A 144,179-nucleotide genomic window follows, 5' to 3' on the forward strand; every position below is an offset into this window, starting at 1 on the left:
CCCTTTAAAAAGCTGACTGGGGATTAAGGGACCCAAATCGCCAAATCCTGGTGCTGGAGAATCATCCTCACCACATTTTTTTTTTTAGTTCGGGCGCCACTGCAGAATCATTAGGATTATTTTGAAGCAGGAGGCGTGAAAAATGTGCAATGCCTTCTCCGGGACTCGAGCCTCTCGAATTCGTGCCGAGTGTGCTGATCACTACACCACGTAGGCATGCTAAGAAGGTGGGAGAAATACCTTATATATTTAACTCAAAGAAGAGAGCTTTTTATGTTTTTATCTTTAAATTTTCTTCCATTGTTATACGCTGAACATTTTCCTCGATATTCTGAGTAGAATTTATTTCATCTGCTTTAAAACATGTGTAGTCGGAGCTCGAATCATTTTTTCCACAACAGTTTTCCACGAATGCGTTGCTCCTTAGGCGGATGGTCATTGACAGATTTGTCGCAATCTAAATAATCCAATCTAATTAAACCCATCTGCATTGGAACAATTTAATTGAAAAATTTCGAATTAAGTTATATAAGGTATTCCCCCCCCGCCTTCTTAGCATGCTTTCGTGGTGTAGTGGTCAGCACGCTCGACGCGTATTCGAGAGGTCCGTGGTTCGAGTACCGGCGAGGGCATTGCTCATTTTTCATGTTTCCAGATTCCAAATAACCTAATGTCCCTACACTTAAATATGAATTCGATAAGCCAATTTATTAAAATTTCGTTAGTATTTCTAGAAAAAGCTCAAGTACTTCCGAGATCTTCATTTCGTGTTGCTTGATTCGAGGCTTAAATTAAAATATCTGAAATTTCCTTTAATTCTATTTAACTTAAAGTTAACCGAAAAGTGAATTGAGTGGATAAAGTGGAATACCCCACCCTCCTTTCTTCTTCTTAAGCCGAGCTGTTTTCAATTTTTATGAAATTTGATATGAATATTGAAACTAGCCGGAAAATAGGTCTCAGAACTAATCAATCATATCATGCATCCAATCTGAGCAACTGATAAGGGACTTCTTATCACAAAATTCTCCCATTAACAAAAAACCACATGGGAGATTAACAATAGCAATAGTGAATTACACGACTTTAAGCTGCCCAACCGGGATAGTTGTTATGGCCCTGATTGCTGCACCGAAGATCCCGGTAGAAGGCGTGGATGTTTGTAAATGTATAGTGTCTGTGCAGCATGAGGGCACTCTAAATATGTGGCGAGACGAAAGTCCTCTCGAGAGGTTGAAGGTAGGAAAAGAGGGGTGGGAGACCCTCCGACCCGTCCCCCCCTTGGGGTTCTCTCCATCAAAATTGGGGGCGGAACTGAGCAAAATCGTACTGTCACCTGATTGGTGCTCAAGGTTGTTGCCAACGGCAGGTGTAATCTTGCAGTCCTTACCGCGAAGAATTTCGTGGGCTTGGGCTGACACGTCAGACAAGTGAGCGACAACAACAACAAAATAACCATCCGTTCTGAAAACTAGGTTGGAAAACCACCAGATGTTTATAATAGACATTTCCATCGATAATATTGATGGAAGTAGAGGTATTAGAAAACTATCTTTTTTTCTGTGATAAACACTTGCTCGCTATTTAAAACCTTTTCCATTTCGCTCACCTCCCCCTTAGTCATCTTCTTTTTTTAACATATTTATATATTAGTCATGTAGTTTTGCTTTAGTATAGAATGAAAAGCTATACGTTGGATATACACACAAAAGAAACATACAGAGTATAAAATAAAAAAATACACGTTGAAAATATAGACAAAGGAAAAAGAGAGAAACTGATATTTATTTTAATGAATATGCCTTGTTATCTGTTTTTGAGTTAGGAAACTTCTCATGTTTTTATTTTATTTATCACTTCAGAGCACGGAATAGGCATGTATGGGTATGAAATTATTTTACAACAAGTGGTTTAGGCTTTCCGTACTCTCGTTTCATTCTGTGAGCTTGAATCGCTTAAAATATCTTTTCACTCTTGTAAATTTCTTTTATTTCACACAGAAGTGTACGAAACAATGCTTTTAAAGAAAGAATTGGAATATTGGAACAAAGTGGGACCACAACCCATCAGGATATTAAAAAAATCTGGTTAATTTTGTTGTCTTTTTTGCAGACTAACTTGCAGCAAATTTTCAGTAACTCCGTTAACATTTGGCGTATACAAAGTAGTAGTATTTCAGTCGTATACAAACGTAGCGGTTTTGATAACTCCCCCCACCCCGATCGTTTGGTACAGAGATCATTCACATATTTTCTAAATGTTTTTGTTGAAAAATTTAAACAAGTAGTTAAAAAAAAAATCTGAAAGTTTTCAGATTTCATATTAAGACCAAACGGGCGTTTTCTTCATTTACACACATATATACGTTTCGACAGCATTTAGGCTAACGCCACTTTGGGCTGAAAATATTTAAAAACAGCATATCTTTAGAATTTCCGATAGACACTGTCGGGCGCTGGAGATAAAAATGTTTTATTCCCTACATTGTTGCCAATGCTCCCTTTGAAATCATTTGAGTTTTTTAATCAAAAATTTGTTAATTACAAAATATGAAATGAACAATAAAACAAATTCCAAATTCGGGCTTCCAGATGCTCATATTTAGGTGGAAGGCTACGTTATTCAAAATTTGGTGGCTTTAGGTACCTTTGTGTTTTCATAATGCGAGAAACATACATATTTCAGGCAAATTATTTATGATTTATTTTATTTAAATATAACCCAGTGCTATAATTTTTGGTGGCAACAATTTGAAAAGTGATTTAACGCAAAATCCCGTTTTGAAAATAATAGCCCTTCTTGGCTAACGCCATTTGGGCTAAAAATTCTAAAACATTACAAACAATTATCTCGCAGCACTTAAGTAAATTATGGTTCTAATCTGGTATAGTTCTGTTTTTAATGTTACAGTAGTAAATAAATTTGGGGTCATAAAGCTATATCTTTTCTCTTTCTAAACACGAATATTATTATTCTGTAAATAATTTGTTTTAACCTTTTGTAAACGAAAAACAAATGGACACGGCGCTTATGTGACTACTACGAATGATTTTACTCTAAAAAGAAACCGGGATTTTGTTGCTGAGCCTAATTTACAGAAAACCATAAGTAACTAATGAAGTAAAAAAAAAAAAAAAAAAAAAAAAAAAAAAAAAAAACACCTATCCGAAAGCTTTCAAATTTTATATTACGCCCCAAGGGGCGTATTTTTCATTTACACATACATACATATATGTTTCGAAAGCATTTGGGCTAAAAATATTTAAAAACAGCATATCTTTAGAATTTCCGATTGACAGTTTCGCACGCTGGAGATAAAAATATCTGGTTTTTATCTTCACCGCCAGTTTTCCGCCAAAAAACATTCTTAATAAAGTTAGAGGGAAGGGAGGAAAGCAATATCTTTAGTGCGGATAGTAATCACCACCCAAAGCTGTGATTTTCTGCCAACGTTTTGGTAGTTTTTCAAAGCCTTTATCCCAGAAACTTGATGGCCGCGAGTATCAAAACAGATCAACCTCATTTCGGACGTCCTAAATGGAAGATAGCACCGGTAAGATGTAGCTGCAGGTGTGAAAAAAGGTAGAAGTCCTGAAGGAGCGATGTCGGGGCAAAAGATCCCATTCGAAACCGTAACAGAGACCGCTGCAGACACAGGTGGTCTTGCTCTTCCATTACCTTCTTGCGCTGGAACTCATTTTGACGTTTTCGCTTGGTAGCAGAGTCAACACGAACTAGAATCTCGCTGCACAGCTTTCTATCGAGTGTTTTACCTTTTTCCAGATACTCTTCGTGGATAATACCGTGGGAATCCCACCACATACAAAGCATGATCTTTTTGTCTGTGAAATTGAGCTTTGTGACGCTGCCAATGGGATGACCGGGCGCAGACCAACTTCCCATTCGGCCTGTGTTGTTGTGGATTCACTTTTCACAAGTGACAATCCGCTCCAGAATTTCGACCTTGATATTCGAGGAGATCAGTGCATGACAGAACACTGAGCCTGCTGGAGTCCTTATCTGGTAGTGTCAATTCATGAGGCACCCAGTGATTGAACTTGTACGTTACTTTTATGGATGCATAGCGCGACTGACGGGCATGGCACTAATTCCTAACTCCTTAGCAAGCTCTCGAGTGGTTGCATACTGATCTTCCACAAATTCTCACAGGCGGCCCTCATCAACGTCAGTAGCCAGGCCAGAGCACTCTGCTTCTTGAATACCATTGTCCTTGTTTTTGAACTTCCAGTACCAAACCATCACAGTGTCATATGGTACAACATTAGCACCTAAAGCTATACACATGATTGGCGACATTCTGTAACTGACGTTTTGCAACAAAATTGGAAGTAAATGATGGTTCTAATCTGGTAGCGTGATACGTTCCATTTCAGACATCTTGTACTTAATTACAACGATATTTTTTTACAAATTTTACAACAGTGTTGTAAAGCAAGTCTCTTTCTTTCAAATGCCAAAAATTGTTTGACAAAATATGATTAAAGACACCAACGCGAACTGTTTGCGCAAACGACATTTACGGTGGCGGGGAGCTTTCGTTAAAACTCGATATTTCATTCCGCACAGTGTGTTCCCACTGCTCGCTTTGAAATCAATTTCTCAATCAGAAATTCGTTAAAGTTTAAAAGATATGAAATAGATAATAAAAAAAATTCGAAATTCAAGATTTGGGCCTCCAGTGCCCATATTCGAATGCAAGACTACGTTATTCAAAATTGGATGGCTCTAGGTATCGATGTTTTATCCCAGTGCGAGAAACATATATACATTCATGCAAATTTTTCATTATTTAATTTCTTTAATTATAATACACGGCGATAATATTGGGTGGCAACAATTTCGAAAGTAATACAACCGTTTACAGTAATTCAACTCAAAATGCCGTTTCGATCTTCTGAGATGTGTACATGGAGAAAGTCAAGGGAGTGCACAATGCCATTTTTGTGCAATTCTGGGATGTTTTTTTAAGTGAAACTAGGTCGATGTGCACATGGATACCGAGTATGTGCCATTCTTAAAAACGCGTCAAGCAGTGGGTGATTCTGAACTTCTTCGGTGTTTTCTTGAAGTCCTCTTTTAGATACTTTTGCATGTTTACAGAATTAATTCAAATTTGCAACCATCTAATATAGCGATGATCAACCGATTTGGCGACATGGCAATTTTTTGAAAACGTGCCAAACTGTACTGTAATATCCAGTTTTACCAGCTATATCATCTATTAAGGATGAAATCATATGAAATAAATATAAGGGAGAAAATACCCTAAAATTATTTAATATATTTTTAAATATACAAATTTTTATTCAATGAAATGCAATATAAAAAAGTGAAACGCAGGTACACAAGAAAACGTTAGTTCTTTTACCCATACAAAGGCCGTTGAAGCTTGTTAAGACAGGTTCTGGTCAAATGCCAACTACGCCATCAATATGTAAGTTTACTTTTCATATCTGATAAGAACTTTACAACTGCTTCTCTCTTCCCCCCTCCCTCCATCTTCCCCACAGGAGGACAAACTTCTGCACCGCCTTCTTAACATGTTTGTTGTAGAAACTATTGCTCAACAAAACTAAATACAGTACAACTCCAGTTATCCGAACTCCGACTATCCGAATAGTTTTCAGAGTTTAAGAAAAAAAATTAAGACGGAAACGTAGTGTTAGACAATCAACGATTTCAGACATTAAAAGGAGCAAACCTAAACTTTTAAACTTCGTGTCACTGCTTGAAAACGAAGATGGAAGTTCTTCAAGAAAATCAATAAAGGCAGAAAAAAAAAAAAAAAAAAAAAAAAAAAAAATAGATGATATCGTTTTCAAGCGGTTTTTGCAGCACTGTTCTATAGAACATCCAATTTCGGGTCCGATTCTTTGTGAAAAAGTTAAGATCTTAGCTCAGAAGCTTTTAAACGACTGGCCAAGAAATTTTAAGCCTAATTTAGTCGAGATCAAGCAATGACTTTCAGCACTATAACATATAAGTAAAAGTTTTGCCTTTTCATTTTAATTAAAAACCTCTTTTTTCTTAAAAATAGTTTTTTCCCTCCCATTTTCAACATACAGTAATTAATTAAAGTGTATGTAGACCAGTGATGCCTAACCTTTCGCGAGCACATTTCCAAAACATCAACATTTTTGTTAAACATATTTCCAATCTTATGCGATACATCTAAAATATTAATTCCAGCAATATTGGTTGAGATGAATAATAATATTGGTTGAACTTTATGGAAATCAGAGAAGCAGAGTTCAAAATTATTTTTCAGTGTATTTAGGTTTTCTGAGTATTTCTCTGTTGCAATTGCTCTGTTCAATTTCTCTGTTAAATTAGTAATATGGCTTGATAAATTCTGAAAGTGGGTGAAATTTTTTTTCCTTCATCTGATTTATTCACAAATTTAACTTTATCTGAAAAGCAGTTACAGTCCCAGTGAATTCAAAAAGGTTTTTTTCTTTTCCCTGGAGATTTTTGTTCAGATTAGTTGTTATATTCGTGAGAAAATACAGATCCGATAACCAATTATTATCGTCCAATTCTTTATAACTTTCGTTTCCCGATTCCAAAAACTGCTTTACTGGCGAAAGAAGTTCTACAAATCGTTGAAGTACTTTTCTCCTGCTGAGCCATCTAACATCGGAATGAAGCAATAAGGTTCCATGTTCGCTATCAATTATTTTATAACGTCTTGCAAGATAACTCTTATGACTATAAATGCTTACCATATTTTAACAATTAAGAAATATAAATGAATGGTTATTTTTAAAATATTTTTTGTTCATAGTACCTAATCGGGTTGGCAAGCACAAGGTTGGGCACCGCTGATGTAGACCCTTTCTTCGAAAAAAATCCAATTATCCGAATGGTGTCCGGTCCCAGTTGATTCGGATAATTGGAGTTCTACTGTAAAAAAACAGAAGCGATAAAAAAACAGCAATATTATCATATTCATTGTGTATTTGTAGTTACTGTACAAATTTGCACGGCGTTATCAAGATAGATCAATCTTAATACTTCTTAGGTTAGTTATCCGAACGTTAGATAACTTTTACGTTAGATAACCAGTTTTGTTAAGCTTTAACATTTAAGGTTAGGGGATTTCAGAGCTTAATGATGTCAAAAATATTTTGAATAATATTTAATGCTTGGTTTTATTTTGTCACAGGGAAATGCAACATTACCTTTATGTCTCATTTGCGAAAAAAACTTTTAACAACGACGTTACCTGTCTCAGAGGCTGTAGCAGTCCTTAATGTTACCTGTCTCAGCAAACGACTTTCTCAACAAACTTTTTGAAGAAAGGAATGAATCGGAAAAAATCAGCTTCTCGTCAATAGGAGTTATGGATGAGAGCTAACAGTGGATGAATCGAGTAATATTCCGTCCAAATGGATTACTGATGAGGCGACTGGGGGATAACAGAGGACGAATAAACGCTATTTTGATCATAGGATGGAACCGAAGACGAATTGGGAAATCCTCGTTGCAGAGGTATGTTTTTTTCGGAAGAGGAAACTAAAAATATCAATTATATACATTCAACCTAGGGTCTCCCAGTGCAGGCTGGACATGATACCAGTTACACCACAAGAGCAAGTACAGGGTAATTCAGCAATTCGTTATCTCACGGGGGGGGGAACAAACAAATAAATCTACATAAAAAAGAAATATGCCGTGTAAAATGCAGGATTAGGAGGAAATATGTGAAATATAGAACTAAGGAAAGGAAATTTTGAACTTGGAAATTTAGAGAACAAAAGAAAAGAACTTGGATTTATAATGTTGTATTTTGTAGCACTCAAACAGTACAGTAAGTTAACATACAAACAGCGATTACACTAATAATGTACATGGTGGTCCTAAAATACATTGATGGTTTTCAAAAATTTATAACATGAAAACGATTGAGGTTAGAAAAAAAATCTCGCAGTAAATTCATGTGACTGGGATGAAATGTTTCCTCCTAGAGTTCCTGGTTTTAGTTCTAAAATTTCCGACAGATGGCGCTGCAGACAGTAAACCTTTAAATCAAATTAAGAAAAATGATTGAAAATGACATGAAAATTCCTGCTCTTATATAGGGAAACATTTCAAAAAACAGCTTCATATGGGAAGTTTTTCTCTTAACCACAAAAGAATATGAAGTTTTATTCTGCTCATTTGTAATGCACTACATTTAAAATCTTTCAATTTCTCTCTCTCTTTTCTTATAAAACACAAGCACTTTCCAAATAGCGATGACACATCAGTGGTAAGATTGGTAATTTGAACCGAGTTCAAGTGCCGGCAAAGGGGCTGATAGCAAGAGAGTTTTCATGTTTTTTTCTCCATGAGCGTCATAAAACATGAATTGCTTCCATTTAAACATTTTCTACGAGAGACCATAAATTTGGATGATATAAAATTTCATGTAAAAATTAATCATAATCATTAGCAGCAACTTTGTAAATATTACACTTATGAATACATGGCTGCAATTAATATTGTTAATACTGTTTAACCCGTTCAGTACGGGCGTGTCATATGTGCATCAGCAGCGAACATTACCTCACGGCCGGGTGTGTCATATTTGATTCGCCATTTAATTCACTCTACCGGACGGGCGTGCCACATTTCACTTTTTAGATAGAACGTTAATATTTTTTATTGCCGCTAGATGTGGCTTTATGCCTGTTATGGGGAAACATATCGAAAGTTAAGTATGTTTACCTTCATTCCTATGCAATGATTTTTATTTTTGGTATTTTGTTTTGGAATGAGAGTGAGATTCGTGTGTGGGTGTTGAGCAATGTAATGTCTCTTTAACTGCGTCATTTGATATATGTTGCCGGTTCCAAAATTAAAGCCCAAGGGCACTTGACATAAATAAATCCGGACGTGGAGAAAATCTCAGATGAGAAAACGGAGATAAGGGGAAGAAGAGAAGTACCAAAAGGAGCAAGACAATCCAATCGGACAAGTTCGCAAAAGGTGACGAGCGATCATAGCTTTCAAGGAGGACCCAAGACAATGGAAATCAATGACAACAATACGAGAAGATACACTACAGCAATAGTTCCAATGACAAATTCAAATATAATTAAACAACATCAATCAGTAGTGCTAAATACAACACAATACAAAACAACTATACAACACAATTTAAATACAATTATTCAACGAAGCAACAGAAGAACTTCAATCAAAATCAGATGCATTGGAAGTGTAAATAGCTAACAATTGAGGATCTAAGTGAAAAAGTTGTCGTCTCCTCCCATGAAGGTGTGAGCTGCAAGTGGTCTGACGCTTCTATCTTCGAAGAGAATTTCATAATTAAAAACTTGGGAGTAATTAACAAAGTCACATTGCACAGCTTTGTTGAAGAATTTTTCATTAGATCTTCTGATGTAATCTGGAATCGTCTCAAGTTTTAAGTCTCTGTGTAAAAGTTTATTGCGGATAAGATAGTGAGAATCAGTAATAATGCGCAGAAATTTGTTTTGCACTACTTGTAATTGATGCAGTTGAGTTTGAGTGACTGTGTTCCAAGCAGGAGCAGCATAACAAAGTATCGGTCGAATGCAAGTGGTATATATATGTTTTTTGGTACGCAAGCTAAGATTTGAATATTTTCCAATGACCGGGAGAAATCTGCATATTATGCCCATGGCTTTGCCCTTGACACTATTAATGTGATTAGACCATGTGAGCCTTCGGTTCAAAATAATTCCTAAGTATTTGGCCTTTGTGACCAGAGGAACAGCTTCCTGAAAAAGGTCTTTAAAAGCAATTTTTTTCTGAGTTTTGCTAAGAATTAAAAGTTGTGACTTGCTAGCATTGATTTTTACTCGCCAATTTGTGCACCAGTCTTCTACAGCATAGAGGTAATTTTGCATTTTGTCTATTGCATGATTAGCTTGAATGGATTTAATTGCAATCGCCGTATCGTCGGCATAACATGCTAACAGAGAGTAATTGTCCAAACCAGGGTGAGGAAAATCTGATATGTAGAAAAGATATAGTACTGGACCGAGAATACTTCCTTGTGGGACGCTGGATCTTATAGGTCTTGAATTGGATTTTTCATTTCCTTGAGCGACGAAGAAAGTGCGGTTTTGCAAAAAGGAGAAGATCAGAAGAATGAGCTGTCTAGGAAGTCCCAAGTTGATAAGCTTGAAGACGAGCCCCTCATGCCAGGCGCGGTGAAAGGCTTTTGCCACGTCCAGCATAAGGAGCGCAACACTTTGCTTGTTATGGAATGCAGATCCCACAAATTCTACAATTCTTACTAGTTGTCGAGTAGTACTGAGGTTTTTTCTGAATCCGTACTGATCATTAGGTAGCAGGTGAAGAAAAGGTTCCAATCTAGTGAGAATAAGTCTTTCATAAATTTTACCAAGGCTGGATAACAAACTGATAGGACGATAGCCATCAGGCTTGGTCACATCTTTACCCGGTTTGGGAAGAAGAAAGATCTTGGCTTGCTTCCAAGGATCAGGGAAATAGTTGAGAGCAAGACAAGCGTTGAGAATACTAGCGAATTTACTGATAAGTTTTCTAGGTAAGTTACGAAGCATTTTATTTGTAATTTGATCACTTCCAGGAGCTTTTTTGATGTTGAGATATTTAATAATATTAGTAATTTCCATAGGAGAAGTAAGCCTTGGGATGTTATGAGCCGAAGAAGAATGAAGCCAGGAATACACATAGTTTTCGAGAACATCTTTAAAGGTCTGATTCATAGGCTCCATATTAGGAGTAAACTGCTTTTCCAGGTATTCAGCGAAAATATCGACTTTATCTTTAAGTGAGTAGGCAATTTTAGTATCCGTATGAATAGGTCTATTATTAATACTACTTCTTTTAAGATTTTGAAGATACTTCCACAGAGAACCATCATTAATATTAAGTTTAGATATAAAATCTTCTCTTGTTTCCTTTTTAAAATCAGTGATAAGTTTCTTGATTCTTCTATTAAAAATATTGATTTCTCTTTTAAGGGCAGGGTCCCAGTTACGGTGCCAAAGCTTCAGCAATCGGTTTCTTTCTTTGATAATGTCTCTGATACTGCGAGGAAGTCGAATATTATTGTTAGTTAATTGAATGGTAACTGTAGCATCTCTGAAAGCTTTCAGTATACTGTCAGAGAAGATATGAATGGCAAGATCGATATCCTGTTTGGTAGAAAGTGAAGTGAAAATAGGAGGATGTTTGATTAAGATATTGTGAAAAGTAATCCAGTCAGTATTATTTCTGGTAATAGGAGGGTCTTCTTTAGAAACACCAAGAGAAGCAATGACAGGTACATGATCAGATGTAAGTTCTGCCTTGACTCCCAAGGAAATAGGGATAGAAGTATTTGTAAGGATAATATCCAAGATGTCCGAGAGATTTGGAGAGGCAGGACGATAAGTGGCTTCAGAAGGTACATGTAATGCGACAGGATGATTGCAGATAAAATTATGCATAATACGTCCATTGGTGTTAGAACGACGACATCCCCATTCAAGGTGCTTAGCATTCATGTCTCCGGCAATAATAACTTTCTGATCTTCAGGAAGTAAGTTTTTTAACATATTTTCAGAAAGTCGGTTTCGTGGTGGATTATAAATAGCCGTAAAATGGATGGTACCAAATTGTGGGAGTATAACAGCAACAGTCACACTTTCGAATCCAGAAGCAGAGTTTGTCGAGACAAGACAGGATTGCAGAGAGTTTTTAACAAAAATTGCAGCTCCTCCTCTTCTTTGTGAAAGTCTATCACCTCTGTAGGTGCGATAATTAGCAATATACAGTCTATCGGCAGGAACAACATGCGTTTCAGAGATCATGCCAATATCTATGTTATATTCTATAAAAAAGTCCGAAAGTTCATCAATTTTGTTAACAATGCCAGCAGCATTCCAATAGCAAAGTTTAAGCGAATCTGACTTATTGAATATGCTGGTCAGAATTAGTTTCATCTGATACTGTATTAGTGGCATTTTGACGGATGTTTTGCGCAAGGAGTTGTATTCCTGAGTTTTTCAGGAAGGTGACTAGAGTATTAAGGTCATCAAATATCTTTTTTGCTTCTGCAATAAGATTTGGAGAAGGATTGTTATTAGCTTTGATGGCTTCAGCAAAAGACTTATTGATAATAAACCTATCAGCATATGATTTGATTTGTTCTTTTTTAGCTTGCTTCGGAAACTTTTCACAACCTTTAAATGAAGCTGTGTGGTCTAGACCACAATTTGCACATTTAGCAGGTGCATTCTTGTCTTTTTGACAGGTTCTTGAGTCATGGTTATCACCACATTTAACACATCTAAAGTCATTGTGGCAAGCAGCTTGTGAATGGTGAAATCCTTGACATCGGAAGCACTGGACTGGGCCAGAGCGTCCTTTATATGGTTCGACTTTGATATGTAATCCACAAATTTTGGTTTCTTTAGATTTTTCATTTTTCTTCAGAGTGATAAGAAAAAGTGGAAATTTTTTAACTTCTCCTTTAAATCTACGAGAGAGTTGACTGACACTTATAACTTCGTAATTTTTGCTTAAAAGTTCTTCTTTGATTTCATCAGGATCTGTGTCCATTGTAAGATGACGGAAGACCACTTTATGATTCTTCTCATCAGGCAAGAGAAAGGAGTGATATTTAATTTCCTTTTTGTTCAGAACACTTGTCATTTCTCTATGAATGTTGACATGAGAGACTTTAATTTTAAAGCCTTCTTTTTGAATGTAACCTGTGTAATCAGATTTGTCTGATAATTTATGTTCTGCAAATAACGCTTTTAGTTCTTTCCAATCAAATTTTTTATCATTTATATAGATGGCAGGTGGCGCTTTGCCTTTTTTGTTTCGATCGTTTTGTATTTCTTCATTTATCTGAGATTCATTTGGAACAACAGGACTAGTGTCCATTGATTCTTGACTATTAATGGAAGGAGTAACAACTGGTTTGAGCTGAGAAGGATTAATGGGACGAAAATGACCCTTTTTCCTTTTACCCACACTACGATCTCCTTTGGGTTTTTGTTCAGTTTCGTTACCTGAACTATCCGTTTCTTGTTCGAAAGGAATTTCAGTTGAATTGTCTTTATTTGGCTTATTAGGTGAGCCTTTCATACGTTTTCTTATAAGAAATATAGACAATTTTCCATTCACTTTCTGTAGGTGTAGAAGGAGTTTCTTCTTGATGTTCTAATGACTCTTCAATTTCTTTGTGAGCAGTAATTAAGGCATCATACACTTTTTGAAGTAGATCAAATTCCTTGTCTTCTTTGATAGAAGATTTCCATTTTGTTTCTTAACTCTCAGCTCCTCAACGGTAGCCGCAAAAACTTTCAAAAATGGTTCCATCATTCATAAGCAAATTAATGGAGTCCGGCGCTCCGGAACCAGACCCACACGAAGGTGTTCTGGATGAGCCGGCGGGACTTCACAAGGCCCTTGTCTTCAGCACTGATAGTCAAAGCTAAAGAGTAACAATCCAAAACAGTAAAAAATCGAAGGATCGAAATCCAACAATTCAGTGATGAACGATCAGTGGCACAAGATAAGCAACCACAAAGCGAAAACGCAGACGATCTCCAACACCGAGGCGGGAAAACACACACACACACACACAAAAAAAAAAAAAAAAAAAAAAAAAAAAAAAAAAAAAAAAAAAAACAGTATCTAAACGTAGAATGAATATACACAATCGCTAATTGGTTAGTGGTGAGTAATGTAATGGATCTTACTGTGTCATTTTATATAAAGAAATGAACATGTTCTCGATGCTCTGGAATACTTTTAGTTTATTAAATTTTTAATCCGTTATAGTGGAGTAGATTAGAGACTTTTTTATTACTCTTTTGAGTTTTCCGGCATTGAGACGAATATTTTGTATCGCTTAGCGAAAGTTTTTTTTTGATGGCAAAACGAAAGCACTATCTGACCGTAGAACATATACAAATGCTAAATGAGTAAAATAGCAGAGGATATTATATTCCTGTGACTAATGCAAAGTTGGACTTTGCATACACCCATGTTTGAAAGAATATCATACATTGTTTCATTTTGAAACATTGTTTACTTTTCCTTGTTTGCTCGAATTTTTATGAAAGACAGTTTTAATATTTTTTCATTTTAATTGTATGTTGTGTTAAATAAAATCTGCCATTGTTTGGATATTTTTCCATATATATTTATTTGTGGGATAAGGGGAAAATTATATTATTCTATAATGAGTATTTTATACAATTTTTAAGGAAAATATAATAATAAAGGCTTAAAATTAATTCTGACGATTACCTGAATGTTCTTCTCATAACGTACCCAAAACTGGAAAAATTGGACAACAAATTTCATTTATACGAATTTTTTTCCAAAGTTAGGCTTAGCAGCGTAAACTGCCCCTCCCCACAGGACGACGCATCCAGTTAATGCACTGTCCCAAAAGAACGCTTCGGTAACAGAGGTGCCCGTCGCGAACGGGTTAAGCTAAAAACAGATCTGACTCTTTTTTTTTCATTATACTGGAACACACACCAGCAGTTTTCTGTACAAAAAGATATATACTAACTTTATACATTGAGCGGAAAACATATTATCAACATTAAACTATTTCAGTTATGATAAAAGTTTTCTACACTTAACAGGTTGGTTATGGTAAATCAGCCCTCAATACCCATGCAGCGGCTAGGATTTTAGCCTGGACTGAATTACTGGTCCTAAGTAATCTTACCACTCGGCCACTAATGGGCCATCTGAACTTAAGAAATGTTAGTTATTTAAAAAAATAAATAAATAAAAAAATCTAACAGTTTTCAGATTTTTCATTAAGTCCAAAGGAGCTTTTTGGTATTATTTGGTTTCGAGGGCCGTAAAAAATCGCCAAACTATTGTTGATGCCAATGCTGCTAAAAATAATTGCGGCAAGAAAGGAAGTATAATAGTAAATAACTATTTAAGATTGATGTTTTAATTTAGATGAAAGGTTAATTTCATATAATACTTTTTTATTATTATAATTTATATAGAAAAGGCTAAACACGACCGAATGGAAGCATAAGCATAAATGTTTCAAATCATTATTATAATTTATATAAAAATTGCTAAACATAACTGAATGGATGCCTGCATCGCTATTTCGCTACCGACTTATCGCTAAAGCATAATTTCATCTCGTTGGTTGTTCAAACGTAATTTTCTATAATGAATGATGCCTTTTCTTTGAAAATATTCTCGGAAAAAAGCAGAATCGCTCACTTATTTGTTTGCCGCTTTTTACAAGGGTAAAAAACAATTGGATTTTTGTCAATTTTCTTTTACTTTTTAAGTGAAAATAGGTTGATGTGTACATAGATAAAGTCAAGGGTGTGCGCAGTGCCATTTTTGTGCAATTCTAGGATTTTTTTTAAAGTGAAAATAGGTTGATATGCACATGGATATAGAGTATGTGCAATTCTTAAAAACACGTCAAGCAGTGGGTGATTCTGCACTTTACCCAAAATTCTAGTCATGGGCAATTCCCAAATTGTTAAATCCATAGGATATCAAAAAAGGATTTAAAAATTAAACTAGTATTTCAATGGCATCTTAAGAAATATAGAACTATATAAACTTACGCAATCTGAAATCAGCGCATATGCTAGATGTGGCTCGCTGTTAAATGGGCACGTTTGCTAGATTTGGCGCTTTTGCGCATACATTTTCGCTGCAATTTTTTTACGGCCCTCGAAACCGAATAGTACCAGCTTTTTTTAATATTTTACTTGTTATCTTTATTTATTAAATATCATGTTCTTCGCACTTAAACCATAAAATTGAATTCAACAGCAATATTGCAAAATAATTTAAAAAGAACACATCTTTCAAATTTGGAATACGCAGTCTTGTGCACTGGATATTTCCGTACACTGTTGCCATGGCGCGCTTTGAAATCGTTGAATTTGTTAATAAAAAATTAGTTAAGTCTTACAAAATATGAAAGAGATAATAAAACAAATTCCAAATTAGGGCTTCCTGGTGCCAATATTTGGGTGGAGGATTGCGTTATTCAAAATTGGATGGCTCTCAGTATGATTGTTTTATCAAAATGAGAGAAACATATACATATTTATGCTGATTCTTCATTATTTAATTCTTTTAAATATTACACAGGGTTCTAACATTTGGTGGCAACAATTTGAAAAGTGAAACGCTGTTTATAGTGATTCGATGCAAAATGCTAAAACTAAAATAATAGCCCTTCTGGTCTAACGTCCTTTTTTTGGGGGGGGGGGAAGAGAAGAAAATTGAATGAGATGAGAGATTACAAATAGTACTTTTTACTGACAAAACTGTCTTTGAAAAAAGAAAAGGGTATTTGCGTATTATCCCTTAGAGCTACTAAGTAGCACAATTTAGGGCCAATTATGAATGACCATGCCTTTTAGAAATCTGCAGTAATGACTGGTGATCCTTGCTGATATTTCTGCCAATAGTCGACGGGATAATATATAAGTGCCAATAAAAGTGTTGTGATAAGAATGGTAGATTTAATATTATGGTGGTTAATAAGCAGTGCTAATACATATATTTGTGTAGGAAAAAATATTATGCTTGTGTTGCCATATACTAAAAAAAAAAATCCATTGATTATTTAACCACTGTTAAAAGTAGTCATGGTCTATCTGTCTGAAGAGAATACCTTTGTGGGGAATTTCCTAAATAAAAATGGACTGAATTCATGTTATCTGTAGGGAAAATCATAAAGACACCAAGCAGCTAACTTGTTTGGTTGCCAAGAACCAAACTTAAGACAAACTCCAAAATTGAGCAATCTTATTCATTTAAATGTAGTAGACTTAATAAAAGTTACTGTTTAATAATTTTTCCTTGTAAGGCATTTTTTTTTTTTTTTTTTTTTGGGTTAGGGATGCTGTATGAATAATTAATGCTATATTCAAACAAGACATTTATTTAGAATTTGATGCTTCAGAAAAGGAATGCCAAAAAATTATGCCCCGGGGAAAGGATCCCTTAAAAATGTAATTATTCATATTCATATAATGAAATAAAGTATTAGAAAAAAAAAGCAACTTAAACAACTCACATTGATGGAAATGTTTAATAAGGCAAACAAATAAATATTCACCTTTTTTTCCTTCAAATTTTGATTCCCTTAAGGTAAAAAATGCTTTATTGTTTCATAAACCATGACTTCAAATTTTTAATTTTATAATTTCTATTTATTGTTTTATAAACTTAATGCTGATGATCTAGTAAATGGCAAAATCTCAAATCTGGAATTACTGAAGTCCCTATGAGTACAGACCTTGGACTTGGTACAGTATTTTAAAAAGGTACCCCACAACAGTTTAAGTTATTTGCAATGATGTGATGTTTTCTAGTTTTCATAAAGAAAAGAGACCATATGAATGTTTAAATTATATATTTCTATTGTATAAAACAAAAACTCTGAAATAAAATAATAAATATTTACAATTCCTTTAAAATGTATTTTAATATAAATATAAAAATCTTCATGTTCGCACAGTTTGCTTAAAAAGCTTATATGTGGAAAAATTAAAATACTATATGTATCCAGATTATACACCATTCTGCAAAGTAGGAAAGCAAGCTTGATAAAAAACATGAAGCATCTGGTGTAACTGATAGTTGAACAACGCTTAAAATGAAATTTCTTGCAGTATCAGCTGTCAAAACTAACATCATCACTTCTCAAACTATGTCTTGAAACATCTCCACTGTAAGCAGGCGGAGAATTTCGGCAGATGGACAACGCTAAAATAAATATTCATAGACTATAGGAAAGCTTTGAAAAATACCTTTATTATAACAGTTATCAACAAAAGATTTACACCTTACCATCAATAAAATTTTCAGCATCTTCCTGAGATAAATGATGATGAAATTCTACAGGTTTTGTGCCAGCAATTGCTTGCAGTACATTGCTCTGGTGAGAGAAAATACAGCATATATATGTAAAATCATTCGACACTAACTTGTACATTATTTTAAAAATATAAATGTTTAAATCTATTTTAAACATTTAAACTTCTGGAAATTTTATGAAAATCTATCATGATGCAAACTTATGGTCCAGGAGAAAGGCCATCATTTAAAAAAACAATCTTTACACGTAAAAACATTTAAAAAATACTTTTTATATTTGAAACATTAATTAAATGACTTTGAAATCATTCTAATATGTATATTCTAATAAATTCTATAAATATTCTAATTATATAATATATATAATAAAATAATGCACAAATTGGTGTCAGACAAACAAAGAAAGCAGCAGAAGAGGACTGGAAATCCATACATCCTGGAAATTTGATGAAAAGCCCTTCTGTCATGGAAATCCTGAAGCAAAATTGTAGTCCAAAAAACATTATCAGATGGCAATTTTTTTTTTTTTTTTAAATACTCTTTTCCTTTTAAACATTAGTTACATGGCCTGGAAATCATTCTAATAATGTGTAAACACCTTCTGTAAATTAACTAATTAAACATACACCCCATATCTGGGTACTTTAATTTTAAAATTAATAAATATTTAATTATGGTTTAATAATTGAAATTAATTCTTACCCTAAGATTGATGAAAATGATTTTGATACCCTCGTTTCTCATATTATTTATAAGACTGCACATGCTCTGAAAAATAAATATATATATTTTCAAAAAATGAAAATAATTCATTAATACCACTGGAATTAATTGATATACACAGTAAAAGTCCGAACATCCAAAAAGGCTGGTTAATGCTGAATATAAACAAAATCCTGGATAACTCAACATATTAAATATGCTATTCAGAGTATAAAAGCTAAATGAATGGAAGGTGAAATTTCCAGTATAAAACTATAAATACTTATTTATTATCAATTTAAATATCTAATGCCTACATTTAAAACTATTTAAGATTTCAGGGAGGGGGGAGTTAAGACATAAAAACTGACATATTTTTATCAAAGGACTCATTTTTATGAAAGATTAAAATAACACACGAGTAAAAAAAAAGTTGTTAGCAGTAAAATGTTTAATTTGAGACTGTCATTTAAAGAACTGCCATGGTGGTCACCAGATTGTTGATTCCATTTTGCGAGGAAATTATTGGATAATTTTTGTTAAGCGTAACATTCGAAGTGAATTATGCAAGAGCATGAAATACAAAATGTTTATGTCAAAACTGTTTGTCACTCTGCCCATTCAATTTCCATTTGACTGAGTCAGGGAATGAAAGGTTTTTAAAGTTGTGGGCATCGATTAATGTGGTCCTCTCTTTCTGAAAAACAAATCCAAGATACGGATTTTCGTTTCCACATACATTTTGTACTGAGCCATACACTCAGAGTTGGTGACCAATTTATGAATAGAAAGCTTCATCCATGCTCTCAGAAGATTTATAATGAGAAAAAGGAGAATTCTGAAAAGAATATTTGGCAACTCTCATTCAGAAATAAAGGGCTCAATTTATTCAACTGGACCATGTAGTACTATTTAAACTAGACAACAGAAAGCCTTAATTGACCTATAGTCAGTTATAAAAATCTTCCCAAGTAGAGATGGTTGTGCAAGAGTAACAGAGGTAAAAACATTTAGAAATTTTGAACACCCATTTTGTAAACTTTACCCACTGGAACTATCCAGGAATGATGATCCTGTCATCCAAATGGCGAACTGCACTGAAGTGTATGCACATTTTGAAACAATTTTAGATTCTAATTATTCAATGTTTGAAATTTTCTGAGATATTAGTTTTTTCATTTTTTGTTATTGTATATTTTATTTTATTATTTTTTAAGTAATATAATAGTGCAAATTTAATTCTGCATTTAATTTTTGGTTTTGAAATTTTCTGAGATATTAGTTTCTTCATTTTTTGTTATTGTATATTTTATTTTATTATTTTTTAAGTAATATAATAGTGCAAATTTAATTCTGCATTTAATTTTTGGTTTCTGCTATAAATTAAAGGTGGAAGTATGTTAGGAATCCAGATGAAGTCTTCCTTTCCATCACAAGATGGCATTAGATGCTTCACGAGTAAAAGAAATTAACTTTTTTTTTTTGCTGGTTAGTTTAGCTAGTTACATTTCTTCTTTGTTCTGATAAAAGTATGTAGGTAATTTTGAATTAGGCTGTTTGACCCCCTTTTTAGACCAAAGGGCATTAGCCCAAAACGGTTATTAATTTCAAAATGGCATTTTGCATCGATTCGCTTTTCAAACTGTTGCCACCAAATATTATTGCCATGTATTATATTTAAATAAATTAAATAATGAAGAATCTGCATAAATGCTTCTTGCATTGTGAAAAAACAACAGGATCTAGAGCCATCGAATTTTGAATACTGTAGTCCTCCAAACAAACATGGGCACTTGGAAGCCCGAATTTTGAATTTGTTTTATTATCTATTTAAAATTTTGTAAAACTTTTTAACAAATTTTTTATTAAGAAACTCAATGATTTCAAAGCAAGCTATGGCAACACTGTACAGAAAAAAACATTTTTATTTACAGCACGCAAGACTGTGTATTGGAAATCCTAAAGATATGCCGTTTTCCTGTTTTTAAATATTTTGTGATATTGCTGTTGAATTGAATTTTATGTGTTTTAAGTGCAAAGAACATGATATTTAATCAATAAAGATAACACACAAAATGTTAAAAAACACCCTTTTGGGCTTAAATATATCTGAAAGCTAGATTTTTTTTCCCCATAATTTTTCTTTGCTTTGAATGAAAATATTTCACAAGTATTTAGAAATTATTACATGTTTATTGAAATATATTAACAGTTCTATATATGAAGTGAAAATGACAAGATGCTTACAAGTAGTTCAAGACACCGTCAGATTATCTTATTTTTTACAAATACAAATATGAAAAATACAATGTGCTTCAGTACTCATGAAATAGCAGCTAAATATTTGTTTCCCTTTCAAATTTCTTATGTGATGCGTACATCAAAATGTATAGTGCCGACAAAATAAACGCTGCTTTGTCTAAAACAAGATCTTGTTCTACGCTAACACACCAGCAAAGTTATTCAACACTCCTTATCAAAATTATAATCATAACAACATTCAGTAGCCCTTAACAAAAAGTACAACAAAACCTGACTCTGTTAGTGGATTCTGACACCATTTATCAACACTAGTTGATTGATTACATAATCAATAAATACAAGTTATGGATATAACATATAAAAAACTTAAAATGTTTGTTCTAATCTTTTAAATTGTTTATGCATTTTCAAATACAGTTGCATATGTGCTCATTAATACACGCTTTTGTTGATTCCGTAATTTGGAAAATACTCCACTAGATGCTATTCCATTGAAGGCAGGTCTCAAATTTAAATTGTTTTTTCAAAATGCGAGAGAAACCAGATAAACAGCAATTACATTGCTTTTTACAAAAATTAAACTGGTTAAATAACAATTAATCAGATTTACCAGGGGTGTTTGTGGGACCCCAAAAAATCCTCTGAAACTTTTACCGACTTACTACCGACATTTTGGAGTCTCGAGAAGGGGGGAGGGGGGAGAAATGAAAAATTACAATTATGAGGTATTGAATGTTTTCCAACTTCTGTTCATATTCAGTAAGAGATCTTTGTGAATTGGATCAGTCATTGGATTTTTTGAGCCATATTTTTCACATGAGGTTTCTTTAGAAGCCATTAAATCATATTTAATAGTCTGCACTGCATCTAGGGAATCAATCTTAAGAGAGGTTCTATACTCAGTGACAAGTGTATCCATTAAGTTGAATGCACTTTCCACTAATGGGCCATGGAAGCAGCTAAGGCAGGCTTTGAACAATTTAGCCAATGTAGGATACTTATAATCATTTGTGAAATCATCTTTTAAATTAAAAACTTTAGACAATATTTATCAATTGTACACTTGACTTGATTTCCACTTTCATCAGATGTGTAGAGCATTTCTTTGGTGATATCAATATCACTCTGGTATAACCTTATTTCAGCTTCTACTTTTGACTTTTCATTATCACTAAAAATATGGGACATAAAAGATGATAATTTTTCAAAAGCTAATATTGTACTGGTTTTACCTCTTAGCTCTGGATCTAATGCTGTAAAACTAATTAGATATGAATTTTTAAGGGGTAATTTCTGTTTCATATGCTGTGCTATATTAGTATAAGCTTTCATCAGAGAAATTTGGAATTCTTTTGCTATTGGATGATTTTTTGATAATTTTTTCAGGAGAGTGGAAGCTTCTGCACCAGTAAATATTACTTTGCTAGGTAGATGGAATTCTGGATTTGTGACATCAACCTTTAATAAATCATTATAAGATGTGCACTCTATATTTTCTGGCTTCATAAAAAAAGAGAAAAATTTTGCCATCAATTTATAAATACTGGAATGTATTAAATGAAGCATTGGTTTTTTTGTTTCAAATAATTTAATATATGTGTTGAACTCTGGTAATACTGCTGACTATAATGCCATATGCAATAAAGTTTTGTTTTGCATAACAAATAACCCATTTAGTATTCTTTTTTTCCGAGCTAAAGCATCCTTTGTGAGTTGTTGGGAATGCAAACAAGAATACACCCCTTCAACAATTTTTTTCTGAGCTGCAGAAATATTTCTTTTATTGTATACAGTTTCAACATAAGAAAAATAATCCCCTTTATCAGTTTTATCCAAGTAGTGAAAATAAAATGCAATAAGAGCATCCCACAGATCTTTGATTCTTTCTAAAACACATAAAATGTACACCCACCTATGGTCTGGTCTCTTCAAGGGCTTAAGTTTTTTAATGGCAAGGGATTCACAGATTTTGAAAAAAATTTCTCTTTTACTGCAGCTTTTCAGATCAAAATAGATGTCATCAAACAAAAGTATCTATCAAAACATGAAGCAAATTTTTTTGCACAGTTATTAGCTGTGTGACATGTGTCACCATCAATATCTATCTAATAAGTGGGGTGCTTTGTTTGATCGTAGTCTGGTTTCAACACCCTTTTTTTTTCCACACATGGTCCATTAATACACTAATTAAGTTTGCCCATGGAACATTATTATCTTCAATAGTATTAACAACTGCTTTAAAAACAGCTTCTGAATTGCAAGATTCCATCTTTAGAGTTGCAAAATGATGAACTAAAACTTCATTTTGATTGTTGTCATAAAACTGCACCAATATTGCCAGTATACTTTCTTGAGCATTGCTAGTACTTTCATCCAAATTTAGAGAAAATGGAGTCTCCTTTAAAGTTTTAATGATATTTTCCTTAATGGTTTTTGAGAGCCCATATTTCATTTTATAACATGCAGTAGTCCTGGACATTTCCATCGAGTTTAGTGCCATCTGATCGCGGCTCAACTGTTTGCAGAGTTCAATTAAATTGGGAGCTACATTGAAAGAAAGAGAATTCTCGGCGATAAACGAAGTTATTAATACCTCTTGGCGTGCTTTTCTTGTCACTATATCCAATGGCCGAGCATCAGTCTCCAGTAAGTCATCAGTATTTTTTGAATTAGCATAATTACTTGCCGATGGTATTCCCATTATCATCTCTCCGTTCAATCCAATTCCACCTAAATGCATTCTGGACACCTTCTTCTAATTGTATAAGATCACTCAATCATTGTATATATCGAGAAATTTCATAGTGAAATTCTCTTGCGTACATAAATAAAAAAATATTTCAATAAATGAAACGAAAATTTTACACAGCGGAGAAAAAAAAGTTGAGAAGCGATCAATGACAAATAGCTAATACGGCGAAAAATCCCCCTTCTCTACTTATTGGCGCCACGCCAGGAGAGATAAGACCTTTGAACCCAGAGTCACGTGATCGCACATCTGGTCGAACAAAGTCTCTCCCTTTTTTTTCTGCCGTGCCTACTTGCCGAAAAGAATCCAGAAGAGAATGTCCGAGAACTGGGAAAATGAGTCATAACTCGCAATAAGGAAAGAACAAAAAAGAAGTTTTTTCCCCCTTTTCACGCATTATCACTGCCTTTGGAGAAAGGAAGGAAAAGTTTTCACCACACACACTGACCTTGCGTTTTCTGCTTTCAAAGCAAACAAAATTACCCAGATCAAAATAAATAATTCATTATTATTCCTACTTCCTTTTGAACGACGATCTCCGGAATTTCCGGGTATCGAAGTTCAAAATCCCCAGAATTCCGGGGTTTCCCCGGAGCATAAACACCCCTGGATTTACATAAAGAAAATGCGAAGGTCTTATTTCTGTTGTGCTTATCCATTACTGTCACTAAATCGCACTGTTTGATAATAGTTTTTATTTGTTCCAGGTTACTGTCTCATTCATGCTTTATGATGGCTGTACAAGTCTCTCATTCATTTTAATTTTCTTTTTAACGCGTTCAGGACCAACACTGTATAGGCACGATGCAACGAAAATGGAATAATTAAAAAATTTTTTAAATCCCAGTAAATGGTGCTAAACGGCAATGGTTTTCACATCGCTTAAGTCACGTACCTTTTGACCTTCATGTATGAGCATAAGTTTCTGTTCTCTGCTTCTGGTTTTGATAGATTTTTTGGCATAAACACACTGGGAATCATAGCTCTTTAAGTTAAAGAGACACTGGTATGTTTGTTTATTTCATTCGGAAATTTTTTGTTTTGGCCTTTGTTTTTATTAGAATGTGGGAAGTGCATCCAGTTCAATGTTTTCATTTATGTTGATTTTTTTTTATTAGGAGAACTTGGGAAAACGCATAAAGCTACCTATAGCAGGTGTAACACCGCCGAACTTCCATGATGGAAAAACTCAGACCAGTTGTCCTTTTTTTGTATTTATTTTAAAACTTAAGATAGACTTTCTTGGTTAATTAAAAAGTAACTTTACAGCATTATTACAGAAAAGGAGAGACATCAGCTTTCCTGATGCGTAATGCATCTTACTTGCTTGGTGAAAAAAGCCATCACTGTCCTGTATGTGTTGATGCTTATTTTATATTATTCAACATACAGCATAATTATTAAATTAAAATTTAATTACCTACAGATAATTATTGCTTTTATATTTTGTATTTATGTGTATAGTATTTATTTTCATGCGTATCATTATAATTTTAGTATTTCACATCTTTAATTTATTTCTATTAATGTGATACTTTTTATATTAATACATATAACAAATTAGCATATTAAGTACGTAACTTAAAAAATTGAGGTCATTATATCAAAATGCTGATTTTATATGAGTTGTTTTGTAAGGCTTAACTTCTGAAACTGTGTGTGCTGGTGGTGATGTTCCAATTTGGGGGGGGGGGTTGGTCCCATGGCTGCGCTTTGTTCCTGCACGCTGGTCCTCAAGGGTTAAAAAAAAGTTCCTGAAAGTCTAAAATATTTTGGTTTCTTGAACTTTCTGCTTAGCTGAATGCCAGATAGTCGGACTTTAACTGTACTTCATTAAAAATAAACTGAAGATTAGAAGAGTCAAAATAGTTTATTTACCATAGCCATAGTATAGTCAGCAGCTGTAATATGCTCACAGTCAATTATTATGTAGTATGAACTCTGATCTGGTCGATCTGAAAGGTAAGCATATGATTTAGTGCATGTAGTGGAACATAACAGTATTTAATTTGCATGCAGAAAAAATATAATTGCAGAATTTTTTTAATCATCAAATATTTAATTGAAATACACAGAATTCACTTTATATATATTACTGAATGAGAAACATGAAATTTTAAAAACTTTATAATATATATATATATATATATAACCAAAACGGGAGAAGATTTTGAATAATATTCTATTAATTTCAATAGTGATCGCTCTTCTTCAGCATGAGAAGGGGGAAAGAAAAAGTCTACAGTTGTGAAGAACAATAAATGTATTGGAAAATCAGTTTTTAGGTGGAACAGAAAATGGATATAGCATCTTCTGGTGAAAGTAAACAGAATCAGAGAACTCCCCGTGTCAGTTTTTACATGACAATGCTGTCTAAATCGTTTAACTGTCAACAAAATTTGCTTATCCATAATACATTATTGCCTAACATTATCACATTTGCATTGATTGTATAAGGTATTGCACTAAATAAGCTCATTAAAACTACAACTTGTTACTTTAATTTGATTACATGCAATTTTTTGGTATGCACGAATCAATTAATAATTAATGTGATTTTCATTACCTTGTAAGTAAATAATAATGAGTTATTTATAATTTTCTACATGGAAATTTAAATGTTATATTGTACAACTAAAAATATAAATTTAACATCTAAGCCTAAACAGCCATAATATTTCTTCATCATCTCCATAACGATTAGATTCTTCCAATGTTCTGCAGATTTTAAAATCATGGATATTAAGATTATAAGAACATATAAAACAATAGAATCTATGCAGTATTTGCAATTCATGTAAAATTTGACTAATTTTAGTTGAACGATAACAAAACAAACAGACACAGATGGTTTATTAAACAATGAAGAAAACTACACTTCTTTATCTTACAAATTTCTTCACCCACATTGAAAAGCAAACCAGGAACTGCCATGAATTTTAAAGTTGAAAAACAAGCAAAGATCAAAAGCAGCATGATAAATAAATAGAGATTTGGGAGGGGGACAAGAAATGTACAAGTAACAATAAACTACAAAATTTTCGAACTGGAGAAAATGTGCAAGATTTTAATGTTAAATTCCATAATATATATCAGTTTTTATAGATCACATATAATGAGGAACAACTGTATATATATTTCTTAAAAACAAGGTATTATTTATTTCTTAACTCTTATATAAGAACTTCTTAAACTTTTTCTTTACCTGGAATGGATTTTATAATTCTTGTTTGTAAGCATTCTGCTGAAGGAAAAAGAACTGTTCTATCTGGTTTCACATACAAAAATGAATTTCCAAAGAACGTCTGAAAAAGGAATAAAAAGCAAGTACTTTCTACATAATAGAACATATTTAAAAAGTTCAATAATTTAATTCAAGAGTTCCAAAGTAATTTTTTAGCATAATTTTATAAGAAAATGAGGGCTATCTGTTTAACACGAGGGATTCTTTTTTAGAGGATCAGTTATCTCAGGAAAACAGACCCTCAGCAACTCAGGAAAATGCCTTTTAGCAGATTTGAATCTGGATTGGACTTAACAGTATTCAGTAATCTTATTCACTCAGTCAGTGGTGGACACAAAAAATAAGTCAGATATGTTTTGAAAGTATACATAAAATGAAGAAAGGGACTATAATATTTGTAACACTGATAAGACAAGTTAAAAAAATCCACTGCATAAAAATACAATCAGCTTTAGAAAAGATTTTTTTTTTTTTTTTTTTTTTTTTTTTTAAATTTTGATATCTGTCAACATGTAAATTCATAGAAAACATATTTAGACTCATCATCCCATTTGCTTACGGATATATTTGTTGGAATGAAAAATTTATTATAACTTGAACAGTAAATTTTTTCTTTGTTAATTATTATTCTCTGTTGAATCATAAAAGCAATCTCAAGTTATTTAGAAATTTTCCATTAAAAATAAATCACTTATTTATGCATCTATTGACCTGTGATTAAAAATTTAGATACAAGGAAAAAGTTGAGAAAGGATGAGAGCAGGGATGTTGAAGAAGAACTGTGAAATGGTTCACTGTTAAAAGAAGCCATAATCTACCATTACCTGACAAATGTTTCAGACAAAGGCCAGTCAGACACATGGGAGGAAATGTCTTTTTTGGCCTCAAAAAGCTAGTTAGATAGGTTTAAAAAGCAGAATAACTTTTCCTTAGGAAAAATTCTCACAGAATTAAGCAGTATTTCAAAGTTGAGAAGTGAAAAAAAAAGTGTAGGATGGTATCTCTGTTGAGTACCAATAAAAAGACATTTTCAACCCCAATAAAGTTGGATCTACAAGATGATGCCAAACTACACAATGAAATTTAAAGATCAAAGATATACGGATGGAAAACTGCCAAAAATGCAAATCACAGTTATGCAGCAATACGAACAGCACTAGGTGTTGTAAGCTTTTAGTGACTGGAAAATCTCAAAGATCAAAATACTTTATAAATGTCAAGACTTCCTATTTCCTATAAAGCTTATTATAATGCATGGGTAATATAAAAACTGTCTGAAGAAGAGTTAAGAAAGTGGAATGAAGAACTTTTGGCTAAAAAAGTGAAAGATTCTATTCTTGGTTGGCAAGTGTACTGACCGCACAGATGTTAGAAACTTAAAATGGATTAAGATTGCTTTCTCACTCTGAATGCAACTTTGATACTACAATCTATGGATCAAGGTGTGATCAGGAGTTTGAAGTGTCATTACAGAAAGCAGCCTGTTGTTATAAGAATTCTGAAGTAGACAATCACATCAATTACAATATTTCACCTCTTGATGGAAAGCTAGTACTAGAAAAGTCATGGCATATTGTTACAGAATCAACCATACAAAATTGCTTTCCGTATGCTGGTCTAGCAAAGATTATTGAAGAGGAAGATGAAACAAGGATTTGCTTATCGCTAAGAGGCTAGTACAAAAATTGTATTTCAATATTTTGAGAATGTGATATGGAATTTTTTCAGCCAAGCAATGATGATGGTATATGTGATGAAGATCTTAGAGAAGCTTCTTCTGATGCTGATGAAAATAATGAGGAAATTGCAGTACACAGAAAGTGAACTCCCTACCACAGTGGATGCAAAAGTTGTGATGCATATCATTAATCAGTTTTTATTCACACTAACTGTAAAACCAAAAGTAATGGAATCTTTTTAAATTTTGGACAAAAATACAGATAAAGATTTCCTGCAATCTACATTATGCCAGCAGCAATTTAAAGATTAATTTTGCTCTGAAGTTAAGTAAAAAGTTGTAATTCAAACCAAAGTAATTTGATGACATGCAACCTGTAATTAATAAATACAATGAATGATCGATTTCATTATTACCTGCAGTAAAGGCACACTACATGTATGCAGGAATACAGCTTATTATCCTTCAACATAATTGCTTTCCATGATTATGTACTTCTGAGAAAGCATATAGAGATCTTGCATACTTTGGGTTAAGACAGCCTCTGTGTTATGCAGTAGAGTTCAGCTTTCACATTGCGTTAGATGTAACAATGTCTGAAACCATTGTCCTTTTTAAGAGTTCATTCAAGCGAGGGCAAAGGGAATAATCGGTAAGGACCAGATCTGATGAATTTTTTACAGAGCACAATAACCCCCTTACGTGTCAGGGACTGTTGCACAGTTATGGTGGAATGGGAGCATACATTATCATGCAGCAGACACCAAATTCCATTTTTGGTATATTGGGGGCATTTACATTTGATCCTTTTCAGGAGGTGATCCGAGACGTTCATGTAAGGCAGCCACATTTAATGTCATACTTTCTGAATTTATGAATAATCCTCTCAATATCAAAGAAATAATAATCAGTAATGCATTGATGGGCAACTTTTTGCACTAAACATTTTTGGATTTTGATGAATCTGGTGCACTTTTTTGAGGTAACATAAGATTTTTATGTCAGTGATGTACATTCTTTTATGAGCATAATGATTCCATAGGAACTTATTTTGCTTTGAAGATCATATATCCATCAACACTTTTATTTAAAAGTCAACTGCAAAGTGGTTTGGAATAAACTTATTAACAGAAATTTTTGAGAATCTATTAATAAATACTAACAGTCTTCTCTACCAGATTAACGTATTTATTTATTATGCATAACCATATAATAAATAGATTTTGAGAAAGAAAAGTAGTGCCTAATGGTAATCGTAAATGTTCTCTACACACACAAAAAAAAAGTCTAAAATTTTAAAGAACATAATTTGGAAACTCCAGATCAAATATTAATAATTTTTAAAAGCCAAAACATTTACTTTTCTATCTTCTATCAAAAGTTTCAAGCTTGACTCTTGAAGTAAAAGCAAGCCTAAGGAAATTCCAATCCCAATTATAATTCCATACTGAAACAAATTAAAATTCTTATTAGTCTATATAAATTATACTGCAAATTACAAATTCAAAACAGAAAAAAACATACATAAATATAAAACACTTTCATTTGAAAAATGTCATATGCTATTATTTGGAGGTCATATATAACAGCCTGGCTTATAGCACATATATTTAGACACTGGTTAAAGAAATGTTAATGCAAATTATATGAAGTGAAGATATACATATTTAAAATTCTCTTATTAACTGAAAGAAGCAAATAAGCAAAGAAAGCTGTAGGTTAATTCTAATTGATAATCTGTAAATGAGAAAAGTTTGTGCTCAATTGGTTCTTTAGATTTTGATATTTTAGCAAAAAGAAAACAAGAAAACTTGCTCTGAAGACTGGCTGACTACTGTGAGATATGAAAACAACTTCATAAAATGTATCATAATAGGAGATGGAGACCTGGTCTCTATAGTATGACAAAGAAACATGAAGACAAATAGCACAGTGTAAAGGACCATCTTCTCCTATACAAACCAATGCATGGGCGTCAAAATCAAAGACTAGGGCGATGCTGATTGCATTTTTTGATTACAAAGGACTTATTCACCATGAATATATCCCTGAAAATGAAGTAGTTGAATTCCCAAATATTAAAAGTTCCCTCCCAGGATTGGCTGGTTTAGGCAGGGCAATTGCAGCATTGAACCAATGGAGTGTTTTATGAATAAAAATTAAATACATGGCTTAAAAATCTACTGCAGATTTTAATTCATAAGCCATTGAAACTATATGCTTCAATGTTATTATTGGTATGGATGTTATTAACCAAACAGAAATGAAAATAAAAAAAAGTGGGTATCAAGTTTAACAAATTACAGGATGAAGGCAATAATATCAAGACAATGTCAGTTTTTAAAGCGTGCCTTGAAAATGAATCCAAAGTTGACTTCAGTTTTAACATTACTAATACTTCTAATTACAAACCTAATAAAAGTGAAATGACAGGTATTTAGATGATTACTCATAATTTACCAATAAATGATAAACTTGTTAATTACCAGTTACTGATAATTAACCAATTTATCATCAATCTATGCATTTAGCTATTTTTGAAAAGCAGGTTGTTAAGTGAATTCATGAATGGTTAAAAGATAAAATTACTGAACCTTGCCCATTAGACTATTCCTCACAAATTTTAATTTTTAAAAAGTAATTTAATACTAATTGATCTGCATAGACTACTATGTCTCATGCACCCCTTTTGCTACTGCTAGATGATCATTCCCCCTTCCTTTCCAAACCTCGAAAAATACATAAATATTTATTTAGATTTAGATTATTTTAAAATGTCTTTAATAAATTAAACAAGTATAGAAAATATTGACAAATACCAAAACAAATGAATAAAAATTTTATATCCATAAACTAAAATGAAATATTTAACAACTAAAAGGCTGACCTCATTCCTCCCCCTATGAAATTCTCCCTGAGGGGGAATCAGCCCTTGGTTGAGAACCCCTGGTATAGATTATAGGAAACTGGATAAAATTACTGTTAAACACAGGTATTCTTTACCCTTAAAAGGTAGATAGATTGCAAGAAACATATGTTTTCAGTATAACAGATCTTTTATATATTCATAAAGATAGTAGAAAAATACTTAATTTTTAATGCACAATGAGTAGGCTCATATAAATGCAGCTTTCATTCTTGAAAGCTGCATTTATATTATGCAAAGTCCCTCACACATTTCAATGTTCCACAAATACTGTTTTCTGATTTCTGATAAATGAAGCTGTAGTTTTATCTTACATGGATGACATCATAATTTTAGCAGTAGAGGAAACTGGTAAAATCAAGAAATTGAAAAATCAATTTTTAAAAAGGCAAGAAGAATTTCTTGGACATGAGCATAGATAATGGTCATATCTCTCCCTCTACCTCAAAAACAAAAAGGAGTCATAAAAGGCTATGAATCATAGACAGATTCAAAGTTTCTTAGGGTTGGCGGCATATTTAAAAAATATATTTCTAGTTATTCTATTATTATCAAACTATTAAGCAATTTGTTAAAGACAGAAGCTGAATCAAAATTTTAGAGAGAATTTCATCAATATGCTTTTTGATGAACTCGAGATGTTCCAGTCTTAGAAGTTTGTTTCTGGTGTTTCTAATCCAAATTATGAAACAGAATTACATACAGATGCAAGTATTGATAGCTATACTAGTATTCTTTTGCACTTTGGATCTGTATAGAGTTTCTACTGGTATTATCCTTTAAAAAAATTCAATAAACAAGGTTGAAGAGTTCTAACCACTCATTAATTTACTTATCAACAATTCACTTTTAAAAAATAGGTAAATGCTTAAATCTATAATAAATTGGATAATAATAAATTGCTGCCCAGTTGGTATTGTGGTGAGGGACGCTGACTGCGATGCTGAAAGATCTGGGTTCGAATCCTGGAGAAGGCATGGTTGTAACTGTCCGTCCCTTCATAGGAAAAGCAATGGTGGCCCACCTATTAGGTGCTTCCATAATAAAGAGACCACCACATCCGGCCTTGTATAGATTAATGGACTGGGTTACATTTGTAATTACAATCTGCCATTGGGGAAAAATAATAAATTGGATAATTAACAGTAACTGATATAAGCATCTTGATAACTGTTGGTCTACTTTTATTGGATTAATATAGAAATCATATTTTCAATAATTTGTTACTCAGCATTATTAACATTAGGATCAACATCTTCATGTTCATTTGCCATGATATATATTTCAACATTGTCTCCACACTGTAGTTTACTAAACCTGATACCACTTTTATTTATTAATTCTAACACTAATAACATTCACACCAATAATAATATTAAGCTAAATAGCTTCATTAGTTATTATATTAATATTTGCAATTGATTTCATCTATTTAAATGTTATCCGTCAAACAATTTACTGGCTCAATTCTGTAGTTGCACATGCATGAAAACTTTGAAATTCAGCTTACCATTGATTAATGCATTTTTGAATAACTTCACTGTCAGTGTCAAAGCATTTAAAGACTATTAATTTTAACAGTTTTCATCACTAAATTTACAGAATTACTTTCAACAGTTATGTTTGCTACAGGTGTTTTTATCCAATCAGCACAATCATTAGATTTGTAACCAATTCCATTATAAGATTTATAACCTTATTTCTGCAGTAACGTACCTAATTTCAGTATTTTGAATAGTCAACTTTTTTCACATATTTATTTGTCTTGGTTCAATTTATTACTGTCATTTTAAATTTTAGTATATATTTTAACTTATTCCAATTCTGTAGGATTTTTGCGGCTAAAAAGAACATATTTATTAGTTGGTGAATCCGCAATTCCATGTGTTAAATGATGAATCAACATACCTTCCTCAATTTTACCTCTACTTGAAATTTGCTTCATGTACAAAACGTAACCTACATTTTAATTTCCACACATTTTCTATTAACATAACATGCAATTCAGTGGAATTACCTAATCAAAGGTGTTGTTTATTCCATAAGAGAATACAAAATTCAATTTCTAAGAGAAGCTTAGTTTTCAGGGTAAGAAGCCATTTACAAAAAAATAAACTTCAGTAGATCAGTAAGTTTGAATAACAGTGAAACATCTTCAGAGTCTTCAAGCTCTTTTTGAATTGAATTAAAAGGACTACCATCATATGAATATACCAGAGCTTCAGTATTACTATAATTTATAGAATATTTTAAAAATAAATTTACAGTCTACTAATCTTATACAGTCAAAAGTCGTTAATCCAGACTCGTCGGGACTTCGGCGATTCCGGATTATAGATCATCAGTTTAAATCTGGTAAAATGGAATGCAGAAATTATAAAATTAAAAATATGAAACCGTAATTTACGAAATAAAGAACAATTGTGATCTAAAGGGTATCAAAATTTACAAAAAAAAAAAAAAAAAAAAAAAAAAAAAAAAGAGCTTAATATTTATTTGTTTACTTTATTACGCATTTCTTTCAATGTAAGTTGTTTAAGTTGCTTCGTTTTTTATGTAATAATACATTCTCTTTAATTCTATAAACAGACATAATTTCTTGTTCAGTTACAAAGTTATGCTGTTCAAGTCCTATAATTGCTGTGTCAAGAATACCAACTAATTTGTCAATCGAAATTTTTTCGTTTTCAATAACCTCTGTGTTACTTTCTTCGCTATCGGAAGCGAATTATAATGACGAGGAATTTGATTTAAATCATATCAAAGACGGAGTACATCGAGATGAAATACTACATTTAGTAAGGAATTATAAGCCAAATAAAAACATCTGCCCAGAAGATAAGGGATAAGGATAGTGCTGACAGATCAACTTCCAATTCATTGCAGGCCGCCGCCGCGTTAAAGATAAACAAACGTTAAAGTTTAAATAAGCAAAGGATATGCCTTTATCCATTTTCTGCAGCAATTCCACTTTTTGTTTAATGGACTCCGAAAGATACTTTCGCTTTGTATATCCTTTACATATTAGTAAATATATATCAGAAATTCTATTTGACATAATCGAAAGTTCAAGCTTACTTTTATAAAATTGCTCTAACAGTCTGCAAAAAATAATAATCCGGATCCAATTTGAAGATTAAGGAACAACGCAATCTGCAACATTAACTGAAATAGATAATTAGATAATTTTAGCTTAGCTTATCCTGTCCGTTATACATTAAACGCGCATTCGTAAACGTATTTTGCGCACGCGCACACGCAAATTCACAGCGGTAAAGGTCTTACGCGCAAGCGTCAACGCAACGCATGCGCAGAAAGTTTGTAGCTTTGAGGTCCGGATTATAGATCATTCCAAATTAACGACTTTTGACTGTATTACTCCTGAATTCCAATGCTTAGAGTTAGCATAATACATTACTGTAAACCCAGACACTTCTCTTGAAGTAATATAAAATGAATATACTGCTTTATATCTTTAGAATACTAGTTCTCCAGTTCTGTACAATAAAATAATAAAATATTGGAATCAAATTAAAATTACATCTGAAAAATCCAAATTTCTCTTCAATCCCCAATATAAATATTCACACATATTTTTTATTTAATAAAAATTCATTTCTTTGAACAAGAAATTATGAACTTGTATAATAAAATACTTATGTCTTGATTTAGAAAATGAACAGACATTTCGAAATTTCTAAAATATCACTAATTAACATCTAACAACAATTAAACACAATAAACAGCCCACCCAGAGGGGGGGGATGAAGGAAACAAAATAAAAGAAATTGCTGAAAGTTAGAAAGTAAAAATCAGAAAAACTTACTTCTAATCCCAAGATAAAAGAAAATATAAAAGTAGCAGAAAATGGTAGCAAATCTAATTCTGTTAAGGGAGAGAAAAAAAAAAAAAAAAAAAAAAAAAAAAAAAAAAAAGTGAGAAACAATGAAAATTACATGCAAAAGCAAAATACTAATAGTAGTAAAAATAATAATGTGGAAAAACTAAAAATATATTTTCACATAAAGAAAAATAATGATACACGCAATTACCGCAAATTAAAATTATACAATTTAAAATTCAGTTCTTCAATGGAAAAAATTAAAAATTTCCAAGAAACAGAAAAAGTACAATTTATAAATCACAGCATTTAAAAACAAAACAAAACAAAAAATTTAGCCTTGAACAATGCTGGTTTTAATTCCGTAACTTTATTTACATGTCAATGTTTTTTAGTAAAAGATGATGGAAATTCTTTTTTGAGATTTATGATAATTTTAAATTGTACAGCACAGAAATGCAGAGGAAAAATAAATAGATGAAAATATCATTGTTATAGCAATAGTCTTGATGCCACTTTGGATGTTCTTGTGTTTGTATTACAGTCTAATCACTCTGGTATGAAGTAATGGCAACCATGGAGCTGATTTAATGAAGAGAAGGAAGGTGGGAGCACATAGAAATAGTTGATTATGATGATAACAAATAGTATTATTTAAGTATTGTTCTAAATATTATGCTTTTACTGCAAAAAACATCTTTTTATTCAAATTTTTCAGGTTATAACTATGGAATGCTTGTATATGATTAATGAATAAAGAATGGACAATGGTGATGACAGAAATGGATTTCAAGAAAAGGTACTGGAAAAAAAATTTAATTTTATATTCATTGCTTTGTTTCATTTAGTTCATATATATATATATAATGGCAAAAAATATTAATACCTTTAAAATCCATTTTATATACAGTTTGGAACAAACCATATGCAAAAATAAAAACCCACAAGTACAGTTATCACCACTTGTTGCTACTATCAGTGCCCAATTAGATTAGGTTTTGAATCACTTTTTAATTTGCATACACTTTGGTTCTGTTGCCACATGCTGTAAAACTTGTGACACACTGCCATTTGTGTTTGTTTGTTGAGGTCAGTCAGAACTTTTGGTACCAACTCAAGCTGCGACTTTAACAATTTTTGCATGCTTAATTCATTTGCCACAATTTTACTAATTTGTATTTTTGGCAAGTTTAACTTACTTGCAAGTAACTGTACACCCATCTTTCTGTCACTGTTTAAACCATTTATCATCCTGATTGTCCTTTTTCACCTCTTTGAAGGTCTTATGCCATCTCACTTAATCATAACAAACACTTTTGATTGGAAAATCTTTGGTGATATGAAGGATATAAAAATAGTATTGCAAGAATCATTTTTAGCTCTAAAATCAGATGTTTGGTATACGGAACTGCGGCAAAGCCTCGAGGGCTTTCTGCCTAAAGGCAGGGATGCCGTCATTGAGGACTTTCTAAGGGAAACTGGCTTGTACGCTTCACGTTACGCATGGAGATGCCCATGCAGCCAGCTCGTTCATGGGATTCGAACCTTGAACCGAACTACCAGTGTTCAGCAATTTCACTGCTCGGCCACTGGTGGGCTACTAAAAGCAGAGGAGTTTTATCAACATAGATAAATTTAGTACCAGATACATGGTTAGAAGTAATCCACAATTATGCAGTTATGTAAAATTATTTAGTTACTTTACTTTTACACTCTTCACTTTTCTTTGTTGACTAAAATGGAAGAATTTTTGAGACATAATATGTAGTTATATAGACATGATATGTATGAACCATAATTCAAATTATCATAAGTGCAATTATTAGAGTGAACTTAATAATTGCCTGTCAGTTTTCTAGCTGACTATTTTACATAGGTCACTACATGGGATTTTCAATGCAACACTAATCAGAAATATAAAAATAATTTGAATATATTGAGAATTATTTTCATTTTTAATTTTCCTCTTGGTAAACTAATAGAAAAATTAATATGCAAAATGTATGTAATAGAAGAGAATACTTACTATTTGTTTTCCACATAACTATAACATCCTTATAATGTACCATATTTAAAACAGCCATAAATATCAATGCAGAAAGTGAAGCTTTTGGAATGTAGCAGAAATAAGGTGACATCACACCCAAAGCTAACAATACAAGACTTCCTAAAAATTAGTTAACTATTTAGAGAATTAATGATAAACTTTAAGGGTAAGATACAGAATTAAAATATTAAAACAATGAAAATATGAAATGTAATACCTGTCACTATTCCCCCTGCAGTTGTTCGAACTCCACTACTATAATTTATGGCAGTCCTAAATTAATCATGAAAAATAAGATATTTTAAATAAGCATAAAGAAAATGTGATGCTTGTCTCATGTATTAGTAATAGTATCTCAGTGTCTAAAAATTTGTTTTATTTTGAACTTCAAAGATATCAGGCATAAAATTTTGCATATTTTATCAGTGTCTTTACAATATAAATGAATAATTAAACACAAAAAATCTTAAATAAGCACAAAGAAGGCAAAATAAGTCTTATATATATCAATAAAAATTACAGATGGTACATGAAATACAGAATTTTTATTTGAATTTCCAAAGAAATCACGTGCAAAAATTCTGCATTTTATCTATACTCTTACAATGACTGACAACTCTGAAGACATAAAAGATTCAATGCACAATTATTAAGTTGAATTCAATAGTTTAAAAATGAATAATAATACTATTAATTGAATTGTAACTTATAAGAATTCCTAATAGATTAAATGGACAAGTGCGATGAAAAGTTAATAAAATTTATTCTTATCACAAGAAATAAAACAAAATACTGAAATTTTTTCTCACAGATATTCGTACAATATCACACAGTAGATATATTTTAAACTACTAAAACGTTAAATAGAACAGAATTCAAAAACACAGAGAGAAAGCTAATCCGATCGCTCCGCGAATTCGCTACAGTTAACTAACAACTGAACTGAGATGTTTTGTTCCAGTTTTTATAAGCTTTTTAATCATGCACGAGAACATTCTGGTATTTTCTTGAGGTTTCTGGAAAGCAAAAGAGTATTACAAGATATCTGTTTATTAAATGCACGTGCTATTGCATTTTTAATTTTTCAGCGTAGCTTTTTCTTAAAACTCGTCATGAGCTGCATTGCACGGGGAAATAAAATAATTTTAATTACAGTTTTACTAAAATTAGCTAATAAATATAAAATTCGTAACAATACTATGGGTGCCATGAGCATGTGCCAAGAGTGCCAAGGCAACAATCAAGAAAAGTCAGCTAAAAACTGTAAAATTATTAAAGGTATGAAAATACTTAAAAGTTAAAATCTGTCTTCCCCTTGCCACAGCAGCACTATCTAAACATGCTAAGAATTAAAGTTGTGGTTAAATTGAGTGAAATTTTGGTATGTAGAGCAGTAACTGTAAGCCTGATCAAGTAAGTACTTATAAAATGTAATTTTAGTTAATATTTTTAGCATGAAATAAACATTGAAAAACCTGTTATGAAATAAAACTTTGACCCATATACTATGTTTTGTTCTCAGGCCAATAATTACTAAGCAGTAGCTATGTACGAAGCTATCAATGCCGGCACAATTCCAATGAAATTAATTTAGCAAAAAATCACCCGCTTAAATCGCTGGACACCATATTAACCACAAAGCGATGGAAACTGAGTTATTACTATGAAAAGAAATATCACATTTTTTATACATTGTTCCTACTGTCGATACCAGATTAAAAAAATGACTTTGAAAATTTTTATTTATTTTAGTCTTAACTTTTACTGCAGAATTATGAAAAAGAAGCTAAGAACTGGGTTTTTAAAAGAAAAATGTGTTTAACTCATTGAAACTTCTTATTTAATGACAACCAGCATTGTCAGAAGAGATGAAATATCCCAGCAGACACTTGCAAGCTTAAGCCATCCATGTTGGTCTTTCTTAGTTTAACGAAAAGCGAATCAAGACCAAAAGGAAATTCAAGAAAAAATAAGAAAATATGATCTTCAGGCAGGGTCATCCATGATGGAGAGAATTTCTAAAAATAAAAATGCCACTGAAACTTCATTAATTGCTAGTTTACACACTGTAAAAATTGGAAAGTCCTATACTATTGCCAAGATACTGATTAAACCTTGTGCAAAACATATTTTAAGTTGCATGTTAGGTCCAGATATGGCCAAGAATATTGATACTGTAATAGCACTATATGCAAGCTAAAACAATTACACAGTTTCATAATCTGTGGAGAACAATCTTATAAGTTCAAAAACTCATGAATTTAGCTTAATGAAAGTACCAATGTTTGCTTGTGAAGTATCCCTTCAAAATGCAAACAGAAGAAGAATTTTTGATAAAAGTCCTTCAAACTTATGGCAGTGATAAAATTTTCAAAGCTATCAACAAATATGTTCGGAGAAAAGATTTGGAATGAAGCTAGTGTGTGGTTATTTGCAGCGATGGAGCAGCTGCAATGCTTTGGTAGTGAAAGGAGCCATGTGTAGGATGAATTAAGTGGCAGGAAATGTCCCAGCAGTAACTGTGTCATTCATCAGCATTCTCTGGCAACTAAAGGTTACCACAAGATTTAGTACTTGTATAGGATGCTGTTGTAAAGAAAATTAATCATGTTAAAAGCATACCTTTTAAAACTTAATAAAGGTCTGGATATAGATCACTTTAACCTCTTGCTGCACACAGAAATATGCTGGCTATGAAGGGGAAAAATCTTAACTTTGAACTAGAAGATATACTAGTGGTCACATTTATATAGAAGCTTTTTATCCAACAATTAACTGATGTTGAGTGGCTGCTTAAATTGGGATACCTTCCCGACATCTTTGAAAAACTGAATGAAACCATAAACTAATGCAAGAAAAATTTCATTCTAAAATTTAAAAAATGTTTATATAAAAATATAAATTACTTTAATGAACCAAAAAACACTACAAACCTGGAAAAGCTACCAGTTGCTGGATATGCCGAAACAAATGAACCCATTATATTACAGATCCCTAAAAAAAGTTAAAAAGAAATAAGAGTAAAGAGTCATAAACAATTACATAATTTAACTAAAATTTTCAATGCAAATGAACTTACCAATAGCAATCATTTCCTGCGTAGCATCCACTTTTTTACTTTTAGCTGAATATTAAAAGAAAATTATTTCTAAGGTAAGAAAATACTGAAAGGTCACAATAGATATGGAAAAAGAAGTGCAAACAATTAATTTTTCATTTTAATTCTTTTTAGTGAAAATAATAAAACAAACACACACATGAATATATATGTGTGTGTGTGTTTGTTTTATTATTACATATATATATGTGTGTGTGTATGCATAAGGGTAAAATATTAAATAATTCCAATAAGATAACATAATTAATACATGGGGAAGGGAAAATTCCTGAAAATACTTTCTAAAAATTAATATTACTGCATAAAATGAAATCAATGTCATACATTACTCCTAAAAACAATTCAAATTTAAAACTCTCATTTAAAGAAAATTCTGGATTTAATAATTGAGAATAATTAATCCAGATACTAGAAAATATTAAATTTAGAAAATATAAAATCATATTTACCAAATGACTTGGCAATTGCAATAGCTTCTAATAAACAAAGCAAAGGGATAATGATTAGTCCTGATCCAATTTCCTACACAGGGGGGAAAAAAAAGTTACCAGCACAAAAAATATATTGCTGTAATTCACCTAAATATTTGAATTAACGTCTTTGTTAATACTGTATTTTATTTATATGAAATTTGTATAATAATAATTACTATTTCAAATAAATTTGAAAGCAATTACTGTACCTGCACAATAACAGCAAAATTCTTGTGCACCGTTGTATTTGTAGCATTATTAAAATATGTATACTCAAAAGCTGGGAACGCAAATGATGGTAATCCAGGTTTCACTGCTTGTGTCAGTGTCAAAGAATCAATATCATACGACAATAGCAATGCTGCAATACCAGTACATAAAAGGACAAGAAGTGCATTTCGTGCTGAAACAGAAAGCATATTCAGGGATTAATGTAATATGAAGTTAAGATGTTGCCATCCCTATAAATATAGACTCCATGTCTAATAATTTAATAATTTTTATAATATATTAAACTTTAAATACAATAAAACAATTCTAGTTATTTCAGCAACAGGTGAAATAACCAGATGTACAGATAACAAAGAAAATTTTACTTATTGTAAAAATAAGGATTAACAGAATTATACAAAATGAACTATGGTAATAATTAAATTTAATATGAATAAAAGATTGAAAATTTAATCAATTAAAATTCTTTATTTCCTTTATTTATTTATTTTTTCAACAGTTTGTATCTTTCATACAAGAAAATTATGACTAAAATGCCGATTAGGCACTAATTATTATTTTGCATTTATAAGCCAACAAACTAAAAAAACAAAAAATCTAAAAATCTGATAAAAAAATCAAAGATAACTTTAAAAACATTACATTTTTTTATTATACACCATAAATTAAAAGAAAAGTACTATTCCGTTTTAAGGACAGTAAAAAATTGCAGCGAAAATGTATGCGCAAAAGCGCCAAATCTAGCAAACACAGCCATTTAACAGCGCGCCAAATCTAGCGTATGTGCTGATTTCAAATTGCATAAGTTTAGATAGTTCTATATTTCTTGAGACACCATTGAAATACTAAGCGATGCAGGAATCCATTCAGTTATGTTTAGCCTTTTTAAATATAAATTATAATAATGATCTGAAATAGTTATCGTATTTGATGGCTTATAAGACACACTTTTTTTCCTAAATTTGGTCTCAAAAAAGTTACCTGCGTCTTATACGTGAAGGACACAGTCTTATACGTGCAGGTAATTGCATTCAATAATTGTTTATTTGGCTTTTACGAAACGTGAGAACTAAAAGAAACCACGCTATTGAAACTTTTTTTCCTTGTGTGTGGCCGTCTAAATAAGGGTGCATCACATATGCTGTCAAATACGGTATTTACTCTTATACTTTTATTCAGTTATGTTTAGCCTTTTTAATATAAATTATAATAATAAAAAAGTATTATATGAAATTAACCTTTCATATAAATTAAAACAGTAATCTTTAAATAGTTATTTACTATTATACTTCCTTTCTTGCATTAGGGTTGCGGCAATTATTTTTGGTAGCACTGGCATCAACAATAGTTTGGCGATTTTTTACGATCCTCAAAACGGAATGGCAAACTGAGAAGTAAATCGTCAAGACGCCCCTATGAAAAATGGATCAGGGCTCGTTTCTACGGCAACAGACAGCCCCAGACAAACTGCCGAGAGCTGTTCTTACCATAGACAGACAGTAGCCCGCGTACGATGGTAGGGCCAAACCTAACTTTCACGGGCATAGCCCGCATACGGTGATCGGGGCAGAAATGAATATTATGTGGAATATTTGATATGCAATTACAGTCTGATGCAATAATTGTGGTAGACGCAAGTATTACAAAATGTTTATTTACACAAAACTCCAAAATACAAAATTAGTAATCTGTAATGGTATGATACAGTGGATGGACAAAAATATGGAAACACCTTGTGAAATGTATGTTTGAAAAGAAAGAATGATTTTAATGAAATATGTAGGTGGCGCTGGCGTTTTTGACCACTGACACCACCTATACAACTTCGTAAATGTGCTAAACAGTTTAGTTGTTGTCGGAGAACTGTTATGTGAGGTTGTCATTGCATTATGTCAGAGTTAACAGACTTCGAACGTGGGCAAATTGTTGGAGCCCGTATGGTAGGTGCTACCGTAAGCAAGGTAGCCGAGGTGTTTAGTGTTTCAAGAGGTACTGTATCGAAGATTTATTCCGCATATTTGAAAAGCGGAAAAACATCATCTGCTAAATCACAGCGCGGACGAAAGTGTGTCCTGAGTGATCGTGACAGACGATCATTAAGGGCAATTGTGACAAAAAATAAGAAGACCACAGCTGCAAAAGTTACTGCTGGAATGAATGTTGTGTTACCGAACTCTGTGTGTACCAAAACAATTAGAAGGGAGCTTCATAAACAGGGAATTGCTGGCCGTGCTGCAATTGAGAAGCCACTCATCAGTGATGCTAATGCCCGTAACAGGAAAAGGTGGTGTTTAAGTCATAAAGCCTGTAAATAGAGCAGTGGAAGCGAGTAATATGGTCTGACGAGTCTTCTTTCACATTGTTTCCCACTTCTGGCCGAGTTTACGTTTGGAGAACGCCATCTCAAGCCTATAATACAGACTGCTTGTTGCCAAGAGTGAAACATGGCGGGGTTTCTGTTATGGTTTGGACAGCCATATCGTGGTTCTCTGCTAGCTCCATGATAACTGTGTCAGGGCACATGACTGCCAAGACTTATGTGAACATTTTGGCCGATCAAGTTCATCCCATGGTACAAACTTTGTTCCCCGATGGTGATGGTGTCTTCCAAGACGACAAAGCCCCTGTTCACACAGCTCACATTGTCCAGGACTGGTTTTCTGAACACGAGGATGAGTTGTCCCATCTCCCTTGGCCACCACAGTCACCAGACCTAAATATTATCGAACCTTTGTGGTCTACATTGGAACGGAAAGTGCGTTCTCGTTATCCACCGCCAACATCGTTATCTGAACTTGCCACCGTTTTGCAGGAAGTATGGTATAATATTCCCTTGGCAAACATACAGGAACTGTATTTATCCATTCCGAGAAGACTGCAAGCTGTTTTGGATGCCAACGGGTTTCCTACACCATATTAAGCAAAGAAACATGTTTTTTTAAAGGTGCTTCCATATTTTTGTCCAACCCCTGTATATTTCAAAGCATTCTAGTACATGTAACGTAACTTTACACTTTTTACACTCGTGTTCTACGTGGATTTTCGGCATACCGATTCATTTCGGTTACAATATTGTTCCAAAATATGTCATTAAATATTAGATTAAGTATATCAAATTCTCCTCTACTTCCTCCTAATTGACATAAGGCTTCCTCTCTTACGCCAGGAGTCATCGTATAGTCCCAGATTTTTGGACCATTTCCTATTTCTTTCCAAAGCCAGGACTCTGGTAGTTGATCGTCATCGGATGTAGCATCAATAATTATTCGGCTATACTTTCTTCGAAAATTACATAATTCGTCATGTTTACGATTGCCCGGATTAGCATGTTACACAAGTCATGCAAATGACCTGAACATTGTGCGAGCTTGTATACAATTTCGGGCCAACATCTTCGAATCTAAATCGTAGGTTAAGGGGTTAAACTTATTTGTTACTAATTTAATTCAACAGATAACACCAATCTCATCATTAGTGTTTCATTTTTTTAAGTACTTTTGTAAAAAATATAGATGAGGTTTTCCAGGGAAGGCACAAACACTTATTTTATTATAAAGCATTTTCTAAATTTTCATTTAGAAATTCCAGTGAAAGAAGCACAAATCCAGTGAAAGAAGCACAAAATTCTTAAGAAAGTGCTTAGTTCAATATGACAAAATGATAAAGATCTCTCAGCTGAAAGACAAAAAGGATACAGGCTTTTTTTAATAATGATTAAAGTGATGACAGAGAAAATATTATGCAATAATAAACACAATTTTGTTAATACAGTCAAAAGTCTTTAATCCGGACCTCAAAGCTACAAACTTTCCGCGTATGCGTCAACGCATTAATGCGGTGATGCATGCGCATACAGTCAAAAGTCGTTAATTCGGACTCGTTGGGACTTCGGCGATTCCGGATTATAGATCATCAGTTTAAATCTCGTAAGATGGCATGCAGAAATTCTAAAATTAAAAATATGAAACCGTAATTTATGAAATAAAGAACAATTATGATCTAAAGGGTATCAAAATTTGCGAAAAGAAAAAGCTTAATATTTATTTGTTTACTTTATTAAACATTTCTTTCAATGTAAGTTGTTTAAGTTTTGCTTCGTTTCATGTGATAGTACTTTCTCTTTAATTCTATTAAACAGACATAATTTCTTGTTCAGTTACAAAGTTCCGCCATTCAAGTCCTATAATTGCTGTGTCAAGAACACCGACTAATTTGTCAATCGAAATTTTTTTGTTTTCAATAACCTCTGTCACTTTTCTTCGCTATCAGAAGCGAATTATAATGACGAGGAACTTGTTTTAAATCATATCAAAGACGGAGCATATCGAGATGAAATACTACATTTGGTAAGGAATTATAAGCCAAATAAAATAAAAACATCTGCGCTGAAGATAAGGATAGTGCTGACAAATCAACTTCCAATTCATTAGGCGCCCCGCCACCGAGCAGCGTGAAATTGATAAACAGATTTCGGATTTCAAAACATACTTTCGCTTTAGATTCTTTACATATTAACAAATATATATCGGAAATTCTATTTGATATAATCGAAAGTTTAAGCTTACTTTTATAAAATTGCTCTTACAGTCTGCAAAAAATAATAAGCCGGATGCAATTCGAAAATTAAGGAACAACGCAATCATCAACATTAACTGAAATAGATAATTAGATAATTTTAGCTTATACGTCCATTATACATAAAATGCGCACGCGAAAACGTATTCTGCACTTGCGCACACTCATATGCGCAGTCGTAAAAGGTCTTACGCGCACGCGTGAACGCCTCTGCGTATGTGTCAACGTGGCGCATGCGCAGAAAGTTTTTAGTTTTGATGTCCGGATTATAGATCATTCAGAATTATGGGTGTCCGAATTAACGACTTTTGACTGTAATACCTTTACGCATGCCCATATGCGTTTACACATGCACATAATATGTTTACGCATCCGTGTTTAATGTATAATGGACGGTGTAAGCTAAGCTAAAATTATCTAATTATCTATTTCAGTTAATGTTGCAGATTACGTTGTTCTTTAATCTTCTAATTGGATCCGGCTTATTATTTTTTGCAGACTGTTAGAACAATTTTATAAAAGTAAGCTTGAACTTTCGATTATGTCAAAAAGAATTTCCGATTCTGGAGCTGCCAAAGGATCTACAAAGTGAAAGCATGTTTCGATGTCCATCAAACAAAAAGTGGAATTGCTGCAAAAAATGGATAAAGGCATATCGTTTGTTTCTCCAACCATTCCGAAATCCGTTTATCAATTTCATGCTGCTCTGCCGGAAGGGGGGGGGACGTTGTGGCGTGCAATGAACTGGAAGTTGATCTGTCAGCCCTATCCTTATCTTCAGGGCAGATGTATTTATTTTATTTGGCTTATGATTCCTTACTAAATGCAGTATTTCATCTCGATGCACTCCGTCTTTGATATGATTTAAATCAAATTCCTCGTCATTATAAATATCACGAATACACATCAAATAGTTTTCTGGTTGCAATTTTCTAATTCCGACTATGCGTAATGTATACTTTACGCATTGAAAGAAATGTTTAATAAAGTAAACAAATAAATATTAAGCTTTTTTTGGTAAATTTTGATACCCTTTAGATCATAATTGCTCTTTATTTTATAAATTACAGTTTCATATTTTTAATTTTATTATTTCTGCATGCCATCTTATCAGATTTTAAATTGATGATTTATAATCCGGAAAAAGAGATAAATCGGAATCGATGAGTCTGGATTAAAGACTTTTGACTGTAATAAATAAAAATATTTTTTTTTTAACTTAGAGCTTCACCTTTTTTTTCTTTTGTATTAGTTCTTTGGTTCATAAAACATAAATTCACACAACATGCCATTTTCTAAGAGCTTAACAGCCATATTACAGAAATAATAATCAGATTTATTTACATATTTATTTTTAAAATTTTAGTTACAAATATGACAGTTTGTTATACAACTATGCAAAGCAACTGCTTACCAGTGGATATAGTTTTCAGAAGAGTGTCACATATTCTGCCAGCATATGCAAAAGTATTACAATGAATATTTATTTTGCTTCCACACTAAAAAGAAGTAATATATAAGAAACTCAAATTGTACCATTTTCAGCTGAAAAATTCTAAAGTTTTAGAATTATAATAAATTCTAAAAGTGACAAAATACTCACTTTAAGTAACAGAAGAAAGACAATACTAGATAGTCCCAAGGTCATATCCCAATATCTAATATAATAATAAATGCTCTGAGAGATATGAACATAAAAAACAAAAAGTTAAATTTTTTATAATAATACAGAATTAAATACACAGTCTTATTTCATTTTATAAAATTTTGTTTAATAATTGTGTACTTAAAATATAAATATTTGCACCACAGTTAAAAGACTCACATAAGGTAAAACAGCCTAATTCTTAGAACTGCATCACATCACCTGAGGTATAATTGTATTAAAACCTTGTGAATATTCATAACTAAACACATCTGTGCTACAAACTGTATATACAGAGAGTGTTCACACATTTTTTGTGATGATTTGCAAAGATTTATCTATAAACAAATCTTAGAATTTCATTTTCTAATATGTTCAGTCTGATAGCCCTTTTGTTGAACTATCATATTACATCTTGATTTCCAATATAAAAGTCCTTTCCTTAGAACATCCAAGTTGATTTTATTCCACTCCTTCTTCACAATCTTCCAAGGTCCATCCTATGTTTGGGGATGCCACTTATAAAGTGCTTGTTTTAAAAAGTCCAGATGCACAGTAATTCATAGAGGACTTAGGTGGGATGCATTTAAAGGCAACAGCTTCAATTATAGTTTCATTTTTCATTTTTGAAAAAAAAAGAAAAAAGAAAGAAAGAAGAAGAGCAGTAGATTTATAGATATGGCTTGGAGCCTTGTCTTGATGGAACTTTACATACTGAAGATTGTTTGGATAAAGAGATGGGATTCCTTCTTTAAAAATAAGTGTTAAAACATATTTCTGATAGTAATCCAAATTAATTTTTTTCTATTTTTCTTATTTTAAGTTTTTCTTTTATAAGAGAATTTAGAATAATCATAAAACCTTTAGGAAAACTTTCCTTGTTTCTCTGAACCATCAAAGTTTCTCTGGAGTCTTTTTTGATAATAAATCGATTCTTTTCTATTGCAATAGGATAAGGATATCCAACTTTAACTATACATTTCCTTTCTTCACCTGCCAAATAATTTCATACAGCTATCTGCACACAGTCTTACACTGAGAAACATGTTTCAACATTAGGCAATGAACATCATGTTTTTCTGTTTAGATTAACTTTAAATCAGATTTTATAATTTTGTTCACAGTTTCTACAGAGATATTTAAAGATTTTGCAATAGCTCTTTGGAGAGGGGGCTGGATTTTACTTTAAAACTTGCGATGTGACTAAATAAGAACTGTACGTACCTTTGTTGAGTATGCATTTTTTGCCTTTTTCCCAGTCAGATGTAACTTTGATGTTCCTTTCCTTTCATATTAATTATGTCACTTATTTTATGTGTAGAAATATTAAAATCATGCTTTTTATATCTTTTTTTAATAACTGAATGACAGTATTTCTCTTCAGATGGTGCAAAAACATAGACTTCGATACATTGTTTGTTTTTCGATGACATTTTAAAGAAAATAATATTTTTAATGCTGGATATGATAATTAAACATCATTCCAATTTGATACCAGTCATTTTTGTATTTTAAAATTAATATTTACATTCATGGAGAAATTCTAAATCATAACAAAAATGTATAAACACCCTCTGCATTTCAAGCCAACAGAAACAAATATTAGTTAGTTACTGGGCATAAAATTGATATTTGCATGAGCTCTTTTGAATAAAAATAGAGAATTGAAACTTAGAGCATCATATTAAACATAAAATTTTGTGTGGAAACTGGAAGTAACACTACTCATACATTAGAAATGTTGAAAATAGCATACAATAAAGATTTCATGAAAAGGTCAGGTATGTTTCAGGAGAGATTTAAAGAAGTGTAAGCATATGCAATAAATAGCCTTAGAAGCAGAGTAAAACAGCTGTGGTGAACATAACAATTAAATGCAAGATAAATAGCCCAGGAATAGTAAATTAACCAAGAAAAAAAATAATTTCAACTATGGTCGCAAAAAGATTTCTGCAAAGTTTGTGCTCCCTGTATACAGTCACAGCCCATCCCTGGTGAGAACCTTTCTGGCCAAAAAAGCAACTACCCAATCGGATCATCTTGTTTTTTTAACAGATTTAGTTCCCTGTGATTTCCAAATTTTTTCAAAAATTAAAATCTGTATTGAAGACACAAATATTTTCTAACGTAATTCATATCCAACAGAATGTAAACATTTATTTTACAAAACTCTAGAAAATGATTTCCAAATCTGCTTTCATAAATGAAAGAACAGACTACAGTAGTGTGAAGACACATAAGGAGAATAAACATATCAATGTCCACTAACATACAGTTCAACATCAATTACACTTTTTAAAAATACATTTTAAGGATGCAAATTATCACACTCTTTTTAATATTTATAGATTAAAAATTATCTCCAAACCGAAAAACAAACTATAAAAAGCACAATTTAAAATAAAATTAACTATTTAATTTGTACACATTTTTAAAGTTTTGTATCTTGAAACTTAAATTAAAAATTCATAAATAAATTAACGGATTTTCTAAAACTTTAAATATTGTTCACCTCATATTTCCATCTTTTATTCCATTAAAAAAGTGATAAACATCTTCAGTGAAACCTTCAGATTTAAAATATAATCCAAAAACACCCTGAAAAATGATTATGCAACATAATACAATTTATTATTACATTAATACTGTAACTTGTCATTTAGAGCACAATTATAAAACAAATTTGAAAATGGAACTGAAACAAAATACACAATAAAAAAAATAATTTCCTTTTAACCAGTTCACCGTCCTGCAAAACTCTACTATTTCCTAGCATTTTTTTCCTCCAAAGATCTTTTTGTGTCTGAAACTGGCCTCAGAATGTTTCTGAATGTATGTACACACGTCACGCAAAACAATCAGCCAAATGCTTTCGGGAGTGGGTCAAGATTGATATTTTCGATGAAATATTATACCCGAAATTTTTTGTGACTATAATACTTCCTTTACTTCATACAAGGAAGTCAAAACAGTAAAATAACACACAGAGAAAGTGAGTACTCAAAGTGAAATTGTTATTCTTCCTTTAAACAGTAAAACCAAGAAATTCCTGAAGAAATCAAAATTAATACAGAAAGTTCTTTTAGGTATTCTATAGGTTAGATTATTGAATATGACAAGGTATATGAGAATTTGCCTGATAGGAGAGATTTTGTAGAGTATTTTCTAATGGAAACTGGCTCATATTTACATTACACGTGGCTATATAATATATATCTTTCTTTTAGTGGGATGCATTGTCTTTATTGAAACTTGGAAATATTTCTGTCCTTTGAAGAATTTATGATAAAATATTTACTGTTTATAAAGCTATTTCATTCCTGTTTAAAAGCATAAGGCTTTTATTCATACATACTTTTAATTCACTTATATACTTATCACTTAAAGAAAAAAAATCGCAGATATGATCATAACAAAGCCAAAGTAGTTGACTACTCCATCAGTCAATTATTTTCATTTACTTCATTTCAAATGTGAAGTATTGTATTGGAAGAACTTGAAGGTTGAGATGACATTTTTGAAAAAGTTTAATTTTTATGTAGTACACTTTTAAAATATACAGAAATAAAAAAATTACATACTGTTGAAGATGTTTTCGACAAAATATAATTATACACGTAGGATGGAAATAAAAGAAACAATACAGCAATCCAAATTTCATACATTACTGTTGTTTCTTTTAAAAGTCCCATACTTTTAATGTTGCAGATTTCCCTATTAATGAGATATTTAAAAAAGTATCAATTAAATAATAAAATAATAATTAATAATTTAGGTTTTAAAAGACGAAATGTAACTTAAAAAATTTCAGTTCAACAATGCCATCCATAATTGATGCAATGTAGTGATAATGAAATTTAAATCAAATAACATTTCCATTTGTGCAATTAAGGTGAAAAATTAAAATACTTATATTAGGTATAACATTTCAATGCGATTCATAGTTCAGAGAATAATAAACAGAGTATATAATCAGGAACTCATTAAAAAATTGAAAGGCTATCATTTAAAATTTTCAAACATCTTTGTTCATTAAGGCCCATATCACACGGCATTTGTTTCACACAAACAACTGTTTCAGACAATTTTTCTGACTGGTTTACTATTGAAAGAAAGACGTGCAACTTTTTCCTTCCTTTCCAAAAATATTGTAAGTTGTTCATTTTCAACCAATCAGCTATCAGTTTCGAATGCTAACAGCTTGTTTATAATGGGGAACCAGTTTTCCCTGTGTTAACACCAAAGTGATCTATGGTGATTGGCTGTTGTGATAAAGCAGAAAAATTGTTCCAAACAGTTGTTCTTCCGAAACAAACCGATGTGTGATAGCAGCCTAATGAAACAGAGAAAGTTGTGGTTCTCACAAGATGTGTGTTGAGGGAGCATTCACTCTTGAGACAGTGATCTCCCATCTTTGTTTTCCTGATACAGCCCCAATGTTATCCTGATGCAACCCTGCTATCTCCACAACATGACATCAATCACCGCTTTTAATTTCTGACTCATTCTGGGGGGTAGAAAAACACGATGTGATGAATCTCTCTCGTGGGTCACATTCCAGCCCATATTTCACTCCAACGAGCATCTGCAGTTACTAACTAACGAAGATGCATTTCAAATGGATGAGTCTTTCTCAGCGAAAACAATGAACTGGTTAATAAACTTTTACTAAAATCATAATGACGTTAGAAAACGAAAAGTAAAGAAAAGAAATTGCACCTCAGTAAATAAATTGTATCTTTTAATAATCCTAGGCTTGATAATAAATATGTTGCATTGCAGAAAAAATAGTGAGACCTTAATTATACAAATTAAAATGGGTAAGTCTACTTAGGATAAAACAGTGTTTAATTTGTTTTGGATTAAAGAAAGATACAACCATCAAATGCAAATACAAAAATTTATCAATTTATATGGTATAATAAGTATTAAATCAATTTAACATATCACGTGAGGCAACTTATCTAAAACAAAAAAATTTACAAAAATCAAACTGCAAATCAAACATTCTTATGAAATCTAAACAAGGCAAAAAGGATGAGATACAGAACAAACAGCTTATAATTTTTTTTTTTTTTTTTTTTTTTTTTTTTTTTTTTTTAAGTGCGAAAGGGCAGAAAAATGACTTGACTCAAAAAATGGTTATTTAAAATAAAAATTATGAAATATTTTCTTATTTCTAAATTACATGATTACTGGATTTATAGGAATGCCTCCAAACAGTATAGTGGTTAGGGTAGCCTACTGCAATACCGAAGGGCACATGTTCAAATACCGTAGAAGGCATGGTTGTAACTATCTGTCTCTTCACAGGAGGCAATAGTGGCCACCTATTAGGTGCCTCCACAATAAAAATGGACATCGCTTCTGGCCTAACGAGTGGCTAATGGTGAATAGGCAAATGCCTGCCACTGGATTAAGGGGGGAGATTTACTAGAATGCACGATGTTTAGATGGTCAAGATTTCTATTAGGCAGGGGAATCTTCTAGTGCAGAAAATTTTATTCCTTTTCAGAAATCACCCAACTTTATTTCTATTAACTAGATAAGAATTATAAAAAATGTTCCAAAAGTATGTTCATACAGAATATCTCCCTTTTGAAAAAAGGAAAACTCTAAGAAATAACTTATTTACTGATTCAACTTATAAAGAAAAAATGATAAATATGAATAAAATAGGATTACTTATGATAAAAATAACTGAAATTATAGAAAACTCACAGCTAGTTGCGTCATTGCTATGGTGATTGCTGCAGCTGAAGTAAACCCACTGACGACAGAAGAAGAAATGAATGTCACTAAAAATCCTAAAGGTGGGAATTAAATAATTACACGTATGATTTTTTTAGATGATCCTTTGATTATATTTTTGTAATTCTACAACATTTATATCAAGGATAATAGTAACAACAGTAATATGTAACATAAGTAACAAATATTTCAACAAAATTTTTCAAGACGATCTAATAATTAAAAAATTTGGGAATGTGTTTATAATTTATTTAACCATATAAACATACAAATAATCATGCATAGCCTCAACACTAAGGATTTTCCTTAAAACACAACACTAAAAAATGTGTTTGTAAGTTTGATTTATTGTAATTCTCAAATTTGCCTTACTACTACTGATTCTAAACAGTAAACTTATTAATATGTTTTTCTATAAATATTATCTCATAATTTCAAATGAATGTAAGAATTACCAAAGTCACTGTCAATTGAAATTTTTAACATGAAAACTATTTTTGGTCCTACTGAACTTGCTGGCTATTTAATTTATGTGAAAAATTCTTAGAGAAGCACAAATATGCAAAACAGCTTCACGTAATCATAAAACTAAATAATCATAAAGATAATTTACAATTATACCTTAAAAGAAGAGTTTTTAATACAGCAATGAGAAGTTAATTCTATATATTAACATATAATTTTATGAAAGTAACATTCCTGCTTGGAATTTGAATACACACTTGCAAGCTAGTGATTTAAGCCTATAATTAAGCTATGACTAGGCTTAAATGTAATGTACTTTTCTTCAGTAAATAATTATTTCTTTTCCATTTTTTGGCCTCTGATGACACTTCAAACCCCATAAGCTTTTGTTGTTTCATCCAATTCAATTTTCAAGATTATCATCTACAAATTTTCTTTTTCTGACTATAAAGTAACTCACATTCTTTACAAATTAGCATGCCAATATGCTACAGCCTGTGGTAGTAAGTTCTCTTGAAATTCTTCACATTTCAGAGGATCTTACTATAAAAATGTTAACATTTGCAACAGCTTTAGTGAATCTGGGATGATGATATTTCAAATGACTTTCATACAAAAATCGGAGAATGTGAAGGATAATTTGTTCAATAATTTTTACAAAGGCATAAAACACTTCTATTTTAAAGTCTAAACACATAGTCTACTTAAAAATGAACATGAACAATTCATGATGGCAACTTTCAAAAAGCCATTTTTAAACAACTTTGGCACTGAATGTGATAAAAGGCCCTTTGAATACTGGCACAGGTTAAGGTAACAAAGTTTAAACCTCAGCTTTAAAGGTTAAAAGTGCTAAGAAAAATACCGGAAAGAGTTTTCAGAATAGGTGCATATACACTAAACTGCTGGTATCTTTATCAAACAAATGTACTCAGTTCGAAATGAATAATAGTTTATATGACTTCATACTTCTTAAAAGATAATTTATTTCATTGGAAGTACTAAACTCATGTTAAAAAATCTGATGCGGACACCACATGACTTCCTTGTGTGGAATTTTACATTATACGCACTTTTTGTTGCATTTCAACTACACTTATTTCCTTGAAATACATTAGAGATACATTTCTTGTTCAATTAATTTAGTTCTCACTTTGCGGCAAGGCAAAAGTACATAAAACCAAAAATACCTTCATTAAAAATTGAAAAATATAGAAAAACGTAAAACACAAAATACAGTTAAAACAATTAAAACACAATTTCTACAATTAAAATTAGAGTTTCTACGCAAAAGCGAGCAATTGGGCCAGCAGGCAAGAAAACAGATTTTTCGGTTTTGTTTCATTTCAATTAAACTTATTTCCATGAAATTCATTAGAGATACATTTCTCATTTAATTAATTCAGTTCTCACTTTGCGGCAAGGCAAAAATACACAAAACTTCAAAATATCTTCATTAAAAATTGAAAAATATAGATAAACATAAAACACCAAATACAATTAAAAAACAATTTTTAGAATTAAAATTAAAGTTTCTACACAAAAGCGGGCAATTTGTCCAGCAGGCAAGAAAGCAGATTTTTTGGTGCACAAAACTGAAAGTTGACTTTTGGTCCCACTTGGCAAAAAGACCCAAAGGTGCAGAAACTCACTTAATTCACTATTTTGCTAAGTTTCAAGCATAAGCAAATGCTGCTATGGTAAACTATGGCTACCATGGTAACAAAATTAGGCTTAGCCATACTTAAACAACTTTTAAATTGTTGACAATTCTACAACTATTGCATGCAGATTAACTAAAAGCTTAAAAAAATTAACTGGAAGATAAGAGCAACATAATTCAATTCTTTTTAAAGCAAAAAATGCACAATTTGCCAACAAAAAAGAATAAAAATGCTGAGCTCATGGAGCCGAGTAACAGAGTGGGTACATATATACATATATATTTATATACTTTTGGTGTGGCTGACTGCAACCAAAAAAAGGAAGTGCACAACTATATGTTATAGCAGTCCTATGTACAAAATTTCAATGCTCCCCGTTTTTGAGTTATATATACATACATAAGTACGTATAGATGTCATGAAAAAATCTCTTTTGAATCCATTTTAAATCAATTTTATAGTCTATTTTGGGAAAAAGAGTCCTTTGTTCTGTCTTTACATACAGATGTCATGAAAAAACATCATTAAATTGCATTCGATAGAGATCAAAATGGATATTTTCGTTGAAATATTATACCCAGAATTTTTCATGATTACTATACTTCTTTTACTTCGTAAAAGGAAGAAAAAATAAGCAACAAATGCTAAAAGAAAAGGTACAAATAAAAAAAGGGAGAATTAAAGCATACAATTTACATATGAGGTAGAGGTTGCATCGCTGAATGCAGATAGGCAATCTATATTAGCATAAAATGCAATCCTGCAGAAATTAAGAATAGTATTTACGAGGTTTTTCTTGGAGATGTTAGATTGTCAATTAATTAGCTTAACGGTATTGAAATTGAAGAGCTTTTTTGTCAAGTAATGTAATTTTTTGAATTTATAAGCTTGCTTGTCAACATAATCTGCTCTGGTGTCATCGCTGTTAGTTAAGTTCATGGCATTTAGGACAGATGACTTGTTTTTCTATCACATTGTAATTATTTATGACAAAGATGTTGTCTATACATCTGAAGGAAAAACTGAAAACTTCTGGTTTTTGGTAGCTGTTGATTAGTACGCTCATGGACCTCAGTGCAAACTTTTTAAAGAATTTTAGTGAAGTTAATATCATTACTATTTTTTGTAATTATTCAATTAATCAGGTATAAACCTGAATTTGATTGGATTCCACTGAAATTTTGGTAGTGCACACAAACTAGATAATTTACTGTACTGAGTCTGAGTGATAATTTTTTTTCCCCCATGGATTTTTCATGGAAAAAAAAATATTTTATATTTATTAATCATTATATTTTCTTAATTTTTAGGGATTTAGCATATAATTTTATTATTCACGTCACTGCTAATAATTTCTTGATAGTATTTTTTATAAATAATAAAAAATTGTTGCAAGCTTTGTTTATAGCAGTGATAATAAATTTGTTTTTAAGCCTTTAAATTTTTACTTCATTATGGCAAAAATGTTTGCTGTTATAGTACAAATTGAAGTCAATTAAAATTCTTTTTAATATTGCTGTAGGGTGTTTCCATCCTTGCAGTGAGTTAGGTGGATACCTGTATTTGGAGCTGGTGCTAATAATAAATTGGTCAAGGTTGTGTTTAATCTTTTTAAGAGGAATTTGTTTTGCTTATATTGTAGTTAATTCTGAATTTAGTACCAAATTTCATGAATTTTTTTAATCCTTTGTATTTAATAATACTAAGATCTCTGGTAATAATGTGTTTGTGATTAGTCAACTATTTCTTAAAGCATGGTTCATGACAGAAACAAGGTGGGTGAATAACAGAATGACTGTTGTGGTTGGTAATGATACTACCTAACTTGTTATTGTATTTGAAGCAAATTCTGATAATAGCATCACTGATAGGAAAACATTTCTGGTTTCGCTTGAAAATTTTGTCAAACTCAATATTGTAAAAGACACAGGATGCATAAAATGAATTTTACAGTAGTTTATATTTTAGATTTAAGATTCATTTAATTCATATTTAAGATTTAGATTTTTCTTAACAGTTTCATTTGATTCTGATTACACATCACTGCAACATGTTAGGGTTACAGAAGCAGATACAAAGATTTTTTTTTTTTTTTTTGTTATGTCTCTTGCATTTTTTTGTTTTGTTTATTTTTTAGAATTTAATTTATTTTCATTATTTGAAACAATTCTAGCTTTCTGAATTTGATTAGATTATTACACACTTAGAACTGACTCTTGCTCTCTTCTATATTTAATATTTCATGTGTTGTTAGATTAATTTTTTCTTTTAGATTTTGACTTGTCAGCTCAACATGTTTCTTATTTTAATCAAATGAATGGTTTTGATGCTGCTTTGAAAATATATATATATATATATATATTGGTAGAGGGGGGCAAGCCTGTAGGTGATGGACTGATAAGGACACAGAAAGATTTGTCTCATAGAAATTGTTTTTTAATTGAAGTCAGATTTCAATATTTAAATTTGTGTCATTCTCAGTTCAGAAACAGACTGATCCATTTATTTCTTTTGTTATGCCAACCTCCTGACAACAATGCGGCAAGACGCATAAATTCTCTTTATTTCATTTTCAGTTTACACTGTTTTTTTCACTTTTTTATATATTGTTTTCCATAAGGATCTCAATGTTGTTTTAATTTTTTTTACTATGTGCATGCAAAATTTTTTTTTTTATTTATTTATCTTAAAAAGATTAAACACAGCCTTGGCTAATTTTTTAGTACTTGATCCGAGTGAATATGTAATAACGGATTTAAATATTTTATTTTTATTTTTCAATCTTCAAAAATTACAATCACCCATTTTTTGCAAATTTCAGTTCATAATTGGATTAGACTTTGAATTTCTTTTTTGTATTATTTCACTTATACACAAACACATAGTGGTCTCAGAAGTGGAAAAAAATATGTTTTTACCAAGGTTTAAAATTCCCATGAGCAGCTGGATGCAGCCAGAAAGAAATGTTATCAGAATAACATATGTAACTCCACCTGCTGCAGTATGTTCTGAGGTCATAAGAGACATTATAGCTGTTGGTCCAATTGTTAAATCTTTACAACTCCCAAATATTGTATACATAAAGCATCCCATAAATGCTGTATACAGACCATACTGAAAATAAAAGATTAATATTTCTCAAAAATTCATTGGGAAGATGAAGTGAAACATATATATAGTAAAATATAATTTCTAAGAAACAAAAATGGTAATAAAATAATGTTTAATTTCAGTCAAAATTTAATTTGCCACAAATCCTGATTTTTCTTTCCAGAATAAAATTATGGTTCCAGCCTGCTCATACTGCAGTTGTTGCCAGTATGATAACTATATATATCATCATCTATTAGCACCCATGAGAAGTGCAACAGTACAAAAGTTTCAGATGACCTTGAAAATGATAATGGCCTTGGGATGCAATCCGGGCTCTGTTACACACAAATCGAATTCTCTATCACTAATGCAAAAGATCTGTGCGTTAGGTTCAAGAATTCTATTGCAAATTTGTCATTGAGTGGCTCTCAAGATCATTACAGTGCTATAGACCAAAGTATAGACAAATCATGTGACACTTCTCAGGCAACTGTTAAAGAATACTGGGAACAGGATGCTCTGTTAATTGTAGCAACAAAGACTTCTACTACAACTTCATTTTAAATCTGTTCCTATCCTTTTCTGACTTTAAATTCAACTATAAACCTCTTCAAGTTTACTAATCTTCAGTTTTGAAATCATTTCTCCTCCCCTTCCCCCAAACCTTTCCACAGGCCTTTCAAAATACAGCTAATATCTTACTGTAGTTCTGATAAAACAACTTGACTTTAAGAGAGGTGTTAATTGGTACTTTTGTATTACTGCAACCACCTTAGAAGTCGCTAAATGCAACAATTTTCCATTCTTGAATCCAGTATGTAGGACTAGGTCTCCTACATAAAATCTACAAAGGTATTCCTCCTCTTATGCAGGTAGCCCTTACATGGTTTCCCAAATTCAGATAAACCCCTCCTAAAAAAAAAAAAAAAAAAAAAAAAAAAAAAAACTTTCTTAAATGACAATTTCTCCTTAGCTTGCACCATCTTATTTCACTTATTTTTTTTCTATAGGAGGACCTGTGAGTTAAAATTAAAGGAGAATTGCACAATTTTTTTTTTTTTTTTCCAAATTAGTGCTTTATTTATCGATTCTTTCATTCAAATGAATAACGTTTTATGTTAATGTCCCCACAGAGAGCATTATGATTCCTTACTTTTAGTCCACTTACATGCTTAAAAAAACAGCAATTGTAAATGGGAAGGAGGGACCATGGAAAAAATGCTTCATTATTTGTCTGAGAAAAGACCGTTCAGTTGCATCACTCACTAGTTCTGAACTTTTATATCATAGAAACAAACTTTCCCAAACACAGAGCAAGAAAAATAGTAGTTATTTATATGTAACCCCATTAATTACATAAAGTTATAGTAAAGACATAGTTATTTAGATGCAATTGCATTAACTGCATAAAAAGGGTGTGGAATTCTCATTATTTCATACGTTTCTTTTTGCAAAAATTTATTTCATTACATTTAAAACAAGGTAAACATAAAATTGAAGCTTTTGAAATTTTCTGAAATCTAACATGTAGCTCTGGTTGTCATGAAGTTTGGCCACCCCTGACATATATAAACTAACACCAAAATATGTTTTGATCATCAAAAAATGCAAACTTTCATCAATGTATTATTTTGAAGATTATTTCACAAAGAAATCAAAATTATTCCAAAATTAAACTATCACTGCTTTAAAAATTATGAAAAAAAGAAAACAATTCTAGTGCTGCAAGAGTTGCACAAAATGATACTCTTATGGATTAGATAAAACTGTATCACATTAATAATTTTCAAAATTTTTTTGGGTGTAGAATATATAAATAAAGCCAATTTAGCTTTTTCTCATGTGTAAAATTTGCACATTTACCTTCCTAAATTGAACTATTTCACTTTCTAAATGTGAAAAGATTTACCTGTGGCGGCAAACCAGCCAACATAGCAAGAGCCAGACCTTGAGGAATAACTGTGAGGGCAACAGTTATACCAGCAATCAAATCCCCTTTCAGATCTTCTACACTGTATTTTGGCAGCCATACGACAATTGGAAGTCTTCTTTTAAGTAACTTGAGAGTACACTTTCGATTGCACCAGTTCTCCAGGCAAGTACAAGATGAGGAATTAGTATTTTGTAATGGTTCTATTTCTGCATTGGCTTTTACATCATCTGAAAATTGAGAAAATTTACTAAATAAAAATTTATAAAGTCTTTTGGCACTGCATGAATTCTTTTACTCTACAGTTACTTTCCATTTGATATATAACATTTCAAATCTAAATAAAATTGCATAAATTTGAGCATTAAACTGCTAATAGTTTACTTGAAATGAATTTGAATGACATTAAAAACTTCAGAAAGATAATACAGAAATATTAAATGCAAATGAAATGGAGAAAAAAGTATAGCTACTAATAAAGCTTATTTCATATACCTTCTTCACTAATAAAATTAACATGATTTAATATCCATTTAAGCAGACAGCTCTTGAATGTTAATTGATTATAATCATTAATTACTTTATTATACATACTATACTTGAGCGAGTGGCTTAAGTTGGAAAACACAAGGCAGCTTTATTAGAGGTTTAATTCCTAGCAGGCCTAGCCTAGCCTGGCTTCATGGATATTTCTATAGTTTTCTTCATGCATAACATAATAGGATTCAATTCCTGATCCCTTCGGCAAATGCAAGATTAAGCAATTCTTTCTTCCCAAATACACCCCCTAAGTGTCAACCGTAAACTTGTAAGTGAGCTGATGTGTTTGCGTTCACTGTGGTGCAGAACTGGAATGTGAACTGAGCTCATTTATGACCATCAAAAGGTTAACATACATCTTGTTAACCTTTTGATGGTCATAAATGAGTCATAAATACTTTTCAGTGTTTTGCCATCAGCAAGAGAAGTACAGCTAAATACTAAATGCAAAATTCATATGTTTTACACAATCAAAACTCTATAAATAAAATTAAAAAAATATCTTCAAGAGCAATGATTGTTTTACATAAAATAATTTATGAGGTTGAATATTTTCAAGATCATATTAAACCAATAAGAAGAATAATAAGGAAGAACCAATCATTGTTAAGTTAGAGATATTTCATATCTTTAACTTTTATTCTCATCTATTACCATCTCAATAATTCACATAGTGAGTAACACTACTATCACTTCATAATCCTCATTTCACATAAATTTTTATGATACATAATAGTCACAAATAGTTAGATATTTCTTTTAACTTCAAAATATCTGTTATCAATGCTGAGAAAGCTAATTACAGCTTTGAAAAGTCAATAAGAATTTTTTGTTATCCCACGTTCAGAAAATTGATAAAATTTTCTTATGAAAGGATTGTATCATTTTGCCTTTGAAAAACAAAATTTGAATGTTAATAATAATCATTAGTTTTAAATGGTTGAACATTTCCTTCTTAAAGATTTCTTTCAAAATGTTTTCACCTTGATGTTATACACAAAAATGTTATTTTTTAAGCAGAAACTAATTCTTAACACTTAACAGAAGGGTTGCATAAATTTATGTTTTTCAATTGTGACTTCCTAGGATGGGCCCTACAGATTTACGTTTTATCTCGAATTTACAGTATGCTGCATTAGTTTTTCATTTTATGCATACTGTGTTATTTTTTCTTGGTACCATTAGTTATAATACTATCTATCTTTTGATTCTACTGTGGAGTTTTGCTTTTTGAGTAATTTCATTACCTTTAAAATGGCAAGCCAGATAAGTTATCTGATGTAGAAAGTGATAATGAATCAGAAAACTGTAAGTAAAACAAGATATTTATGCCAATTCTGTCAGGTTCTCTTCACAAGGGTGAATGTTTTACAAAATATCATACTCATAAAAAATACTAGATATGTTAATAAATAACTTTGTAAAATATAAGAAATGGTGTTGATTTAAATAAAACTGCAATTATTTAAAATTCTTCCATTACAGAATGTATATTGATATAAAGGTTTCAACATTTAAATTTACCTCTATTCAAATACCTTCCTTTCCCCTCCTTTTTAATCATTAAACTTGATCTATTATGCAAAATTATCTATCTAAATTGTACTGTGTTTCATTAACAGTAACTGCAATTAAATCAAATACACAAATGGAATTATATTTTTAAGAGCACAGAAATATAAAATTATTTTAATTATATATATAGAAACATATCAAACACATAAAATATGCATCAGGCACATTTAAATAAATTTCTTGCTTTTCTATATAAAAATTTTTAAAAGTTAAGTAAATGCCAAAAAAGAGATACACGATGAAGTATAAAATATATGTCAATTTATAAAAAATATGTCATTCATAAAAAATTTTGATAATGATGTAAAATTTGATTCATGGCATTTTGCTGTTTGTTTCTTATATAGCACAATGAAAATACTGTTTTTCAATACGAAAATAAATACAAATATTAATGGAAATGACTCCATTAACTAATTAGCATGCAAGATTTTTTGGTTCCCTGACAAAAGCCCCCTCCTCCCACTACGATAACTAACTGCCCATGAAACAAATACCTACACTAATGAAAGCGTACACTGATAAAAGCTCACACAGATTAGATGCCACATTGATAAAAGTGCACATAATCAAAAGGACACATGTTTTTTATCACTATAAAATGTATTTATAATTGTAATTATAGTAAATGGAGTGTTTGGATCTGAATTTTAATGTCTCAAAAATATGTCTGTTTGTATATTTTATCACCACTTTATTTGTTTAGTTTATTAATTAGCAAACAAACTTTCTGCTTTCTGATTAAGTGATTAGTTATAATGTTTCAATGATAAGTGTGAAAATATATTTAAATTTGGTATGTGTATACGAAAACAAAAAATATCATTCTGAAGTTCCTCACATGCTGTTTTTAACATTATATGGCTGAGATTAAATATAATTATGTTTCATTATTAAAAAACAGGGGGAAATTGTAATTAAACAAAGAATAGACAAAATATTTTACATTTATAGCAGGATATTTTAAGCTTCTCTTATTAAACTAAAATGTTAAGTAGTAACTTCTAGACTTAGGTATGCTGACTAAAAGTATAACTTATTTAATTGTTATTATTTGATATCAAATTAGATGCTTATATTAGGAAATTATTAATCTCCATTGTCAAAAATTTCTTTCCTTTCAAAGAGAGATTTTTATTTTCATCTCTCTTATTTTTATTTCATTTCTCAATGTGACATTGCAGAGAGAAGTTATAAGTTCACATGAAAGTGCACATTTGCCTGTACACCGCCAACATGCTGCATTTGGACTTCATCTTCGCATCACTATGCTACAAAAGATAGTTTTCCAAAAAATGAATTGGCAGAACGATTTTTCTCAGCCTCCCAGAGATAGATTTGTTTACGTTACAAATAATTTTTTCCAGCTTACACTTCAATATTAATGACCATTCTGGTTTTGTACGCAAATGTTTTAATAAATCATAATAGAATAGGGTACTTTTCTATGAAAGAGCACATTTGCCTGTGGACCGCCAACATGCAACACTTGGACTTCATCTTCGCATCACTATGCTACAAAAGATAGTTTCCCCAAAAATGAATTGGCACAACAATTTTTCTCAGCCTCCCAGAGATAGATTTGTTTATGTTACAAATAATTTTTTCCAGCTTACACTTCAATATTAATGACCATTCTGGTTTTGTACACAAATGTTTTAATAAATCATAATAGAATAGGGTACTTTTCTCTCTTTTGTTGAAATAAAAATTTGGCTTTAATTTTTCATATTAAGTTCATTATACAGTCAAAAGTCGTTAATTTGGACACCCATAATCCAGAATGATCTATAATCCGGACCTCAAAGCTAAAAACTTTCTGCACATGCGCCGCTTTGACGCATGCGCATAGGCGTTTAAGCGTGCGCGTAAGACCTTTACGACTGCGCATTTGCGTGTGCAAAAGTGCAGAGTACGTTTTCGCTGCGCGTTTAATGTATAACGTACGGTATAAGCTAAAATTATCTAATTGTCTATTTCAGTTAATGTTGATGATTGCGTTGTTCCTTAATCTTTGAATTGGATCCGGCTTATTATTTTTTGCAGACTGTAAGAGCAATTTTATAAAAGTAAGCTTGAACTTTCGATTATGTCAAATAGAATTTCCGATGCTGGAGCTCCCAAAGGATCTACGAAAACGAAAGTATGTTTCGATGTCCATCAAACAAAAAGTGGAATTGCTCCAAAAAATGGATAAAGGCATATCCTTTGTTTATCTAATTCATGCTGCTCTGCGCCGGGGGGGGGGGAATGTGGCGGCGCAATGAACTGGAAGTTGATCTGTCAACACTATCGTTATCTTCAAGGCAGATGTTTTTATTTTATTCGGCTTATAATTCCTTATTAAATGTAGTATTTCATCTCGATGTACTTCGTCTTTGATATGATTTAAATCACATTCCTCGTCATTATAAATATCATGAATACAAATCAAATGGTTTTCTGGTTGCAATTTTCTAATTTCGGCTATGCATAATGTATGCTTTACGCATGCGCGCGTTGGAAGAAATGTTTAATAAAGTAAACAAATAAATATTAAGCTTTTTTTTGTAAATTTTGATATCCTTTACATCATAATTGCTCATTATTTTATAAATAATGGTTTCATATTTTTAATTTTATAATTTCTGCATGCCATCTTACCAGATTTAAACTGATGATCTATAATCCGGAATCACTGAAGTCTCGACGAGTCCGGATTAAAGACTTTTGACTGTATATAAAATTTTCTGAGCTGTTAAATAAATTATAAATTACTCTCTGTATAAGATGAAAATTTACGTGCATTTTATACTCCTAATAATTTTGTTGAATTAAATAAAGCAATGTGGCCAGCATTCCCCTTCACCTCCCTTTGTCAGACTTATATCAGGGACACTTCCCTTTGACTTGTAAATAAAATAACAAAGTTATTAAAGTAGGGTTTTAATTCAGACAGATATCAAAATAAAATATGTTCTGTTACTTTAATTTATTGTTCAATTATTTCTTATTAATTTAATTTAATTAATTAATTTTTTATTTTATCTTATTCCATGAATCTGCTTTGTATAACTAAAAAAAAGGGGGAGGAATAAAAATTAATTTTAACATAGCATATACGTTGATGTGGGGTTTTGTCAGTGTGGGCTTTTATCTGTTCGGTTTTTATCAATATGTGCTTTCATCAATATGGGTATTTGCCATGTGGGCAATTATCCCATGGGGTTTTTTGGTTAGCTTTTGTTGCATGCACTTTAGTGCAGTGGGTTTTTGCCTAGTCATCAAGCATTTTATTTCCAATAAATTTAAATTTCAGCAGCTTCATAATTTAATAATTTCATTAAATAAAAAATTCAACAGCTTTCATGTTCAAGTTTATGATAAAATGGCAGAAAAATTAAAACAACAACCAATTTTAATGGTATGATCTAAGAAATAAATTAAAAGCAGTATATCACATAATACACTGTCTGTATATTAAAGCAACATATGTCCAAATCCTCGAGAATAGCTAAAAAGTTAACACTAATACTTTTATTTCAAAATTATTTCTTAATATTAATGGAAAGGACAGGAGGGCTGCATGGGTATTTTTACACTTTTTCTCAAGTTCTATCTTAGTTCTTCTTTTACCTGCTAATTCAGAAAAAACGTCTTGTAGTAACATCCAGTTAAACATCAGTTCCAAGTTTTGCAAAAACTAATTACCAATTTAAAGGTACCTGAACTCATTTAATTTCTCAAGGACATCAATAATATTATCTCTCTTAGTATATATATAAAATTTCCTACATAAATAGAACTTCCCTGAGGACGTTCAATCTGGAAACTTTAAACAGAGGGTGATTGTTTTTTTATTTGTTTCTCTTATATATATTTTCAAACTTTTATTACCTATTCCCATTTACTCTTTTAAGGAAAACAAATTTCCAACTTTAATATTTAATCTAATAACATAATTTTCAATAGTTTTGCATTATAATTCCCAATTACCATATACCAATACATTAATACCCTTACAATTTTTCCTAGGATTTTTAATAAACAAACAAACAAAAATTTAGCAATTTCTTAAAATTCAATCTTTTGCAGCTCAAGCACAGGAATTAATAAATTATGATTTTTTTCTATTTTATTTATTCTTAAGCTTATATATATATATGTGTATAATTTTTTTTTCACATTTCACATATATTTCATAAAATTAATTGGAAAAATTTTTCTCTCACATTTCTGAATTAATTTAAGATTGAAATTTATATATTTCATAAAATTAAATTGGCAAATTTAAAACTGGAATATGTATTTTGTTCAGAAATACAAAAAAGAAAACACTATCCTTTTGAATTATTGATGTTTGCATACAGTATCAACAACCTTCCTAGAATTAAGAGCCACTATTTCACCAATGTAGTAAATTACCTTTTTTTTTAAAGAGTCAAATACAAGTACATATACTGATAATTTTAAGAAAAATAATATAACAGTTATCTACTTCAGCTATCGCAACAGGGGTACAATGAGCACATTTTAGGAAAATGCATTACTGGCTGGTCAAATCTAGCAGTCAATTGCCAATAAATAAATACATCAATTTCTCTGAAGCAAAGCCATGAATTTCGAGTGCTGCGTTGGTGGGAGTGGAGAGCAAGGTTAGCTAGAGCTAAGTTAACATGTATGCGATCTGCCATGAATTTATTCTGCTGTGGGATTATTAAAATTTGTTTGGCAATGAAATATTGCAGCTAATTTTTCAATACTATTAAACTACTCAAGAGCCACAAGTCTGATTCTACTCAGCATGCAGCTCGAGAGCTACAGATGGCCGACCCCTGGTATAGAAGGATTCCAATTTTTGAAAAGTCGGGGGTCTTTCTAGAGAATCAAAAATAATTTTAATTGTTTTAATGTACTTTTTATTTTTTAGAATTCATAAGTTAAAAATATTGATTTCCACAATAGTGCAGCTTTACTATCTAAATTTTCTTTTATATTACCTATTTGATAACTATTTATATATTCTCTTTCAAGAGAAAATTTTTCCTCTTAGCACCAATAGCACAGGATTTTAGTTTTTAAGTCCTTTTCAAATAAATTTTAAAATTCATTAATTTAAAGTTTTTCTCCTCATATTTTTTTACAAATTATTAATTATTAAATTATTATTATTATAATAATTATTATTATTTATTTGGTTTATTGTATATTTTAGAGTACCCCCAGATTATTGCCAAGTTGTTCTTTCATTTATGATGACCCGAGTAGTTGAATGTTATGGAAACCTTGTTATGACATGATTGGTTGTAATGCATGATTTTGACTGCTAAGAAAATATTTGTAGGGGCTTATTTAGGTATGGATGTTGGTTAGGCTTTGCACTGTAAAATGCTTGCTGGTGGTATGATTAACCTGCAGTTTCTGTACACTTTGGAAAGAATGGGAAAGAAAACATTGAATGACTGGTGTGTAAAAGAAGATTCAAATGGCTATCTTCACCTCTCAGTAAATTACAAAGCGAGATTTAAGGATTTTGAAACCAAAGCTCATATCAACACTATGGAAGGTTTTGGGGCTGCAATAAAAAGGGATTTTCAAAAGAAACGCTACCGACAGTCCGGAAGATATTTTTCATTTCTACGTTTGTGAATTAACGTGGTGACGGCAGTATACAAAATTCTAGTTTAGATAATATTAAATAATTTTTGAATGCTGTTGAGGAATTCTGTGGAGAAATACATATCGGAGAAACAGTAATTTTTAAATAAGGTAAGTCGATATTTCCTTTTTGTACTGCATATATTAGATAACATGTATTGAGTCTTATGTTATTTTTTTGCTTGATTTAAATGCAGTTTTTTGAGGTTATATATTTTTTGTTTTAATTATGTTTTGGACACCATTTTACTGGTGAGGGCATTGCACAAAAACAGGAATAGCGCCAAGGAATCGCCAGTTTTCGCCAAGGGGTACCCTGAAATATATTTTCATCTATTTATTTAATAATTCACTTACGTAATATATATATATATAAAAGTAGCAAGACAACATGAATTAGAGAGACCTTAGTGATCAAGAATTTTGCGCATTGAGTTGCTTACATAAGTCTTTTCATAAATGCCATGTCATTTAAATATGATTCATTTTAACATGGTATAATATAAAATGATCGGAAGTTTAAAAGTATTAAATGGTTTTAGAAAATTCAAGACAAAATTTCATTAAATGTATTAAAAAAGCTTTATTTTTGATTTGGTATAATGCAAAAATTTTTAAAAAAATGTTTTCCATTTGTGTATTTCCTTATTCAAACAAATAAAATTAAACTATCACATTCACATGTGTAACTTATTTAAATTACAAATAACTTATGGAAGAGTACCATTGATTATTAATGATGATTCAGGCTCTTCCTGAAACATGACAATAACTATTCTCAGTCTTGTAAATTAATACATTTTCTGCTAAAGAAAAAAATTCAGAAGTATGAAGTCTTTCTATGACATGAAAAAGAAACCACAGCATAATTTTTTAACATAACAATCAGTGTACAATATAAACATTTAAGTTCCATAACAATATTACAAAAAATTTCAAATCTATGCAAAATATTTTTTCACAAAAATAAAATCACTAAGATTATAATAAGTTTTTTTATAAATACAATTCAGCAAACTTTTATTTTTTGAAAACATCAGTATAACAAATTTAAGTTCACAGAATATGCATATGATATTCTGTGAATGAAGACTTATTTAAAGATGTGTATTGTAAACATTAAAAAATGTCCATACTTAAATAAATAAATAAAAAACTTTAGTTGTTGAAATTTAACTAATCTAAAATGATAATTTTTTCAACAAGTTCACTGAAAAGAATCTTTAATTTTACAACAGTTCATTTGAACCAATATCCACATCTACTAATATTTCCAAATAATGAATTGTTGAAAGTCTAACTTTTAACAAACTCTGCTTAGATAAAATACACTTCAAAACTAGAATATACAAGTAGCACTCAATTCCTAATTCTACTAACAAGAGATATATTTATCTTTTGTTTCACTTCTGTCAAACATATAAATGTATAAAATTCTAGAATTTTAAGATTTTACTTTGCAGCAAAATCTTAAAATTACGAAATGATTTGACCAGTGGCGCATAATTAGCCTTAAAGTAACATACTTACTAATCTAAAAAATGTCTTTGAAGATTTTACAAAAATTCAGAATTTAAGGCATTACTTTTATCACAGAATATCCTTCCTCAAACAACAAAAATTTTATTCAGATTGTACCATATTCCAAAGTAAATTATTTACTTTGACAGTCTGTTTAGTATTGAAGTCTAGGAATCACAGATTTTTTTTCTTAATTTACGTTAATACATTTTAGAAACCAGGTGATATGTTTACTTACTATGGGACCAAGTTTCAGATGTTGGTAAACAATCATGACTATACATCATAATACAGTTAATTAATTGGAAAAAGTGCGGAGGGGGAACAACTCTCTATTAGATAACATATCTTTTGCGAATTATTAAAAAAATCTGGATCACGTAGCTTATCAGTTTTATCATGAAATCTAGGTACACAATAACAACATAACCTTATCGAAATATGAAGCGAATATGATAGCAAAAAAATTAAATTCCTTTTAGAGATCTACATAATAACTAGCAGCTTAAAGATGATTAAATAAGAAAAATGCGGTATTATGACACCCCATGATTTACATATTACAATACCAAGATTATAATCAAAGGGATGGGAGAACACGTACAGGCTACATTATAAAAATCTTTTAACCGCTGAACATATCTTTGGCATATGACATATTTCAAATATTAAAATATTAGTATTCAAACCAGCTACACCACTACGTATGGAACAGTACACAGTCATTATGAAACAAATGATCTGCAAATATAAGCACAAATCCTAATACACAATTCAGATGTCAAAATTTCAAAACATCTGACAACATCTATCTCCAAGGCGCAATCAAAGTCAAATCGGAAATGGGAATTCCAGCTCAGGAAATAACTGTCGCTGGGAAAAAAAGTGTTCCTTAGTTGATTTTCCTTAGTTTTTAAAATTAATTTTCCGTTGCAGAATTTTTTTCAGGAATACTAATAACTTCGTGTAAAAATGCGAAATTAGAATAAGAGTATTAAGTAAGGCCTATTAACCTGATGGCGGCCACATTTCGTGCTATTCGATAATCATTACACGAAGCACTTTGTGTAGCATTTTCATTCTGAAGTTGAGTACTGAATTATGCAGAAGCTAAATTAGTATTTCCCTCAGGTTTCAGCAAAAGAAATTTAAATGTTATTGTTCTAAAAACGTATATACAGTGTCTCACAAAAGTGATGGGACACTTGTGCTTTACAAAAGGAAACTGTAATAAAATAAATTAAAAAAACATTTAAACATTTTTTGTGGGTGTGTTTCATACTTAAATTTAGTAACAATTATTACATAACATACACTTTCTCAAAATATTAAAATATTAATTTAATAAAAATACAGTTGTTTAGAACGGAGCAAAAAATGGCTCACATAAGTGATGGGACATCATTAGATTTTACTACGTACTACAATAAAAATATTTTTTGGGGTTTTTATTTTTACTCAAAAGCAATTGGAAATAATTTATAAAATCGTCTGCAGTACTTCTCTCCAGTTTGTTTTGGAATTTCTGTGTTTTTTAGCTCTGTGCAGCCATGAATGCTAAACGAAAAGAAACTTTGCTTGAAGTTCGAAAATTAGTTATTAATTTGCATATTGAAGATGAAAAATCTATTAGAAAAACTGCTGAAACAGTTAACTTGAGTCATTCAAGAGTTTTCAATATCATCAAACGATATAAAAAGAATCATATCATTCAGGATAAAAGAAGACCTGGCCGACCATCAAAAGCTATCCAATGGAATAAAGCGAATTATCGTTCGAAATATATATATATATATATATATATATAAAGAAGAATGAGTGCTCCTAAAGTTGCTGATGAATTACAAGCATTATATAGAGTAATTGTTAATCCTGAGACTATTAGAAGAGTAATTCGATCTGCTGGATATCACGGTAGAGCAGCCGGGAAAAAATTCTTCGTAAGTGAAAAGAATAGAAAATTCAGACTGGCTTTCGCAAAATCCAACATAAAGAAGAATTCTGATTACTGGAATGAAGTTATATTTGCTGATGAGAGTAAATTTAATATATTTGGTTCTGACGGTAGAATCTTGGTGTGGAGAAAACCCAGGGAAGAATTTCGCAAACAGAACTTGGTGCCAACAGTAAAACATGGTGGAGGAGGAATTATGGTATGGGGGTGTATGTCGTACGCTGCAGTTGGTAATCTTGCTTTTATTGACAGTATAATGGATCGGTACAAGTATATTGACATTTTAAATCAAAATTTAAAATCTTCAGCACGAAAATTGAATTTGCATAACGATTTTAAATTCTACCAGGACAATGACTCCAAGCACATTGCTTTGAACGTTAGACTCTGGCTGCTGTATAACTGTCCTGAAATAATAAAAACACCACCACAATCTCCAGACTTAAATCCCATAGAGAATATTTGGCAAGAATTGGAATCAAGAATTCGGAAACACACCATTTCTTCAAAACAGCAATTAAAATCGGTGCTTCAAGAAGAATGGGGTAAAATCACTCCAGAAATCACAAAAAAAAAAAAAAAAAAAAAAAATTAGTCGAATCCATTCCAAGAAGATTAAATCATATTTTAAAAGTAAAAGGAAATCCAACAAAATATTAAAACCTTTTAAAAAGTAAAATTTTTGGATAAATATTTGATGGAAAAGTAAGTGTCCCATCACTTATGTGAGCCATTTTTTTGCTCCGTTCTAAACAATTATATTTTTATTAAATTAATATTTTAATATTTTGAGAAAATGTATGTTATGTAATAATTGTTACTAAATTTAAGTATGAAACACACCGACAAAAAAGTTTTACATGTTTTTTTTAATTTATTTTACTACAGTTTCCTTTTGTAAAGCACAAGTGTCCCATCACTTTTGTGAGACACTGTATGTATAAAATTATATAACTTTAAGATTTTACTTTGCAGCAATTACGAAATGATTTGACAAGTGGCGCATAATTAGCCTTAAAGTAACATATTTACTAATAAGGATATATGCTTCGTAAAGAAAGGACCCATTTAAGTATTAATTCAGATAAGTCTCTATGAATATGACAACTTAATTGTTCGAAATATTATCACCATGTATTCTATACGAGATTATAACAATTGAAATTTTATTGCTTTTATTCAGCTTCTATCTAGTCCCATTTGATACAGCAAGTATCAATTTAGATGAGGAAAACAAAACTACTTCATCAAGCCCTCCTTATAAGCTTACTAGAAAGCCTGGCGGTCATACGAAATGACCGTTGTTCTAGATATTATAAATTGCAATTAAAATGATTTGTGCAAAGGTGTCTGCTAATTTGAACTGAATTACCCAGAGCAGGCGGCGAGGACGCTCCTTTGCTTACTGCCCCACGGGGTTTCCCCCTTCTACTTGCTTAAAGTAGAGTGCAATGAAGGAAACCAATTGCGGTACATTTCTTAAGAGCCCACCACCAGCTCAATCAATAAAGGTGATTTAAATAATGAAATGTTAATTCACATGTCAAAGATCTCTTTGTACATAACATTTCTTGTGCAGATCCTTCCATCATTTTTAAGCTCGCCTTGCAGAGGACATTCAATTATTTTTAATTTTACGTCCGTTCTTTCACGAATCTTGAACAGGCAACATAAAGTTGACCGTGTCCAAATGCAGGCTCAGGTTAAAAAAATGCCAACACGCCTAAGCGTTTGGCCCTGAGACTTATGGATGGTCATAGTAAAGGCAAATTTTACAGGAAATTGTCTACGGCTTAATTGAAACGGCAACCCTGTGCCGTGGCAACGTAACCCCATTGGCTAGTACAGTTACGAAAGCAACCAATAAAATATCGGCGACAAATAGACACTTAAGCCACATATATATATGGGGTGAAGAAACATCATCTCCTCCGAAACGGCTGGTTCCTGGACTTAGCGAAGCACACCGTTGGAATCCGCAGGTGTCTTTTTGGGACTTTTAGCCGAGATGTTAATTAAAAACTAATTTTCCCCTACGTTTTCCACTTTCTTTCTTGGATTTTCCCTATTACAGGGATTTGGCTACGTGCCAAATTCTTTTTTCTCGAATATCTACGGAACGGCGCCGAGTTGAAATTCGAGACTCGTATTCTCGGATTCCAAAAAATTCTTCAAATCCATCGATACCATTCTGATCTTCGTACGACTGTAATCGGCCGAGATATTAATTAAAAACTGCGGAAACGTTAATTTCCGCGCTCATTTTTTCGAGTGGCTACAATAAACTATCGGCGACACACACTTTAGCCGCTTATATATATAAAGATACCCTAATATTTTAAGGGGTCCTAATAACAAATTTTTATTACTGTTACTTACATTTTTTTTTTTTTTTAGTGATTACTTTTACACAAAGTGGGGGCAAATAAGCAATTGAAAATGAAAAGTGCTATGTCTTAATAAGACCCGTTCAGTAAGCAGAATTATTTGTTCCAGTATGAGTTTGGTAAAAATCTGGAAACTATACATCAATTGGACATAAATGCAAAAAAAGTAAAGAATAAGTCTGATATTCCTGAAACATATTTTTTCGAAATGTTTTATTTATTCAATAAAATGTTCAATATATCTCTAAACTCAATAATATGCAGAGACGAATCTACATTTGATAAATCTCTGAAAAAATATTTTATGTGTTTTATAGTAAGATAGACTACATGAGAATTTTTGTGGTTTTCTGTGAACACCAGCCACTTTTCCCCAGAACGTCTCCACGAAGCTATTATATCTCTTGAGAAGTTTGTAAGCGTATAGCACTTGTGTTGTAGGGTCTAATTGTGTAGAAATTTAAAATAAAATTCTTTCAGGTCCTACTAGACTGACAAGTGAGTTATTGGTCTAGTCTGAATTAAAGTGACAACGTCCTATGAAGGTTAAAATAACCTTTTTATTAATTCTTTGAATTTAAAAGAAAGCGGCATTTGCGTTTACAAAATTCCACCACTTGTGTATAGTTTAAATAAGATAGGCTGAAACGTGTATTCAAATATTATAGTCGGAATCTACACAAGCTGGTCTACTTAAGCTTGCTCAAATATTGAACAGCGTGCTTTTTTAAGGTTGGTTAGTAAAATGTCTAAAGCCGGATTGAACTCTGATAGAGCTGGTGACAGGACGCAAACTACAAACAAAGTTGTCAAATGCTCTAATATACACACATATTCGGCTTAAATAATAGCACAACTAATTTGCATTCTGGAGAGGACTATGAAAGAACAAGAAACAAGAAATTTATTCAGATATTTCAGTTAATGGAAATCGTCGAGCTGTAGTAAATAACATAAAGTACTTAAGACAGAATAACACGCTGAACAAATACTAATTCAGAAGTCAAACAACGAAAATCAGCGTTATATTTTCAAAGTTTCACAGTTTTGAAAATATAACGCTGATTTTTGTTGTTTGACTTCCGAATTAACATAAAGTACTGTCTAGAGATTATATAACAAATATATAAAAGAAAAAGCAGCTGAGCTTTATTCTGTATGAAGATTGCGCACTGCGAAGACATTTATATATGCTTTATGTACTGGATTGGATTGGATTACTCAATTATGGCAAAGCACACAAAGGCTATCTGCCTAAAGGGAGGGATGCGCCTTCGTGGAGGCTTTCTAAGGGAAACTGGCTCGTATACACGTTACACATGGAGAAAGACACGAAAACGCCATGCAGCCAGCCCGTTCGCGGGATTCGAACCTCGGACCGAACTATCAGTGTTCAGCGTCTTTACCACTCGGCTGCTGGTAGGCCCCGCTTTATACACTGCATTATACGAAGAAACTCTTAATTTAAATGCTAATCTAAGAACACTGTATATCATCTTGATTTTTTCCATGCTGATTTATGCTATTCCTGTATGAGCAAATATCATTAAGCCATAGGAAAAAACACTTTAACGTTTCCGAAAGCAACGTTTTCCATTGCACTAGAATGTAACATACCAAAGAGTAAATGCTCCGTGGTATTTGCGAAATATTATACTCACAGAGACCTCAAGATTCAAAGTATATGTAATTACAGCTTATAAATTTTAGATGAATGCTGAAAATTCTCAGTTTCGAGAATCTTTGGGACTAATGGATTATGAGTTAACGTTCCAGTTCAAATTTCATAATTTGGCTTTGTGAACTGCGTCGCAGGTAAACAGACCAACCACGTCTTCGAGTAGTAAATGTGCTTTATTCAAAAATTAAAACCATAGGTTACGCAATTAAGTCTGCTGCATTATTGCACAGCACTTTTTCCTCTGATCCAAAAAAGGGTTATATTTTTTCTCCGTAATCCTAAAATTTAAACAAAGAAATAAAAGAGAAATAAAATTTGGAAATGCTATTCTGACAATGAATTAAAAAACTATCGCGATATTTTTTAAAATGAAAGAGAAATAAATATAAGTCAAGCAGACAATACCCCTAAAATGATGTAGAATCATGCAAGGCATGCTCATATACACATGATACTGTTAAATGTCACGCTCACTTCCTATGATTTAAAAAAAAAAAAAAAAAAAAAAAAAAAAAAAAAAAGAAGGAGAAAATAATAATCCAATTCTTTTTCAAAAGCTGTTTTAATTCTTTTTTCAATAAATGAACTGACATGGAAAATAAAAATAATAATAAAACGTCCTTGCTATACAGAGGGGAATATATCGCAGCATGCTCATATACACATGATACTGTTAAATGTCACGCTCACTTCCCATGATTTAAAAAAAAAAAAAAAAAAAAAAAAAAAAAAAAAATCTGAAATGTTTCAGATTTTAAATTACGTCCAAAGGGGCGTTTTTTAACATTTTGTGTGTTACCTTTCTTTATTAAATATCATGTTCCTCGCACTTAAACCATAAGATCCAGTGCAACAGCAATATCGCAAAATAGTTTTAAAACGAGCATATCTTTAGAATTTCCGATACAGAGACTCACGCGCTGGAGATAAAAATGTTTTTTCTGCGCAACGTTGCCATTGCTCGCTTTGAAATCCTTGAGTTTGTTAATCAAAAATTCGTCAAAGTTTTAAAAAATAGGAAATCGATCATAAAACAAATTTCAAATTTGGTCTTCCACATGCTCATATTCGTTGGAGGATTACGTTATTCAAAATTCGATGACTCTATGTACCGTTATTTTATGACAATGTGAGAAATATACATACATTTACGCAGATTTTCATTATTTAATTTCTTCAAATGTAATGCAGGACTCTAACATTTTATGGCAACAGTTTGAAAAGTTAACCGACATTTATCCGTCCGACGCAAAATGCCAAAACGAAACTAATAGTCCTTCGGGATTCAAATCCCTTTGGACTAAAAAGAAAAAGAAGAAGATAATAATCCAATTCTTTTTCAAAAGCTGTTTTAATTCGTTTTTCAATAAATGAACTGACATGGAAAATAAAAATAATAATAAAACGTCCTTGCTATACAGAGGGTAATAAATCGCAAAACTGTGTTCAGTATATTTGCTAAAATTTCTTACGGCATTTTAGAAATTTCAGATCTTCATTTAATTATCCTGTTAATTTTTCTATGCTCAAAATTATATTTCCAATTTTTTATTTTAAGAATAGTTGTAAGCTGGAATAAAACAACTATGACTCTTTCTTCTTGATTATTAATCATTCGTTTGTTCCAAGGCAGAAAATAAGTATTTGATTAAATTAAATTGTGTAATCATAAAATATATTTGCAAATTCGGAAAAGATAACCATTCAAAATAAATATTATTAATTAAGAAAAATTTAAAAAATTAGATAATAAATATATCTATTTTTTGTTATTTAGATATAACAAAAAGCATTTATTCCCGTCTTACAAGGAAAAATTTCTAATATTGAATAAATGGGAAAATATTATGCAGACGATAAATTAACAGTTTGCATTTCCTTTATGGTTTACATAATCGGAGAATGCAAAATGGTTGAGAAGGTTTCATTTCAACCCAGAAATAGGTACTGAATAATATTCATCATAAAATAGGTAAATATTAAAATATGATAAATTTTAAATAACTTCATTTATAAAAATTACACTTTTAATGTTATTAATAAAGAATATTTACGTCAGGTAATTTCGAAATGTAATCGGTTTTGATCATTTCTTAAATCTTTCCCTTTTTCTATACTTATAAGATGAAAATTTTTCTATTAGTATCATTCTTAAGCATTATATTATTATATTAAGAATTATTTGTCTGACATACCAACAAAAAGTATTTTCCCCCTTCTTTTAAACTTCTATTCTTCCAACAACAGTGGTTGGTTATTAATTTTACTGCTTGTTTTCAATTGTATTCATAACTATACGTTCTTGAATATTTGAATTTCTTTATATTTATGAATGATGAGTTATTTTCTTCTTACATGCATAATGATTAAAATAATGTAATTTATATACTATAGCTATGCAGCTACGCTACTTGCTTTGCATTCACGACTTATGTTCCATTCATTAGGCTTTTTCAAATTTTAAATTTCAATTAAATCGAACTTTAACTATTACACTACTTTTAATAGAATAATTACTTTTAATAGATTTTTTTTCATTGTTGGCACCCGCGCAATTGTTACTTTTCATATTAGCGGACAACTTATTCAATCTTTAATTAAAAAATATACATAAAAATTATACTATATTTATGTGTATGTAATGATAGTTGTCAAATATTGTTTACTTATGTAGTTTTTTAATGTGCAATTATGTTAGTAAGGTATTTAAAATATCTCAGCATTCAGGCTATTCACGGGACTATGAAGGCTTGAAATAGCTGTCTTTGGGAAGTTTTTGTGATAGATGGTTGTTACTTTAGAAATCAGTTTAACATTAGAGTGGATATCTTGATTGACCACTACTATAAGAAGCTGTTTATGAAAATGATTGTGCCCATCAATGATCTTAGTTGGAATGTCATTAAAAAATTGTGTATTAGAGAAGCTTTCCAATAAAAAGTTTAGCTCCAAAGCTGATGTAGAAGTGCTCCTGGCTACGGATAGACAAATTAACCTGCAAATATGTTTATAGAATCTATTTGTTGCATTGACTGGTATATGTAGAATGAAGTTACTTAAAGCTCTTATCTGCTGCTGTCATCCTCATCATATGTGCTTTTGATAAACTTCACTTTTCAAAAACGATCTTCAAAATAATCACCATTTTGAGACACCGGACTCAACGAGGATGTGACAGAGTGCATACTTTAATTAATTTCCTTCTGTTTTGTGAATAACTGTCATTAATTTTTCACAGAATTCAGAAACGAAAGATATTTGAGCTCATATCTTACAAAACAGAATAACATTTAAAAAAAAAAAAAAACTTTGAAATCGGTCTACGGGTTTTTTTTTTCACATTCGCTGATAAATGCAACCATATGTCTATATATTCGTTCAGTAAAAATTTCGAACAAAAAACCAGTTTTCTTAGACAATATTTCGCACTGAATTAGTAATACTGGCCAATTTCATTTTTATTCCTTTCAAATACAAAAAACGTAGTCCTGCATATTAGAAGTGCATAGCTTACCGTAATAAAAATAATGTAATAAAAATAATCTTAAAAAGAAAATTTAGTTCAGCTATTTTGCTGCAAAGATATTGCAAGAAAACAAGATGCGAAAGTTTTATTCTATCAGCATATAAAGAATTTTAAAAAAAATGCACATATATATATATATATATATATTGTTTCATAACAACAAATTGAATTTAATTAATTAAAGTTAATTTAAATACAAATTTAATTAAATAATTCTTTGTGCCATTGCTGCAAGGAATGAAATTTAAATTTAAACAAATTTAAATTTAAATTTTAACAAACACGTATAAAAGTAAAAAAGCAAATTTAAAGCCAAAATAATAATAATAATAATTATATATATATTAAAAAAAAATTAAAGCCAAAATAATTTTAAAAAAAATTTAAAAAAATGTGCAAACATATAAAAGATTTAATTCTCGAACTAATCTACAAAATCATTTAAATTCAGAAGCATAAGCAAATCAAGTGCAAAACCAATCCATGAAAATAAATTCACTAATTTAGCAAATTAAAATTAATCCAAACAATTTTTTTAAAAATGCATAAGTGAATGACTGTTGAGCAGGCAGGAGACAGACTTATCAAGGGGAAGTTGCCTCAAACCTAACTCTCCAATCATTCAATTCGTGTTTCGTCAGTCATGCAGGCAAGTATAAAAGTCAAAACCAAGAGTAAAAAGTGAAGAATGTCCAAAAAGAAATACCAATAAAGTGGTACCCTTAGAAATTAGCATTTAAGAATTAAAGTTCTAAAAGGAAAATACTAATGAAGTCTTTTGAGAAACAAGCAAGTAAAGTCAAGTATTAAATTAAACTTTTTAAAAAAATTAAATTTTTAAAAAAAGTATTTTTTTTTATAAAAAATAATCTAGAAACCAATGTATTTTAGAAACCCTTGTCTACAGAAACCTCCCCGACACGAATATGCATATCAATAAAAAGAAACTAAAAAAGAACTAGACATAATCCATATAAACCAATAAGAAACAAAAAGAACTAATTCACAATTTTTAAAAAACAAATATATACTTAAAAATATGATTTCATATCTAGAAAATACTTAAATACTACATATAAAATTTTAAAAAATACTTAAAGCAAGTAAATAGTAAGTTTTAATTCTAACTTACCTACTGTATGAGCGTTGGGGGTCTGCAAAAGTGTTTTTAAAGAGATATATATATATATGTATACTTTTTTTTTATGTGTGTGTGTGCGCTTTGCATTTATTTAGGAACTTTTAAAAACAATTCTGCTTACTGTTTTTGCAGAATTTAAGCAGTTAACATGCCATTTTTAGGACAGTTTCTCATGACCTTGTTCAAACATATGATAGTTTAATTTTAAGTCGCAGTTTAGCCATATAACATTAAATTTTATCCCTCTTTCATAATATATATAATGAATTTTGATATATATATATAAAATGCTTTTAAAACAATAGAAAAATGTGAAATGGTTTAGATTTTAACGGTCGCCAGAGTTTGCTAGGGTTATTTTACGCTTTCTCCGAGCTTGCATTCATGCAGTCTGCTGTTGCACTTTAACTCATTTCTTTTTTGTCTTTTTAGCTTTACTCTTAAACATAATTTTTTTCGCACATACGCCACAAAAAATTCAATTGAACAGCAAAATCACAAAATATTTAAAAACAGCATATCTTTAGAACTTCCGATATACAGTCTCTGAGCTGGAGATAAAAACGTTTTATTCCTTATACTGTTGCCACCGCTCGCTTTCAAATCGTTGAGTCTGTTAATAAAAAAAATCATTAAAGTTTTACAAAATATGAAATGTAAAATTCGAAATTTAAAATTCGGGCATGTTACTTGCAGACTAAGGTTAAGCTAAGGTTAGATGTTTTGAAGCTATATAAAAATAGAAATAAAAGAAATAAATAAATTTAGAAAAGAATTGGTTTGAGATAAAATACCTAACAAAATAAGAACTCGCATTTTTGGCGTTCCTAACCTCTCTAACCTGGAAATTATCTTCATCATATATTTACATTTTTAGTATAGCAAATACTGTACTGTTTTGGAAGAAAAATGCTTTTACACCATTAACACTGAATTAAGTTCAACAAAGGCATGATTTTCAGGCTGCCATATTTGGACACTGATGATTAGAATTTTATTAATCAAATACCAGCAGGGCTTAATTTCTAAAATTAGAAGTGCCGGAGCCCTTTGGAAGACCGTCAGCAAAGAGGAACAAGAGTAATAAATAAATAAAAGGACTATTAAACTCATTAATAATTTTAAAATTAATTAGTTAATTATTATCAAATTAATTAATATATATTTAATTAATGTTTAGAAATTGCTATTTAATCAATTATTATAATAAAATTAATTGATTATAATTTAATTGATAATTATTTGATAATTAATTAAATATTATTTATTGAAATAATTAAATAATTAAAGATTAAAGTAATTAAATAAAATGTAAAGAGATAAATTAAAATTTAATAAGCGATTTTTAACAAAAAAAATTTCTACTGAAATTGTTATTCAATTACATAAAAGAAGTGCCGCAGTCTTCTCATTCAAAGCTCCCGTGCGCTCCGGCTAGAATTATGATTTATTACAAAAACTAAGAAGCACCGGAGCAGGGATCCGGAAAAAAGTTCTTTTATCATCACAAAAATTAAATATACTCAAAGCATAGCTGATGAAAATTCAGATAATGCTAAAAACGGCGAAACAATGAGGGCGTGAGGGCATGGGTGAAAACAAAAATTGAGGGGAACGTTCTCTTTGACCGCGGCTCTCTGCTGATATAATTATGGCCATCAAGCAGATGTGTGTCAGGGGTAAAATGAGTCCTGGATCTGACTTCTAAGGATGAATGTGAAGTTGCTGGTTACTCTTTTTGCCTTCCCCTCCGTATTTGGTTACATTAGTGGATACTGTGGGAAGACGATGTATAGGACGTGCTTGAGCAGTTTATCTTAGTGTTTCACTCTTATTGTACTTTCTGTCACTTAACGCACATTTAAGAGCACAAATTTTCCTTCTTGTGAGGATAACTAACTGTAACCATCGATAACAATACACTTGATACGATGGTATGGCGAGAAATTTATGCGTTCCTAAACAAAATCCCCCAAATTTTTTGCCTTCTTAAATGGAAAGGTTTCCGCATGTGTGTGAGGAGACTTTACTTGAACGTCTCATGTTCTCATGAGTTCGTATTTCTAGGGAATAGAGTATTTCAAGGTCTGCTTATAGTTAAACTAAAACGTTAGGAATTCTAAATTTTTTCCCTTGAAATTGTGGTTCAATTATATAAAAAGAAGAACCGGAGCTCATCTTATCTAGGGCTCCGGTGCGCTCCGGCTAGAATTGTAATTTATCTTAAAAATTTAGAAATACTGAGCCGCCCTCCGGTGGGCTCCAGCGCAATTTAAGCACTGAATACCAGTGACATTCATCCTAAAATCATTCATATTATTACTATTTTAAGCATTGGTAAAATTCTAAAGACCAGTGCCTTCAATATTAGAGCCAGACAAAGATAATTATTTAGTATAGAAAAAACATTCAGTTATTTGACTCCGAATTGATGTCGTGAGGTTTTTTTTTTTGTTTGTTTGTTGTTGCCAGAAATTTCCACGTTCTTGGAAGATCATGAAAGAATAAATGCAACAACAGAGCAATTTCAGTCGACAAGAATCGAATCATAATTCTATTCTACAGCAGTATCACAAGCGAAAAAAATTAGTCGCCAAAAACATCGCCAGCTTGGCAATATCTCGCCAATTTATCGAAACAGCCATTTATTCAGTGTTAAATAAACTTGCTTCTGTATTCTTACTCTTCAGGCAAAGCTTCGCTTCTCTAGATTTTCATGTTAACTATACAGAAATGTCACATATAACTGCACTAGAATCATCTATGTACAAAATTCGTAACAATATTATAAATTTCACCAGGTCAATTTTAGAAAATATGATTTTATTTTTTAAACTATAATGGAAATCTTCAATTTTTGGGATGGGATACTTGTCAGGTATGGTCTGTGCGTATCAGGTATGGTGTGTGAGATGCCTATAGTCCCCACAAGGCCTCAGCGTACCACCTTTCTTACTAACCAAACGGAGGGGGCTAGCTCCCTGAGATTTGGATGGCCGAATAATGTTATCCAGCATGAAATTAAATTCCTGCTTTGTTAGTTTGAACTTTACAGGATCTAGCTTTCTAGCTCGAGTACACAGGTTGGCCTATTACTATTCTTATTACGTACCAATCGAACTGATTTTAAAATATATAATGATTATATTGTCACAAAGTATGTTTTGAGGTGCTATAATATTCAACTTTTGCACTCCTCTAAAAGAAATGACATTTTTTATGACAAAAGAGATTGGTGATTCTAGTGCATACGATATATATACAGACGGGCATGGGGTTGAGGAGGGAATTGGAGCAGCATTTGTTGTATATTATTTTAGTGTCGAAATCGACTATATGAAATTTAGATTAAATAACTATAACTCTGTCTTTCAGGCAGAGTGCGAGGCTTTATATCAAGCCTTAATTTGGATTAACAGATGCGTTGCTTCTCGAAATGTGATTAATATTTACACAAATTGTTGGTCGCTGCTTCAGTCTCTCTCTCGCCCAGACAACGCCAATCCCATCACCTTGGAAATCAAAAACTGTTTACAAACTCTGAACCGGTATTTAGATCTAAAACTGCACTGGATCAAAGCGCATGTGGGGCATATTGGAAACGAGAAAGCCGACTGGCCAAGGAGGCAGCCTCCGATATGGATATCCTCTTTATTGAAATTTCAGGATCTAAACAGATGGACCCCCCCCCGAAAAAAAAAAAAAAAAAAAAACGTACCAAGAAGATATAAAGCAAATTGGACACAAATTGATATACACACAGGTTTCGACGGAAAAGGCAAAATTTTACATTTGGACTGCCATTTGAATGAACGGTTGTCGCTACAGCGCATCTGATTTGCGTAACTGGCAAGATATTTAAGAGGAGAAATTACGATTCCAGGTCATAAATTCTTCACGAATTTCATTCCGTGTACTCTGGTAGACAGTAATTATGCCTCGCATACAGGTGCGCGAACGATATGCGCAGATGTCAGAATTTGAGAGAGGTCGTGTAATTAGGCTCAAAGAAGCCGGTTGGTTTTATCGGCGAATAACTTGACATTTGAGCAGTACCGATGCCACTATTAGACTATGTTGGCAGGAATGGGTGAACCACGGCCGCACACAGCGTCAAGAAGGAAGCTGTAGGCCTACAGAACCGACAGAACGTGAAGACCGACCAATCGTCAGAGCGGCACTCACAGCCCCAGATGCATCATTAACATCGATTGTACGTGCAACTAGTGCTTCAGTGACCGCAAGGACCATTCATAGACGGCTCAGAGAAAGGGGGCTAAGGTCACGGCGCTCTTGCTCATTCGCACTGGTATGTCACTGACTGGAGTAGAATAGTCTTCAGTGATGAGTCTCGCTTTGAACTGAGCCCCGATGAGCAGCGAAGGCGAGTCTGGAGACGGCCCGGACAGCGGTGTAAAACCAACCTGTCTTTCGGCAGACAGGCCGACAACCAGGAGTGATGGTCTGGGGGTGCAATTTCATTTCATAGTAGGACCCTTTTGGTTGTCATCCGTCACAACCTTACAGCACGGCGGTACGTCGACGAAGTTCCAAGGCCCGTTGTGTTGCCCTTCATGTCACGTTACCCTGGGCTTACATTTCAGCAAGATAATGCCCGCCCCCACACTGCACATGTTTCTACTGCTTGCCTTAGTGCTTGCTGAACATTTCCTTGGCCAGCAAGGTCGCTGGATCTCTCTCCTGTTGAGCACGTTTGGAGCATTATGGACAGGGCCCTCCAACCAACTCGGGATGTTGACGATCTAACGCGCCAGTTGGACAGAATTTGGCACGATATCCCTCAGGACGTCCGCAACCTCTATCAATCGATGCCAAGCCGAATAACTGCTTGCATAAGGGCCAGAGGTGGACAAACGCGTTACTGACTTTTTCACTTTGTGAAGCTCTATCACTTCAATAAATCATCCAATTTTTCTCAAACTGTAATTACTTGTTTTTCTGTTTTTTTTTTTTTTTTTTTTTTTGTGTGTGTGTGTGTGTGTGTGTGTGTCTAAGAGTGTATAATGATAATTTTGATATCAATGCTTTTATATCTTTGGCACAAGATGTCCTTAAATTTATTAATACAAATCGAAGTGTAATTGAAATTCTGATATGATGTTGTCCTTTGTGTTAATTTTTGTTTGTATGTTTGTGAGTGCTTGTTATATGTTTTTCCCTATTTTTATTTTATATAAGTATTATTTGTATCGTATTTATATTTTGTAATATGTATTATTTATTTTGTATCTGATATTCTTTTGGGGTTACTCCTTTTTTTTGACCATGAGGCCACGAGGATACCCCCAATGTATTAGACAGGTTGGTCTGTGGTAGTTATATAATGCTTAATGTTGTGTTTTACAACTTTACTAACCAAATTAGGTTTTGTAAAATCGGGATATTTGCATAACAATTCAAAATATTTTGATGACTTGCTGACAACATTTAAATTGTCATTTTGAACGACTGTAACTTTCCCATTGACTGACAAGATGTTACACGATCAATTATTTTTATATTATATATGTCAATCAACAACTGGAATTAAAAAATCAGCCTCCAAGTACATCTTAGCCACAACAAATGGCCACTGAAATGGGCGGTGGAGGACTAGGTCTAATGAAAGCATTTTTATACCATATGTGAGTATCTCAGTACCATTTGCCGCATATAATTTGTAGTCACAATCATTAGAATCAGTTTTGGAAGGGGGTACAATTGACACATCAGTACCACTATCAAGGAGGAATTGGGAACTCTTTTTTTTTCTTTTACAAATACACGGAATTTGCGGTAATTGTATTCCTCTACAGCAGAACTTACCGCCACATCTACTGCTGGGACTGGTTTCCCGAATCACTCCAACTACAGAGTATTCAAAAGTCTCTTTTGAAGCTGTGTATATTTTTGCATAGAATCATATTCTATGTATCGAGGTTACAACTGGGCTCCTAAATAGCTGAATTTTGTGTTCTCTGCCTTAATACCGCAAATCTGAAGTTGGTCTTCTACCTGGTAAAACCACATTCCGGGCTTGTCAATCTAAAACAATGGAATTTTGATGCTAACAGAACTTGCCTCTGCCACGTTTCCTGTTTCAGCAGTATAGTCCGGCATGTTGATTATATAACCAGATCACCGCAGCAGTTAGAAGTCTCCTTCTTGTTAACTAGTTCTTGTTAAGGTTGTGTGTAGATCTGTTATTTCCTTAGAAAAAGGATACCAATCAGAAAAACACTAGCGAGCCAAATTCTAATCCTTTTTATTTCAAACTAAAATTTCTAATATAAAATGTTTTATATATTTGTTATATAATTTTTAAATATTTACTTTGTGAACTTAAAAGAAAAGTATTTCGAGAGGTTTTATAATTAGCTCACATGAAAGAACTTTGCATGAACTTTTAAGTATGAACTTTAAGTATTGAAGTGTTTTACTTAATAGTTTATAATAGCAAGAACACTCAGCAAGAGACTGTAACAGTTAAATAACATCATTTTTCGTAACTGTCTTTCTGTACATGTAAAAAGTTCTTAATAATGTAATAATTTAATTTCATTCATTTCAATAATATAAGAATTTTTATAATAGTATACATTTAATAAGTTTTATAACAAAATAGAACTACGTTCTGTACATTAAATAATATAGTGCTCGCTAAACGAAAGGCGAACTCAAGATCGAACTTACTCGATCGAGGTGGTGATTAATACAAGCGTGGATGAGCTGTGCTTGAATTCCGAATCACGCATCGGTTACAGTCCTATAGGTGTAATCTAAAACTTATGTAAAATCCGAAAGTTCCTCTAGTAGGAGGGAAAAAAAAAAGGTATGAGGCTTTTGGATACCGTTCTTTGGAATATTTCTATCCAAACTGGGATAGCATCTAAGCAAAAAAGTACTTTCATAATGAAGTACTAACATCACAACTCAAAACCGAAATGAGGATGTAGAGTCATTAGGATTATTTTGAAGCAGGAGACATGAAAAATGAGCAGTGCCCTCGCCGGGACTCGAACCTGAATCTCTCGAATACGCGCCGAGTGTGCTAACCCTCACGAATGCATTCAAGAAGAAGGGAGAAAATATCTTATGTACTTCCCTTTTAAAGGAAAGTTTATCCAGTTTATCCAAACTGGGATAGCATCTAAGCAAAAAAAAAGTACTTTAATAATGAAGTACTAACATCACAACTCAAAACCGAAATGAGGATTTAGAGTCATTAGGATTATTTTGAAGCGGGAGACATGAAAAATGAGCAGTGCCCTCGCTGGGACTCGAACCTGAATCTCTCGAATACGCGCCGAGTGTGCTAACCCTCACGAAGGCATTCAAGAAGAAGGGAGAAAATATCTTATATTCTTCCCTTTTAAAGGGCGACTGGGGATTAGGGGATCCAATCGCCAAATCCTGGTGGTGACGAATCATCATCCATCACCTTTTGGTTCGAGCGCCACTGGAGAGTCATTAGGATTATTTTGAAGCAAGAGGCATGAAAAATGAGCAATGCCCTCTCCGGGACTCGAATCTGGATGTCTCGAATACTCATCGAGTGTATTAACTGTTACGCTGCGAAGGCATCCTCGAAGGAGGGTGAAAATGATAGAATAAGGAAAATTAGAATAGTTATTTAAAATATTTCCACTACAATGAAGTCTGAGACCTTCATAAACTTTATTGGAATTTAAAAAAATGTTATTATTATTATTATTTTTTTGAAGATCCTTTGAATATAATTTTGAAGATTTTTTTTAAATAAGATTACTCGTCTGTTATACTACCAATGTTTTACTTCTTTTAGAATTTCAAAGTTGGTTGGTCAGATATTTTTTTTTCAAAGGTGCTTGCAAAGAAAGCAGAAATTATTTAACCAAAAAGAGCATTGTGGTGATTTAATTTCTTTGAAAAATTTATTCTCTTCTAGAGGTTTTGAAAATATTATGAAATTTCAAAATCTTTTTGTATGACCTAGAACTGAAGTAATGTGCAATTGTAATAAACTGAAATATTTACAGGAACTTTTTAAAAAGTATGCTGAAAGGAGACAGTGTCAAGAAGTTGCGATTCAAAGTTCTGCTTATGGTTTTCAATTAATGATTACCCATCTAAAAGTATAAAATTCCAGCAAGAAAACATGACTAAAATATAAGCTGAATAAAATACAACAATATTTAAAAGAAATCATTACAAAAATCTACACGAATACTGTATCAAATTCTACGTAATACCCAGAGAAAGAACCGCAGTTCTTTGTCATTTGGACGTCTGTAACGCTTACAGTCGCACGTAAAAGATAGTAACCACTGAGTTCTTTTGACCCGTATAAAAAAAAAAAAAAAAAAAAAAAAAAAATGATAAGAACGGAGTTCACAGAAATAAAGAGCGATGCATACGAAATTACTAACCCACGCGTTTATTTTGATAAGGCTAAGAGCGAAGATCTGTTTCGATAACAGGAAACGAATTTATTAGCACTTCTCTGGCTTACGTAAAAATGATTTTCTAGAAGTTCGAAATAACACAGAAATGAAAGATTTTATGAAACGGCAAGATAAATAATAAGGATAAGAGAAATATTTTTATGTGTTTTGTTAGAGTTGTAAATTACTCAACTATTTAGCTTTATGTTCGGTGATTTCTTTGAGTTTCAGATAGAGAAATAAAGAAAAAGTCTTCTTCTGTATGTATCACAGCAGCGATAGGTCATTGAGTTCATTATCTAATTTGCATTCAATGACTGTTATTCAAGAAAAATATTACAATTAGTAATAAACTGTTTTTCACACCGACTGCTAACAATATTAAGTTTACACGTGTTCTTAAAGAACGTGTTGCCGTGGAAGGGCGGCATTATTTTAATGGCAGGTTTTCAATATTTTAGTTAGTTTACAGAATGATTATTCTGGTGAAATGCAGCAAATATAACGACTGTGTCCTCATCCGCTTGAGTGATTTTATTTCCTTGCGTAATTTTTACGAATACTTCAATTAATGTTTCGCGTAATGGTGACGCAGCAAAAGCAAAATCTATATGCAATATGCTATTCCTGTTAGAAGATTAAAGTAAAACCCAAAAGAATTGACGTTAATGTTTTCTAATGAGCTAAATTTTTGCATGCGTTTTTTTGGTAGGAATAAATAAGTAGTCCATTCAATCAGCGGGAACTTATATTACGACGAACTGCCATTCTTTCGCCTCTTTAGTCACTTGCTATTTACGAGTGCCTTTAGAGAAGCTGTAAATTTACGAAAAATTAAACGTGAATGAAGTAAATAGAACCTTGATTATCAGAGGTAATTTGGACCGTAATTATCTCGGGTATTCGATAACTCGGTTAATCGAGACTAATTTTTAAATCATGCCTTTACTTTTGCCAAAATTTTCTGAAATTGTTTATTTGAAATACTAAGAATAAGAATACAAGTACCCCTATTCATATTTTAACAAACACTTTTACTGTTAGATAGTTTTTTTTCGTTCAGTTACGAAGTTACAATTACATGCATTTTTATTGAAAAAACATCTTTTTTAAAAAAAAGTACGTAAACTTTTTTTTTTTTTTTTTTTTTTTTTGTGTGTGTTATAATTCTGTCAGTTACCATGCGTTCATACAAATTTTTGGTCAACAAGAGATTTAAAGAAACATTAGAAAAGTTGCTTTAAATATTAAACTGTATTTCTCCCACTTTCTTGGCGAGTCTTCATGGTGTAGTGGTTTGCACACTGGACCGGTAGTCTAGAGATCCGTGGTTCGATTCCCGGGAAAGGCGTTACTAATTTTTCACCTTGCCTGGCTCCAAAAAATACTTAATGTCTCTACAGTGGCGCCGAACTGAAAGGGTGGTGGATGATGATTTCTCCTCTGGATTTGGTGACTGGATTTGGTTCCACCCAGGATTTGGTGACTGGGCCCCCTGAAAACCCGGGGGAGTATATAAGGTATTTCTCTCACCTTCTTGGCGAGCCTTGGTGGAGTGGTTTGCACACTGGGCCGGTATTCCAGAGGTCCGTGGTTCGATTCCTGGCGAAGGCGTTGCTTAATTTTTCATATTGCCTTCTTCCAAAAAATACCTAATGTCTGTACACTGTTTTGCTAAGCGCTTCGGCACTTGCTGGTGGCCGAGCGGTAAAACTGCCATTGAGTTGCAGTACCAGTATGCATACTGGTACTCAAGTCTCAAATCTCGAAGAACTCTTTCAAATCTCCACGAACGGGCTAGTTGCTCGGACATTTTCATGGCTATCCTCATAATGTTGAGCACATATTAGCCAATTTCCTTCAAGAGGTTTCCTACGGAGGCATCCCTCCTTCTAGAAAGCAGTTCTTGTGTACTTTGCCATAATGAAAATAAACTAAAACTAAGACTTCAGCACAGCTAATTTTCCCATCTTTCGTTTCATCGTCATCGTCAGCATCGATGTAATTTTTATTGTTCTCCGTAACTATTCCGCGAATGATTTATTCGTCAATCAAAATGCGAAAATTTTATTCCCTGTTGTCTACCTTTATTTGTTTCCAAAACATGATATTTTTATTCTTTGAAACATGTCTATGAAGTAATTGTCACTTAGCGTTGCTTTCATTTTTAACACACTTAAACCTTTTTCTTTTCTTTTCATTTTTTTTTTAACCGTCATGTACATAGGAAAGCTGTTAAATGATCCATTACTGATAGCAAAGGACATTAGTCACTGATAAAATACGCGAATGTAACTGATCTTTGCTGTATTCTTTTGAACGGTACTACATTTTCCTAATTATTTCTTTAAACTGATTGCAGGCTTGATTAACAGAAACCTTAGGTCATACAGGCAAAATAACAGAGATTCTACTGTATTATACGTGAGCAGTCGAGAGCGGAAGAAGGTTACAAATATTTATACAGCTAAAACGCTTATTAATTTACTACAGTTCCACTGTTTAAAACGTTTGTCGAAGTCATATCATGTACACTGCGAAAAAAAAAGGGGGTAGGGTCGGTTCTACTGTATCTCCCGTTCGGGCTGGGCCGCTTGACGACAATCAAACTCCGTTTTTCATTTCTCGAAAGCGCAACTTAGAATGCGTATTAGATTTATATATAGCAATGCTCTACTACTTTTTGACTCAAAAGTAGTAGAGTAAAAATTTTGACTCAAAATCGGACTTTTTCTGAAATGACATATCTGTGTTTATTTGTGTGTCGTACAGTCCCAGTTCAGTTCGGTTCTACAACTCAACTTATGCCTAGATATGAAATTTTTGAAGAAATACAAAAATTTGGCGCATTTTTTTTCGGTTGCGTCAAGAATAATTCAATTGGCGAACTTCTTCATTTATAGCAACCTATTTTCCTTTCCTTTTTACTTCCTTGTACGAAGTAAAAAGGAAGTATTGTAATCGCGAAAAGCTTCAGGCAGCATATTTAACGAAAATATCCACTTTGACCGCTTCGAATGCAATTTAACGATGTTTTTGCGTGATATCTGTACGTAAGGACAGAATAAAAGACTCTTTTCCTCCCCCCCAAAAAAAAACTGCTTTAAAATGAATTCTGAAGAGAATTTTTCGTGGCGTCTGTACGAACGTATGTACGCACGTACGTACGTATCTCGCATAACTCAAAAACGAGTAGCCTCAGAAAGTTGAAATTTTGTATATAAGACTACTATAACATGTAGATGTGCATCTCGTATTTTGGTTGCAATCGGCCGCACCAAACGTATATAAATATATTTATAAATATATCCACTCTGTTACCCGGCTCAGTGATCTCAGTTTCTTTACTCTTATATGTTTGTAAATTGTACATTTTTTGCTTTAAAAAATGATTGAATTATGTTGTTTTTATCTTCCGTTTAAGGGTTTTATGCCTTTAGTAAATCTGTGTGCAATATTTTTAGAATTATCAACAATTTTAAAATTGTTTAGGCGCCGCTAAGCCTAATTTGATGGCGGTCATTGCTCTTGTTTACATTTGAAACAGCTGAGTAGCGGATTTGTTGCCAATCTAGAGAAACTTAGCTTCGCAACAACAAAGATAACGCCTTCATTTATTATTTAAATCATGCTTAATCCTTTCTGGAATTTTTTCGAAGAAATAAGCGTTTAAGATTTACTTCGTAATTTTTAATACAGATATTTTGAGTTTTTATGTATTTTTGCCTTGTCGCGAAGTGAAAACTGAATTAAACTGAATGAGAAATACTCAATCGTCTGTGAAAAACTGTTTCCTTTTTGTTTTGTTTGCTTAATTTCTTTTATACATAGTTCTAGCTTTATTATAGTATTTGAATAGAACATGTGGCAACGATTAGATAATTCTTTAAATGATATAAATTTTGTGCATTCTGAGTTATAATATGAACGAAATATAATAATGTTAAGTGAACCTAGCACCAGAGTGTCGCTATGGTAAACAAAGTGAATTTTAAAGAATGCATTTATTCTATTGTGGTTTATGCGATGTCGGCGAAGTAGGTTTAATTTAATCTAATAAGTTTAAATGAAATGCAAGAAAAAATGCGTATAATTTAATATTCCGTAAAAGGAAGTCATGTGGTGTACACATCAGATTTTTTTTCGCACGCTACATGAAATTTGAAACAACTGAATTTGGTTGTTAAAGGGGCTTAGAGTATTTTTTACAGAAGAAATATATGAAGTGACATAAAGAAACTGCCACTCAGTAAAGAGTTGGACATTTCTTGGTACATGGTAAAGAATTTTGAATCATTATAATCTATTTAATTACATGGGCGTAGTTTTTGAAAAATAAATGTGTATACCGTGCCTTTTATCAAAATTATAGCTCCTTACTCTTAATTTAATGAGAACGAGTTTGTTACGGCAACTAGAAAGAGAAAAGCATAAAATTTGTTTTTAAAATCCGAATGTGATTTGCAATGTGTCCTTTAGAAGGAAGAATTTCGACATGATTTTAGATATTAATATAATCTTATTTAAAGTATCCGTACACGATGGAATGAGCAATTTTGGTGAAAAATCGCATCTTAATTTTATTGCTTTACTAGCAGCTAAGCGGCCAGCTTATTCTGACTTTTAAATGTACCGGGAAAAGTGCCTAAGTGAACACCAAACGTTAAATTTAAAAACTGCGCAGAATTTTACTCTGCAGAACAACTTTATCAAACAAAAATGAACCACATATAACAAAATTACAATGGAATAAGCAATAACACTTAATACAAATAGTAATTATCCTAATAAATAAATTTACCAACTTCCCGTTGTAAAATCTTAAGAATTAAAATGTTATAAAGTCAGAAACTTTGTTTCCTAAAAAAATCATGCAAAAAGTTTTATATAATTAAAACATAATATAAAAAAAATTACAATGAAATAAGTAAGAAATCTCATATTTTCACGAGAACACAGTCAGCATTCCAGCAATGAATGAAAAACTGTTTCCAAAACCACATTTCTAAAGGAATGAAACTATCATCAGAAAGAAATAACCAATCAAAATTGTGCTTTGTGGATGACATAAATCAAAATATACAAACCTCTTTGCCATTAGGTAATAAAGAGAGAGAGAGGGGGAAAGGAAATTCTTTTTGTTGTGCCTCGCGAGACACATGAGCGTCAAAATAAGAAGATTGCGATGTGCGTGTTAAGTGTCCAAAAATCAAAAGAAAACAAAGCAGCATTTTATCTGATATTTTCAACAGTCAGCAGTCCAGTATACGAAGCATTGAATGAAAAATTGTTGCCCAAACCACACTTCTAAAAGAATGAAACTATTCAAAACGATGCGATAAAATCCTAAAAATAAAATAATAATTAAAAAAAAAAAAAAAAAAAAATCTGATTTGAATTTTGAAAAAATCGCTTCGAGGTGCACTAGCTCTTGTCTGGATGCACCTATATACCAAATTTCGTAGCCCTGGGTCTGTTAGCTTACACGCAAGAACGAAAGAGACACAGACAAACTCTTTCTTTTACTACACTGCTGGCCACCCAAATTTCAACACCAAGAAAGACAAGAGATATCACAGCAAAATTTATTTAGTAGATAACATGTTGACCAAGCATCAAATGATTAAATTTATAGACTTCTGTGAAGTGTGGTTCCTCCAGAATCAGTAGCCAGAGTAGCCGCCAATTGTTGGAGATCACCGCTGCCACACGCCTCGGCATTGATCCAAAGAGACTTTGAATGTGTTCTTGGGATACAGCAGACCAAGCAGCTTGTTTTCTATCGGCGAAAGATCCAGATAGCGAGCCGGCCAGAGAAGCAATTCAATCTGGCTATTGACGAAGAACCCTTGGACTATGCGTGCCACGTGTGGTCGCGCATTATCCTGTTGAAATATGGCTGTGGGTAAGCCCTGAAGGTAAAGAAAGACAACTGGCTCCAACACCTCGGAGATGTAGTGCTGGCTGTTTAAAGTACCAGCAATGCGTATTAGAGGAATGTGAGAGTGATATCCAATACCGCCCCATAACCATAATACCCAGTGCAGGACCAGTGTGGCGGTGCATAACGCAGCTGTTCAGCATCCTCTCTCCACGGTGTCTCCAGAATCGAATCCGACCATCGTGGTGTTGCAGACAGAAGCGTGACTCGTTAGTAAAGACAATTTCATTCAATTCTGCCGTCCACATCCTTCTTTCATCGCACCATTAGCGGCGGAGACGTCTGTGGTTCTGTGTCAAGAGTAGACGAAGCAATGGACGTCTTGCGGACAGATCACTCTGCTGTAAACGGCGTCGAATGGTACGCGCAGACACTGGATGATGCATTACAGACAATGTGCTTTGCTATGATGTGACTGAGCAATCCGTCACTGCCATGCGCATAATGTTCCTGTCATCACGTGAAGTGGTGCACTGAGGTGGATACAATCGAACACGTCGGTCCGTCGTACCCTCCTGCATCCAACGGTCACATATCCGCATTGTTTGGTTTCGTTCAACACAGCTACCGATTTCTCTGAAAGATAATCCACACTCTCGATAGGCCACTATCCTTCCTCTGTCGAACTCGGATACTTGATGAAACGATGATCGCTGTTTACTACAAGGCAGAATTGATCGTTTTTTTTTTTTTTTTTTTTTTTGAAAAAAACCACAAGGAAAACACAATTGCCGAACTTGAAATCGTGACTGACTGACTGGCAGGTTATTGCCGGCAATGCAGTCCTGTGAACTGCGTGTCCGGCTCTATCAAACTAGCCCCAATGGCGACATCACGATAAGTCTATCGCCACGTACATACAGTAAATAGGAGGTGGCAAAAAGGGACCGGCATCATTCGGTCAGGAGAGCTAAGCATTATGGACAGACTTGAAATCGTCGAAAACTCCAAGCCTTAAATAGCGCTTTGATGTGGCGCCACAGGCGTGCGTGATGTGCGTCTGCGCTGAAGTTCTAATCATTTGCATATCTCACTTCCGCTAATGCATGTTGTAAATTTCATGTTATTTGCATGCTTCCTTCAGGGTGTTGCATTTACGGTGACCAGCAATGTATATGTAGAGATTTGATAAAGCATAGTTTTAGCAATGCAAACGGATTTATTTTTATTTCATATTTAATTAGAAAAGATAATACTGAAGATTTTATGAAGCAGGGAGAACCCGAAATGAGCATTTAAATTGCTAAAATTATGAATAATTAAAAGTATTTTTACCAAAGATTTCATTTCGCAACCGTTCATCATTTTTAAATCATAAATAAATTATAAGTAAATCACGTTAAAAAAATTTGACTTCTCCAATTAGAAATTAACTTGCCAAGTTAGAAATCCGATGTCAAAGAAAATAATGAATAGCTTTTTAAATGAATTGAAGAACATTCTACATTTCTACAGCTATGATTAAACGAACTATTACGAAACTTGCCATCCGTTAGATCTCAACTCTTCTGTCGGTGATTACTGACTAAACAGAACGTCGTTTCTCCGGAACCTGACCCCTTTTTCACATTTATGTTATTGTTATGATATTAGTTTTAACAAAAACATTAAAAGCATATTGCTAATTTTTAATTAATTTTATCATAGGCATAATTTTTTAATTAATTTTATCATATCCATTATTAAGAGCCTTCTCACGTTTGGATTATTAATATTATAATTCTTTAGAGTTGGTGGTTAACTTTTTATCTTGCCTCAATTCACATTTAAAATAGCTTGTAATACGCTTTTGCCTTAGGTTATTTTCATTTTTTTTTGTAACAGTTTAACATGGGAGCTTTAAGCAAAATATTTTGAAAAGTGATGTTTCATTATTTATACTTTAATTAACACATCAGCTAAAACCTGACTTTGAAATACCATTCACAGATTACCAAGAAATTAAACAAAGCAATCCATCAAATACGGAAAAATACCAGCGACTTCTGTTGAAAACTGAGGGTACATGCGTTCATGGACTACAACTGTAGGACTGCTAGCCGCCAATTTTTATTCAAGTTGTAAGGTTATTAACTATTATTTTTCAGTAACCAGTTGTTTTATGTTTTGGATCTTTACTGTTACTTTTCGTTTCCGTTTTTGTACCAGAATGTAAATGTGATAGAATGAGATATTATTTAAAGGAAAGTTTCGGGAGTTTAATTCAGAGCGTGTTCTGCCTCTCGAGGCCACGTTATTAGGTTAGTTAGCTTAGATAAGATTGTATTATTCGGCTTTGCGTTATAGTTGCCGATATTTAAAATTTTACACCGGTAAGTTTTGAGCCAACTTCACATTAATTTGAATTGGGTAGTCTTGGGCTATTAGTTTATTTAATTTAGATTTGAATCTGACTGTTATTTTAAGTTATCTCGCCACAACTGGCTGGCTGAGTTTGTTAGCACGAGTCGTACATTTATGTTCAAAGTTCTGAACTAATAAAAAGGTTTGTTTTAAAACCTTCATAAGACTGTGTAGTTCTGTCCAGTTACAGCTATAATTCTCTTGAAGTCTTGTTAGTAGCTTGATACTAGTTTATGCTACCAAAGCAAGTCAAACTTTATGACGTATATATAAATTACTATTTTTTTATTATATATTAATTTCAATAGATAAATTATATTAACAAATATGTATTTTATAAAGCATTGGAAAAATTTTTAAGCCGGTAAAATGTAGCACAAGGTTATGATGAAGTTGCAAAAAATTCGCAAAGTCTCACAAACATAAATTTTAATAGCATACACGTAGTTGTAAAAAACGTTTATGGTGGCAACACTGATTAATAATTTGAAGGATCAGGACAGCCTAAATTTAAGGTGGGTTGACAAACAAAAGTGCCTTTCGGTATAAGCTACTAGTATTTCTTTCTGTGGTCTCCTCTGTGAGCGTATCAGTAAAAAATTTTGCTGCCAATTCCACAACCATATCCTCAATTACGTTTATTAACATCTTTGATCGTCGTGTAGATTTATTTCTGTATTTTGCTGCAGATACTGCAGCTTGTTGATTATTTGTACTAGCTGTAGGGCCTGACAAGGTACTAACTGATACATTATCAACAGCAACAATTTATATATGACGGAACGTTGCTACAATCTTCTAGCTCTGCGTATTTTGCAAATTATTGACGTATACTGCGAACTGCAATCCTATAAAAAGTTAGCAGCAAATTAATAAAGGCATTAATTAGTTATCGGCGTCCTCTTCCCAAGTCTAGAGCTGAAACGCTTCTGCATGTCTAATATATTCATATTTAATGATATTTATTATCTAATTCTTATTATTATCTCAAAACCTTAGTAAAACATTTTCAAAATTCTTTAAATTAATTTTCGATGGACCTTTTTAAAGTAGCCAGTTTTGATGATAAATCACCTTTTTATTTTTTTGTTTTATGTTATATAATTTATTTTTAGTTTTGCAAATTAAGTTTGTTTTTATCTTTGCTTTAATTATACTTAAGTTTAGAAAATCCGGAGAAAGTAGCCTTTCAAAGCATTAGAAATCTCCCAAAAACTAAATTAAAGCGAAAGATTTTGAAAATATTTTTCACTAAGCTTTTGAGATAATAGATTTAAGCAAATATGAAAATAATGGACAATTCAAAAGCGTGTCGGCTCTAAGTTTCGAAAGTTATAGTGCAAAATTAACTAATAGTTTTTCTAAGAAGCTGTAAAATTACTATCGGATTCCAGTTCGCAGCAAATGCCAATAATCTGCGCAAAGTATGTAGAATGCAGTTTGTGGCAAGTTTCCGCCGCTATTCAAATATAAAGCAGCTGATTCATAGATAGTGCCCTGTTAACCTCTACATCTAGAAGAAATTTCAGAAAGTACAGGAACTGAAACAGAAAATTTAAAGAAGGCCGAAAAACATAATGATTATAATTAATGGAGAAGTTAAACAAAAAAAAATCAGCGTAATGTTAGTAAATGTTACAGAACTAGTTTAACTTTGTCATTAATCGTTATTAGGCGTGTTATTTTAACTTAAATTATAATGATTCTAGTTAAACGTATACACATGAAATTACACTGGTTTCCAAAAATTAAGGAAAAATCACAAAAATAGCGCTAACTCTTTCAAAAGTAAGCCAATCCGCATAAAATTGGAATATACTGTCAAATAAGAATTGTTGAGTAAAACTGCAGTATGTAAGTTAGTGGCGCTGCAATCGAAATTCCTCATTTGCGAGGAGCATAAAATTACATGTTTCAGAGCAAGCCTGCAAATTTCACTGTGATATTGAGATAAGAAGTCTAGGATAGCCAATTTGTGACAATGACCTCCAGACTAGAGGTAGGACAAAGTCAGACACAAGTGGCCAGATGGCTAAATGTGAGTCATGCTGTGGTGCAGACTTTGGCAACAATTCTAACCACAAATTCGGCATCTAAAGCAAGTTCAGCTAAGGACGGCCAATCGCTACGACGAGCGCCTTATGACCGATATTTATTGTTATATGCATAAAGGAATAGAATATCAACTCCGACTCAAGTTAGACCTTCCCTTGCGGCAGCCACTGGAAGGTTGGTGTCAACGTCAACCGTGTGCAGAAGGCTTCACGAAAGATGTTTGTACGTGAGGCGACCAGCCAGTTGCGTTCCGCTCACGTCAAGTCATAGAAGGGAACGTTTGAGCTGAGCACGTCAACATGTCCACTGGACAGCTGATCATTATCAATGGAGGGCTGTTCTTTGTACGGATGAGTCCAGTTTTAGATTCCAGAGCGATAATAGATGTTATTTGACTTGGAGAGAATCTGGAACTCGTTTTCATCCATCAAACATCCATAGAAGAGATGCATGCGGAGGAAGCAGTGTCTGTGTTTGGGGTGATATTTCTTTGGGTGCCACACACCACCATGTCTTTTCACGTGGAATCAAGAATGCTCAGGCCTATAGAGATGACATCCTTCATGCTTATTGTGCCTTTATGCCGGGGCAATAGGTGATAATTTGTTACAGGACGGCAACGCTAGACCGCACCGGGCTCGCATAGTGGATGATTATTTTCAGCAGCGAAAATTCAACGCATGGAGTGGCCAGCTAGATCACCGGACCTGAATCCTATCGAGTATAATTGGGATGTTTTAGGAAGACGTATAGATGCTCTCAGTTCTCTTCTTCGGACCCTTGCCACGCTTGCAACTGCTTTGCAAGAGCAATGGCTCTCACTTTTTACGGAACTGAGAATGCATAACTGTCAGCATCGCACATTGCTGTATGTGTTGTATTGCTTCTAAGGAAGATCATACTCCGTAGTGAAGGTAGTTTTCCTATAACAAACTGACACATCCGATTGCTTCATTTTATACATATGCTAATTTCTATAACACCATAATTGTCTGGCAATTTCTTTTCATGTTATTTTATACCTTACTATGTCTTGTCTGCTGTGGATCAGTTCCATTGAATTCTACATGTAACTTTTTGAGTAATCTTTATTTTTGGGAATTTTCTTTAATTAATGATAACGAGTGTATGTTCTTATAAATTATTATTGTGTACTTACCCGGAGGAATAGAGAATACAAGCAAGAGTTTCAAAAATATTCTATAAAACTTCTTTCCAAGTGCCGCTGTTGCCCCGAATTTTCCGACTTTCTTCATGAAGATGCTTCTTAGAGCAAGTAAAGTACAGACATGCAGAAAGATGACACTGTGGGGCCAGAGTAGCAGGTATGAAGAAGTGTGATCAATTCAGTCGGCGCTTTTCCGGATGGCACAGACTGTTCTCTCACATTCGATGGGAAATAGTTGATATATTTTGTACTTTGTAAACGATTACGAAGACTCGATGTTTGGTTTACGTTTTATGAGGAATTGTGGTAAGGTTATATAAAAAGATATACTTAATTTTTTTCTTGTTATATACGAGACTGGACGCAATGCGAATAAATCTCTGATACAGTCAATCGTTTCCACTATTCGAATTAATTCATCATGAGAACTTCATAAATGTCTTAATAATAAACAGAAACTGGCTCATAATGCTGATACAATGATCAAAAGTATCGATATGCTTAGTTTAGTTCTCTTGTTAATAAAAAATAGCAATTGTGTACGTAATGAATCTAAATAATGAAAATTAATATATATCTGTAATGGTTTTTAAGCAGAAATAATGCATGATTATAAAATAGATATTAGAATCTAGTGATTGTTTATGTAGCTCGATTTAAAATAATAATTACGTATGGTAGAGCACAAAAGGAAAAGAATCATTGAATTTCAATTACTTGAACACTTCGTAATCGCTAAACAACGCTCACTTGCTTATAGATGACACAAGTCTGTCTATCAATGGTGAAGGACGGTCTATTCCAGGGATGGGCAAACGTTTCATTCACGGGCCAAAAATCGGGGAGGGAAAAAAAAAAAAAAAAAAAAAAAAAGTTTGGTTGGTTAAGATAAATTTTTCTAAAATTTTAAAAACAATATACAAGTATTGAAATTTAAATATGTTAATGAAATGAATGAAATTGCGACTTCATTTTTAAAAGTTCCTTATATTGAGGTTCGAAGTGAGATGTACTGATTCTAGAGAATGAGGCTAAATGTCACTTCTGAAATAATTCTTTCTAAGGTTTATAGTTGAAAACACTTGTTCACATATACAGCGGTGGCCAAAATTGTGGACACTTTTGGAAATTTTTATGTTTTTGAACTTTGTATGCTTAAAGAAAACGTTACGTTTCACAAAATGCAAACTTGTATATATCATTTTAAAGAGAATTTATTACTGAATTCAATACAAAACACAAAATTCAATTATTTGCAATACAAAAAAAGTTAAACGATAATAGTTATCGATATACATTAGATAGTGATGATTGCAGTGAGTTATCAGTACTTAGTAGGGTACCCTTTATTTTTGATTACAGCTTCACATCGACGTTTCATTGAGCTGACAAGAGTTTTAAGCTCTTCTTTCGTTATTACATGATGCAAGGAAACAATTATAGCCTCAATTAGTTCCCTTTTATTTGATGGGCGCCTCATTCGGACAAGAGTTTTCAAACGGTGCCACAAATTTTCGATAGGATTGAGGTCAGGACTGTTTCCTGGCCATGACAACAATTTAAAGCTCTTTGTACGAAACCACTCTTTCGATATTTTGGTCGTGTGGCAGGAGCAGAATCCTGCTGAAAAATAAACGAAGCATTGTTGGGAAAGAGATTTCTGATGGAAGGTAGAAGTTTTGGTTCTAGAATAGTGTCAATGTATTTTCTGGCATTCCGTGTCCCATCGAGATGACGTGAAGGCGATTAATACCATTTGCTGACATGCATGACCAAATCATAACACTAACTGGGTTCTTCACAGTTGCTTGAATGCAGTCAGGATGTAACTCTTCTAACCTACGTCTTACTTATTTTCGCCCATCACTACCGAATAACGACATCTTAGTTTCATCACTCCATATAACTTGTGACCACTGATCATCTGTCCAATTAATGTGTTCCTTTGCCCACTGTAGTCTTATTTCGTTGCTGAAAATTAAGATAAGGCTTTTTTCATGGAATTCTACCTCTCAGTCCAACATCTGTTAATCTTCTCCTGATTGTTCTTGAACTGACAGAAACACCAGCATCATTCAGATCACTTCTGATGGCCGCTGATGACATTCTTCTATCTTATAGACATAGTCATTTTATTCTTCTGTCATCAATAGATGTGGTGCACATTTTTCGGCCTTTTCCTTCTTTGTTTTTTATTGAATTTGTCTTCTGATATCGTAAACAAAACTTTCGGACTCCAGATGTAGTCACTGAACCACCCGCCTGTCTTGCAATTTTAGCATAGGAAAGACCACTTTATCGTAATACAATAATATTACATCTCTTTCTAGGTGTCCAATCTACTCTTTTATTTGATGTCATTGCTTCTTGACTAAATATTAAAAATTTTTACAAAAATTCCTACTTGTAATTGCGGTGTATAAGAAACAAGTCCTCCTTCTACAAAACTAAGCAAAAATAATGAATTGTTTCAAGTATAAACATGATGTCAGCTTCTAGTGGCAGTTACTAACATTTGACTGGTTCTCAGAACAAGAACAGTGATTGGCCAGGAAAGCTAGACATTACAAACCACTTCATAACTGTGTTTTTTATTTATATTAAAGTACATATAACTTTTTTTTGTATTGCAAATAAATGAATTTTGTGTTTTGTATTGAATTCAGTCATAAATTCTCTTTAAAATGATATATACAAGTTTGCATTTTGCGAAACATAACATTTTCTATAAGCATACAAGTTGAAAAACATAAAAATTTCCAAAAGTGTCCACAATTTTGGCCACCACTGTATAAGATGAAGCATACTTAGCACTGATTTTCTGGGCGTGAGATATTAAATTTGGAAAACTTGCTTCGATAGTGATTTGTAAAACTCTCACTTTGGCATATTTAGATGCAACTGCTTGAGATGATTGTTAGATTGCAACTCAATTAATTCAAGCTGCAAATCTCACCTTACTGCTTCACAATTTACGTTGAAAGGCGTGATAAAAATATCCTGTTTGAATGCCATTAAGATCTTGAAATCTGCGTTCGAACACAAAATGCAGTTTTTCCAAGCCACCGTAATTCTTAAGCTTCTCTTCATTTACTGAAAAGGTATTGAATTTAACCTCGGGAAACGAGAGAAGTAGTTCTTAGCTAGTTGCTCAGCAAACAGATTAAGTTTTAGTTTAAAAGCTTTGAGATGGGCACATATCGACGATAAACTGATTTTTACTTCCTTGTACAATGTAAAAAGGAAGTATTGTAATCGCGAAAAGTTTCAGGCAGCATATTTCAACGAAAATATCCATTTTGACCGCTATCGAATGCAATTTAACGATGTTTTTACGTGATATCTGTACGTAAGGACAGAATAAAATACTCTTTTCTTTCAAAAAAATTATAAAACTGCTTTAAAATGAATTCTGAAGAGAATTTTTCGTGGCGTCTGTACGAACGTATGTACGTACGTATCTCGCATAACTCAAAAACGAGTAGCCTCAGAACGTTGAAATTTTGTATATAGGACTGCTATAACATGTAGATGTGCATCTCGTATTTTGGTTGCAATCGGCCGCACCAAACGTATATAAATATATTTATATATATATCCACTCTGTTACCCGGCTCAGTGATCTCAGTTTGTTTACTCTTATATGTTTGTAAATTGTACATTTTTTGCTTTAAAAATGATTGAATTATGTTGTTTTTATCTTCCGGTTAAGGATTTTATGCCTTTAGTTAATCTGTGTGCAATATTTTTAGAATTATCAGCAATTTTAAAGTTGTTTAATTGCCGCTAAGCCTGTTTTTAATGGCGGCCATTGATGTTTACATTTGAAACAGGAGACTAGTGGATTTGTCGCCAGTCTAGAGAAACTTAGCTTCGCAGCAACAAAGATAACGCATTCATTTATTATTGCCAATTAAATCATGCTTAATTCTTTCTGGAATTTTTTCGAGGAAATAAGTGTTTGAGATTTACTTCGTAATTTTTAATATAGATATTTTGAGTTTTTATGTATTTTTGCCTTCTCGCGAAGTGAGAACTGAATTAATTAAATGAGAAATACTCAATCGTCTGTGAAAAACTGTTTCCTTTTTGTTTTGTTTGCTTAATTTCTTTTATACATCGTTCTAGTTTTATTATAGTATTTGAATAGAACATGCGGCAACGATTAGATAATTCTATTCTTTAAATGATATAAATTTTTGTGCATTATGAGTTATAATATGAACGAAATATAATACTGAAGGGGAGTCATCACTTTTGCGCAACACAAAAAGTGATAATTTTAGCTGATTTTCGAGTTTTAAAAAGTCAAATTGTTTTTGTCGAACATATATGAAATTTTCAGCGTGTCATCTTTATACATAGATGATTATCTTTCTTGATTTATTTAACTTAATAGTATATAAGAATTTGTTTTATAAAGAAAAAACTAAATGTATTTTACGAAAATTTAAAATTTGTACTGAAGCACTGCGCGCAAACTGACAGTAATACATTTTTAGTTACAGTAATAATTTTTAAGTGAATCTAGCGCCAGAGTGTCGCTATGGTAAACAAATACTAGAGTGAATTTTAAAGAATATATTTATTCCATTGTAGTTTATGCGCTGTCGGCGAAGTAGATTTAATTCAATCCAATAAGTTTAAATGAAATGCAAGAAAAATGCGTATAGTTTAATATTCCGTACAAGGAAGTCATATGGTGTACACATCAGATTTTTTTCCTTGCATCTTGACATTCAAGTTGCTCATATGACAAAGAAGATCTGTGAAAAATGCAAAGTCTGAAAGCCATTCTATATCTTTTAACATTTCGCACTCCGCAGAACAGTTTTCTCATCGAAGAACGACACAATGTCGTCTTTTAGCAGCCAATCTCGCTCGAAAACACATCCTGCACTAAGCCACCTTACTTTCGTATAATACAGTACATCAGAGTATGGCACGGACTGAAGAAAATCTCGAAATTACTTATGAGTAATCCCATGAGATCGAATAGTATGTACAAGCTTCACGACTGCATCAAGCACGGTTTCATAGTCAATGCAGATTTACACAGAGTATCATGAGGTAAAACACAATGTAGAAAAACAGCATTGTTCCCGGGATAGTTTTGATTAAAGAGTCCAAGAAATCTAGATTTTTTTCCTGTCATATTTGGTGCTCCATCGGTCGTAATCTCTACATATAATAAAAGAAAGAGTCTGTCTGTGTGTGTCTTTCGTTAGCGCTGAGCGTAAGCTAATAGACCCACGGGTATTTGGTACATAGGTGCATTTAGACATAAGCCAGCGCACCTCGAAGCGATTTTTTCGAAATTCGAATTCGAATTTTTTTATTTTATGTTGTGTGACGAAATCGCGTCATTTTGAGACATAATGGAGCTATGGGAAAGCGAGATTTTACTCTACACACTCCATTTTCACATCGTCATAAAACGTAGGCACTTAGCTATTTTACGGACTTAAAATAAATTTCGTGTTTCAATAAATAGATTAAATACGAATTTATTTAACAAAGTGAGCTTAACACCTTTTCAACGGGATGTTTTCTAAAAAAGTTTATTTTTAAAAATGTACAGTTTATTTTTCTTTGATTTTTGGACATGTTAAACTTTTATCCTTGCGACTGCTTTTACAAAAAGAATTTTGGAAAAATGATAATATTTTGTATTTTTAAAGAATTTTTTAAATGAAGCTTCCGAGTACACTTCTCACATCTTTAAAAATGTGATTTTGGCAACAATTTTTCTTTCTTATTGTTGTTGATAGATTTTTGATGAAATCGCATCATTTTGAATAGTTTCATTCTTTTAGAAATATAGGTTTGGCAACCATTTTTCATCGCATTTCTTATGTCACTGTTTTTAAGAGATTTGCATATTTCATTGCCATTTATATATATATATGTAGAGATAATACATTTTTATTGATTTTTTTTGATAAAGTTGTTCTGCAGAGTAAAATTGTCAGCGGAATTTTATGATTTTTGAGTTGCTTTCATGTTATTTTTTGCTTATTTGACTGTTTGTAAGATATTGAAAAGTTTTGCATGATATTTTTTTCTTCAACGGAAAGTTGGTTAATTTTTTATTAGGATAATTAATATTTGTATTAAAGGATATAGCTTATTTCATTGTAATTTTTTTCTCTTGAAAATATAGGATAAAATATGATTAATTATACTTTGGTTTTCAGAATTTTTTGTATTCTTTTATGTTATTTATTGCTCATTTCACTGTTTTTAAGATACTGAAAAATTTTGAGTGATTTTTTTAGGAAACAAAGTTTTTAACCTCCTTTATAAAATTTGATTTCTTAAGATTTTGCAAAAGGAAGTTGGTTAATTTATTTATTAGGATAATTAATATTTGTATTAAGGGATATTGCTTATTTCATTGTAATTTTGTTAAACGTAATAACTTCTTTATGAAGTTGTTCTGTAGAGTAAAATTCTACGCAGTTTATAACCGTTAAATATATAAGGCTTATACTCTCCGCAAATGGCATGGGTGCAAACCATTTTCATGCAATACTCTCCAAACGGTGGAATGTCTGAGGTGATTCATGCACAATGTTCAAGATGGATTCTTCAATGCGAGGTTATCGTGCACTTCTTCCACTCCTAGTGTCAGACGTGGCTTCAAATGACCCATTTTCACACAGAGACCGATGCAACCTTTCGAATATTGTGTGCTTCGGCGTACGCCTGTTCGGAATACAGTATATATTTAACGGTTGGTGTTCCCTTCAGCCATTTTCCCGTACATTTAAAAGCCAGACGAAGGCTAGCAGCGAAGCTGCTAGTATTACATATATTTGTTATAGGCACTTTCAAAGTTAAAAGCCCTTCCTGAAATTCACGAAAAATATCACATCCCGTTGTAGTTCCCTTTAAAAAACGCATGCATTCCAATTCCTCAATAATTTCAAAGTTCTCCTCAACATCTCTTATAAATAATACTAATTGAGCAGTATCATTTAAATCAATGCTTTTATCCATAGCTATGCAGCAAAATTTAAATTGGCCAATCTTTGACTCTAATTGAGATGTCAAATTTTTACCGATGTCTTCGATTCTAGAGGTCACCGTTTTTCGAGATAAGCTTACAATTTCAAAATTAGTTTTATTGTTTAGACATAAAGCATATCAAACTTGGAGCATGCATTGTTCAACGAATTCCCCATCACTGAGAGCTTTATTATTTTTAGCAATATTGTTTGCTGCAATGAAACTTGCATATGTAGCTGCTTCTTAGATACTGTTTACCTCCTTTAAAACATTTTGTCGGCCTGATAAATTTTTACAAAGACTTTATGCATTTTGTTTTCTTTCATATTCGGACACTGCTTCGTAATTGGGATTCTTATGCTTAGATGGGAAATGTTATATTCTTCGAAGACAGTTATATTCTTTGAAGACTTCATTGCAGAAGCGACACGCTGGTTTATCTTTTACAACTATAAAAAAAATATCTCCAGGTCCATTCATCATTAAAAGCATAGCACTCTGAATCAACTTTACGTTTTTTAGTAGCCATTTTGGGGTTGAAACATTTTACGAATAATCCAAACAAACACCAGCTACGCTATGCTTTTAACAATTTCACTACTATTCACAATGATGCTATATCTCCGCAATCAATAATATTAGAACTCGTGCCAAAAGTAAAAGCCGCTGGCTGGAGGTTAAAATGCGCAGTCTGTCACACGTGAAGTCTAATTCACCTATACAGGGTGCTTCATAGATTATGAGACAAACTTGGACGGGGGGTGAAGCGTACCAAAACATGCATTTTTTTGTATAGGAATGTAGGGTCTAAAGTGACGGGTTAAGGCTGAAACGCAAAAAAAAAAAAAAAAAAAACGACAAGAGAGGAAAATGTGTTTATGTACAAAATCAACGCAAAGTGCTTCTTTGCAGAAATGCGGTATTCACAATAAATGTTCCAAAAAAAGGGGGGGACACTAACAGTAATAGGAACTACAGCTGTGATTGGCTGGCAATGCAGCGGTAGAGGGTGGTAGTGAGCCGGACAAACTACGATCAGAGGATCATTCGCAACTCTGATGTCGAGCGCGATGAGTGAGTTTTACGTACAGGGAAAAAGGCTGACATGCATCTCATGTATGGTGCTGCTAATGGGAACGGCAGAGCAGCGCTACGGTTGTACCAGGAACGTATTCCGAACAGGCGTACGCCGAAGCACACAATATTCGAAAGGTTGCATCGGTCTCTGTGTGAAAATGGGTCATTTGAAGCCACGTCTGACACTAGGAGTGGAAGAAGTGCACGATAACCTCGCATTGAAGAAACCATCTTGAACATTGTGCATGAATCACCTCAGACATTCCACCGTTTGGAGAGTATTGCATGAAAATGGTTTGCACCCATGCCATTTGCGGAGAGTATAAGCCTTGCAAGAGACAGATTACCCTCTTCGAGTTCATTTCTGTCATTGGTTCTTGCAGCAGTGTGCAGCGCAGGCGGATTTCCCATTGGAAGTGCTATTCACGGACAAGGCAACTCTCTCATAGGACAGCATCTTCGATAGCCACAATATGCATGTGTGGGCAACTCATAATCCACACGGCACACGTCCAAATGCATTCTAAACCCGCTTCTCCTTGAATGTGTGGGCGGGTATTGTTAACGACTACCTCATAAGCCATACCTCTTACCTGCACGTATAAATGGCTTATGTTATCATATTTTTCTGCAAGAGGTGCTACCGAAATTGCTGCAGGATGTTCCTGCTATCGTTCGTGATAGCATGTGGTTCCAGCATGATGGTGCACCAGCCCCTAACCACGTGCGGGTCCGCAATTACTTGGATGGGTCATTTTCGGGCCGATGGATGGGCCGTGGTGGACCCGTTCGATGGTTCGTTCGCCAGAATTATCCAGCCTGGAATTTTTTATGGGGCCATCTGAAGAGCATCATTTACGAGACTCCCGTTGACTCACTGGATGACCATCCATTGCGGCTGCAAGCGTGCGCGAAATGCCTGTCGTTTTTCAAAATGTTCGCCAATCCCTTCTGCGACGTTACCAAGCATGCATTACTGTTTGCATATTAAATATTACCTTTTGTATGCAATGATCACCTTGATTTTCTGCAAGGAATGCAAGTGGAAGAAAGACCCCTATAATATCCGCATTAATATACGCCTGTAAAAGAAAAATTGGTATTTGGAGTTACTATATTTATTAATCTCATACTATTGTGTATTGTCATACTTCATTTTCCTGTTGTGATGTGCAGGATAATAATTATAGGATAATAATTTTTGCATATTTTACAAGGACACGATTGGTTTCAGAAAGGATGCAATATTTAAAACTGGAGGCTAAAGAAAATTTTAGGTCTAGATAGAAGAAAACGTGCAGGAAAAGCTTAGAGAGATTATGATCTTCTCATAGTCTAGGTATAATCTGTCAGTGTGGGGAAGTTTGTCCCAGGACATCATACAAAAAAATTTAAAGAAGCGAGAATTTCAAATGTGGTGGATGGAATGAAGACAGTTTACTATTGGAGGTGGAGCGCAGAGGAAGAAGTTTCCAATCACAGCTCAGAAGGTAATGAAGCCAATAGATCATTAAAAGGTGAATGCTAGAAAAACAAGAATGGCTATCTTACATATAAAGTGACCAAATACCGTTTGTATTTGTACGCTTTTATAAAGATATACGAGTAAAGATTAAAATCTGTTTTAGATAATATGTTTAAAAATAACTCAAAAAACTACTGTTGACTGCATGTGCATTTTACTTCTTTAAAGAAAACATCTTAAAGCTGTGTGGTTGTATATGTAGTTAAAGCGAAGGCATTTAATTGCGGTATTTCCATTTGTAGTTTTTAGGCATGTTTTCTTTTTTAAGAGTCTCATGGACTTTCCATGGGAGAAAAAGTGCAAATTGTCGAACTTAGAAACTGAATAAGTGTGCAATGCCTGTACCTGGAAATTCACATCGTAATTTTTGACTTGAAGATACTGAGCAGCAGTATTTTACAATACTACTAAAGCTACCATCAGATCTACCCAGTTTTAGGTGCCGCGTAGGCCTAAAACTGGAGGAAATGCATAAATAGGGGAAAATTAATAAATAAAATAAAATACATAAATACGTTAAGTCCAGTGACCTCCTCCATCAGGTCAGATAATAAGATCTATTCGTCTCAGCTGTCAGGAAGTAGGATGCTCGAAAGAAGAGTAACTTCATGATAAACTGCGGTATTTCACAGAAAGACAGCATTACATCGAGCGTTAAAAATTTTGAGCAATAACTGTATTTCCATCATGTCATAGGAAATATTTCCGGTCACAGTGTCTGCAGGAAATATGAGAGTTTATAAACGTTTTCTTCTATCTAGACCTAAAATTCTCTTTAGCCTCCAGTTTTAAATATTGCATCTTTTCCGAAACGAATCGTGTCTTTGTAAAATATGCAAAAATTATTATCCTATAATTATCATCTTGCACATCACAACAGGAAGATGAAGTATGACAATACACAATAGTATGAGATTAATAAATATAGCTGCGTAATTATTGGATTAGACAGTGTTTCGCAAATGTTTTTGATTTACTGCCCATTTTTAGGAAAAACTGAATGCACCTCCTTTGGAAAACCATATTTATATTTTTAAAAAGTATGACAGAAAAATAATTGTAATGATAAGGTTGGTTTATTTATATACTAATTAAATTAACAGTAAGTACACAGTGATATGTAACTAAATTTTGCAAAGAACGTGAATATGAGCTACATTAGTAACAAAATAAGTTTAATGGAAAGGATGGGCTTTTATCGGTTTGTCAATATTTAGCTCTATTTTTGTTAATATTTTCTCATATCTTCGCGATTAGTTTGTGGCCTTTTTATTTAATTTTATTAACAGTTAATTTTATTTTGGAAGCAACCTTTCCTATGTCGTTTATTTTGCAACCCGCGCTTTACTGCTAGAATGAGATTTTAGTTATGTAAAATAGGGGGGAGAAGCTAAGATTTAAGCTGGCGTCTAAGTTACTTCAGACATGAGAGTGCGTCTGCCTGGCTCGTTGAACTATCGTCCATTGTTTCGGGCTCCTGGGTCAGACCCTATCCCAATATAGCAGAGTAATCTTTTTCCCGAATATTGTAGTCATATCGTAGTGAAGGCATAAGTTGAAGAAGTGAGGTGATAGCAATTAATCGGTGAAGTCGGCAATATGATAATTATATTTGTAATATGGCATATCTAACTGAAGTAGCCCACAGCATTCATAGTGAAGCCCACAGCAGTATATGAGAAGAAATTTTTAAGTAATAGAGACATTAGGTATTTTTGGAAACAGGCAAGATGAAAAATGAGCAACGCCTTCGCCGGGAATCGAACCACGAATCTCTGGAATACGCGCCCAGCCTGCAGACCACCACACCACGAAGGCATAACGTGTCTGCCTTTAGACCATGTTGCTTCTCTGTTACTTAAATTTGCTATTTAACGGCCGTGCATATTAATTGCCGGTTAGTCCACATCGGTGGTATTAGCCAACAGCCAGCTAAGCGTTTAAATAAATATCTCTTTGCAGCTTCGGCTGATTTATTCAACTTAGAATTAGTTTTAATTTTTTCTGGTTTGAGTTGCCACCAAAAGTATTAGCTAGCCCTGACGTACCAGGAGTGCCATCTGTTGATGTTCTTGAGTTGAATAAAAGGGTCTTTTCTTATGTGTAGTTAGAAGGTGAACTTAGCGAATAGTTGCTTCACAGTTCAAGTAAAGATCTAGCCTCTAAATAACTTTAATTTAGTTATAATCTTACAAGTTATTTGCAGTGGATTTCTACTTTTTTTTTTAAAACTATCCGCTTGCGTGGCCAGTCGCCTAAACTAGTTATTAAAAGAAAAAATACCTAATAATTTTAATGAATCTAGCTAACGCAATTTTACGAACCCGGCTAAAATGAATCTGTATGTATTGCTTTTAAATCGCTTAATTTATTAATTAATAGCAGAATAAATTTGAAAAAGGAATTTCTATATTAAGCTTCGCCGAATGATAACTAACTGGCGCGTGAAAAATAGAAAGTATTTTATATTGGACTGTTGTAATACATTTCATTTAAATCACTGAGCATTTTATTAAATTAAAAAGACAAATGTCTTACGTTTTGTCGAGTAGCAACATACATCTTTTATATCGCTGAGTTTTCTCATTAAATTTGAAACGTAAAATATCTTACGCTTCTCCGAGTGGCAGCGCAAACTTTGATATCGCTGAGATTTGAAACAAACAATTTTTAAATTGGCGCAAAATATGAAGTAAATAAAAAAGAAACTCAAACTCCAAAATTAGGGCTCCGAGGAGACTTTGAAGACTATGTAGTTCAAAATTTGCTGGCTATAGTTGCTTCCCTTTTTTTACAATGCGACTAAATTAGAAAGACAAATATATATCACTCTGATTAGTTATTAGATAACTAGATTAGTTATTAGATCATTAATTAACTGAATCCGCGTTCCAGTAAATAAGAAAAACAGAATGCTATGAGAAATTTCTGTACAATTTTCGATAAACGAGGATAAAATTCGGGTATCTGCTTCTGCAGCCAAAACTTTTGATATCCTAACTTTAATTTAAATTTCAGCTTTTCATTTGCTATTTCAATAAAGTCACCTTCTAAGTTTGAAGTAGTTTCTGAACTTTTCATAAAAATAGATCCAAAAGTGAGTCTGTATTCAATTTTAAAATCTATTGTAATTGTTTCTTGAAGTTCATTTCCGGAGTTTATAAAAATTGACAGGGTTGAAATTTATCTTCGATAGTTTTTTCAAATTTGGCAAATTTAGAAAGGTAGTAATTTCTTCTTGTCTTAAGTCTTTTCTTTCCTACTCTTTCGGGGCTTTGCCACAAACATAGACTTATGAAACAAATCTGCCAAATATGCTAGATGTGTTTTTGAATTTATCTCCCCTATTTTTAAAACAGCATCTTTGTCCCCCCTCCCCCAAAACACTTACCACTGAGTTGAAAAGTTTGGAAACATTTCTCTAACATGCTCCCTTTAACAGCTAAAACAACTTCTGTATTAAGAAGCAGATGACTGAAATTTTTATTATTTTCAGTGCAGAATTGTCTGAAAAGATTGTTATTTAAAGAATTACCTCTGCTGTTATTCACTGCTCTAAAGACAAGATGAAGTGCTATATGCAAGTGTTCACTCAGAGACTTTGCTACCAGATAATGACGATGAATAGCACAATCTGAATATCTGGTATTTCTGCTTTCAAATGTGCCATGAGAACATTGTATTATCCAACTATTGTTGGAGCACCATCAGAACCAACTGACAATATTTTATTCAGGGGAATTCATATTTCTTAAAACAATCTTTCACAATAAAAAATAATGATTCTCTTTTGGTGCCAATTTGTAAATTTCAGGCAAAAAATAACTCTTGGCAGATTTGCTAATCATTTTTGAAATGTACATAAGCGAAAAGTAAGGCTTCATTTCCTGGCAAATTTGATACTTCAAGTTAGATAGAGATTTTCAGTATTTTCAACGATCTTTTTGATTCCTCTTAGGACTATGACGTTACTCAAAGGACGTTTTGAGAGTTGATGACTTATGTAGCATAGTCCGTAATACATATTTTATGTCAGGCAGAATCACTTTATCGCCAATAAAATACGTGTCCCTAATTTCCAATAAGTTAAGAAATATTATAAAATGCACGCAGCCTATTGTCATCTTGTTTGTATGCTGCTGAAAAGCGATTAGCCAGTTTATATTTCACACACTTTTTGAATCCTTGACAAAAGCAAATCACTATCCTCTTAATCTGGATGGAATTTTAACGGACATTTTTGAAATTTGGAAGGCAAATGTAATATCAAAAATCATTACTTCACGAGTGAGTGTTGTGTTTAGGAATAATAAAGGTTTTATATATATCTTTTTATCAAATCATCCATAAGCGATATAACGGTAACTAATGATCATATAACGATGACTCGGATAAAAAGATATATAAAACACTTATTATTTTTAAAAACAATACATACTACTGAAGTAATGATTCTAATATTACATTCGCATTACTAACCAACTTCGCAACAGATCAAGAGCGAAGAAAATTCTTATCTTAGTTAATATTGTATAATCCAGTTAAGAACATATTAGATATTACATGCATAGAATTCGCTTGCGACGGTCTAGATATAATTAATATATATATATATGTAAAATGCCCAGGTATTTTAAAAGATTTAAAACGCTTTTATTGAGCGTGTTTTCATGTTGTCATATCTTTCGACGACAAATTTGAATGCTTTTAAGAATCGTAAAGACTGCCAACTTTGAGGATATGTGTATTTTTGACGACAATATATGATAATACAGTAATTAAAGGTACACAGTGTCTCCTTCTACGCACTTGCAAGGTTGGGTTTTAAATAAAAGCAGAATGAACTCGCTTCTGACCGGAAAAAAAAAAATTCAGCTAGATGAAAATCCGGGTATTCTATTGACTTATTTCTAGTTTATCATGCATTTCCCCTCTCTTTTAGTTCTTCATTAAGAAAAGTGTCTAACCACGAGCATATACTAAGCGCTGCCGGAAAAAAAATCGACTGTACAATTCAGTCATTTTGTGAAGGTGGTAAAAAAAGTACATTAAACTAATCATGTGAATGTTTTTCACTTCCATTGTGAAAACCACATGTTAGGTTTAAATGCAAAATAATACTTAATTTAAATACGTGTCTTATTGATTCCCTGATCAATTGAGGCATTATAGTGTCAGATAGCAAATGAAAACACATCAACATAATTAAATAACCTTTCCCAATTCGATTCACAGAAAGCTTCACTCTAGTTAATGGATTTAAGCATTATGATGTAAAGATTTTCGATCTGAACCTTTGTGCCCAGTCCCCGTCGACCAGCCTGTAAGAAAAATCAGGCGATAAGACATCACAACAAACGGATGATGTTACGATTGTAGAGTAATAAACAGATCATGTTACGACTGTAGAGTAATAAACGGATAATGTTGCGACTGTAGAGTAATAAACGGATGATGTTACGACGGTTACGATTGTACCAGCTGCGAGAGATCTAGAAAGACAGGTGGACAGAAGACTCGAATACTGCCATTTAAATATTATTATTTTTCCCTTCCCACCGAAAGTCACGTGGGGTCTCCCGCATCACTTGGAGCTTGAATTGCCTCCTTAAACCACTCCAGCGTTGGTTTAATCAGGGTTTAATGCAAGAATTTTATAATAATGTTTTCCTTTCAAACACCGAATATTTATGCAAAAACTGTAATAGCAGCAATCGATTTAATGCTGATATATAAGAAAAACAATTAAACAGCAAAAAGAAACGAAGAAAGTCATCAGATGGAAATGCTCATTTTGAAAGTGATCATACAACGCAAAGGACAATGTTACAGCTGTTGTCATTTGAAATTATGACACTAATAACCCTTCTTCTCCGTTCGATGACTTTTTTTTTTTAATGATACTTGAAAATGTACATGAATTATACTGTCGTGATGTTTATTTGGGTTGTTTCACCCGTCAAATATTGTTCTACTAAACCTGAATTCTTGAATAAGGTCTGAACCTTTATTTTAGAATAAAAATCGAAATCAACACTAGTAAGAGCTGTAGTGACAGCAGTAGTGGTAACGTAGCAACTTATGGAACTCAGTCAGTATACAGTGTACTTTCTCTCTGTACTTATTTGAGATGCCAAAAGGGTTAGCCCCTTTGACATCTCAAATAATCTAACCGCAGGGTTAGGCAAATACTTTCAAAAAAGGTCTTTTTTTAGTGCATCATGCAGGAAGGAACGATGTAAAGTTCGATTATGTATGTGTGAAAATCTTTTGTTGTGTCCCCACTGTTTACCAAGACGGGATGAAGGAAACACCGCTTCCAGGAAAAAAATTAAAAAAAATACAGTTTAAGACTGCATTTTATGCACTTATTTTCATATTTTTTACTTTAAATAAGCTTTAGATAGTAAACACGGGGTCACGACAGCTCTGCATGCGGATCAACCAGTGAAATATAAAATGTACACGTACATTCAAAGAAATAGGAAATCCCCCCCCCCCAAAAAAAAAGAAAAGACATCGGGGATTAATTAAACATTTTCACAAATTTCTGCCTTTGACTACATTTGTATTTTTACTACAAACTTTGTGTTATAAAAAATATCAATTAGACATATTTAATGTGAAATCTCGAATGTTCACTTGTGATTACTTTATTCGAATTACTAGGTTGCAATACCTAATGTACTGAATGTTTCGTCAGTAATTTGTAATCGATATTTATTTTTTGACTAATCCATTAATGAAAACGTTATTACATATATTAATGAAAAGTTATTCCATATAAGTATACATAAATATGTCAATCCAAACAAAATTTATATTTTTTAACATAATTCAGAAAATGCATCATTGAAATTTTGGCTTTTCAGCGCTCTGTCTCGTTTTAACGCCTATAATTAAATTCTTATAACTTACCCGTAAAAATATTCATTATGCTTAGAGTACACTCAGGCGTAAACCTGAAATCTATAGATAGAAAGTACACTGTATACTGACTGAGCTCCGTAAGTTGCTAAGCTACCACTACTGCTCTCACTACAGCTCTTACTACCGTTGATTTCGATAGCTTGGATAAGAGATGGAAGGCAAAACAAGTGGACAGTTTTTTGGGGGAGGAGGAGGAAAAATTCGCTTTTTAAATGCAACAGCGGAAAGCCAGAAATTGAAAAATCGAGCCTGGATTTGGTTACTAACAAAATGTCAGATTAACGGTCAATAACTTCTCAGATGAAGATTTCAAACTAGTCCTTAAAAAGATGAAAAAAAAAAATCTATCTTGTTTTGGAAGGAACTCAAGAGTTTTTATTCTTCTTGAAAATCTTTGTTTTTACTTCCTTATACAAAATAAAAGAAGTATTTATAATCGCGGAAACTTTCATGTATCATATTTCAACAAAAATATCTATTTTGACTGCTATCGAATGCAACTTAACGATATTTTTGCGTGATAACTGTACGCAAAAAGGATTTAAAATGTATTCAAAAGCTATTTTTGTCGTGATGTCTGTACGTATGTATGTATCTCGCATAACTCGAAAACGAGTAGACTCAGAACATTGAAATTTTGTGTATAGGACTGCTATAATATGTAGTTGTAGACCTCCCTTTTTGGTTACAATCGGCCGCACCAAAAGTATATATACATATACCCACTCTGTTATTTGGCTTCGTGAGCTCAGTTTTTTTTAAATTCTTATATGTTGCTAAATTGTGCATTTTTAGCTTTAAAAATAATTGAATTATGTTGTTCTTATCTTCCGGTTAAGGTTTTAATGCCTTTAGTTAACCTGCATGCAATAGTTGTAGAATTATCAATAATTTAAAAGTTTAGTGTGGCTAAGCCTATTTTTTTTACTATAACAGCCCTGTTTGCTTACATTTGAAACTTAGCAGAATAGTATATTTGTTGCCAATCTAGAGAAACTAAACTTCGCAACAACAAAGATAGCGTCTTCTTTTATTATTGCGAATCAAATCATGCTTAATTCAGTCTGGAATTATCTTTTAAGCTATTAAATTATCTCATATAATGACTCAGCATAGCGTCCACAACAAATTATGTCGGTTTCTACGCGTTCAGTGTCTTTTTGTCGAGTGGAACCAAGAAGTGCACAAACTTTCAGTGCATAAATCTGCTTTCTTGCCCGCTGGCCGCTTTGCTTGTTTACGCGTAGAAAATCTAATTTTAATTGTAAAAATTGTTCTTTAAATCGTTTTAACTGTATCTATGTTTTATATTTTTCAATATTTAATAAAGATATTTTGAGGTTTTATGTATTTTTGCCTTGTCGTTAAGTGAGAACTGAATTGAATGAGAAATATATCTCTAATGAAATTCGAGGAAATGAGTTTAAATGAAATGTAGGAAAAATTGCGAATAATTTAATATTCTGTACAAGAAAATCATGTGGTGTACACATCAGATTTTTTTTTTTTTTTTACTGTAAGGACTCTACAAAGCCATCCAAGATACCAACAAAAATTTCAGCAACGAAAATATTTCAACCAATGAAAACGCAAAGAGCTAGTAGGCCAAGTTCACAATTAAGCATACATCGATAACATCAAACTCGGGTTTAAATACTAGGTCAAATTCTAATCATTCAAATAAATAAATCAATGCATCAGTTCCTTCGACCTTCAAACGTCTCTGTACATTTCGTCAGCGAAATGGAAATTTTTTCTGAAAAGAAAACGCAATTAAATAGAATAACACAGCAATAAATTACACACTGTAATAACGAACTACTAGAAGACAACTGTAAAATACATCATTAAATATGTCTAATAATAGATATGCTTTTTTGATGGTTTTTCCAAAACTTTATTTTTTTTAAATTTTCCGTTTATTTTTTTCACTTTTCATGCAGTCACTATAAATTTTCAGTCCTTTAAATATTTTTCAAACGTTAGTATCAATTTCATTTAATTATTATTTTTGATTGTTTCCATTATTATAATTTAAAATTTTAAGACACATGATTACATTGTTCTTGATTCTTGGTATGCACATTATTATTATTACTAATAAATTACTTTAGAAATATCTATACGTTACTGGAAAAATTCTTTTTAATTTTATTTTTGGACTTTTTGTAAAAACGATTTGAATAGATTATTTGAATATGAGCTCTTAAGAACATATTATTATTATTTTAAATAAATTCAAAACACACTTTTCATTTTAAGAGCATAAATTACTATAGAAATATATACGAATAAACGTTTAAGGAAACTGATATTAGAATATTTTGTTAATTATTATAATTATTGAAAATGCAAAAACATGTTTCGGATTTCATTCATCTAAAAAATAAAAAATATTTGCGGTCAATAGAACGCAGCTCAGTATAAAATAAAATACCAGGAAATAAAAAAAAAATAATTTTATACACAGGTTTACTAGTGAATATTCTGGTGAGTGTTATTGACTTTTGTATCTACAGGAAGCACAGAAATATAATTTTGATATACAATTTAGAGAAAAAAAAAGTATGGCCACGCATCCGATGTGCTCTATTTTAAAACTAAGATCTTTTTTTAACAATGTAGCAAAATATTACCTTGCTCTGTATCAAGAGTCTTCAAAATTATTTTTTTCATTTCAATATAAATCTACGTTTCAAGTCTTAAGGTTCGCTGTATTTTTAAAATTTATTTAAAGCTAACGATTCAGAATTTATTTCAACTTTTGTTTCATGTATTTATGTACGAAAGTTTAACCAAGGTTCGCTAAATATAGGAAAGTGGGACTTAAAAATATTAATATTTTTCAAATGATCAAATACGATGATTATGATCCCATCTCTTCCCCATTTTTTAATTCTGAAACTTCAGAAGAAATACGTCACGTATTATCATTTGTTTATTTGAAGTGCTCAATAATAAGCTGTAAGCTGAGAAAATCATATAGTTACACTCGCGTGATAATAAGTAACTATCAGATGCCTCTAGTAGATACCACACAGTTCATGCTACTTATAACGACCTTTTGTGTTCTACAGAAAAAAGTTATAGTAAATGGTCGGTAGAAAATGCATTTAATACACTATTCATCATCAATTGGGATTTTTTATACCATTCGTTTTAATAGAATGATTACTTTAATGAGCATTGACTTATTATTTAACTGTATCACTTTCGAACACTTACTAAATTTTTTTTGACTACACCTCTTCAAAAACGAAAGTTCAGTTACCGAGATCCCTTAGCAAAGGTTCTTTTCACTTCAGTTATCGAGTGAGTAGTTCAAGGAAAGTTATTTAACGATTTTTTAAAGACTTCAATAGTTAGTAACTGAAACAAAATGACTGAGAAATTTTATAAGTACACTGATATAAAATACAAAGAAATTGTACATTTGCTTTAGAAGTTCACGTTAGAAAGTGGAAGAATTCGATTTTTTCTGTTAAAGAACTTTAGAGACAATTTTTAATGCATATGAAAATAACAGTACTGTCCGAAAATTATTAGTTCATGGTAGGTACAGTTGATCTAAATCTCCCTATCAGCAATGTAACTATTAACAAAATAATAAACAGCTCGAAAGCATAAAAAAATTAAATATTAGAAATACAAAATTAATGATATTTTTGAAAATACCTCGAGCAGCAGTTGCATCCATCTCGGGATGTATACTCCGTCTTTTAGGCAATTCTGTTAAATTGAGAATAATATCACTCATTTTTCATCTGAGGCTTAACTGCACCTCTTCGTAATCAAGAGGAAATTCAAAAGAAGCTAGTATAGAAATATAGGGTGATAAAAATGAACAGCGATACTGCCATCTGTTGGGTGACAGGTGCACTAGGATGCCTTTCACGCAGATTTTTGCTACGCAATTTTCGACAAGCAAATGGCAAAGAAAACTAAAAAATATTAGAGGTTTTCCACGAAAAACCGCGGCGCTATGTTTACAGTGTTCAGATTTCGAATTTTTTTCGTGCGTGACAGCCCTCGTATTCCTTATATGATTGCAGACCCTACTTCATGAACTTTTAATTTGTGTAAAACATTTAGATAGTAGGTGATAATGAGTGATTTTAAAATAAATTACGTCAACACCACGGAATTTCTGAAATATACTCCCTGTATGAATTTACCTTATCTTACGAATGTCATGTTATCGCCATTTTTTTCTCGTTGCCATTTTTTTTCTCGAAAAATGGCAATTACATTAATGTCCCATTACAGTTTCTGTATGGGTGCTTCACGAGTTTTTTACTTTTCATTACATGTGATGAGAATAGTTAAAAAATTGTTCTTCCTTTTTTTTTTGTTTTTAATGGCTTTAACTTACACAGTGTAATCTAGAAATCTTTTTTATATATTCTATTTTATACTGGTGTTGTGGTGTATTTAATTACGGCAAAGCACACTAGGGCTATCTGCCTAAGGGGAGGGATGCCTTTCGTGGAGGACTTTCTAAGTTATTTTATACTGATTAATCTATTGAACGAGGGAGGAGGGATAAACTTTAAAAAAAATAATAATTAACTTTTTTTTTTAGCGACGAAGCGCGGATGATGCCGTCCTTTTTTCAAGGTTTTCCGATTTATCTGATGACATTACATTACATGCAGTTCATCTAAATTTCTGTTGGATTTATGCAACCGATGTTATTATTATTTAATATTATAACTGGGCAAAATGAAATAAAATTACAATTATAATTACAACTATAATTAGATTATATAATTGCAGTTACATTACTATTAGATTATGCAGTTACTTCGTAATTGCAAAAACGATACAGTTAAAATTACAATAAAATTGTAATTACTGTTGCTATTAATTGTAATTCAATCTAATTAGATCACACAATTTAAAAGCATGCAACTAGAATAGACTCACGATAAACCGAGGTAATGCTGAGGATGATATGAATAAAATCACAGCTAATCCGAAGAGAAAAAAAAATACAGGAAAAAAGAATTATCAATATTTTAGTTAAAGAAAAATGCTGTTAAGATTTTATCTGTGTTTTTAAGTAGTTTAATTTGTAGAAAAATTCACTTAGTTATATAAATTAAATTATCATTAAAAACAAAATAACAACAACAACAAAAACATGCTATAGATAACTAAAGAGTAAACACAATTAGACATGAAGAAACTAAGTTATAAAGGCTATTCAAGAAGAATATTTAAAACAGACCTTTAAAGAATATCTTTGAGTTCAAAGTCGTATAATAAAGTCGGTCGGAACTTTTTGTTTTTAAACAGAGATATCTTTTTTAAGGATCGATGTAACTTTTTCATAGTTTTACAACAAATAAACTTAACTTTTTAAAGTGCCCCCTGTTAATTCGCCCCTGTTCAAGCATGAGACCGTTTTATATAGTGATTACGATAATAATTACAGTTATCTGTAATTATACTTAAATTTTAATAATTATTACAATGTAAATGTAATTGTAGCAAATAATTATAATTGCAAATAACAATAGCTATTTGTGGCAGGTAATTATAATGGCAAATAAAAACAGATATCTGTTGCAGATAATTATAATTACAAGGGTAGAAAAGTAATTATAAATGACAATAAATAATAATAGTTACAATCTTAATCGCAATTACAGATTACAGTAGAATTCAGCATATCTGAACTGGTAGCCGTTTTGGATTAGAACTCGTTAAATCATGCAAAGTAATCACCTGGAATTACTCTGCTTACTACCTGTATTCCACTTTACAGTAAGGACACAAACTAAGAACTAGTCCTTTATTAAACACCGTTTGTATTTTTAGTAAATATACAAAAGAAATCTAATTCAATGCGAGTACATTTACAGGAACTATTTTCTGCCGTTTCAGGCAGAAGCAAGTCAGATAGCTTTAAAAATGAACAAAAGGGGGGAAAAAAAAAAAAAAAAGAAAGTGGAAAAGAACGATTGATGAAAGCAAAAAAAAAAAAAAAAAAAAAAAAAAAGGGTTGTCAAAGGATCAATTATTAAAAAAAACCTTTTTTTTTTTGGAAAAGATATTTTTACTTTGTAAGGATTTTAAGTTTTATTAACGTTTATTTTATATTAAAACTTTGCTATCCTCTCTTATTTTCCATTTCCGGACAGAATAAGCGCGAGTAGAATTGCTTTTGCTAATGAGGTTACAAACTGCATAAGTATTTTGGATTTGGCTTTTAGCCAAAAGAAGAGAAATCTTTGGAATATGGTAACAGGTAGTTTGGCGACATTTTGGTAAGGCGATAAAGGTTACTAGGTAGGACTTTAGCAGTGTACACTGTTCAAAAAAAAAAAAATGGGACAGTCCTATATCTCCCGATCTACTGGGCCGATTGACAAAATTCAAATTGCGTTCTTCATGTCTCGAAAGCGCGACTTAGGATATATATTAGATTTATATATAGCACTATTCTAACATAGGTATTTTGACACAAAATCGGACTTTTTCTGAAATAACATATCAATTTTTTTACATATTTCGATTCTACGACTCAAATTACGCCTAAATATGAAATTTTGTAAAATTTGGAGCGAAATTTACGGAGAAATTCACAAATTTATGTTGGCACTTTTTTGTCAGTTTGCGCCAAGAATACTTTACTTGGCGAACTTCTTAATATATGGCAACCTAGTTTCCTTAGGAAAAAAAGTCACCATCGTTCCTTTTTTCCAAATAATATTCTTTACATTATATTTTTAATTATAACTTATTATTTTAAGTAATTTTTCTTTTCGAATTTAATTTTAATTGTTTAAGTTGCACGTTTTTTTTTTTTTTTTTTCGAATAACTGTTTTAAAAATTTCTATTTACCTATTTGAACTGTGTAAATAAAGGTGCAGCGTTTATTTTTTTTTTCAAATAGTTTTCTTTATATATATTTTTCGTCATAGCTATTATTTTAGGTCATTTTTAAATTTTTATACTTTTATTTTAATTGTTTGTGTTGCATTGTCTCTTCAGATAATTGTTTTAAAATTTTCTATTTATTCCTTCGAACTGAGCATTTTAAATATATTTATTAAAATCAATTTTCCAGAATTTGATTTTATTTATTTGAACTGCGTTTTTTTCGGAAGAATACTTTGTAACCCAGACTACGATGCGTTTGAAAACTGCATACTATATTAAAAGAGAAAATACAGTAAAGCACAGTTTTACACGCCTTTCAATGTTCCGTTCAGAAAAAATATATATAAATAAGAGAGATGTATAACCGATATTTTAACTTAGGATGACTTGCATACACTGCTTTAAACAGTTTTATCATTGTGCCCATTGCTTTACACAATTTTATCATTTGGTTTCTTAAAATGTTATTCATATTTTAGTCAAATATTTTATTTTTGAAATCGCAAGAATCAAATATCATAAGATTGAAAAGTTTTAAATTAAAAAAAATAAGAATACTAAATTTTACGAAAAAATTTATTTTTCTTCTCTGTTTCTTTAAGCATTCAAAAAGTATATTGAAAAGTATCCAACTTTTCGAAACATTTTGGTATTTCTGACAATCATTTTAAATAAAGTTATCGCCTTCCATTTCATAAAGGCCCACAAACGGCCGAGCGGTAAAGTTGCTGAACACTGGTAGTTCACTCCGGGGTTCGAACCCCGGTAAACGGGCTGGTTGCATGGGCGTTTTCGTGGATTTTCTCATGTGTACCGCGTATGACAGCTGGTTTCCCTTAGAAAGTTCTTCACGAAGTATTTCGTCAGAGCCTTTATCAGTCTTTAGAGGCTAAACATTTTGAAGCTATGAGATGAAAAGAAAGACTGCTTTCATCAAAAGGTTTTGGTTTATTTTATTATGACAAAGCACACTACGGCTATCTGCCTAAGGGGAGGGATGCTTTCCTGGAGGACTTTCTAAGGGAAACTGGCTCGCATACACGTTACACATGGGGAAAACCACGAAAACGCCCATGCAGCCAGCCCGTTCGCGGGATTCGAACCTCGGACCGAACTACCAGTGTTCAGCGACTTTACCGCTCGGCCGCTAGTTCATCAGGAAGGGGAAAAAACATCTTTAAGTGACATCCACATACATCACTGGATAAACTCCTGAATCTTCAAATAATTCGACTGAGGAAATCATGGGATTCACCATTTATGATACGATATGATGTTCTATAACGTAATTTACACAACGATATAGTTTAAAACCAGTCGCTCTTCACTTTAATCTGCAATGATATCGTTTTATCTTTTCTGTTAACACAAACTCAATTGATGGTATTTGCTGGTGTACTCGTCCAAGTGTTTTCTCTTTGAACACCTAAATTCTTTGAAGTATCCTGAAAGTATATTCGAAAGCGTCCAACTTTTTGAACATTTTGGTACGTCTGACAGCCAAATTTCCCTGCAAATTTTTGCTTACTTTTCTCCCTAATTTTCTTCTTTCCTTCTACAGTTATTTTCAGTGCTCACACAAGAAAATTAAGATTTTTCGACTGCTAGACTTCCATACATTTTGCATTCTTGTCAATTTTTTAAAATATCAATTATATGAATTGCGTTTCAGCTAAAGACAGCTTTTCATTTTCTAGTCATTTTAGCTATAAATAAAGTTTAAAGCGAAGTCCAAAGGATAAATAATTTAATTAAAAGATTTTTGCTAAATGACAAAGAAATAAAACAGTCCAGCAGGGTTTATTCTGTACCACAGAGTAACCCGATTCTTATATCGGCTGAAACAATCTAAATCATATTAAAGATCATGTTTTTTTTATACAATCTATAACGCGAGAGAAAAAATTAGCTTCTTAAAACATGCTTTCTAAGAGAATTAATATAAAAATTTATATTTATATATATATATTTTAAAGTTGGGACTTGAACCAAACTGTCAGACTTTTAAAGCTTATTTTACATGGTGGTTATTATTGAAGTTCCACTTTGAAATGGTCATAAAAGGAAAACTACCGGACCAAATGTTATCAAACTTGGGAATCGTGTAAAGGAGGTTATGAGAATTTATTTTCGGCGGAAAAAAAAAGAGTTCAAAAACTCACCATCAGGGGAAAAATGGCGCTGTATACAATATTGTTAAATGAAATAAGACACGAAAACATCTGTTTAAAATGTGTTTAATATTTTCCGAAACGTGTTACAAAGCATGTTCAATGTAGCGTCCAGCATTTTCCGAAAGCAAGTTAAATCATGTTACTGCATTCTCAACAGCAGCTCTTAGCATATCAGGTTTGGTTTTGGTTTGGTTTATTAGATTACGGCAAAGCACTCGAGGGCTATCTGCCTTAAGGGAGGGATGACTTCGTGGAGGACTTTTTAAGGGAAACTGGCTCGTATACACGTTACACATAGCATATCAGGAGGAATGTTATCAGTGTATCACATTTTTCATTTCTGCCAAATTGTTTAGATTATCACCATAAACAGTGCTTTTGAGATAACCTCATAGACAAAAGTCACAGAGGTTGAGGTCTGGTGGGAAGAGGGGAAGTTTTGGCCTATAAGACGTTCATTTGTGAAATGTTACCTAAGTAACTATGCGACACTCTTGAGGTGGTGGCCAGCCCTGCATAAAAATCGTAGTATCTAAAATGTCACGTTACTGCAGTTCATGTATCACGAAACATTTTAATATTGGCTCTAAGGAACTGCAATCGCAGTGGTCCAGCTGTCGACTGCTCTTCAGAAAAAAATGGTTCAGTTATAAAACTAGCTGTCATTCAACAGTAAACGGTGTGAAATGACTGTTATGCAATCGAATGCAGTAGGAGAATGCAATGGAACTAGATAGATAACATGAGAGATTTCTTTGGCCCAAATCGATTAAAAGCGTTTTGAATCAGTATCTTCATGTTTTAGTGCCGAATTCAGGCTTAAAAAATTACAAATTAGCGATCTGTAAGAAAACGATTTCCAGATTGTACGCACTTGTGAGAGTGATTTGCGATCTCACATTTTCTAATCGCTAATTCGTGGTTTTCATGGACGAAATTCTCACTTACAGGGATGGCGCACTCGACATTTATCGAATTTAACGTCTTTAAATAATAATTTGCCTACTTCAAAGTTTCTTAAGGGTATACAACATATTAAACCCGTTTAACAAAAGGTTAAGTTAGATTCCGACCCATATTTCGTTTAACAATATTGTATACAGCGCCATTTCCCTCCCTGGTGGTGAGGTTTCGAACTTCCTTTTTTTCGCGGAAAATAAATTCCCATGACCTCCTTTACACGATTTCCAAGTTTGATAACATTTGATCCAGTAGTTTTCCTTTTATGACCGTTTCAATGTGGAACTTTAATTATAACCACTCTGTATATTATTAAATTTTAATTTGAAGCTATGCGTTATATGTATACCATGCGTAAAATTTTCGCTTTTATGGAAAAATAAAAAATAGAAGCAAATATACTTAGTATAATGGACGAAAACTGAAAACATTTCCCCTCCCTCCGAAAATAAAATATTGAAATTTCGAACTTGAATTTACTGGGTTATCGAAATATTTAATTTGACTTATCTTCTAAGTCCTAGTTCCGACAACAATTCCGTCAAAAATTCCGAATTACTTAAGCTAAAGTTAAAGATTTAGTATATATTCACTGTATGTTAATAAAGTAATCAGAGTGTAATAAAAATAGATTATAGAATTTACGCTGATGTAACTTTTTGTCTGACTGCACAACATGTAATGGAAGAAAAGGTTTGTAGAGATCTGTTTTTCACATGCCTCTAAAAGTAGATGTCATATTAATTTTGTCTCTTCAATGTCAAAAAACTTTCCTTTGAGAGGCAACTTTAGTTTTTGAGAAAGAAAAAAAATCACAAGAAGACAAATTTGAAGAACATGCAGGACGATTGAATATACATACTTATTTTCCGAACACAAGCGGTTCTCCGACTGGTTATTGAATAATGAAAAGATGCATTGTCATGCAATATAAAACATTTGGATTACGTTTTCTGGCTGAATAACGTAAGATTAAAAGTCATCTGCTTAATTCACATTCATTTACAAGTCAACTACTCGGGCAATTGCAGAATCGTTTTGATCCTGAGCTTGTAAGACAAACCTAATATCACTGGATTTAAACACTTCTTTAATCTTCCGAGAACGTTCCTTCTTTAGCTCATATTCCAAGAATATTAAGTGAATACAATTATTGCCAAAGAAATTGAATATTCATTTGCACTACGGCTTGGTAGTTTACTAACGAGTTAACAAAACTTAAATTCTGCTTTTTGTGTCAAAGAATACAACAATATTTTAAATATTTACAAATAAAATATTAAATTGGAGATTTAATTGGAGCCTCATCAGTTGCTAGCATTTGAAAAAGAAAATATTGTTAAATACTAATTGTTTGCTGCTCAGTCTAACCCAGGCTGCATGGTTGGTTTCCGTAGTTTTTTAGGTTCTCTTTACAAAGATTCTCCATGAAAGCATCTTAATCAAATAGCTCCCATGTTCTTTCTATGTTCAAATAACCAACTAACCTAGTTTAAGCGCGATTTCCAAGTGAAGTTACTAGTAAAATCCGAATACTCATTAAAAATCCTGTAGCTAGCCAATCGGGAGTAACATGAAAGATACGGAACCAATAATTGAAATGTTGTTACGGTACGCTGTTTCTTAACTTAGATGGTCATTCCTTAATTAAATAGCCCACCAACAGCCGAGCGGTAAAGTCGCTGAACACTGGTAGTTCGGTTCGAGTTTCGAATCCCGCGAACGGGCTGGCCGCATGGGCGGTTTCGTGGTTTTCCCCATGTGTAACGTGTATACGAGCCAGTTTCCCTTAGAAAGTCCTCCACGAAGGCATCCCTCCCTTTAGGCAGATAGCCCTCGTGTGCTTTGCCATAATTAAATAATCCAATTCAATCCTTAATTAAATATAACTGATTTGTAAATTCTACTAGAACTGACGGTAAGAATTGAAGTGGAAATAAGTAATATGGTGTGCAATCTTGATTAATAAAAAATTAAAAATATTTGCATAGAAAAATGTTTGCATTCAGACAAAGTTTTTTGAAATATTTGCAATTACTTTATAAGAAGGATTTATTAATAACAGCAATAATTACTTATTATATTACTGATAATTAAGATTCAGTTCTTGACAATTACATTCTAAATTAGAATTTTAAGGATATAATGAAAATACGCTACGCACAAAAATACATTTTAGGAAAAAAAATGAGTTGATTTTTTATGTTTTAAATCTTCTTAATTCATTTAGTAAACATCGTATCCTCGTTGTTTATTGAATCCAGAATGTTGGTGTCGTTTATATAATTATTCTTACTTGTCCACAGAATCTGCTGACTTATCCAGCCATTAAGTAGCTGCAGATCATTTCTACATAACCATTGAACTTCCATTAATTCAGTCTCTAGAGGGTTGTATGTTTATATCATAATTTGACTTTTATAAAAAATGATTATTCTAAATATTATGTTTCTATAAAAATATATTGTGCTTTAAAAATATGGATAATAGTATCAGCCGCTCTTTCAGCCACTTCAAAAGCAACAGTTTGTTTAGAAATAAATTATGCAGTTAATGTCATAAAATTCAAATAAATATCAAACGAAAATTCTCAGTTTTAGACAATTCGATTTAAACGAAGTAAAGTAGCAGACGATAAAACGCCGAAGGTAAAAATTTACTCTTACAAAAACTTACTCTTAAATTTTTTAAAAAAAGAAAAGATACGAGAGAAATTAAAAAAAAATAGTTAAAAATTTTAATAATATCATCTATAATTTAAAAAAATAGCCTTTCATATAGTATTAATAAATATTTATTACGCATCATTGAGGGAAAAAATGTCATATAATTAATTCTCCGTAAAATTTTACTTGAAGTTTAAGGTTAAAAATAGCTGTGGCAATTAAGTGTAACAAAAATCCATAGACCACATTTGGCGTTATTATCGCTCAAAAAAAAGGTACCAAATTTCAAAACGCGAAATTATGTAAATTCGTGTATATCTTAGAAAATTTTAAGTAAAAGAGTCTAATTTTTTGCAGATATGCTTAAAAATACACCTACTTTAAGATGATGGTAAAAATTTTATAGGTTATAATTCAAAATTTTTTTCGAAAAATCTATATAAATTATTTAAAAATAAAAATTTAAAAAATAAAACGCAAAAAATGGGTAAATTTTATTTGGAATGAACCAAAATTTCGAAATGTGAGAGAAAAAATCAAAAAAGTTTAATAAAAAAAGAGATATTAATAAATATTTGCCAAATTCAATTAACATTGAGGAGCTAAAATTTTGAGAGCTAATATTTTAAAAACTAATCGTACGATTTTTACAAAACTTGGTATTCTGGCATAATTTGAGTCGTAGAATCGAAATATGTAAAAAAATTGGTATGTTATTTCAGAAAAAGTCCGATTTTGTGTCAAAATACCTATGTTAGAATAGTACTATATATAAATCTAATATATATCCTAAGTCGCGCTTTCGAGACATGAAAAACGTAGTTTGAATTTTGTCAATCGGCCCAGTAGAACGGGAGATAAGCACTGTCCCATTTTTTTTTTGAGCAGTGTACATGGATAAAGTCAAGAGTGTGCGCAATGCCATTTTTGTGCAATTCTGGGATGTTTTTTTAAGTGAAAATAGGTCGACGTGTACATGGATGATACCGTGTATGTGCAATTCTTAAAAACGCGGCAAGCAGTGGGTGATTCTGCACTTTCTCCCAATTCCGCACCTAATCTTCGTCATGATTAAGCATTTTTGTTCCATAAAAGTTCTAGTATAAGCGTAATTCGGCTAGCAGATTGTTAGAAAAAATGTTGAGTAAAAAAAAAAAAAAAAGTGCCTTTACTTTGTGAAAACAAAATGGCGTCCAAAACAAAACTAGCAGGTTGCTGTAGCAGGGTTGGTCGCCAAATTTTCGCCAAAAAACAGCCAAGTTACCATAATCCAAAGATTAAGCAAGAAATACTTCTTGCTGCCCTACCACGCGCGTTCTTTTCAGTCAGTTTATGTATGCCTTTAAGGCCAGAACTTAATTCTCGCTGATATTTGAAGGCATACTATAGTCTTTTGCATTTCGCTCACTACATACGCAGGGACAAGAGACCAATCTTCGCGTTACTAGTCTCTGTGAAGCATCTAAGTTTAGTTCTTATTTAGTTAATTTAGTTTATTTCTTATTTTCTACTTTTTAGACCATAAGTGCTGATCTTTGTATCCCGAAGTGCGGGAACGACTGTACGCTGTGAGAAATAAAGGGTAAATTTAACCCTTCTTATCTTTGTTGTATCTTCTACACACACACGAACATAGTTTTGAGTAAGCTCCCTATTCGTACTCAGGACTCCAGTTATGTTTCCAAAGGCAATTAGAAGGAACAGCAATCCTAACAAATTAATAGAAATGAAAGAAGTTATAATGTTCTAGCTAAATTCACGGTCCTTGTAAGCTAAAATGCTTGTGAACTGTGTAGCGAAGTATCGCAGATTTCCCTAATGTAAATGAAAGTCCAAAGAAGGGTTAAATTTACCCTTTATTCAACTCAGTAATGATTCACAGATGGTCCCTCTCAGGCTTACAGAAAGCCTTTACTTTGACTTTAACGTAATACAGAAAATAAGAAACTAATCTGATCCTAACTAAACTAAAACTTCCCGAAGCTGCACAGAAATAGCTAACAAAATTTGCCCTTATTAGGTATCACCGGCGAATACTGACAAGCACGCTACAATATTGTCGAAAGTAGTAAGATTAGGCTTAAAGCAAAGACGTGGCCAGAACGCAGAAACACGCTGTACTAAGAACTTCTAAGCTCTTCTACTGAAGTGACCGAGACTTCAACTTAAATACTAGTTTCTAGCTCATTTACATAAAACGCCATCCTGAAAACTCATTCTGGCAGGAAATTGTAGGTGGGAAATAAGGAATTAAAGGAAAGTCTGTTTGTCTGTTTAAAAAAAAATAACTTTTAGAAAATTAAAATAACCCCTACTAAGTGATGAGTATTGTAATCTCATATCTAAAATGAAGGTGTAAAAAACTATCCGGGATACCTTTCGATTTCCAGTTTCTAATTCCACTTTCTAAATATTTAAAAACAAACAACTTAGCAATTAAAATTATATAAATGTGCCAGAAATTTCATTAGGAATGCCTACTTTTAATAACCGCAGTATTTCAGTAATTCTGGGAGCTAAAAATTATAATTAAAATGTTACAATTTAATCCAGTCGTATTCCTATTCGGAAATTGTGTTAAAACCCTTTGAGGGGCGGTGGTCGCGCCCTGAAACCACCAATTTTTGAAATTTTTTCCGCTCTTGTTTCCAAACTGTTTGAGTGAAAACCGATTGATTACTTATATTTTACCTCTAAATAACGCAAAATTACTGCAGAACTATACATTTTTTAGGTCTTAGTATTTTAAATCGGATGACTTTTAAAATTCATTTTCAGTGAGACAAAATAACTTCCTTTTGTTTATATTAATAACTTAAAATTTAAAAATTTTTTATCGCACATCAGTATTTCTATCATAAACAATAAAAATACAGCAATAATTAAACTGCATATATAAACAACTTGTGTATAATTAAGACACAATAACACGCCGAATAAATACTAATTCAGAAGTCAAACAACAAAAATCAGCGTTATATTTACCGAATTTTCACAGGACTAGTTTCGATGGTTTTACCGAACCACCATCTTCAGCTGCAAAACCGCAAATGAACCAGATAGGAAATAATGATTAGATAAGATAAGAAAGCCTGGACAAGAATAAGCAAGTGGCGCCATCTGTTGGTGAAACCAGAACTAAAACATAATTTCTTTAAAGGCCGAAGGCAAATTTGGATTGGAGTTAGGATCGTTAACTAGAACAGAAAGATTTTTATGAATGTGAAATGCCTCTAGAAAATCCAGTTCTCCAATGGAAGATGTTTTTTGAATAATTTTGGCAGCAGAAAAACTGAAAGTGTGGTTTTCGAACCAACAATGTTGAGCAACAGAAGACTTCTGTGTTTCCTTTTTTCTAACATATGCCTCATGTTCCTTGACGCGAAATTTTAAGGCTCTCTTAGTTTGGCCAATGTAAATTAAACCACACTGGCAAGGAATCCTATAAATACCCCAGGAATTCATATCCGGAATGGGGTCCTTGAGTATGGAACTCGGAATTTTATTGATGGGAGAATAAACAACCCGAAAGTTAAATTTCTGCAAAATATGTGCAACTTTATAGCTAATTGATGGAAAGAAGGGAATGACAACAGAATTTTTATAATCTCCTAAAACAAGAGTGTGCCTTTTAGTGTGTTGAGATGAGAATTTTTTAACTGCTTGATTAATAATGTTGGGTGGAAAGCCCCTGTCAATAGCTATTGCTTTTAAATAATTTAGTTCTTCATCAAGGGCTAGTTTGGAGGAGCACACTTGAAGAGCACGGAAAACATAGGAATAAAATGAAGCTAACTTTTGTTTAGTCGGATGACATGATTTAAAGTGTGGTGGAAGGCAAACCGATGAAGGTTTACGGTAAACCGTAGTACTGAAGTTGGATGTGTTACGTGTGACCAGAATGTCGAGAAACGGAAGAGAATTGCAAGTCTCAAGTTCAAAAGTGAACTGAATAGCAGGATAAATAGAATTCATTGTTGAAAGAACTTTATTTAAATCATCTTTATCACCTTCAAACAGAGTAAAGGTATCGTCTACGTAGCGGAACCTTGCCGGGAAGTTTAAAGTTTCAAACAATTTTGATTCATAATAATGCATGTAGATATCAGCCAGGATGGGACTGAGGGGGCTTCCCATGGCTAATCCCTCAGTTTGCTTGTAATATTTATTTTGGAAAACAAAATGTGTTTGTTTCAAACAGAGTTGAGTGAGAGAAATTAGCTCATCAATTTCGATGCAAGAGAAATGAAATTCGCGAAGTCTGGTTTCTAGACATCTTAATGCACCCTCCACTGGGACACTGGTGAATAAATTTCTCTCACTCAACTCTGTTTGAAACACATTTTGTTTTCCAAAATAAATATTACAAGCAAACTGAGGGATTAGCCATGGGAAGCCCTCTCAGTCCCATCCTGGCTGATATCTACATGCATTATTATGAATCAAAATTCTTTGAAACTTTAAACTTCCCGGCATGGTTCCGCTACGTAGACGATACTTTTACTCTGTTTGAAGGTAATAAAGATGATTTAAATAAAGTTCTTTCAACAATGAATTCTATTTATCCTGCTATTCAGTTCACTTTTGAACTTGAGACTTGCAATTCTCTTCCGTTTCTCGACATTCTGGTCACACGTAACACATCCAACTTCAGTACTACGGTTTACCGTAAACCTTCATCGGTTTACCTTCCACCACACTTTAAATCATGTCATCCGACTAAACAAAAGTTAGCTTCATTTTATTCCTATGTTTTCCGTGCTCTTCAAGTGTGCTCCTCCAAACTAGCCCTTGATGAAGAACTAAATTATTTAAAAGCAATAGCTATTGACAGGGGCTTTCCACCCAACATTATTAATCAAGCAGTTAAAAAATTCTAATCTCAACACACTAAAAGGCACGCTCTTGTTTTAGGAGATTATAAAAATTCTGTTGTCATTCCCTTCTTTCCATCAATTAGCTATAAAGTTGCACATATTTTGCAGAAATTTAACTTTCGGGTTGTTTATTCTCCCATCAATAAAATTCCGAGTTCCATACTCAAGGACCCCATTCCGGATATGAATTCCTGGGGTATTTATAGGATTCCTTGCCAGTGTGATTTAATTTACATTGGCCAAACTAAGAGAGCCTTAAAATTTCGCGTCAAGGATCATGAGGCATATGTTAGAAAAAAGGAAACACAGAAGTCTTCTGTTGCTCAACATTGTTGGTCCGAAAACCACACTTTCAGTTTTTCTGCTGCCAAAATTATTCAAAAAACATCTTCCATTGGAGAACTGGATTTTCTAGAGGCATTTCACATTCATAAAAATCTTTCTGTTCTAGTTAACGATCCTAATTCCAATCCAAATTTGCCTTCGGCCTTTAAAGAAATTATGTTTTAGTTCTGGTTTCACCAACAGATGGCGCCACTTGCTTATTCTTGTCCAGGCTTTCTTATTTTATCTAATCATTATTTCCTATCTGGTTCATTTGCGGTTTTGCAGCTGAAGATGGTGGTTCGGTAAAACCATCGAAACTAGTCCTGGGAAAATTCGGTAAATATAACGCTGATTTTTGTTGTTTGACTTCTGAATTAGTAACTTGTGTATATTTATGGTATTTCCTTTGTGGTTTCAGGGCGCGACCACTGCCCCACTAGAGCATTGCGTTACAATGCTCACATTCCCCTAGAGGCTCGGTGGTCGCGCCCTGAAACCACTGCTCTTTATAGTAATGTTTGCTGCTTTGATATAGAAGTGTTTATTTTCACCCGGATATAGATAAGGGGTTTTGAAATCACAGAGTTATTATATTACCAAACAATACATGCACCTGCCCCCATAAAATATTTATCGTTCCAGAGATTTTTCTCTGCTTTCAACATGCTTGCTCTCTATGCTAGTACTGTAATTTTCTAAATTATTTTGTGTGGTTCCAAAAAATTACAAATATATTTTTGAATAATTAAAAATAGAAATTGCGCAAAAATTTAATTAAATTTAAAATATTTTGCGAATATTTTATTTTCTACTGTTGAGATTCAAAATGCCTCGCAAAGGGTTAGAAATAGCTGATGCATTAGCGTTACTTGAAGAATTACCTTCAGATCCAGAATCAGTGGTCTCTGAGGATGAAAGTGAAGGAGAAAGAAATACTCCTTTACCCCTTTCCCTCCTGCTTATGGAAATATAGAAGATGAAAGTGATGATCAGTCAGAAAATGATGATATAAATTTACCAGGTCCTTCCAGAATTGCAGATGTAACATGGAATAAAATGCAGAATGTAGTGAAATCCATTTCCCAATTTTCTGAGGATTATGGCCCAACGGACGAAATTACCTCTATGGAAGATGCAAAACCCATGGATATATTTATGGCTTTTATCCATCTATTTATCCCAATTTCTTTATTCTGTACGTTCTTATGTTTTCACTGCTGCAGAAAAATTACATAATTTTTTTTTCTGATGATATACTTTGTAAAATAAAGTAAAAAATTTATATTTGATGCAATTTTTAAATGCAGTTTTTTTTTTTTTATTCGCAAATTTCGTCATTCATTGGAAATGCGTACGGAAAAAGGTAAGTTGTTTTTTCCTACTAACTCAGTAAGTTTGAAAGTCCTAGACGCGCGCTGGTTTCACAGCGAAACCACCACCCACAGATTAATGGGCGGGAGTAGATTTTTTTTTTAATTCGTATATTATTTGTCACTAGGATCATAATATTCAATTTCTAGTGTTTTTAGTTAAAAAAATTTTAAAAATAATATAGCGCGCGTCAAAGGGTTAAGAATACTATGTTAACGTTAACAAATACTGTTGTTATAGCGAAAAATGTTTCAATAAACCTTAAAAAAAAAGCGAGAGAGAGAGGGTGGGGGAAGGGAAAATAATGTGGTGTTTTTCTTTATTAGAAAAAAGTTTCAAATATGTCCATAGAATTTAAATTCAATAATCAAGTAGATTTTGAAAAAAAAATAATGATTTGCTTTGTTAAAAGTAAGGGGGAAAAAACTACAAATAAAAGAAGTTTGGAAAATTAGTGCTAAAAGTTTTCACACTAATTGCATTACTATTCATATTACATCTACATTATTTGCTTTTTATCGTAATGTACAATAATTTTGATGTTTTCATGTGAAAATTCTAAATCTTTACACGTATTATTTTTCTGAATACATAAAGGCATGATTGAAAGCACTATAAGAACTTTGATATTATGTTTTAAAATAGCTACCTTTGCTGAATATAGAGGTGTACGGAAATATTTAATTTAATAGCATGCAGGGAAGCACATTATTGTTTTCCTCCAGTGAAAAAATATTTAGGCACAGCTGTGCAAACTACTCTAAATCGGAGACCTTTTACCAGGGCTGTGGAGTCGAAGTTGGAGTCATTGAGTCGGAATCGGAGTCGGGCAGATTTTGGGGTAAAAGGAGTCGGAGTTGGAGTCGCTAAAAACAGGTCGACTCCGACTCCAGTTTTGACTCCAGATAGTTTGAATTTGAAATGAAATTAAAATGAATTAATTAAGAATTATGAAGGCTGATTTATTATTTTTATTTATGGACTGTATACATTCATAAATAGTTATTTTCTATTTTGACATATTAATAAATAAATATAAGGAAGGGAGATGGATGTGATGTTTGCGATTAGTGACTAATCTGATTCATTTAGTTACCAATCTCACTGGTAAATTTAGGTAAGCAGCAATAGAAGCATGAACTCCCAAAATTGATGCCATTCCTAGGAAGCGAGCAGGAAAAGGAGCAATTATTGATCAAGCAACGCGATAAGAAAGTACATAATTGGTGATAAAGAGGTTTTTAAAATAAAGAATTTTTTTTAGAAGATGTAGATAACCCTAATGTTTCATTAACAGAAAGAATGTGGAATGATCTTGCAGAATTGGAAACTCTTCTTTCTACACAGTATATAGCCACAAAAAAGCTGCAATCTGAAGAATTGACCGGAGGCGAGAATGGAAGAATGGGATGTTTGTTCTTTCTGAAATGGAGCGTTTATTGCAGAAGGAATCTAGTTTGCTAGACAATGAGATCTTGCTGGATTCAATATATGTAGATCCAAAACACCGGATTTTGTTGCATCACGAACAAATTAAAAAGGCAAAGAAAGCCATCTATGAGCTTTCATTAAGAATGAAATTATTCTCAGAACAATTTGAGTATTCAAATCAGGATAGTCAAACTGCAGACATTGCAACTGAGTCTCTATCATCAGCTTCCAGTGATGAAATAGATTTTGAGAAATATTTGGATAATATTGAAAATGCCAAGGCAAAGTGAATAAAAATAAAGAACCGAGAGCCTTTAGGTATAAAAATGATAAAATACAAAAAAGATTTCTACACGGTCTTTGAAGAAACAGAGAAATATGATTGCTCTTGCAAGACACCACTTTTAGAATTTACAAAATTCTTTCCTGAAAAGTTAAAAGAAGTAGCCCTAACAGTAGCAGCTCTTCCCCCTACTCACAGCAATAACATGGGTTTCTCCTTTTCAACGAATAAAAATATTCTGCATGGCTCTCTTACATTTGTTAACTTAAATACAAAAGTAGCTATGAAACTTCTTTTGAAACCATTGAGTTTCACGTCAATTTCCTTCTGTATTCATGAAAAGAATTTTGGCAGAATGATGAAAATGCCTTACTTATTAAAAATAAAACCGTTATCAGGTTCTTTTGAAATGCGGGAAGTATTTCTTTGAAATTTACTCTAACCTAAGTTTAAATTTTGGCCAATTGACTTAGAATTATCCGCAGCTTAGTTTCGTTTCTTTTTGCCATTAATTTATGTTGCTTTACTACCAACATTAATCATCAACGCAGCGGGACGTTTTTTTAATACTGAGTTACTGCAAATCTCTACTGGAGAAAGCCTTAACTATTTCTCAATTATAAAGGCATAATGTTCAAAAACAATATACATTACTTCTTAGTAATGTTTATCTTTCCTTTTTTTAACAATATAGCTGATGTAATTTATGTGCCTAATTGAGAAAATTTTGATAAAGGTTCTTACCATAAACAGAGATAAATTATTGATGTTGTATCTTAAGTGTTTCGTTTGCAGCATATTATTTATGCTTTGCACTACAACGATTTTTAGTTAAACTTGCGTACATATTTAAAGTGAGCATTGTACTTATTGAAAGTCTAGTTTCAAGTAGCTATTTCATCTAATAGTTATTAGCATAAGAGAAAATCATGTCTGATGAAAGATATCATTTTGCATGAAACAGCGCTTATTAACCATCATAATGTTTATACTACTCGCACTCCAATTAGAATAACGAAATAATTCCTGTCTCATATCGAATTCTGTTTTTAAATTCTTTTACCTTCAAAAGTCACACTTTATTTAGTTGTTCAAAAGCTCAAAAGTCACACTTTATTTAGTTACACTATGTTTCGACTACTTTTTTCCCTATTCATTTCATCGAAATTTTCGTTTTCGCAATTCATTTTAATTTTGCAGCAAGGCGTTGTTTTCATCTATCCTAAGCTCTTGAAGGACTATCAAGTAATTTAAGTGGGGATCATTCTGTGGAAGGGAGATACAGCCAAATAAACAATATTTTATGGCACAAAAGAATACGGCAATGAACTAGATAGTTATCGACACATGATTTTTAACAAAGATATATAGTTTTTAATTAAACTATTTTATAATTTTAAAGTAATTAATTTTACAATATGAAAACCTTTCAATTTAGAATAAAAATTCTGTTACTATTGCTATGCACTCAGTGGTGTAGCTAGAAATTTTAGACCCTTAGAGAAAACGAAATATATATGTATATATATATTCGTTTCACTCTTTTTCTGTATGTAGTATATAAAAGTAATTAGTAAAAAAAGCAATTTTTTAAAAATAAATTTTAAAAGAATATTTAGTCTGAGGAAAAATTGTGTAAGGAAGTAAAACTATCTCATGTTAATGGATAGAGAAAAAAGCCAGAGGAAAAAAAATTAAAGGGCAATTAAAATTAGAAAAAAAAATGTATTAACTGTAGTAACAAATAAAAACTATGAATCTTCGAAGTTTAATTCTTCAAAATAGAACTTTTCAAGGGGTTAGTATTTAAAACATTAAACCTGGAAGATTAATGAGAACGGAATACATGTTTCCTTCTGCCTGCCATGGTGCGACTCAAACTGCTGTTATTAAATTGTTCTCAAATGCAAAATTATACTTCGAATAGTCACATGATGCCAAGAACTACCCCGACGTGTTATTCGGGACTCTATTAGTTACAAGCAAAGAATAAAAGTAAATTAAAAATCAAACTAAATTAAAAAGGAAGAAATACAAAATAATAATTTACAAAAGGATAAAGAAAAAAAGCTAGAAAAATATGCACAAAAACATTCGAAATCGTTATTTTTTTGGATTAATTCTGAAAACGTACGAATGAGTCTTACAACACAATTAAATAACAGCGAAGCTAAATTACTTGATTTTTTGCAGCTGGGCTACTTTAAATACTAATTAAACTATTATTGATGTAATCAAGAGAAATTATAAACTTGAAAAGGAGCCATAAAAATATTACGTATGGGGCAAATCATGACACACAGTAAGAACGGCTAACATTTCTGAAGCTAAAATGTAAGTAGTTTGAATATGTGTAAAACGGAAGGTGGACGAATTTTGTAAAAATCATGAAACTACAGTTGGGAACAATTTAGCTGGTTTGCTAAACAAAAAGGGCTTAATGTTTATACTCATAAGAGCGCTTATTTTGGGGAGTATATGACTGAAAACTGTTATTCAAATTGCAATTGTATTGATTAACGTATTCTGAGAAAATACGGTGAAACTGGTTGACGTTGTCCTAGGACCCTAGTTGAAACAAAATGGCGGATTAAATGGCGAAATTGTTGGTCATAAAGAAATTTTATTTTAAAAGTATATCTTGCTAAAGCAAAAGAAAAATGAAGAGACTTCACGTACTTCACGTAATTGAGCTTTAATACGTCTCTGAAAAGAGTTGGCTCTTTGTCAATGAAAGGAAAGTGCCAGATTTGTTTAAAACTATAAAACATAAATTCGGAGATATTATTTATATACTTTACAGAGATATTAATTAGATATTTACAGCAGACTCCAAGTAAAAGCCATTCCTATTTACTGCCTGTCGGTTTATAGTAAATTTATTATATCGTTGTGTTAACATGTAATTTACAAATTGTAGCTAATGCATGCTTTCTTAGTGTTTGGCGAACTGAAATTATGGAAATTCCATTTTCAATAAGTAGATTTATTCAATAAGTAGAAGTCGAATTTCATCTTGGAAAAAGTTAACGTCATTGCAAGCGTTTTTGATTCTTAGTTACTGAGTGCGAAGAGTATTTAAAATGACTTTTTTTGAAATGTTAGAATTCCAGTTAATGAGTTTATGATGTTGGAAGGCCCCAACTTGTCAGCAACAGTAGTAGTGACTGCTATGAACTGGAAATTACACAAACTCTTAAGAAGGGTTGACCTCTCTATTTATTTCACTTTAGAAATCACAGTTGCGTTCACTTGACGCTCAAGAACTACGCCGACCCGGCAGTTGAACAAAATAGACAAAAATGCAAGTAAAAATAAATGACAGGATGAATAAATAACGAAGTCACTACCTACGAAGCTCTATAATCGTAACTAACTTAACCGCGTTCTAAGATACAGCTGAGATTCAGCAAACTTTCTGATTAAGAATTTGAAAGATTCAACGAACTGTCGAAATAGGCACACAGGCCGAAACGCGCGGTTCTTAAACTTTCCACCAAGCAACCTTCACGCTCGTGATTCAAGAAGCACACTTACAATCTCGTTTCCTTTCTATTTAAACTCAATTACTTCTGCTAAAATTTGAATACTCTGCGCGTTCTACTATGATTTACATACTCTGGCATTGGCAATTCTAGGGGAAAGTAAAGGCTTGACAGGAGAGATAGCTTAAAATTAAAATAAATGTTAGTTAAAATAAATATAAACCCTACATTTGCCGCTTCCAGAATTTGGTAAACTTGGAAGCAAGTCCTAGAAACGACCTGTTGAAAAAGTTTCCACATTCTAACCTAAAACTAGAGAGTCCCCTTTACATAAAAAAAAAAAAAAAACTGTTTCCTATAAAATTACAATAATTTCTGTAGATGCATAAAATTACCATATCTTCTTACAGGATCCTTAGGATCCTTTCTGGTCTTCAGCAATCAATCTTCTGGAAGGAATAAGTATCAGTATCTTCTAAATACATTATGATTTACACTTTCTTAACACTGGATAAAGTTTTCGTTTTCGATCCTTTTATTTTCCTTAATTAACTGCTTAATTCACATTCATTCAAGTATTCAAAAATGAATTTAACTTTACCCTGGTTCTCCACCATGTGTGGTGTCAAACGGGAATATTCGTGTTTTTGTATTACAACACTTCCCCTAACCACAATGATTTGTTAGAATTCCAACAACCAAATATGACACACCTTAATCGACATACTGAAACTCGATGAGCTATGTTTAACCTTCTTAAAATTCAAGTGTAGGTGGAGAACCCTACAAAACACATTCATTCTAAATTCCCCCTCATTCATCTTTAGACATGCAGGCTTTCGCTCTAAAGCATGATTTTATCTACAGTTTAATACTTAAATTTGAATTCATTTCTTTCGAGCATTTATTTTTAGCATCTAAAATTTTATGTTTCTAGACTAAATTCTACTTTTAAATAACTTTCAAGTATTTACCTATATTTACAAAATTCTAATACATATGACTTTTACAATTTACCATCAAATGAATAAGATAAAAATAAAATTTTACTTCACGCTCTCTTCGCCAAGCTGGCGGCACTGAAACTAAATTTTTCATTAATACAAGAATATGAAGTTATTTTTACTTTCGGCCAAATTTTGGCTTTAACATAACAGAACTAGTCTTTCGACAAACTCGAACTGCTTGCTCTTAGATTTTAAAATAATGCTTTTGCCTTAGGTAAATAAAGTAAAACAAAACTAAGTCTCAACCGAGACAAATTGACTTCCGTCAAAACATAGAACTTCGCATTTACGCATAACATTTCAGAACAAAAGAAAAAATTTATAGAAGATTTTAACTTATCTTTGAGTTTTCGATGCTTGGAACTCCGACATCATCTTCTGGCAGAATTGAAGTTATCTTCTGACCAAGTTATAGAATTCATAGAAGTCAATCTCTGTTTTTGGGTTTTTCGAGTTTCCTCCATGGTGACTTTTCTTTTTGCCCTCTGTACGTCGGCCTCTTGGGGTGGTAGTCTTCGGGTTCCTGTCTTTTCCGTTTGGCCCCTGGACGGCTGGTCCTGGCGGCCTCCAGTCTGGATTCTTGCTTGAATTTCTTCTGTTGGTACCAATCTTTTCGTTCCTCCTTCTGTTTTTTCTTCTCGTGAACGGCGGCCTTGTTTGCTCCTGACTATCTGGCCCTGGAAGTGGTTTCCTCGACGCAGAATTTCTATTGTGGAAAGTTGTATCTGGTCTTTTCCTATTTACCAAAGATTCTTTACTTGAGTCCTGCAAGAAACGTTTAAGGATTTCAAAATCATTTTGATTATAATATTTTTTCACCTGGTCGGGACTTGCTTTACAGGTTTGTCCTCTCTCGTTCTTAAGGTACAATACGACCCACTTGATTTCCTGTATTACATAGGGGCCTTCAAATTTTGGAGCCAATTTTGAAGTGAAATTATCTGGGGCACTTGATAAAGAAAATTTTCGCTTTAAAACTTTATCCCCTACTTTAAAATCTGCTTCACGTCGTTTTCTATCATAGTAAAGTTTCTGTCTATTTCTTGCCGTATCCGAACTTTTAACCGCCTGATCAATGAGTTTCTGTATATCTTTTTGTTTGAATTCTTCCTCTCTTTGTTGCACAAAGAATAATTTATCTAGTGGCGTAAATAACTTCCGTCCTAAAAATAATTCTGCTGGAGTTTTTCCCGTAATATCATGATTTGCTGTTCTTAAAGCATAAGCTAACTCATTTATGCAGCCATCCCAGCGCTTGTGATGTGTGCTAACATAACTTAATTATTTTTACAATATTTTTATTAACTCTTTCTGCGATGTTTGCCTGTGGTCTATACGGAACATTTTGATATGGCGTACGCCAAGTCTAGTGCAAATGTTTTCAAATATTTGGCTAACGAATTGTTTACCGTTATCGCTAATGACTTTTATCGGTGCACCGTATTTTAAAATGTATCTGTGTAAGAATGCATCTGCGACTGTTTTGGCTGACTCGCGTTTAAGTGGAACAATTTCTGTCCATTTTGAAAAATGATCTACAATTACTAAAAGAAAACGATTTTTATTTAACTCACTCTGGGGAAAAGGACCAAGAAGATCTATGCCTACAATTTCATTCGGAAATGTAGCGCAAATGCTATTTAAGTACCCGGCCGGCTGTAATTAATATCATTTATTAATTGACATTGATTGCAGGACCTGGCATACGCAGTTACTATTTTGTATGATTGCGGGAAATATACCGCCTCGCGTACCCTTTTTATAGTTTTTCTGACCGCTAAATGACCCGCTGTTTTCGCGTCATGTAATTCCTTCAAAATGCTTAATCGAAGCGAGGCTGGGATGGCTGGTTTATATTCGAAATTTTCGTTTGTTGCTTTCGTATAAAACAATAAATTATCTATTATTTCATAGTTTTCTGCTCTACTTCTTATTGCATCGATATCTGTGTGTTCAAAGCTTTCGGGGTCTTTCAAATACGCATAGATACTTCCAAATTCAGGATC

General features: G+C 32.3%; 1 protein-coding gene across 6 annotated transcripts; it reads right to left on the bottom strand.

The window, feature by feature from the left end:
* Positions 1 to 17,393: 17,393 nt before the first annotated feature.
* Positions 17,394 to 120,530, bottom strand: LOC118186437 (sodium-independent sulfate anion transporter-like). 6 transcript variants are annotated; one of them, XM_035356530.2, is made up of 21 exons: positions 120,379 to 120,394; positions 68,745 to 68,826; positions 60,248 to 60,498; positions 58,164 to 58,359; positions 53,087 to 53,172; positions 49,878 to 49,963; positions 47,324 to 47,378; positions 47,135 to 47,219; positions 41,124 to 41,317; positions 40,891 to 40,963; positions 40,403 to 40,447; positions 40,257 to 40,317; positions 37,541 to 37,596; positions 37,303 to 37,443; positions 35,262 to 35,320; positions 29,870 to 29,956; positions 26,793 to 26,892; positions 25,466 to 25,542; positions 18,577 to 18,642; positions 17,848 to 17,935; positions 17,394 to 17,763 (listed from the first exon to the last, which is right to left on the bottom strand). In XM_035356530.2, the coding sequence occupies exons 2-21, from the start codon at positions 68,782 to 68,784 to the stop codon at positions 17,672 to 17,674; spliced, it is 1,938 nt and encodes a 645-aa protein (XP_035212421.1). In that variant the 5' UTR covers positions 68,785 to 68,826; positions 120,379 to 120,394; the 3' UTR covers positions 17,394 to 17,671. The 6 variants fall into 6 exon arrangements, with proteins under 6 accessions (XP_035212421.1, XP_035212418.1, XP_035212420.1 ...); XM_035356527.2 differs by lacking the exon at positions 120,379 to 120,394 and adding an exon at positions 70,146 to 70,365 and having other exon boundaries at positions 68,745 to 68,823; XM_035356529.2 differs by lacking the exon at positions 120,379 to 120,394 and adding an exon at positions 70,146 to 70,365.
* Positions 120,531 to 144,179: the final 23,649 nt, after the last annotated feature.

The sequence above is a fragment of the Stegodyphus dumicola genome, chromosome 6, assembly GCF_044657685.1.
Source record: "Stegodyphus dumicola isolate Sdum_Otavi_A_Nest chromosome 6, ASM4465768v1".
In the NCBI taxonomy this organism is placed as follows: Eukaryota; Metazoa; Arthropoda; class Arachnida; order Araneae; family Eresidae; genus Stegodyphus; species Stegodyphus dumicola.

Coding starts and splice junctions, on each gene's coding strand:
- LOC118186437 (XM_035356525.2), bottom strand. CDS start 120,460: ATGAGTGATATTATTCTCAATTTAACAGAATTGCCTAAAAGACGGAGT. Junction 17,936..18,576: donor TCATTTTCATCAATCTTAGG/GTAAGAATTAAT, acceptor TTCTCTCACCAG/AGCAATGTACTGCAAGCAAT. Junction 17,764..17,847: donor TGCTGAAAATTTTATTGATG/GTAAGGTGTAAA, acceptor TATTTATTTTAG/CGTTGTCCATCTGCCGAAAT.